Genomic DNA, 144,179 nt, shown 5'->3' with positions numbered 1-144,179 from the left:
GGAACAGAAATGAGTGCAAGGGATAATGTTGTAAAAAAAAATTACCCTGGTATGGATTCTGTCAATATAAAGTAATTATTAAATAAAAATTAAAAAAAAAAAAAAAGAAATTCACTGAGGTAGAACAATACTAAAAAAAAAAAAAAAAAGTTGGGTTTTATTAAGCCTGAGTTTTCTCTGTAAAAAGTAAAAAGAATCTTGATGATCTCTTTCAGTTTTAAGTTTCAATGATTCTATAATTCTTTGGAGATCTTTGCTATCATGAAAACATATTCAAATATTCAAATTTTTCTCACTACTATTATTATATGTTTTTGCAAAAGCAGCAATCCTAAGCAACTGTAAGCTTTACCAACTCAATCATGAGTGCACATTATAGCATTCCAAAAAGGCATTCTTTTGCTTAGGAGAAATTATAAAAGAATGTAAAGTTCTTCAGAGAAGACAGGAATGTTGTTCTGAATCATCATGTCCCCATTCTGTGCTGAATCTAAGGGACTCAGGGTAGTGTTATAGGCTTAGGATGAGTCAGCAGAATGAGGTAGCAGTTGAAACAGCTCCTGAGTACATTGTGGGGCGGCATGGAGAGACACAGCTTCCAGTAGTGAGAGGCTGGGAGTTCGACTGTGCTCTACCTTGGCTGGATCACAATGAAGACGATTGTATTCAGCTCTGGATGCCAGTTTAGGAAAAACAATAAGGTTCTGGCAATGTCCAGAGGAAGGCAGCCAGGATAGAGAAGGGCTGTGCCAGATAAAGATCAGCTGGTGACACTGATGATGTTTAGTCAGAAGAGAAGACTTAGAGGGAACATGGTAGTATTTCAAAAGCTGTCATGTAGAAAGGGCATTGCACTTGTTCTGTTTAGTCCCAGTGGACAAAAGTAAGAGCATTGGGTAGATAGATCTCACAAAGAGGTAAATTTAGGCTTGATGTCAGGGGAAAAAAAACTTTCTAAAACTTAGAGTTCCAAATTGGAATTATTCAACTCCCATTTACTCTCCTTGGAAGACAACTACTTGTTGCATGTCTAGTTCTCTGGGTTGTTGTAAGGATCAAATCAGATAATATCTTGAAAAATGCTTAGACCAGTGCTTGCTACATAGAAGGAACTTAAGAAATATTTGTTTCCTCTCTCCCTCTCTCCCTTCCTTCCTTCCTTCCTCTTTCTCTCCCCCATCCCTGGAATGATCTCTTTCTTTATCTCATCTTCCTACCTTCCCTGGTTTCTTTCAAGCCCCAGATACAATATCACTTTCTATAAGTGGCTCCCAATCTCTCTTAATCCTACTGCCTTTCCACTATTAATTTTCTCAAATTTATCCTGTATATAGCTTCGTTGAAGGACAGCTAAGTGCAGTGGATAGAATACAGTGAATAGAACTTGGAGCCTGGAGTCAGACTTTATGTGCAAGTCAGAATGCAATGGACTTGCATTCAAATCCAATCTTTTATTTTGTGTGACTCTGGGCAAGTCACTTAATCTTATTTACCTCAGTTTCCTTTGTAAAATGAGCTGGAGAAGGAAATGGCAAATCATTTTAGCATCTTTGTTAAGCAAACCATAATGAGTCATGAAGAGTAGTATTCTACTGAACAACAATGATATTTTGTACATAGTTGATTTTGGTATCTTCCCCATCAGACTATGGGGAAGATAAGCTTATCAGACTATGAGCTCCTTGAGAGCAGGCACTGTCTTTTGTCTTTATTTTTTACATTTCGAGGACTTAAGCATAGTGCTTGGCACATAGCAGATGGTTAGTAGATGCTTATTGATTGACTGATGTACTTTGATCACTTATCTATAGGAGAATTATTTTCTTCATATATATAGTTGTATTTATCCCTTGAAAATATATAAAATTTCAATCCACTAAACTATTCTTCTCTATTCTTTGTTTGATGAAGAATACATTTCCTGCTCCCAGCTGTGAAAGGCATATGATCTTCTTATCATCTAAGATTTTTATAATATGATCTTTATATTCAGGTCATGTATCCGTTTGGCATTGGTATATGGTGTATGATGTTGACCTAGGCTTAATTTCTGCTAGATTGCTTTCCTGTTGTGAATGATATGAGTTGATAATTTTATCTTGTTGTTATAATTGTTGTATATGGTGTCAAGTTCTGAGAAAAATCTGTACTTCATTCCAGAGTTTTAATAAAAAGAATAGGCCAAGTTAGAGTTGAAAATGACTTTAGAGATCAATATCCTAGGCCACACAGGCAATACAGAGCAGATCTGGGATTTATACCAAGATCTGATAATACAAAATATGTTATGTTATCAAGAATACTCCATCATTTGTTTCTGTGACCTTGGGGAAATGATTTCACTCTATTATGATACTGTGATCTCCCTTGCCCCCAACCCCATTAATTGATAGGTTTTATGAATTGTTCAAGGGGGAACATTCAATCTTCAGTAATGAACTCTTCTCCATGGCTGATCCTTGGAAATAAATAACTCAATTTGTCAACCAATGTTTTCATTGCTTGATAGCATCTATGAAACCTTATTCTTGACTGATCTAACCTGAGAATCTCAGACAACATTTATAGGTCTGATAATAGTTTTGTTGAATTATATTAGTACTTGCTCCATAGGAAGCTTGCATAATTATATTGTTAATTCTTATAAAATCCTTTTTGAGGCTGGTTTAGAAGGAAACAGTATAACAACTGATTATTTTTGTCTTAAAGGAAACCAAGTTAAATAAACTGGTCAAATTTGTATCAGAAGTAGGGACTTTTAATTCTACGATCTTCAGTGACTCTCATTTGCTATGAAAATCTCTGGTCGAAATGAGAAGTGAAGTTTTGAAGTGTCGTAATTTTTGAGAGAAAGGAGTGTAATGATACTTGATCTCAAAGATACTATCAGAGAAGAAGGAAAAGCAAAGCAAAGAAAAAACATTTATATAATACCTTCTATGTGCCAGGCATTTTGTATAAATGTTATCTCATTTGAACTATCCTTTTTAAACCACAAATTTAAAAATTCTATAAGTAATTTTTGTTTCCACTTATTTTCTCTCTCCCCCTTCCACTACTGAAAAAAGAAAAACAAAATCCTTGTAACAAATATGCATAGTCAAGCAAAATAAATTCCCATGATGATCCTGTCAAAAATATCATCTAAGAGATTGAAAAATAGTTATTTATCATTACTACTCAATAACAATACAATGATTAAAAAAGATGTCTAGCAAATATATGATTAAGTCATTGTGTTGGATGAAACCAAAAAAAAACAAAAACAAAAACATTTCTCTAAGCCTTGTTCCTTGTTTTCAAGGGGTTTGCTATCACAGGTAGGATGCCCAGTTTTCTATGATAATGAGTATTAGAATGCCAAAGTGCTGTGTGAAGACTGAAGGAAGATGCCCAATGGAAGCTAATCGAAAGACTTCTTGAAAGAGGTAGACTTTTTATTCTTGGACTTTAAATAAATAGGATAAGGAAAAAAGGGGAGGCATTTTAGATCTCAGGAGCAAAGTGAGCAAAGGTCCAGAGAACATGATGGTGCAGTATATGTTCCTGAGGCAGAGAATTCTAGATCTTAAATGCTAGGCAGAGAATTTCAAACTTTCTTTGACTTGCAATGGAAAACTGCTAAAGGATTTGAAGCATAGAAATGATTGGACTAGCTCTATGTATTATTAATATTATTATTATTTTTCCTGGAGCCATGATTTAATTAGCATAGAAAATTATTCTTGAGGAACTCTTTACTACTAATGAAGACCAATGTCAACTGCCATGTCAACTTATAATTTCAGAGCAGGGACTCTTAAATTGAGGTCTGCAAACTTGTTTTTGTTTTTTCATATTTTGATCAACTTATATTAATATAATTGGTTCCTTTTGTAGTCTTTCATATTTTATTCTTCTAGGTTTCATCCTCGACTCCTATCTTTTCTTTTTAAAAATGTATTTATATTTTTTGTAAATTATAAGCATGTACTAATAAATTCTATATATAACCTCCCACAAAAGACATTAAAAGATTAGAATAAATATGAAATAAATATTTTAAGTGATTTATGTATTAATGGTAGAAAAATCTCTTTGACAATGTGATTGAATGTTTTGCTTTAAAAATTCAGCAGTCTGATTCTAAGCTCAGTTTATTCTAATACCTGGTCTTAATGACTGAGCTGAAAAAAGATCACTGAAAAAGAACTGAAAATTTCAGGAAAATTCTCACTTTTTTTTCACTCACTCCCCTTCTTGCTTCCCCCCATTCCAGTCCATTCAATTTGTTGCCAAGTCCTTTAGGTTTTATCTTCCTAACACCTCTTCTGTATTCTCTCTTCTTTCCTCAGACGTGTCTTCTCAGATTGCCATCATTCTGGTGCAGGCATTCATTTACTTCAAATCTGAACTATTGGAATAAGTTAAGAACCCCTTGCTTAGGAGACAGTTACAACTTGATTTACAGTTAAATCCTATTTATAGGAAAGCTAATTCTAGTAGTAATGTGAAGGAATCACTGGTATGGGAAGAGGATGGAGCCAAAAAAACTTGTAAAAAGACTATTTTCATAATCCAGGGACCTTTATTAGATTGTTGTAATAGGTACTAGAGGAGGAGATACATGAGAATCATTGTAGAAAGAGACTGGGACACACCTGATAATTGGTTATAAAAAAATGAGGCAAAAGGGACAGCTTGAGGTAATCACTGGTATATGAAATCAGGTGAGTAGTAGTTTCCATGGATAGTTATAGTAAAGTCACAAGGAGAAGATTATAGGAAAAGATTTTGAGCTTCTTTCTGGAAAGCTTGAGTTTGCTATGATCAAGGGACACTACTCAGGAGTTTGATGGAGCACAGTTCACTTTCGTAATATCTCTGTAGCCATTTCACGTCTACTATGAAAGGTAAATCAAACCACAGAATTCCTCCAGATACTGTGTGAATAACTGAATTGTTTATTTTTTTTAATAAACTAAATCGGCCCTTTAATTATGATAAGACAAGGTAATTAATTAATTAAAGTTTGTGGTTCTCCTTTCACTATCGGCCTCCTGTTTTCCCTTCTGAGCCCTTTTGTTCTCTGTGGCAATTCCTACTTCTTTTTCCCCTTCAGATTGTTCCCCGAAGTTTTTCCTTTTCCTTCTGTTATTCTCCTCATAGAAAACCAATCTTGAGATCTGATAGTAATCATCTAGTCCTTGGTTTAAATTTAAGTCAATGTATTAGTATGTATTGTCTCTTTCCACTAAACTCAAGTTCAATGTATTACTTCTATCAGGGAAATTTATGTGCTAATCTTTACACCTAATTTTTGCCTCTTGTTAAAGTGAAATATAAAGAAAGTAATTCAGGGGGCTGAAATTCTGTTTATAAGATCTGAAATCACATAAATCTGTTCCCCATGAACTCAGTTTTCTATAAGTTTCTCTTGACTTATCTATGGTAATAAATTTTTTTCAGCCATGTCCATCTCTTTGTGACCCCAATTAGGGTTTTCTTGGCAAAGATATTTCTTGGAAAAGAAAAAAATGGTTTTCATAAAGATAAATTTCCTTAATCATTATATACCTCAACAACGATACTGTATGAGGATGTATTCTGATGGAAGTGGATTTCTTCGACAAAGAGACCTAACTCAGTTTCAGTTGATCAAGAATGAACAGAAGCAGCTACACCCAAAGAAAGAACACTGGGAAATGAATGTAAACTGCTTGCATTTTTGTTTTTCTTCCCGGGTTATTTATACCTTTAGAATCCTTAGAATCCAATTCTCCCTGTGCAATAAGAGAACTGTTCAGTTCTGCACACATGTATTGTATATAGGATATACTATAACCTATTTAACATGTATAGGACTGCCTGCCATCTGGGGGAGGGGGTGGAGAGAGGGAGGGGAAAAATCAGAACAGAAGTGAGTGCAAGGGATAATGTTGTAAAAAATTACCCTGGCATGGGTTCTGTCAATAAAAAGTTATAAGAAAAAAAAAGAAATAAAGAGAAATAAAAGACACAAAGTTCTTTTGAATAATAATAATAAAAAAGATAAATCTCCTTGACCCCATATCCAGCATTCTATCCACTGTGCCACTTAGCTGCTATAAACATAGGAAAAAAGTGCTTCTGAAATGAAATAAATAGAAAAACAAAATAAATAGAAATATAAAACATAGAACATATCTATGTATAAATGTAACACATACACATATATACATGTATAAAAGTGTATATATGTGTATCTATCTATCCATCCATTCATCTATCTATCTATCTCCAAAAGAAGTTATGATAGAGATTAGATTCGAAGCCAGGTGGGTTGGTTCTGAAACCAAATCCAGCCTTTGCAGTAAAGCACGTTATTTGCCTCTCTGGTCCAGTTTGGCTGAAATATGTAAAGGAACAAAGTAAAATAAAAGCTGGAGTTGGATGGAGAGTTTTCAATGCCAAGTTAAGAAGTCTGTATTTTATTCTACAGTCAATGGCAAGCCATTAAAACTTTTCAATCAGAATTGTGACATGGTCAGATTTTTGTTTTAGTAAGATAAATTTGGCAACAGTGTGAACAAAAACATAGAATAGAGGGGGGAATTGGAATCAGGACGATCAATGAGGAGACAATTAGAGAATTCCAGGAGAAAGGCAATGAGGGTCTGAATTATCATAATAGTGGGTTAATGGAGAATAGGGATAGGTGAGAGACAGCTTTCAGAAGCAGAATGGACAGGACTTGACAACTGACTGAGCATGGAGATTAAAGTTGGGGCTTAAAGATAAAAGAATGTTTAGAACAGTCTATTGACTATTGACACTAGTGTGACAATAAAGGAAGAATTTACAGAAGTAGCATAAGAAAATTCATTGCCATAGTGGTCAAAGAGAGAGCTTCAAGAATAGAGAGATAACACCAATTTGTTGTGAACCCAATTATGGCAACTTGTAGTGAATCTAATTATTGCAACTTATGATTTCCTTCAGTAGTGTATGGTGCCTCAGGAGCTGGAACAGAGATTTATGGATGTGATGAGAAAGAGGAAAGGTGAAAATAGTAAAAAAAAAAAAAAAAAAAGGGCAAAGAACTAAAGATCAGATCATTCTTGTATCTGCAGAAATGATTAAGAAAAGATTAATTCAAATTCATTTTAAAGGTGAAGTTGCACTTTTTCAAAGGAAGGAGCTAATTTTGGGAGGATAACTTTGTTTAATAATAGCCTGTAGACTTCTTGGTGAACTTTATGCACCATTTGTGGTATTTGGGTTTTATTATATCACTCTTTTCACTCCTTAGTAATAACTAAGATTAAAAGTGAGCATTTGGAGGTTGATATTACGCACAAGGAAAGATAACTGGGGATTTGTAAACCTGCTGATTTTTTTTCCCTAAGGATTGTAAACCATTATATGTGTTGAAATTTTCCACTGACACACAGTGACACGGATCCATAGTTCTTAGGAGTTTGGATATGTTATTTTTGGCTTTTGGTCTTTTGAGGTTTTCTCTGCATTAGCTTTCTTTATAATATCTTTCTTGTTTTTGCCTCCATTTCCCCCCTGTAAATTATACTAGATTCTAAGAACCCTTATCTACATGGAGCCTTTCCTACAACAATGCTCTATTTATATCAATGTATGAAACCAAAGCTGTACAATCTCACTTCCCCATCTGAGCCAGCTTGGCATAAATTACTCTTTCCTATGTATATCCAACCAGGTACCTGACCTAAAAATATTGCCCACAATTTTTCTTATTACTTTGTGTTTATTTTTATATATTTTGTTCATCCTGTTCCCTTTAGTAGAATAGAAGCCTCTTGAGGCTAAGGAGTATCTCATTGTTTTGTCTTTATATTTCTAGAACCTAGCACAGTATCTACCAGAAAAATAACTTGATAAATATTGATTCAATCAAATGGAATAGAATAGATGCATTTCATAACAACAATTCAAAAGTATATAACGCTTTAAAGTTGACAAGACACTTTTATCACAACAGTCCTATGAGAATGGTAGTAAATGTATACTCATTTTAAAAATGAGGAAAGCGGGGCTTAAATGAGGAGAAATGACTCACCTAAGTTCATGTGAGTGGCGAGTATAAATGATAGGATTTGAATCTGAGTCTTGACTCTAATATGCTTTCCACGTACCATACTTTAACTAGATTAAACCTTTAATTGTGTCAAGCGCACATATGGATGAAAATAGAACAGTGTTTTGTTGTACGGATTTTCCTTATGATTTGCATTATACAGTTTTTCTTAGGTAAGGAGTCTTGAAAAAACTAGAGATAACAACAATAATAAGAAGGAAAACAACTTTGAGAGATCTATTACTCAGATCAAAGGGGGAAACAGCAGTGACTTCAAAAGATGGATGATGAAACATACCTCCCACCTCTTGACAGAGAGGCGATGCACTGGAGATGTGCAATGAGACTTGAGTACTCAGAAGTGGATAATGTGTTGATTTGTTTTGTTGGACTATACATGTTTGCTTTGCTGGTGTTGAAAGTGGGAAAGAAATTGGTTTAGTGAAACTCAAAGAACAGTAATAAAACATTTAAAAAGGCAGATAAATGAAAAATGCATAGAGTTGTAAACTAATTGAGCACTTTTGTTATCATCTATTACAATAGATACAGATCATATATATGTATATATACATATATCTTGAAAAATAAACTATTCAACAAAAGAAATTCACAATTTCTTTCATTATTATTTTGTTGTTCTTTGCATATTTAAACAAATATATGCTTATTAAGTTCAAAATAAAAAAAAATAAAGTTAAAAACCAATCTGAGAGAAAGAGGCAATATGGCAGAGTGGGAAAAGAGCTTCTGGAAGCTCTTGAAGAACCAAGACTTGGATGTTTTTTCTGTCGCCTAACTTAAAAGCTTTTTGACTTTGTATCATTAAATTAATTTCTCCATTCCAGACCACTCTATATAACTTAAAGAGTAGATGAGGGGAGGGGATTGGGAAAGAAGGAAGAAAAAAAAGGGGGGGAAATTTACAATGTAATTTTATTATATTTAAAAGGAATAGCAAGTTGTCAAGAATAGATTTGCAGTTTCACGTGCAATCAGCTTGGTCTTAGAAAGACTTTGCACCTTTTGGAGGTCTCTTTACCAATGAAATCACAAGTTTGGGAGGTAAAAATATCAGCAAAACAAATAGCAACTTTAAGGAGTCCTAGTTTTCTTGCCTCAGGGTTTAGGTCTGGTTTGGGGAGACTATAATTAATATTAAAATGACCTAAGAGATTTTGTGTGGGTCTGGTGTTGGTCAAGGAAAATTTTTCTTCTCCAACAGATGCCAAAATATTGTTTTTTTCCCCCTATCTCTATCCCTCCAAACTTCTGTATTTCCTTGGAGGCCTAGACTAGTTAGGCTCCTAACTAGTTTCCATGACATGGAGAGATTGAACCACATTAAAACTTAAGTTTTCTTTAAGGTGAGATCAGAGAAAGAAATCATTTCCCACAGAAAAATAAACTCATTGCAGAGCTATAAAAACATGATTACGAAATCCACAAAATACCAAGCTGAATTAAGTCAGTTGCCTATTCAGTCCACATTCCTGACTCTGATAAAAGTAACAAGATACTTGGCCAGTTGTATAAAGATGTAGTAATCTTTCTTCAGTTCTGTCTTATAAACACCCTCCCTTTTGGATGTCATTAGCCAATCTTTCCATCTCCTTGCATCTCTACTCATTTGCCCCTGTCTTTCGCTCTATGCTTTTGACAAAGTAATCAGTGTTCCAAGGGAGAATATATTCAGGAGACTATATGTCCTAGGTATTCATTTATATAAGGCTCCAACAGTGATCAAAGTGAATAAGGATGAAAGTTGAGCGAGGCAACCTAACTCTGAACCAGGAAGGATTGTGGGATAAAAAATAGCTACCTCCTCTTTCTGAAGTAGAAAGGGTCAAAGAATAGAGGTCTTCTGCCAGTCCTTGGATGAGGGGCTCCACTCTTTCTGAAAGATCATAATAGCATTTCAAGCTGAGCTAGAGAGTAGAGATAATGGAAACCTCAATTACCCTTTGAAGGATACACCCAGAGGCCAAGCAGAATTCTTGACCCAGACTAGCAACAGCTATACCTGGTAGTTGATAAACTGTGCCAGGGAAGGTGGTAGCCCAGTGGATGAGTGACCTGAACTGCTTGGCCCAGCCCAGTAGCAGATTGACTCATCCAGTAGATGTACAGTGTTTTTTGAAGAAGCAGCCTACCTTTGAAGTGAAACAACTTGTTCCTCTCTGATCTCATCTCTGATCATGAATTTGATGAGAACTCTGGAGAAAAAAGGTACAAAGAAAGGCTATACTTGAGGTATTTGCTTTGCTGCTTTCTATCAAAAGTCCTGGCCAACTGGATCTGCTCGTTGACAGGACTAGTGAAAGTATTTTTGTAGAAGTACTTGACAAAGAACCAGAAGAAAGGGTCAAATTGGCCCGCTAATTGCCATGTTAAAGTTTAGGTGCAATTCAATGAAAAAGCAGTACACTATGACTACAAAGCTTCAACATAATCAGAACTTGTATCTTCATCTTTAATATGAAATATTGTGGGCCAGCTATTAAGAAATGACATGTCCTAAAATGGCTGTTTGGGGGGAGTGTTTGTGTGTAAAAAAAAAGCTTTAACAAAAAACTGAAGGGCGCATCAATGGAAGGTGCTCCAGATATTGTATGTGCATCAGGTTATGACATTTGGATTGTATTTTGATGTAAGCTTTCTCTGATTCTGACTATCCTTATGTTAGAGGCATGACTCTAATGTCAGGACCTTCTTTATTTAGTTTTTGATGTTGGAACAAAATTGGCTCACACAAGTCACTGAACATTTAACAAACATTTGCTTTTTCTTAACACTGTGGGAATATAAGACAAGTTTCTCTCTCTTCTGGTCAATAAATCATCAGGGTATATAGACTTTTATGGTCTCAGGAACCCATCCAGTCTGAAGAGATTTTTTATATCCCTAGATCAGGAATCTGGGAACAAAGGAACAATACCTCCACCTTCTTCAGGCTATTAGAAAGCAAAACATCTCCCAACAATAATATTGTTTGATTCTCCAAGCCCTTCCTGGGACTTAGAACCTGAACCATTCTAGAAGAAAGGAAGTCTACCAATTGAGGGAGACCTGAGCTTTTTCCTGGAGTGTATGAAATTCTCTGAAGAGGCAAAGACCTTGAGACCAAGATAGCTGTGCTAGGGAAGGATTAAGTAAGAGCCAGGAAGGATCAGCCCAGAACTTTGTCAAAAAATCCAGTCTTATCCTTGAAGTCTTTCTGGAGACTGGATGCGAGAAGCTGCTGAACAAGAGAATTCATCCTCTTTCCAATTTATCACAGACATAGCTGCTGGGAGGTTGGACATCTGATGTTGGTAATCATGATTATGTATCTTAATGCTCATATCAGCTGAACTGGGGGGCCTCAGTCTCTGGTATAGTTATATATACTCTGGCATAAAGCACAATCTGACATAATGAGGACTGGTATTAGAGAGACCCTAGCAAGTTTGATTTCCAGTTAGCAAAAGCCTCCTGTACTCTATCCATTTTGTTGGAAGGACCATATTTAATTGATAATAGGCAGCTCAAGACAAAGAGTGATAATATGATCCTCTGATCTAATAGGTGGTGCAGTGGATAAATTTTTAGGCATGGAGTCAGGAAGACCTAAATTAAAATCTAGTTTCTGATCTTTACTAGTTGTGTGACCCTAGGCAAGACTTACAGAAAATAATAAAAAGTAAAATAAACAGTACCAAGAGAACAATGTATACAGTAATAACAGTAGTGTTTTTAACAATTATTTTGAATGAACAAGTCATTTTGAGTATTATAAATATCCAAATGAACTGTGAAGGACATATGAAGAAAGAGGTTATCTACATTCAGAAAAAAAACTAAGAAATAAAAATATATGTAGAATAAGTTTACACATATAGAAAGCTATTTGTATCTAATGGTAACCATCTCTAAGGTGAGAGGGGGTTGGGAAAGAGGGAAGAAAAAGGGAAAATAAGATAGTAACACTATAACTTTGTTATATGTATTTAAAAGAAATAGCAATTATAAAAAATACATTTATAGTTTTGTGTACAATCATCTTTTTATTATTTTAGATTATGGAAATGCTTGTTCGATTTAAATAACATTTTAAAAACATTTTTAAATGATCTGAAGAAGTAAATTGCAAATCACTTCAGTATTTTTGCCAAGCAAACTCCAAAAGGTGTAACAAAGAGCTGACTAAACAACTGGTTATCTGGTCAGTAGTTACTGGGATCCAGTAAGAATCAAAAAACTGCTTTCAAAAGTGCTATATTAGTCTGGGGAATTTGGAGCTCCAGATGCCTAATATTAGCTTTCCTTGCCTCCTATTTATGTTTGCCAAAAGTTTTACTCAATCTAGTCTTTATGGACAAAGATCTTCACTTTAGGTGCCATAACTGCCATAAAGGTCCAAGGGAATAGATTATTAGACATACTGCTTTATTTCTTCCAAGGCTACAGCCTTTTCTGGATCCTACTTGAAAGATGAAGACTCATGGATGACTTAATAAATGGGGACCATAAGGATATCCAGTTAGGGAATGTGTATTCTCCAAAGCCTAGAGGTCAGTAAGTCTTGGGACTTCTTGCTTAAATTGTAGAAAGGTAAGTATCAGTAGTATATTCAGAAATATACTTAGAATTCTCTGGGTATTCCCACATCCATATATCCCCTAAAACTTGACTGAGGAGGCTGTACCCTAGATTTCCTTAAGATTAATTTTCTAGCAAGGGGTGGACATCCCTCATATGGATCACAATCTGATCTGGAGTTTCTGCTACTGTGGCTTCATTTAACCAGGTCAACATCATATCATTTATGTAGTCATGTATACCAAAAGTATCAAATTTGTTGCCTTCAGAAGGCAGGCAAAACACCCTAGTGTAGTCTGAACCAGTCTAAAATGGGATTGGGAAATATTTAACAAAATAAATAAAAATGCAGTACAGTATAGCTAATGTTAATTTGTGATTTCCTAAGTCAACATTTGGTTTTTGGGGATCTGTTTTTATTTGGGTTTGGTAATATTGATATTTACCAATACCCTCAGAGAGACCTCTTTTAGAACTTTACATCCCATAATAAAGGCAGCATGAAGGAGAGTTGAGAAAACTCAGGAGAAAAACTCCTTCACATATGAAAGTGTTTAGGAAAGGTTGACTGTGAGTTTGGGAGTAGGGAGTTTTTCCCTAGGGGGGAAAAAAAACAAACCATACTCAAAGAACTCTTCAATCTGGACTACTAGAACACATAATGTGCTTTAAAACTGAGTTCAAATCTCGGCTTTTATAGGAAACCTATTTCTTAGGCCCTTCTTTGTCCCCTACAATTACTTTCCCATGAGATTATATTCCATTTACATTTTATATATCTTGTGAGAAGACTTCAACAAGGATAAAGATGGCATCAAGATCAGGTATCACATTGATGGAAAATTATTTAACTTGAAAAAACTGCAAACCAAGATTAAAGTAGAGGGAGGGTTGATTTGTGACTTTTTGTTCACAGGTGATTGTATGATCACTGCAGGATCTGAATCTTAGATGCAACAGTATGCAGTATGGATCAATTCTTTACTATATTAGCTAATTTTGGCCTGATAATACCAAAATAACAGGTTCTATACCAGCCAGCATAATACCATCCATAAGTGGAATCATAGGTTACAAGCAAATGGAAAAAATATTGAATGCTATGGATAAGTTGATATACTTTGGTAGTATACTTTCCCGGGATATATATAAGTAAATAATGAGGTTGACATATGCAGTCCCAGAGCTAGTTCAATGTTTAGGATAAAGCAAAAAAGTTTTAATGATTTTCCCAGGGTTCCCATATTTATAGTAAAGGTCAGAGACTAGATTTAGCATCTAGTTGCCAACAACTAGTGTGTATCAAGTGTATCAAGGATATAAAACAAGGACATAGCTTCTCTGGTTGAGAATTCCATCTCCATCTGTCAGTAAGCCATCAGGATAATAACAATAATGTTGAGTTGTTTCAGTTGTGTTCAACTCTCCGTGACTTGATTTGGGGTTTTCTTGGCAAAGATGCTGGAATGGTTTGCCATTTCCTTCTCAACAACAACAACTAACATTTACATAGCTCTTACCATGTGCCAGGGTATGACAATCTGTATGGTTTCGGGCACTCACCAAGCCTGAGAAGCTCCCTGTGCTTTAATTTTTTTAGACTACTTAGACTATCATTAGGGAAGTAGGGACTGAAGGAAGTATGAGCAAAAACATTGGTCCTATCACCATGCCTTCCCTGGCTAACTAGCATTGACTCCTACATTGTTTCTCCAGCTTATCAGTCCTAATGAGCAGCTATGATCCTCACTTATACTCCAAAATCATTCTGGAACCTGACCTGATCTTGGCCATACTTGGCTACCTATGCTTCCATATGTCAACCCTTAGCTTGCCTAAGGAAGCATTTCATTCCCTCTGCCAACTAAGAATACCTGCACTGATACTGTCTAGAGATTCATTACCAATCTGTGTTGTCTTGAAATTTCCTCTGGAAAGAAAGGTCCCAGGGTCAATCTTGGGAAACCCAATTTATCCCAAACATTGTCTAACAATAAGTAATTGAATAGGTGATAAACTCAACTTTACTTCCAAAATAGAAGGGTCTTTCAGTACAAGCCCACCAATTGCTATATTTGCTTACCTTTTCAAATTTCTTGATCTATTAAATAAAAGATTTAATATTTCTTTACACTCATCAAAGAGAAATAATGATAACGTTTCCTTGGCATTCTGAGAGAAATCAGTCTTTTTAATTGCTTTGGAAAATACAGTGTGCTCCTTGTTAATTTTTGAACTTGACCTCTGATTTCACTGTTGGAGGGTGTCTCCCACTGAAGAAACTCACTTGAAAAATGCCTCCTCTGCAGCATGGAATCTTAGAGGGATTTTGATAACATTTGGAGATAAAGGTACTTAACCAGGGTCAGAGGGGCCTTACTGACCAGACCATCTCACTATTCATTATTCCACGTTTATGTTGGGACAAAGTGAGACACTCATTAAGGTGCTCAACATTGAAAGAAAAGGTTTCCTACCTCAGTGCTTCAAGGATAGAAAATAAGAACATAATTTCTCTCTCTTTTATTTATTTATTTATTTATCTTATTTTTTGAAACTTTTTATTGATAGAACCCATGCCAGGGTAATTTTTTAGAGCATTATCCCTTGCACTCACTTCTGTTCCAATTTTTCCCCTCCCTTCCTCTACCCCCTCCCCCAGATGGCAAGCAGTCCTTTATATGTTAAATAGATTACAGTATATCCTAGATACGATATATGTGTGCAGAACCAAACAGTTCTCTTGTTGCACAGGGAGAATTGAATTCAGAAGGTATAAATAACCCGAGAAGAAAAACAAAAATGCAAGCAGTTTATATTCATTTCCCAGTGTTCTTTCTTTGAGTGTAGCTGCTTCTGTCCATCCTTGATCAATTGAAACTGAATTAGCTCTCTTTATCGAAGAGATCCACTTCCATCAGAATACATCCTCAAACAGTATCGTTGTTGAGGTATATAATGATCTTGTTCTGCTCACTTCACTTAGCATCAGTTCATGTTAAGTCTCGCCAGTCCTCTCCGTATTCATCCTGCTGGTCATTCCTTACAGAACAATAATATTCCACAACATCCATATACCACAATTTACTCAACCATTCTCCAATTGATGGGCATCCATTTATTTTCCAGCTTCTAGCCACTACAAACAGGGCTGCCACAAATATTTTGGCACATACAGGTCCCTTTCCCTTCTTTAGTATCTCTTTGGGGTATAAGTCCAGTAGAAACACTGCTGGATCAAAGGGTATGCACAGTTTGATAACTTTTTGAGCATAGTTCCAAATTGCTCTCCAGAATGGCTGGATGTAGAACATAACTTCTCTAGATGAGACTCTCACCCCATCTCAATCTATAGACCCATTTGGTGCTCAGGATAATAAGCGCAAGTTAATGTATAATATATATTATAAAATATGATAATATATATCCTCCCAAATAAGATATAAAATCTTCTGATTTTTAAAGCTCTTAATAACCTACTTTTCTAGGAGATGTGTGTCTATGTATACATATGTGTGTGTATGTATTATAAGAGTAATTAGTAAACAATCAGGATAATAACAATAACTATAACTAACATTTATATAATATTTACCATGTGCCAGGCAGTGTGCCACAATGAGTAAACTGTGCTGTCTCAGGTACACAACAAATCCCAGACTTCTTGTGGTTGGGACTTTTTGCATTCCTAGACCAGCATCAAGGAAGCTGGGGAAATTGTGTTAGGAAAAACATACATACATGAAAAGTAGAAAGTATTATGTTGGCTGTCTTTCAGTATTTCTAGAAATGATGACTACTTTGAATCTGCAAAGATGACATATAAAATTATTTCTAAATGGTAGTCAGTGAATGTTAGATACCAGTAAAAACAGAAATATCTATTAACAAAAAAAAAATACTGAGGATACAACAAAAGGCAAAAAAACAAAAACAAAAATCCAGACTGCTTTTAAGAAATTCACAATCTAACAGATGAAACAACATGAAAACAAATTAGAGGATAAATTGGAAATAATCTCAAAGGGAAAGGCACTAAGATTACGGAGGACTGGGAAAAACTTCCTGTCAAAGGAGGGACTTGAAGGAAACCAGGAAGTAGAAATGAGGAGGGAGAGCATTCCTGGAGGTCAGCCAGTGAAAATATCCGGAGTCAGAAGATGGCAAGTCTTGAGTGAGGAAAAGCAAAGCCTTCAAGTGCCATTGTTATCTTAAAATAAATAGAGGGGATTAATAGTGTGAGAAGACTGGCAAAATAGGTTATGAAGAGCTTTTAAAGCCAAACAGAGGATTTTTTTTTTTTTTTTTTTTGATTCTGGAGGCTTATTGAATGTGAGAGAGTGATGTAGTTAGATTTGTGATATAGGAAGGTCACTTTTATAACTGAAAGTAGATTGGCTTGGAAAGAAGGGAAATGAGACAGGAGAATAGCCAGAAGGCCATGGGCAATAGTCTAAATGAGGCAATAAAGGAACCAGGGTGGTGATAGGAGTTAAAAAATGAAAGACGGGTTTACAAGAGATGTTATGAAGGTAGAATCAACAGGACTTGAAAACTGTTTGTGTGTGAGAGGGTGAGAGACTGAGGAATTGAAGATGACATATAGATTGCAAACCTGGGTGACTAGGAGGTTGATGGTATCCTTGACAAGTAATAAAGGAAAGTTAGGAAGAAACAAGGGTTTGGGGTGTCCCCTCCTAGAGATTATTTAAACTTTTAAAAAAAATGTCAATTACCTAACATTTTCTTTCAATAATAAGATTTATTAGAACTTTCTATTTTTACATTACAGTTATTTCTGAATACAAACTCCACCTCTGAACACTGGTTTTTTGAACTCTTTCTTATAACAAAGAAAAACAGTTAACAATTGACACCAGAACCATCTGATAAGATTTGTAACCTGTCTTCCTAATCAAAATGTTTTATTATTTGAAATATATTGGTCATTTAACATCCTTCAATATTTATTAATGGTTGTAAGATGAAGGAAGTATAGTCTATTGTTCATTCTCTGAGTTCAAGATGAATTAGAGTTTCTCTTTGGTCTAGTTTTTTTTTTTTTTTTTTCATTTATATTATTGCAATCATTGTGAATATTGTCCTTTTGGTTCTGCTTCCTTCACTTTATAAATGTCTTCCCATGTTTTCTTGAATTTTCCACAGTTAATTACTCAAACAAAAAGCAGTTACAATTTTAAAAAATATTATTCATCTTAAATTTTTATGCCCTCATCATTTCTCTTAGTATCCATTTTCCCCACCTTTTTTCCAAAAGCCATTCCATATAAATAACAATATTTCTTTTTTTCTGTCACTTTTTAAAATAATAGCTTTTTATTTTCAAAATATATGTAAAGATAGTTTTCAACATTAACACCTGAAAAACTTTGTGTTCCAAATTGTTTCTCCCTTTCTTTCCCCCACCCCCTTCCCTAGACAGCAAGTAATCCAATATATGTGAAACATGTAATTCTTCCACACATATTCCCACAATTATCATGTTGCACAAAAAGAATACCAGGTCAAAAAGGAAAAAAAATGAGAAAGAAAATAAAAGGCAAGCAAACAACAACAAAAAAAGATGAAAATACTAATTTGTGATCCATACTCAGTGCCCATAATCCTTTCTTTGGGTGTGGGTGACTTTCTCCAATATGCATCCATTGGGAATTAGCCCAAATCACTTCATTACCGAAAAGAGCCATGACTATTAGAATTGATCATTGCATATTCTTGTCGATTAACAATATCGCTTACAAAAAAGTCCATAAAACTGATTAATACTATACATTGAAAAAGTTTGAAAATGTATGCATTGTGTGCCACACCTATGAATCCCCTCTCATCTCTGCAGAGGACTTGGAATTGAATAGGTATATTTTCATATTTCTTCTTTATGGCAATGTTTGTACTTTGTAATTATGCAACATTCATTAAAATGTTTTTTCTGTGTATTCTTTCTATTTCTATTATTGTAGTTATTGTATGTTGCTTTATTTACTCTATTTACTTCACTCTTCAGATCAATCTTTCTATGTTTCTCTATGTTTATCATGTTAGTCATTTCATATAGCATAATAATATTCCATTTTATTCATGTACCACAATTTGTTCAGCTATTCCCAATTCAATGGACATCTACTCTGTTTCCAATTTTATACTGTTATAAAAAATGATGGTATAAATATTTTGGTGAATATGGGGACTTTTTCTCATCAATTACCTCCTTAGGGTATAAGCTTAATAATAGAATCTCTGAGTCAAGGACTATGTATACTTTAATCACTTTATTTGCATAATTTCAAGGTATTTTCTAAATGGTTGCAATGCTTTCATCAACAATGTACTTGTGGGCTTATATTTCTACAACCTCTATAACATCGATTATTAACCATAAACAGTCAATAATCTTTAACATTATCAATCACTTTTCTCTTGAATTTTCTCTATTCCTTCCAGATTTTATGACATCACCTTTTCTTGTTTTTACTCCTCAGTGTCTCAGGCTCCTAATTCCATTGTTCAGTCTCTGAAGAATTGAAGTACCAGTAAAGTAGAATTTATGAATAATAATGCCAACATATTCATGTGCAATGGAAATATTATCTCAAAGAAACCAGAGTATGGATCAAGTCATCCCCTTTGCAACACAAAAGTATTTGAGAAATGTAGTTAGTAGGATCCATTAGACATATACAAAGCTTTAAATTATAGCTCACTTAGCTTGCCCCTAATCTATGCTGCTTGGTGAGGATATAATCCATTGAAGAAAAGAGCTGAGTATCTTATAGATTTTTTCCCCCTCAATACAAGGTTCACCTTTTTAAAAACAGAATCCCAAACGTTTTAGGCTAATACTTGATCCATAGATTAGGAATTTAAGTGATCTTTATCTCTTTTTCCTGGACAATGAGGGTGCTATAATAATGAATTCTTACTGTATTGCTACTTTTTCAAGTCTTCATGATGAACTGTCATTTTTGCACTCATCAATTTAGTATCATTCTTATTCTCAACACATAAAAGTAATATATTAATGCTTTTAAAAAGACTATCACTTTCCAATAACCCGTATTCTCTTTCCTCCATAATCTTGCAAAAGTATAATTAAGGAAAAACAAAGTAAACAATCTCTTCCTTCCCCCAGTGTAAATACATTAGCCATTTGTTATTTCATAATTCATCTATAGCTTATATATCTGCTTAAAAACAGAGATATGTCTCATCCTTAGTCCTCAGAAGTTACAAAGTAAGCAAGCTCTCAATAAATGCTTCTTAAGCGATTGACCATAAACAGTCAATAATCTTTAACATTATCAATCACTTTTCTCTAAATTCTAATTTAGTTGCATTGAAGTAATTTATGACTACTTTCATCATTGTATCCCTTTATATTATTTATGGCTATTGCGCAAATTGTTTTCCTGGTTCTTCTTACTTCACTCTGCTTCAGGTCATATGAGCCCTCTCAAGATTGTTATCTTTCTTAATGATAAGTTAATTATTTTATTATATAAATGAACTACAATTTATTTATCTATTCCCCAATCAACAGGCACCTATTTTGTTTCCAGTATTTACTACTAGAAAAAAAATATCAAAAAAATGTTGCTACAATATAAATATTTATGCCAATTTGAGGGATTACTAGATTAAAGGACACAAACATTGTAATGACTTTTTCTAGGAATTGTAGATCATTTAACAGAATGACCAGAACCAATTCACAATCCTTTTATGAGTGTGATCATCTGCTAACTGTCAAACATTTTTTTCTATTCTTGTCTTTTGTAATCTGAAAGGTCAGTTTGTTTTAAGTGCGTTTGCATTGGCAAATAGGTGGCACAATTACTAGAATACTTGACCTTTAGTTCTTAAAGAAAACAGGGATAATAATTGCATTCTCACAACCACACTGTGAAATAGAGTATTATTATCCCCATTTTGAAGATGAGGAAACTAAAGTTCAAAGGTTAAGTAACTTGCTCAAGATCACATAGCTAATAAATATGTAAGGCAAAATTTGAGTTTTCCTTAATTTCCTTAATTATACTTTTTGTCACAAGGTTATGAAGGAGAGAGAATGTGGATTAGTGGAAAGTCATATTTTTTTAAAGCATCAATATATCATTTTTAAGTGTTAAAAATATGAATGAAAGCAAATTGATGAGTGCAAAAATGAGGGTTCATCATGAAGACTAGAAAAAATAGCAATAGAATAAGACTCCATTTATGCCATGAGGAGATAATAGACTTATTATTATATGTGGAAGGAGCCATCCACATCTAGGGAGAAGACTATGGAGATTGAATGTGGATAACAAAATAGTATTTTCACCTTTGTTGTTTGTTTGTTTGCTTGTTTGTTTGTTTGTTTTTTTTTTTTTTCTTTCTCATTTCTTCTCTTTTTCTGTTATTTTTTCAATATTTTTATAATGATTTTCAAGTTTACATGTAATGATAGCAGTTTGTTTATATTTTAAACACAGAAAACTTAGATTTCCTGATCAAATCAGTTAACTAAAAATATGAACTAGTTTAGAACAGATCTTAATCAATTTGGGAGAATTGAATTATTGGATTAAAACAGACAATACTACATAGGAAATATTTTGTGATTGACTAAAATAATCAGAATATAATTAGTCATATTGAAAATATCAAATTTATTAAAGAAGTCATCAGGCTTTGAGAACTTCCAGGTTAGGGCACACCTTGAAGAGTTAGACCCGTGGCCTATTCCAGAAGGAATGTTATAGTCTCGGTTCCTATATTGTCTACATTATCGGAGATTGGCTCCAGAGCAGACAGTGCATTCAACTGAAAGATGAGAATTTGAGAACCATAGAAGGACAATTAATCAGGATTCTAAAAGGGAATGAACTCTTAGCACGCAACTTGTATTTATACCTAAAAAGAACTTCCCATGAATTCTAAGAAGGAAGAAAAGGATTCCTAGTGAGCAGGACTGGAGTTAATCCTTTGCTTCATGTGTATTCTATACTAGTCTTCCCCCAACTGTTAAGTTTGAGCCCTTTCTTTCTATAGATATGTATGTTTGTAGGAACACATACCCCACAAAGCTAAAAATAATTTGGAAGAATTTGAGCTTAAAACAACATTTTATACCACATATCACAAAAACATTAAATGTTTGCACTTCTCAAAAATTTAAGTCAAAAGAAAAGTATTTTTTTTTCCTTTGCCAAGTGAAGTAAACAATGGTGACACTGACAGGCTACATAGAAGTATTAGCTTGATAACAAAGAAAATGTCCTATTAATGGGTTATTTGCAGGGTATGTTTTTGAACCAACATTTATCATTCTGTCACATTAATAAATAACCCTTTCTAACAGCTATTTACATCTGGCTGATAATCATTTGGGTGCATACAAGTTTGGGGCTCATAAGAAACAACACTAATATCTTCTATTCTCTCAGGGTTATACCTCTAACCATTGGGGGAGGACTAGCCATTGCCTTCTGGTAACCTAACCTGTTAGCCTATGACAAGATGGGAGAGTGACTCCAGAGATGCCACATCCAGATTATTTTTCTTTGATTATATTTCAAATGACTGTTTCTAATGACATAATTAATCTCACATGAAAGTTTATGCTATAGAGCATGCATTATTACTATTGGGAAAGTAGCCTGAAAATAATGAATAAAGCACTTGAAGGATAACTCCCCTAAAGATTTTGGTCTGCTTCTCACAACAATTTATTTTGGGTCATTTTTATTGCCACTCTAAAATGACATAAAAAGAGAGAGGAGATTTTTGTTTTAAAACATGCTCATGGAGTCATTTCCCCCCCCCCTTCATATTTCTAGTCCTTTTAAACTCATATTGTTGTCTATCTTTAAAAAAAGATGCAGATCTTTTCAAATGCATTAACTACTTTTATTATCATGAGTGTGTCAGAGTACAAATAGTTCATAGCTGAGTTAATTATTGAGTATATCAGTGATAAATAAACTCAATTTTTAAAAGAAGAGGCAGAAAAGGTGATATTCATTGACATTTATGATCTGTTCTTTCTATATGGGCCTGATCATACCTCTGGATGATGATTCTGTATCCAAGGCCTGTAAGGATCAATAAATTGATTACCAAGTCTAAGACTTGATAATTATATCATATTCTTTTGAAGGGAGTAGAGGAAAGGATTGACGTTGCATGTGTACTATTTCATCAAGGAATTCAGAATCTGACCATTAACCATGTTAGATATGGATATTATCCATTGTGAAATAATTTTTCACCAAGATTTGTGAGGGAAGCTGAGTCAGAAGTCCTGGCTTTACTAGCTGTGAGTCTATGGACAAATTCTGTCCAATATATAACAATGTCTGTACTATCTCCTTTATGACAATGCAAGTGATAAATTTTTGTTGACTGACTGATGAAATTGTTGAGTTAGTGCTTTCTAAACTTAGCACACTACATAAACATAAGTTATTACTTATAAGTGAAGCAATATAGAATTGAATACATTATTTCCTTAATAAAAGTAGCATACAAACATTAAAACAGAAAGATACTTCCTCATTTCTCATCCAATTCATAGTTCTTAGCTCTTTAAGTTTAATAGCTATTGGAGACAATATGCTAATTTTTCAGTAAGACAATCCCATTAATGTGCAGGAGGTTTGGGGTTCAATATCCTTTCTGAGGCATTGAAATCTGTGGACAGAGTATGCACACCAGTGAAGAAATACATCCTTGAAGTAATGAAAGAATATTTTAAAATATCCTAAAATAAGTCTATTTTTCATTCTCTAGTATTTAAAAAAGAATGCTGATTAGCTTTTCTTGTTGGAAACTGAGAAAACAATATAACAATGAAAGTCAGCTCTTGTTTCTAATCAAGCTTCTTAAGAACTTGTTGATCAATTGTTTTATAATCAGATAAATTACTCTTCCTGTCAAGAAGATAGTAGCCTAAATAACTGTTCAATAACTAAATGATCAGTGACAAGCAAAGAATGGATGTGTGCTCCATATCCAAGTGTATATATGAATACTTTTTTATTAGATAGAGGCATATATAGAATATGATGAGAGAGGGGATATGGTATAATGGATGAAGTGCTAACTTTGAAGCCAGGAAAACCTGAGTTCAAATTGTGCATTGGACATACTAGCTATGGATAATGGGCCAATTCCTAATCCTCAGTTTTCTCATCTCTATAATGGGAATAACATTATTTGTCACATTTATGAGAATCCTGTAATTCCCCTCTTATTTTCTCCAGTCGCCCAGAAGGAGGGCAACTGTACCCAGACCCATGTACTGATGATTAGGTTAACCTTGAGAGTAACCACCATTAAGTTCAATCTTGATTCATAGAGATAACTCTTCATTCTGGATTCCTGAGTTTTACACTTTTTTGCTCTAGCTTCATTGCATCTTGGCTCTTTTCTGATGATATCCTTCTAGTATTGTCTGTAGTTCTTCTTATATACTTGGTACACTAGTCCTTGAGCCTCTCTATTACTTCCAGGATATTCTTTTGCATTTTTCACTAAGCAAATTTTCTTTATATAAAAACCATTCAATCAATATTTCCTATTCAATCCAAATTATAGTGACTGTAACATACTGATGCTCAGGTCATTCTCCCTTTTTCTTCAAGGAATTCAGTACCTGGTTCATTATCTTTCTCTCTTCCCCTACTCTTTCTCTTTTATAAGGAGATTAAAATTCCCATTATGATCCCTCAGAATTCCCCAAATCCCCAATTCCTCAGTTTACTCACATTTCATAATCTACTTTTTTCTTCTATCTTAGCCACATATAGAGATAGTCACACATTAGATCTTACTATTATCCACAAAAATTCCACTTTCCTAATTAGAGATTCTTTCTACTATCTGATCACAACCTAAAATTATTCAACTTCTCTCTATGTCTTACCATTGTAAGCCTACCTTTCATTTTATGAAGAAGTCCAATTCCCCTAACTCTTAGTACTTTTTCCAGTCATTACTTTGATTTCACTCTCTGACTTCACTTTCTACCTTCTCTAATCTCAACCCAATAGTTAATCCTTTTAATTTTATACTATCCTCTGCTCTGGAATTCCATTTCCCATTCTGATATCCATCTGCTCCATGACTATTGCTTATCTTTTGTCAAACCTGAATCTTCTGTTATTCCTGTCAGCAACATTTTCTTCTGTTATCTATGAACTGCTAAACACAATTAAAATACATCTTACAGCTGTCTTAACATAGTAGTTTACAAATTCAAGTTATCCAATCTCAACTAGGCTCTTATTATAGCAAACAGTTTTTTAATTCCTGTTGAATTGAGTCTTTATTTCACTACTCCAAAAGTTATTCAAATCTTTTTCTTCTTTAACTATCCATGCTTTTCTCCCCGTTCATATGAAGACTTAGCCTCTTACTATTTTGAGAAATTTGAGGTCTTCTACACCTTACTTCTTCCATTTCTTCTCAAAACTTCTTAGCATGAGCCTCTACTTTCTTCTCTTTGCAGTCTCAACTCTGACAAAAGAGTAACTATGACAAGGGCTGGCACCTACACAATATGCATTTGAGTCCATATCTGCCTATTGTCTCCAGCAGATTGTACCCTCACTCATTCATTCATTCTCTCTCTCCTTGAATTTTTTTCAGTCTGGTGGTTCATTCCCTACTATCTTCAAACGTGCTCAGGTTTCCCCACTGCTGAACCCAAAACAATCAAATAAACAAAACAAAACCCCAAATCTATAAAATACCTTCATTAAATCCTGCTACCCATTCAAGTCATCATTATGTATTTTTTTTCTAATTCTCAGTCAAACTTCTAGAAATAGTTCAACATTCTGATTGCCTTCACATCTTTCCTCCTTACTCACATTGTTTGCAATCTGGCTCTCAGTTTTGCCATGCGATTGAAACTGCCCTCTCCAAAGTTCTCCAAAAGATCAAAAGTGATCTTTTAATCATCAAATCTGACCATCATCTGATCAACCTCTATTCTTCTTGACTTATGTGTTGCATTTGATACTATTGACTATCATCTTCTCTTGGATTTTCTTCTCTCCTTTCTGTTTTTCTTTTCTTTTATTTTTTCAGATGCTATTATTATTATTATTATTTTTATTATTATAGCTTTTTACTTACAAGATATATGCATGGGTAATTTTTCAGCATTGACAATTGCAAAACTTTTGTTCCAACTTTTTCCCTCCTTCCCCCCACCCCTTCCTCCAGATGGCAGGTTGACCAATACATGTTAAATATGTTGAAATATAAGTTAAATACAATATATGTATACATGTCCAAACAGTTATTTTGCTGTACAAAAAGAATCAGACTCTGAAATATTGTACAATTAGCCTGTGAAGGAAATAAAAAATGCAGGTGGGCAAAAATATAGGGATTGGGAATTCAATGTAATGGTTCTTAGTCATCTCCCAGAGTTCTTTCGCTGGGCATAGCTGGTTCAGTTCATTACTGCTCCATTGGAACTGATTTAGTTCATCTCATTGCTGAGGATGGACAGGTCCATCAGAATTGGTCATCATATAGTATTGTTGTTGAAGTATATAATGATCTCCTGGCCCTGCTCGTTTCACTCAGCATCAGTTCGTGTAAGTATCTCCAGGCCTTTATGAAATCATCCTGTTGGTCATTTCTTACCAAACAATAATATTCCATAATATTCATATACCACAATTTATTCAGCTATTCTGAGGGCTCCCACAAACATTCTTGCATATACAGGTCTCTTTCCCTTCTTTAAGATCTCTGTGGGATATAAGCCCAGCAGTAATACTGCTGGATCAAAGGATATGCACAGTTTGATAACTTTTTGAGCATAGTTCCAAATTGCTCTCCAGAATGGTTGGATGTATTCACAATTCCACCAACAATGTATTAGTGTCCCTGTTTTCCCGCATCCTTTTCAACATTCCGGAATGGCTTGATTTCTTATAAATTAGAGTAATTCGCTATATATTTTGGAAATGAGGCCTTTATCAGAACCTTTGATTGAAAAAATATTTTGCCAGTTTATTGCTTCCTTCCTTCCTTCCTTCCTTCCTTCCTTATTTCCTTCTTTTCTTCCTCCTTTCCTTTCTCCCTCCCTTCCTCCCTCCCTTCCTCCCTTTCTCCCTCCTCCTCCTCCTCCTCCTCTTCCTCTTCCTCTTCCTTCTTCTCCTCCCCTTCATCCTCTTCCTCTTCCTCCTCCTCCTTCTCTTCCCCTTCCTCCTTCTTCTCCCCTCCTCCTCCTTCTCCTTCTCCTCCTCCTCCTTCTTCTTCTTCTTCTTCTCTCTCTCTCTCTCTCTCTCTCTCTCTCTCTCTCTCTCTCTCTCTGTCTCAGTCTCTCTCTGTGTCTCTGTCTTTCTCTTTTTACCAAACATTTGATTATGAAAGTAGAAGAATCTGAAGGGGAGAAAATAAATAAATAAATAAATAGAAGGAAATAAAAATAACTGAACTTAAGTGAATTAAAAGAACTTGGAATAGGGCAGAGTAAAAGGACTTGGTAGATAGATCATGAATCTTCCCCACTAAATTAATTTCAGGGACTATCTATTGCCTCTAAAATGAAATATAAGCGTCTTTGTTTAGCTTTTAATGTCCTACACAATCTGGCAAAGAAACCATCTTTACAATGTCATTGGTTACTATTCTCTCTACATTTCTTGATCTGATAGCAAGATATAGTTGTGAGGATTAGACTATAAAGAAAGCTGAGCAAGAATTGATATTTTCAAATTGCAGGGCTGGAGAAGAGTCCCTTTCAATAGCAAAGAGACTAAAGCAGTCAACACTTAAAGAAATTAATTCAGACTATTCACTGAAGGTCAACCTTCTTGTAAAAGGTTGAAGGCAAAAGGAAAAGAGGATGGCAGAGGATAAGATGGGTAGTGTCATAGAAACAATGAACAACGAACTTTAACAGACTTTGAGAGATAATGGAGGACCGAAGACCTGAAGTGCTATGGTACATAGGGTCACAAACAGTCGGACATGACTAAGCAACTTAACAACAACAACAACAACAGCAGCAGCAACACATTTCCTGTCTTTGTGTCATCCCTGTAGCTTGAAATATACTTTTCTTATTGCTATTAACTACTAGTGTCTTTCTTCTTTAACCACGTGGGATAGAACTCTTTGTATGTATTTGAATTTATTTCCTTTATATTTATGCTGCAGATATGTGAATGCATATATTTATTTACAAATATATATTCATACATGTATTTATATGTATATATAGACACATATACACTTATGTATATATGATTTATACACAAACACACCCTCTATTTGTAAGGTAGAGAGGAGATAGCATACTTCTTAGTCATCTAAAACCAGAATTAAAGGGTTAAAGGTAGAAAGATGCCTGGAGCCTACCATTTAACTTCCCTCCTCTATTGCATGAACAATGAGTAAGTTTTGGTAATGAAAAGCCAAAGCTCTGCCAGTGACCAAGCATAAAAACATCAGCCACTTGAGCTCTAGTCTACCACAGGGCTAAACCTATGTGTTTGACCTGTGAGGAGAAGCCAAGATCCAAGTCCAGAGTTGCTGAGATTTCCTCCAAAGACTGAACTTTCTGGAAGTGTGATTAAAATATCATTTGGATACTCTATTATGATTCCTAAATTCTTTTACCCATTCTCAGAAATGTAGCTGTGAAGAACATTGAGTCTTTCATTGAAAATCTGGGCCTGTGAACTGCCTGGAGATTTAGGTTTAGAAGCATGGATTGATAATCACGTGGAAGATGCCCATTATGTTTTATTTCATTACATTTATTGTTACTATTCAGAATATAAAATACTATGTATTTACCTCTCCTGACTATGTTTATGATTCTCTAGACTTTCACATTGTGATTGAACTGTCTTTTTCCATGGAACATCCCTCTGCCATGCTGGTCCCCTGTTCCCACTACCTTCCAGTTTCTATTTCTGACTCCTTAAGCGCAGAGATTGTCTTTCTTTTTGCTTTGGGAACCTTTGCTGGGAATTTGTATCCCCAGAATTTTCTGTGATGCTTGGCACATAAGTACTTTAAAATACTTGTTGCCTGCAAGTCTGTATATAATATGCAAGCATGTTAGTTCATTTTTGATAAGAGTAGACTTCATCATATCAAAGACACACAATGAGGGTCCAATGAAATAATGCAGATTCAGAGTAATGAGAATGAGTTTGGAAAGTTTCCAAGTTTGGAAAGGCTCAGAATCATCAAAAGATTAGTCATCAGAAGTAATTAATATATTTAAGCCATAACAACCCTGAAAGACTATCCAAGAACTATTTTTGTCCATAAATATGAGTTATTACTGTTACTCTTAAAGAAAGGCAACTAGGTAATACAATAGATAGATTGCTACACCTAGAATCAAAAAGATCCATCTTCTTGAGTTCAGATTTAGCTTCAATTACTATTGAACCAGATAAGGTGAGATCTTTCAAGACAGTTGTGAAAATCGAGTAAGGCTTCATCTATTTCAAAGTTTGAGTAGGCCTGAAGGATTTTTAAAGCATTAAGTCAAGGGCATACTTAAAGTCTCCTCCCTGCCATCCTCCTAAGGGCATACTTAAAGTATCTCCTCCCTGCCATCCTCCTAAGGGCATACTTAGTCTCCTCCCTGCCATCCTCCTAAGGGCATACTTAAAGTATCTCCTCCCTGCCATCCTCCTAAGGGCATACTTAGTCTCCTCCCTGCCATCCTCCTAAGGGCATACTTAAAAGTATCTCCTCCCTGCCATCCTCCTAAGGGCATACTTAGGTCCCCTTCTTGTTATCCTCCCTATTTCAACCAAAGATGGGCAACTGTGTACTTATTGGTCAAGTTCAATTTTTTGGATAGTTCCCGCGTTTAGAATGTAAGATCCTCAGACAATAAGGATGAGGGTCAGTGGTGGGAGGGGGAATTTGCGTTAGGGATTAAAAGCGTTGACCCTGCCCTTACGGTGCTTTCTCCCTTCGATTGTCTGCTCGATGGGTGGGACGCCCGATTCTCTCGAGAATGTATAATAAACTTTGCTTCTAGAGATCTCTCCAGCTTTTTTATTAAATGGTTTCTGACCCACACACTATGAATGTTGCAAAATATTTTCATTTCTTTTTACTTAGAATTTGAAAAGCACTCCAAAGCACTCCTATCAATGTAGTATCCAAAGCAAATTATAAAGTCATTTCTCATAACTCTCTTAAGAACATCAGTGTCATCAGATGTCATTTTAGTTAGTCTATAATTAACTTAGTCAGAAAGGTATTATTTCTGAGATACTGACTTTAATCTATCTTTTGAAGCAGTCTTTTTAGTAACATCTTAAATTTTAACATCCAAGTGATAGTGGCTTTAACTTGCTTTTCCCTTTTCCTTGGGTGTTCAGCATGCTTATCCCATTGTCTTTCTGATGTAATTACACTAATTATACAGTATATTTGAAGTTATTCCTTTTCAGTTTACAAAGCACTTTTGCACCCATACTTTCATTTGCTCATCACACAACCCCATAAGATAGATGAGACAGTTTATACTCTTATCTCACATAGGAAAATAGGAAGTCAATCTTAACAAAAAGGTCATATTTCCATTCATATTTTATATGAGATCTGTGTATACTATTCTTGTGTATAGAAAGGAGTCCCTAATGAATTCTATTTAATACTTAAGAATTTGGAATCTGAAGGCTAGATCTAGGATCAACATCCAAGTCTTTTTACTCTAGGACAAGTAATTTACAGAGGCATAGTCCTTGGCAAAACCTTGTGATCTGCCAGAGCCTTAATTTTCTTATCTGTAAAATGGAAATAATATGCTTGTACTAACTACTTTAATGGGATTGTTAGGAAGAAAGCATTCTATAAATCCTAAATTGCTTATTAAGTATGTGTTGCTATGATTATTTCTTTTGATATTCTGAAGTTTTCTTTCCCACTTGCCTAGGTTAGCAATAACTTAATTTGGGTAAGTCATGAAGCATTATGACTTTATCTTATTCTGTCCTTTACTGCTTTTGAGGGCAGCAGATTGGTGACTATTCCTAGTATATATGAATGCACATGAATGACTTATAACTATTCTGCACAAATCCACAATTTAGCTGTCTATTATTTTGAAGTGGTGTCATGTAATAGAGATAGCTGGCCTTTTAATTAGGGAGGCCAGAGATCAAACCCAGTCTCTGATCCATACTTGCTGACTGAACAAGTCACTTAACCAGGACACTTCCAGGCAACTCTGTTAAGAGTAAAAGTTGCAAAGCATGTGGTACAATGGTAAAGGGTGTTTACTCATTAGGGAATTCCCCACATCAATGAAATCATGGACTTGTAGGGCCTAAAAATAATGATTGAAAATGCAACTTCTTTCATAAATTAATGTGGCAGTAAGGTGCATAATAGAACATTTCTTGGAAATAAACTTGGTGGCTGTTAATGGGATGGTGTTCCCAGATTTCCAAGAAATGACTTGAGACAAAGCTTGCATTCATATATTTACATAAGCAAAGGAAAAAATTGACATAAAATTGACAGCAACTAGACATACAACTAAATATCTTTTTTTAACTTTCAGCTTTGTTTAGTCTATGTTCATTTGTCCTTGGTAATTAATTTCTTTCTTTTGGTATAGTGGAGAAAACACTGGCTCTAGAGTTAGAGGGCCTACATGCAAATTTGCTCCCCTATCCCTTTAGCTGACTACCCATGTTTCTTAAACAATTCACTCAATTTTTGTGCCTCAGTTTCTTCCTCTATAAAATGAAGTCAGACTAGATAGCTTCTGAGATCTTTTTCTAGTTCTATATCAAAGCTCTTGTGAAACGAAGTTCATTCCTAACTTCAAAATAGTTTTAGAATGAAGAAGGCTTTTTTAAGTCATCAAAGTTCTGGAACTTCAGGAATCCCTAACACATGTTCAACTGGTAGGTGCTTAAACCAAGGGATAAGGAATAGATAATTCATTCCATTATTGCAGAGCTGGAATTTTTAGTTCTTTCAACTTATATAACCAAATAACTCCCATTTACCCTCTTTCTCATCAGTATCTACATAGACTAATTAAATTCCTCTTTCATAGAATTGCATTTCAAACCTCTGAAACTAGTTGTTTCACTTCCTGTAGTTCCCTTTCCTCCTGTTAAACAGTTTCTTCAACCTTTCCACTTTGTGAGATTCTTTACAGGCCTTCACTTACCATCTAGGTAGCCCTAAATGTGATTCATCATAATCAGTAATCCTCATCAAACAGAGCTAGTTAAGAATAATGATCCAGTGTTTTGTTTGCCACAGTGTTCTGAGCTCCCAAGATGAAAGGCAGCACTAGACGCTTTGCTATTATTATTATCATTCCTGTGAGTGCAACAATATATAATGGTTTCATTTTATTCAGGGACAATTAAGCTATCTGATCTAACTCGTTTACTATCATCCATTCCTACTACACATGTTTTTTTTTGACCTCACACCCAAGTCAGTTTTTCTTGAATCCCCAGCTTGAAAAATAAATATCTATTCTGTCCACGGATAACCCCCATGGTGTCAGGAAGGGCCAATCTGGATAACGCTGGCTCAGCTAGCTGGACCCCAGGCTGCTGCTTTAGTTTCCTCTTTCTCTTTTGATAAAAAAAAATAATAATAATAATTTAAAAGAACTCCTAAAAATCAGTTCCTGCCAAGTTCTTAAACAATGCCTGATACCCCAGGTCCGATTTCAGAACATTGGTTTCACTCAGGGCTCGAGGGCATGGAGAGCAACAACAACAGAAAGGAAGGTCAGGTGCCCAGACTGAGATGTGACTTCTCTAGGGCAAATTAATCAGTGGAACTGGGGGCGGTGACTGGGATAAAACTGGGAGGAGCCGAGGGAAAGCTACAAGTGAAGTTGGACGCTAGTCGCAGCTGGACTGCTGTTTCTCTGCGCTGCGCCCCCGAGCCAGTCGGTGCACCTTTAAGTGGAGAACCGAGGGCCGGCCAGTTCAGCAGCCACCCCGGGGCTTTCGAACCGAACCTGAGGCCCTTCCTTTCCTTTCCCTTTATCTGGTAAAGGGCTAAGCTTCAGTTCTCCCGCGTTTCTCTGTAGAAAGACGACTCATTAGACGGAGAGAAACAAAGACGGATCCAGAGGGAGGGAGAGAGAGTGACAGGAAAGAGGCCGAAACAGGCGGGCTTGGAGAGGCTAAACGCACATGTTAGCGGAAAGGGTAGAGAGATCTTTAGACACAGGCTTTCCCCGGCCTTTACTCCTTTAGTCATTCCAGGGTGAGTCCGTCTCTCACCTAGCTTCTAGTCTCAAAAAATAAAAAGAAAGAAAGGAAGTATGTGCGGGGGGGGGGGGGGTGGAGGGGGGAGGGAGAGGACCGGCGAAGTTGGCTGATCTAGGGCTTTTTTTTTTTTTTTTTTTTTTTAATTTTTGAAAGCCAGAGTCAAAGCTAACCCCGTCTTCCTCTGCAAATCCCGATTCAAGGCGGCATGTAAGAGCTCTGGCTTTGGCCAACTCATGCTTCCGAGTTTAAGGTTTTCTGTTGCCCGATCCTGAGCGCTATGGAGGTGCAGGCAGGCTGCTGAGCAAGTTGACCCCGAAAGCCGCCTTTATCTCTCTTTAACCCCTTTGTCCTCCTTATCGCAGGCGCAACCAGAGGAGCGGGGCCCCGACCTGAGGCTCCTATCGCTTCCTCGCTGCTGGACGCTCTTTTCAACGCCGATCACCCCTGGGACGGCCCAAGAGGAGGGGACTCGAGTTTTCGCCAGAGCAGAGGGGAGCTGCTGGTGACCCTCGCTCGTTTGGCTCGCAGGCGCGGTAAGATCAGACTGGCCCAGCTTGGAGGCTGCCCAGCCCGAGCAGCCCTCGGTGTAGGACATTGCACGTAGCTTGCACCAGGGAGCTCCTCTCTGCTGGTGGACCAGAGGCGACGGCGGACTCGTGGTTCTCAGAGCGCGGCTGCTCGGTGGTGCTTGGCGCGCACGTGGGGAGTCCCAGGAGTGGACAGCTTCGCGGTTTGCCATGGGGGGCTCGGCCGGAGCCGTGGCGGGGCTGCTTCTCCTAGCAGCGGTGGGAGGCATCGGGGGAGCTGTCGGCTCCAGCTTAGCCTTCACTGATGATCTGCTGACCGTGTTCGGGGAGAACCGGAGCCTATCAACGGCTCAAGTGGGTCACCTGCTGGATGATCTAGGGGGTGCGTCGCGGCCGGAGTTTGAGAAGCTACAACATTTCTCTTTGCACCATAACCAGGTACGCAGTGTGATAATGACTTATTACAGTAACAGGGGCTTTGGTTTCCTCCTTCCTCCAGGCTTCATTCTTTCTACTCTCCCAGCCACTTCTGGCGCTGAGGCGGCGGTCAGAGAGGTCCCTGTTCTTTCCCATTTCATCTTTTGCTGTCCTGCCAGGTATAAATACTGGAGTAGAAATTCGGTCCAGTGGAAGGAACAGCCAGACGCTGGCATTTAAAATCAGCAATTTCACTGCCTAACTTAAAAAAAAAATTGATTTCGATTTCGATTTAAAAACAATACCAGTTTGCTTTAAGCGGATTTCTCAAGGGCCGGAGGGGAGTAGGTGGAAATTTTTATGCCTGCCATGATGAACGGTGGGCGAAAACCTGTTGCAGACAGCAATTTCATTGATGCTGGACACTCCGATGAGGCACTTGCTGTTTTTCACACAAGACGCTCCATCTCCCCATTTAGGACAATTTCACTGGCTGACTCCTCCTTCATCTCTGCTTTTTGACTTCCTTCATTCCCTTCAACCCCAAGTCATGATTACTCTTAGTGAGCCAAATTAGGGTTTTCTTAGTAAAGATTCTAGGTCACTTCCCTCTCCAGTTTATTTTAGAGATGAGGAAACTTAAGGCAAACAGGATTAAGTAACTTGCTCATGATCATAGCTAGGAAATGTTTGAGGCCAGATTTGAATTCATCTTTCACATTTCCAGACCTGACCCCCCAAAAACTCCTACAAGTCAAATAAGCAAACCATCTATTTAAGAAGTGTTTACATGGCAACTGTACACTAATTTGAGACTATTGATTTTTGTAGAGAGCAATAAGCAGAGACACAGCTTGGAATAGAAAGCTGGCCTGGGATCTAGGAAGATTAGGGTTCAAATATGATTTGGGCAAACTTCTCATTTCCATAAGCAACTCTGCTAGAATCTTGGTTGTGGAAAAAGTGCAAACTTGTGTTGTTGGAGGAGGCTTCTTCCTTTGGAAGTTCAGTCCCAATCTTAGCATGGAGAAGCCACTCGAATTTTTGAGAAACATTGACAATTTTAGTGTGTTAATAGACTTTAAACATCAGCTGCCTCAGGATCCAAGTAAAATAAACTAAGAATGAGTCAAGACCTCATTAGAAAAGACTTGGGAAACTTTATTTTGAGCAGTTGGGAAAAAAGTTAAAAGTTAAAAGTGGGGTTCAGAACTCTTTCCCACTGGCAGGGCTTGGTTATTTTGATGCTTGCTGATCTCTACAAATGTTCAGGGTTTCTAAATGTGGATTGTAACGTAAATAATGAGCTAGCTTATACCAGACAGCAAACTACTCTCTGGTGGGAAAATTATCCAATTTGGGAAATATATATCCTCATATATTTTAAATACAGTTACAGCAAGTAGATCGTGTTTAACAAGATGCTGTTCCCATAAGGCTCCATAATAGAACCTGTTAAAATTTGAGAAAAAAACCCAATTGGTGCATTTGTGTTTTGTTTCTCTATAGTTAATGGAGGAGGAAATGTAACACCCTTTATAAAAGTGGGAAGGTGGACTTTGAAAATAGTATTCCCTTAGGTTGAAGCTCCTAGAGAAAGCAGTTTGTTTGCTGCTTTTCCAGCCTTTCCTTGCCTGGGCGGTGGCCCAAGTTCATTTTTCTTGGTCCAGTTGGGCCATGCAGGTTTAAACCAGCTTAAAGTTGAGATTCTACTCCATGAAAACACATCTTCCAAATGCATAATTTTTCTTCAAATATATTTTGTTTTTAGTTTCTGTAAAGTATTTTTGTGTTGTGAAGAGTTGGTTTTCTAATACTGCAAGGGAAATTTCACAATTAGTAAAATATACTTTTCTGAATGAATGAAATGGGAAGATCAACAAAACCCAGAAGGAAATCCTGGAAATGAAAAAAAAATGTTACAAACATACCCAAATCCTATAATTCATCTGTCTCCAACCTGATATTTCTGGGTACAGGATTACATGTAAAAAAATATAACATTCATTACAAAAAAATTGAGTTCCAAATTTTCTTCCTCCCTCTTCCACCCCTTGAAGGTAATAAGCTACATGAAATTTTATTAACTAAAGACGCATTTCAGGTTGACACCTGAATGTTCGAACTTTAGGGTCACTAGTCTTGACTTTTTCAAAAGTTTTTCTGCTTTTAAAAAAAACTTTTGCTTTCTCTTTTGCAGTATTTCTAATATCTGCAGATAATTAAAAACATTTATTAGATACCTAATACCTACAAACATTTATTTTTATTTTTATCATATATACTCAGGATTTATTAACCTGGATACAGTGAACTTGCTTTTTTTTAACCCACAAAAAAAATCAGACTTTTAAATACCCACAAAAATAATAAAAAACTTAACAGCTATATTTCAGTATAATTGATTTCTTTCACATCCTAGGTACTTTATTTTATGCATTTTAAAAACATACTGCAAAAAGGTTCATAGAATTCCTTAAACTGCTTAAGGAATCTATAATCTATAACACTGTCCTTTTGTGTAGAGGTTAGAACTTTGGAGAAGTATACTTAAAAGGTGTTAACTCTGGAATTGATGAGACAATGGTTATCTAGTTTACATATACTTAGTACTTAGCATGGTGATGTATTAGTTAGATAGTTGATATAACTGTAATAGGGTATTTAAACTGAGGACAAAGTCAGCCACAGATATTCTATCTTTGATTAGCTTAGTTGTGGCTCTCCAGCCCCTGCACTAAGATAAAAATTCTGCCAGAATAAAGACTCTAGACTCTATTCTTGACCATTCTCGTGGTGTCTATCTTGCTGAGACCAAAACCCTTCCACAGGACCTCCAGAAAGCTAGCCCGAACATTACACTTTTGTAGTGTGTGTGGGGAGGACTACAGAATGAGATAAGATAACCATCCATCTCAGTCACTAGGCTTTCTATATTATCTGTTCTCTACTGGGGTATTACTGCTACACGGCAATTTCTTTATCCCTTTCTAAGTAATAAGAATAAATTGGACTCAGTCCAGAAGAGGCATATCTACATTGGTGAGGGGCCTAACACTTGAAGATTGGATTGTCTTCAAGTATGGTGTTGCAAGTGCAGTCTTGTGAAACAGTTGTAAACTTTTGTTCTCTTTGACCCTAGAGCGCAGAACTCAGGAATGAGTTGAAAGTATTAAGAGGTAAATTCAGGGTCTGATGTTTGAGGAATGCTTCCCCTCTTTACTTTCTAATAATTAAAGCTATTTACAAGTTAAATGGACTCTGGATGTTGAGGTTCTCCTTTGAAGTCTTTAAGCATAATCTAGATAATCATTTGTTACATACAGTATAGTAGCAAAGTCTGGTAGGAATTGGATTTGTCCCTTGAGTTACTTTTTTGATTCAAATTCTATTTTGAAGATAGACTTCAAGATAGACACCATCCTGCCTCTTGCATTCCTTCACTGAAACCAAGAACCATTCCCGAGGGTCTTCAGAAAGCTACCCTGGCCCCAGAAGGAGATAATAAAAACTTTGGATTTTATTCCTGACCATTCTTGTGGTCATTCTGTGGAGACCAAGGCTGGTCCCAAGACCCCCAGAAAGCTAAATCAGAACATTATAACTGCAAAGTTACCAGTTTTGTAACTTTAGTCTGTTTTGGTTTTTATCTTGGAATTAACTTTAGCTTAAGGCTAAATCCTAAATCACTTGGAGTTGGTTGTTGACACCTGTTTTGGTTTAAGTCTTCTATTTTCAAGGTGCCCACTTTCCTTGGGACCCCCTGTGATAGGATCACAAAATAGCAATTTGAAAGTTGCAAGACACTAATAGTGTTCTCTTTGCCAAAATGTACCTTGATTTACAACAATAGGTTACTGACAAATGAAGTGATAAAGTAAACATGAGGAGTAGTAAATATGAAATTTGGGAGAGCAGTAGAAAAAATATTAAGAGTTAGTAAGAAAAGGGTGTTTAACCTGTCTGGTTACTGCTTCCACAAGTCTTTGACACTCTGCTCCCAGTCTTGTAACCCCTGTTCCTTGATTAATATCTCAGCATCAACTGATATTGCCGTTTGGTACCAGGTCCCTGAAGGTTTGTGGTTTGCCTGTAGGGATGGACTTCATAGTAATATGAAGGTGTGCCTACTCTAGTACTCTCCTCAGAAGGCCAGATTCATTCTGGGTCCTGATAGCGGTGTGTGTTTCCCAGCCTGTCTTGTTTTTCTAGGAGGGGATGATGGAACCACTTTATAGATTCCAATTTTTCCCCTTAAAGTTTACCAGACAGAAAAGTGCTCTGCCATTCCTTCCCCTCATAGAAGGGCTTGGGCTGGCAGGCACTACCATCCTTAGCACCATAGCCCTCCTGATGGGCCATTCTGGGTATGCTGAGTTAAGTGCACAAATGACCAAGTGCACAAATGACCACGGACCTGACTCAGATCGAATCATTCATCTCAAAACTAGAAAGCCAAGTGGACTCCCTGGCTGAGATGGCATTCCAAAACTGAAGAGGACTTGACCTACTATTTCTGCAACGGGCAAGTCTATATGCTGCCCCCCAAATAAGGAATACTGTTTTTATGCTAATAACTCCGGGATAATCAGAGAAAGTCTGGTCCTGGTTCGTAAGAATCCTGAATCTAGAATCTAGACTGGAGTAGAGTCAAGGAAAGAACTGGCACCAGTCTGTTTAATTCCTCCCCATGGCTAACCACTCTTATTACATCCCTTATGGGACTCTTGCTTCTCCTCCTCCTCGCCCTTGCTGTAGGTCCTTGCATCTTTTCTAATCTTGTTCACCTCATCTGTTCCCAAGTGAAGGTGGTTGAAATTATGGTGCAAAGACCCCCTGAGTAGCAAGAGGAAAGTGATTCAATGATTTTAATAATCCAGGAGAGAAAGTGGGGAATATTATGCCAGTCCCCTTGAGGTCATCCTATCTCTGTTGCTGTGCCCCAAAACCGCAGGCTATAATAATTCCTTCTTAATGTGCAACGAGATAAAGGTCTACCTCAGTTGCTCTGACCCCAGGCTATAATCATTCCCTCTTAAATGTTTGAGATAAAAGTCTTGTATCTTTAGGCTAATAAATACTCCTTTTAATGTTTGACAAGATAAATGTCTATCATTAGATTATCAGTAACCTCCCCAGTATCTCCCTCCATTATGCTATTCTAGGTACCTCCCCCTATTAGGGTATCCCCATCCAGTTACCCCCTCCAATTATGTCATTGATCTTGTTATTCTTGATGCAACAACACTCAGGGCTGGATACTTTGAGACAAGAGTCTTATCCAGTCAATTGATTTACTCTCCAATGAATTAATAATTAAATTGTCCCCTTAAAAAAAGGGGGGGGGTTTAACAATGGAAAAGACAAGTTCCCTAGTGGAACTCAAAATTAACCAGGAGAAAGGGAATACTTTCATGAGGTAGGAATACAGTATTCAGCACCATGTTCTCCAGCCTTCAAACTAGCCCATTACAATGTTAGCAATTGTTGTGTCCAGCAACACTCCTTTAGATAAGCTCCAAATACAGTGAAAACTTAAATGTGTTACTGAGTGAAGCACTATGAACAAAGGATCCTAAGGGAGATTTGCTTTTAAGTTATTTTTGTTATGTAATCTAACATGTGAAGTAGGAAGCACTGTTAGGTTTTCAATAGAAATTTTTTTGGTATGTTTCATTTTATAATTTTTTGTGATTCCTGTTTTTTAAGTTTTTAAAACTATTGTCAAGTTACTTGCTTTAAGAAATATAATTTGTTATTTGATAATTTTATAATTTTGAAACAACCCCCCCCCTTCCTGCCCCTCCCTCTGCCCAATTCAATTTTCCTATAGAATTAACTTGTGACCTCTTGCAGGACTGTACACATGTTTTCTTACTACTTTCGTCCCTTGTAAATAGGTAGAGCTATTTTTTTTTTTCTTTTCGTGTCTTCTATACACTGGATGATCACCATTGCCTAGGAACCACTTCTCCTTTGAGGCTCACTTTTCTCACCATATCCAAGTCAGCTGTTACAGTCAACTTAGGAATTCAGTATGTGGCCTCCATTTATACCCCAACCTTTGAGACTGATGACTGGCCTCAAAAATCTGTGCTTTTCCAGATCATCAATCTCAGCTACATCTGAGACACCATATACTTAATCTTATCTCCAGTCAAAATTATTTAAAATCTATTACCCATGAACTTCTGGGCAACCTACTTTGCCTCTTTCTCTGGTTGTCTCTTCTTTGTTAAACTTGAGCCCTGGGATGATCCTGACCATTTGAATTTTCAAAATTGCCTCTTAACCAGTTGTTAAAAGCTGCTAGAATTCATTGAAACTGCATGGTGTTGAACCTGAAATTAGGAAGACTTGAATTTAGTTAACCTGCCTCAGTTTTCTCATCAAGACAAAAATAATTATAGCATAATATGTGAGGGTCAAATGAATTTTGCAAACCTTAAATTGTGCTAGTTATTATCTTTATCATCATCATCGCCACCATCATCATTTTATACTGATGAAGTGTAGCATTCATATTCATATTCCCTAATAGATAGCTCAGTGGAAAGGGCCTTGGATTTAAAAATTGGGAAGACTGAAGTTCAAATTCTGCCCCAGACATTTACTGTGTGGCCCTTAGAAATTCACCTAAATCTTTCTTAGCCTCAGTTTTCTTATCTAGAAAATGAGAGTTGGACTTGTTGGCTTCTAAAATTTCTTCTACATCTAAATCTATGATTTTATGATAATTCATAATAATATGATAATTCTTTTTATCTGATCAATTCTAATGCATTTTCAGAAATGGCTGTTTCAAATTCTCTATCCCTTTCCTTCCTTCTTTCCCTTCCTCTTTCCCTCTCTCCCTTTCCCTTCCTCTTTTCCTCTCCCTCTGCTTCTTCACCGCCCTTCCCTCATGCCCTTCTTTCCTTCCTTATTTCTGGAGTGGTTTAGCTCATGAGAAACTGAGATAGATAATCAAACAAATTGCCCAGGGTCACAGAACTAACAAACTTATGAGGCCTAATTTGAACTTAAGATGAATCTTCTTGATTCTAACACAATGCTCTTTCCACTGAATCGCCCATCTGTCCCTCTTTTTTTCCTAAAGCCTTCTATAGCAGTCCTTGTCCTTTGCCCTTTACTTTATTGAGAATATAGAGTAAATGTAGGGTTTTCCCTTTTTTTTTAAATTTTAAATCCCCCATATCTATATTCTTAAAAAGAAATGGTTCTTTTTTTTTTTTTTTTTTTTTTTTGCCCAAAGTCAAACATTTGATCCCATTTCTCTCTGGAGCTTACTTTCTCAGTCTTCTTTCCTGATCCCCCATCTTTGATCATCAATTTCTCCTTATCTCCTGACTCTTTCCTATTCCCTTAAAATTACTTAAGTCTACCCCATCTTAAAAAAACAACAACAATAAAAGACTTGAAACTTTGGAATCTGTTATTTCTTCAAGTTATCCATTATCTATCTCACATATATACCTATTGCTTTTACTTTCTGTCCTTTGACTCACTTCCCCATTTCTTGCTGTCTGATTTCTGATCCCACCATTTAAAGGTGACAACAGTGTTGGAGTTGGCTAAACCAGATCTTTTCATTATTGAACTTTGAAGCTTTTTGGCCTTGTCACTTACTACTTCTGGGTTAGTCTCTATTCTTTTTATAACTCGTATCTCCACCTTGTCCTTTTTATCTGCCTTTTTTAGTTACCTTTCTTGGATTTTTTTTTGTGTCTAACTCCATAACTGAGACTCTACTGATCACTCCTTTTTTCTCTTTCTCAGTGATTTTTATTAACTCACACATGTCCAATTAGTACCTCTAGGATTCTGACTCCAAAATTTGTATGTGTCGTCCTATTTAGGGCTCAAAAAGGGAGATCTAGATCAGGCTAAAGGCTAGTAGAACTAGAGGATTCCTGGGCAAAGTCCTGCTGGTGAGAAAGGACATTCACCTCCTATCCACTTACATATACACACATGTCCGGCATCTTCCTTTGCCCAATCTGGAGAGGGAGACTGTTGTTTTAGACTTCACCTATGGAGACAGAATATCAGGAATATTCAAGGTTAACTTCAAGATAAGCTACTTCTAATACCTTTCTCCTCATTTCTCCTTATCCTTTCCTTCCAGGTGAGACTCTCTTATTATGGAGTCCCCCTCTAGTCTCTGTCCTGAACCCTCTATTCTCTACCCTTTCTTTGATTTTTTCCATTTATTTATTGCACACTAGGAATTTTTATTATAGTTTTTTATTTACAAGATATATGCACCCTTTTTTTATTTACAAGATACATGCATAGGTAATTTTTCAGCATTGACAGTTGCAAAACCTTTTGTTCCAACTTTCCCCCTCTTTCCCCCCACCCCCTCCCCCAGATGGCAGATTGACCAATACATGTTAAATATGTTAAAATATAAGTTAAATACAACATATGTATACATGTCCATACAGTTATTTTGCTGTACAAAAAGAATTAGACTTTGAAATAGGGTACAATTAATTTGTAAAGGAAATCAAAAATAGAGGGACTGGGAATTCTATGTAGTGGTTCCTAGTAATCTCCCAGAGTTCTTTTGCTGGGTGTAACTGGTTCAGTTCCTTACTACTCTATTGGAACTGATTTGGTTCATCTCATTGCTGAAGATGGCCAGATCCATCAGAATTGATCATATTGTTGAAGTATATAAGGATCTCCTGGTCCTGCTCATTTTACTCAGCATCAGTTCATACAAGTCTCTCCAGGCCTTTCTGAAATCATCCTGCTTCTATCCTTTCTTTTAAGCAATTTTGGTCAGCTCCAAAGGTCCAATAACCATTTCTATAATTCCAAAATCTGCATGTCCATCCCTTTCTGGTTTGCTTCATCTTTTTGCTAGATGTTACTTATGCCATGGCTAGTCCTCCTGGTTGGAGGGAGAAGGATATGACCAAGAGGGATAAGATGGGGAAGGGTCTGACACTCTTCTTCATCCACCTATTTCTCTTTTATCATTATCCTTGTCCAAAAGATATGTTAATGACAAGGGCCTAGTCCTAGGCAGGGAGATGCTGCCAACACAAGATTAATACATTGGCCATGGCTGACAATAGCTGGCAAAGATGTTTCATTATCAGTCCTTTGAAGTTATGATTTGCTACTTTTTTCCTCACAAATTTTTATTTTAGCATTTGTTTCATCTCTGAATTTAGAAATCCTTACTATTTTGTGTGGTATATTTCTAAAATGAACTTTAATGTTCTAGAGAACAAGTAAGAATCTGTAACTTTTGCTTTTCCTTCTATCCAGTTAACCAAAAAGGATACAAATTGGTTAATTTGTATTTTCTCTTCAGTATTCCTCAGGAAGACTATGATCTAGCTGATAGAAAACTGCCCTTGAAGGCAAAAAAACCCAGTTCAAGTCCTATCACTCATCTCTGCTGGTAATTCCTTTTAGCAAACCATTTCACATCATGGTGTTCCAAGACATTCTTTTAAGATAATAAATTGAAGAGCTGATGTTGACTTGGATTGGTTAAAGGAGTTTTCCCTATACTAGTGAAATCACAGGTCTAGTATCTACTATTAGTCTTCAGGAATGACAGATACCATTTTCTTCCATTTAAACTTGAGGTTTCTACCTTGGATGAGTATTTAAACAAGCAGTCTTTTAGCCCCTTTCTTACATTTAGCCTGAGAAAGTAATTTCAAAATATTTTGTCTTAGATAGACATGGGAGAATTGATAAAATAATCATACATAGTATTTACATAGTGCTTTGAGGTTTAGAAAGCACTTAATAAATATTTCATTTGAACCTTAAAACAACCATGAGAGTTACATGCTCTTATTATCTTCATTTTACAGATGAGGAAACTAAGTTAGACAGAAGTTATATGACTTGCTTGGGGCTATGAAGCTAGTAAGAGTTGAGGTGGGATTTGAATACATATCGTTTTGAGTCCAGGACTAGTACTCTATCCATTGTTGTGTCATACATCCTTCTATACTTTCATCTTGATAGTTCAATATCTAATTTTTATGTATGGACAGGAGATAAAAACAGAAAATGTCAGATGTCAGGAGAGGATAGAAAGGGATAAAGCACTCCCTTAGATTCATGGGCTCTTACTAGAAAAGAGCTGCAGCTGGAATAATTGATCCACAGACACTAACATGTATTCTTTTTCTTCTCTCAGAATGTTTGGAGAGTATATCTGAGAGGAAGTTGCTATTGTGCTTTCTCTAGTTTCATTTCTGATTATATCCCCCTTGGATATACAGTCACAGGAGTGTGTGTAGTTGGGGAAAGTAAAGGTTAGAAGGAACTTTAACTAAATTGTTTCCTATTTCATTAAGAAACCTAAATGACATGCTTGATAGAAGAGGCAATGTGGGATTTTGGAAAGATCACTGGACTTGGGATCAAGAGCCCAGTCTTGATATGTACATATTACTTTTGTAATTGGTCAGGTCAGATCATGTCACATTTTGGTGTCTCGGTTTCTTTATCAATAAAATGGAGGCTTTGGATAGGCTGATCTTTAAAGTTTGTTATGTGAATATTAGTATCAATGTGATTTGATTTTTAGCAAGAACTATTTTCTCTTTGAAAAAAAGGGATACAGATGGCAGGTAGAAATGAGTGCTGCTCCCTGGGGAATTGTAAAGTATGCTAAATGAGAAGAGTTAAGGTTTTAAGAGTTCATAAGTTTGATGCCATTTTGATGCCATTCAGAATAGGCTCTGCTCAAGTGATTGCACAAATGCCTCAGTAAACATTTAACACTGGGATCATTTACTACCCAACGGGGTTAACTGAATGTGCTATACACCCTGAGCAATATGAGAAAGTGGTTAAGTTATCTTCAGATAATTTTACTATTCAAATTACAGATAATTGTAGGCCCATATTCATATACCTGGGAGTAGTTAGCATCTTCCCAAAAAAATCCCCAATTATATATTTCAGGAGCCAACTGAATTTAGAACTTAAGTCTTAAAAGTTTTCCTTTTTCCTCTTAAAGAAGAAATTAACCACCTTTTTGTGGATTGGATTGGCTGAGAGAGGAATCAGGGAAAAGCTTGTGAAAGGCAACTTTGTTTTATAGTAACAGTAGAAGCAACAACAATAATGATAATAACCAATGTTTTTATAGACATTTAAAGTTTGCAAAGTGACTTAGTAGCATCATCACTGAACTGGTTTCTGTGTCCCCCATAAAGTCCCAATCATAGGCTCTACTAAGATAGAATTCAAATAAAAAAAATGTGGGTAATGAAAGCTATACTAAGCCTCCAGTTCTGTAATATGATAGTGGATCACTTGAGTTCAGAGTTCTGGATTGTAGCTGAACAAAAGCTGATGGGGCACCCACCCTCAAATCTGGCACCTATATGGTGAATCCTTGGATGGGGAGTTTAGGACTTCAAATTGCCTAAAATGGGGATAAATCCCTGGTTACTGACCTATGGATAAGATAGGGTTTATCTAGTCTCAAAAGAACAAAAGCAACAATCACCTTTTCCTTCACCTCATGCCTCAAGCAAAACAAATGAATAAGGAAAGTGGAATAAATGTAAACATTGTTAAGAGAGTGTGGTTTGAGAGATTTACAACTCTTAAATTGTTTCAAATTTTGAAATGTGGGAAGGCAAGCTGATTGTGATGGTGAGTGCTTTTCTACTAATGAACACGATTAGATTATTTAGCATCTCAGACCTATGCATTAGGAAAATTCTGGTATCATTGTGAATGGTGGATTAGAAGCAGGAGCAACTAGAGGCATATTATAATGGGCTAGATGAATGGTTATAAGTAGCATGGTAGTGACCCTGAGAAAGTGGGAAGATAGTATTGCTCTAATTAGGAAGCTGGAAACTAGTCTCTAACATCAATTTAGTAATCAGTTTAAGAATTTTTATGCATTCTTTCCAATTTCCCTGATAAAGACTGATGCCCAGGGGTATGGGATTGCCACTCTATTTGCATTCCCTCCCCATTATTTCTTATAAGTAAAATGTTCCCTTATCAGAATCCATACCAATTTCTACCAATCCATACTTAGTTACAATTTGTTCCAGTGTTATTCCACTAACCTCCCTTAAAGCAGCAGAGCCCAGGAGAAAGCTTCCACCATCCCCATTATATTTGTTTCCCCACTGGTGTTATTTCATTAAAACCTAACCTGAGCATTTTGAAGTGAAATTCCCTCCCTTCTTAGGGACATCTCCTCAATAACACACTTTTCAGATACAATTTATTTTGCAATTATACATATCCTTCTACACCAAATTTTCTTGCCTTTTTTTTTTTTTTTTTTTTTTTTTTTTTTTTTGTTAAAGGGAGAAAGTAAGACAAATCTTAAGATTCAGAATATAGGTAATAGCTAAATAACTTTGGACCACATTTCACAAAATTTATACCACATATCCAGGTGGACTGACAAAATGTTAAGCACAGCTCATTCAATTTTTACAAATTACCCAATATACAATTTTGAAAGCAACATTGTAGCTTAAATATATTTCATTTAATTTGGAGATACAAACAAGTGACCTCTTTATACCAGAGAATCAAAAATTTTTTAACATAAAATCAAATCAAAGACAGATTTAAATTTCTAGTAGCAATACTTCAATATTAGTACACACATTTCCAAAAATCTTTTATCAAAATAAACAAGTTCACAATTTTAGCATGTAGTAGTTAATAGTAATTATTTCATACTATTTCAGAATCAGAATTCCAATTTAAAATTTTAAAATCCCAGGGAGGGCAGTTTTTTTCTTTTTCTTTTTCTTTCTTTCTTTCTTTTCTTTTCTTGCAGTAAGCCTCAAGTTCTTGAAGGCTTTTAGTCATGTAAATTAGGCCTACTTAAAAATATATATTAGCTCAAGTTAGCAGATTGAGAGAAAGTGCCAAGCAATTTAAATTAAGAAATTTAATTTAATTAAGTTTCAAAAATCCCAGAATGTGTCAAAATGTTGTAACTTTTAACTATTTCTGCAAACCCAAATTGGCAGTTCTAGATCCACAAAGGTCAGTTCTTTTCTTTTTGATGTGACAGTTAAAAACTTCCCCCATCTCAGAATTAGTCTTTGCTCTTTTTAGCTAAAAATTATTTTCATAAATCCAAAACAAGTGCTTTTAAATCCCAGATAGCTAGCTGATCTTTTCCTTTGTAATTCGACTGACTGAAACACAGAAGACAAACCCAGTTTCATATACACACACACACACACACACACACACACAAACACACACACCCCTATCATAGTGCTTTTCAAAATCAATCTACCCCTATTCTCGTCCCCACCTTGGAGTGGAAGCAAGGAGGAGCGTTCTGGAGCTAAAACTTTAGGAGCTGGCCTGCTCCTTTGTATTTACACACAGCCCTCGAGAAGGGTAATTACTTGGAATGAGCAGGGCATCTGTCCACGTAAACAATGGTATTTAATCGCTATACATTTTGGTACTTCACCCCAATTAGTCCTAAAGATCTATCTTTCTGGGAAACTAGAGAAGTTTAGAGCTGGCCACCTTTCTTTTCCAAGGTTCACAGTATCTTGCTCAGAGGACTCAACTGATTTTACCAAAGAAAAATCAAAGGCAAATAAAAGCCTTTTATGGATTTGAACTGCCTAAATTCTCCTAATCCCAATCCCAGTTACCCAGGTGGCTCATCAGTTTTTGGCAAAGGGCAAGTCCTCTTAAAATCCAACCACTTATCAGGGGTCCTCAAACTTTTTGAATAGGAGGCCAGTTCACTATCCCTGAGACTGTTGGAGGGCCAGACTATAATAAAAACAAAAACTTTTGTTTTGTGGGCCTTTAAATAAACTTCATAGCCCTGGGTGAGGGGGATAATCAGCTGCCACATCTGGCTCTCGGGCCGTAGTTTGAGGACCCCTGAGTCTTAGAGCATCTCCCTCCCTCACCAGTTCTTGTCCTTACCTGAGTTGTACATAATTTACTTGACTAATTTCAAGCTTTTCTCAGCTGGTTTAATCTTCTGGGCTGAATTAATCCTCAATTTTTGCTAATCTACTTCTGTTTTTACTTTCTTTGAGTGTGTCTCTTTGGAAGTACATCTGATTGCTCAAGAGTGGGAATTCCTCAACTGAGTCCAAGCCCAAGCAGAACTCTCTGGAGGGCACCTACTTGCCCAAGGATTTGGTACAGAGAGACCCATCATGTTTAGGAAAATATCCCAGAATGAGCTCCCAAACTGTGGGGGCAGTAGTGACCACAAAAACAATTTTATAGAGATTTAGAGTAAGAAAAGCAAAAAGGTTTATTATGATCTTCTGACGGCAACTCCTAACCCACAAGGTGTCATTTAGAGTGCAAAGCACAAACTGTAAAACACAAGATTAAACAGAATAGAAGTTCCCTCCCTTTCACCTTTTTCCCCTGGGGGAGTCCAGGCTTTTTTACTCTAAACTTGGAAATCAATCCCAGAAACAAAAGAATAAATTGATTTTAAAAGAAGTACTTAAATGCTAATGTGGTAGTGGAAATGGAGGGGAGTTGAATACCTGCAGCTTTTTAGCTATAACTTAGTTTGTTATTGCAGAGTCTCAAGTCATAATTAGGACATAGGTCAAAGCCACACCCTTATGAGAGAGTCTTCACTCAGTTTATCCCACACAGCCGTCCACATCGATGTTTGATGTCATCATCATTGCTAAGATTTATAGTGCTTATGTAAGCATTTTACATTTACAATGTACAATTTTACAAAAATTTTACTATTAGTTATTTGATTCAGAGGGTCTTGGGATTCTTTAATAACCGACATTAATTAAGCAGTATTTCTGCTAAATGCTGGTGATAACAAAGGCAAAAATTAGTCTTTGTCCTCAGGGGGCTTACACTCCATTCAGGAAACAACATAGAAATAAGTATATATAAAATATGTATGAGCAGGAACTATCTCTTCACCTCATTGCTGATCCTGGAGCTTGAGATTTACAATTTAATAGGGAGTTCCAGCTTTCTAAGGTATCAGCCGACAATTTCATAACAAAGTTTAGCCAAGTGAAAATTTTTTTTTTTGTTCCTCTGAAATGCTTGAGTACTCCTTAATAACAGTATTTGGGTATTTTAAAAATATGATCCCTGATTCTTTATGTCAAAGGAATATGCTTATTCCTCAGGACAATGATATATATATGTAGTGTTCCCTATTTTGTTTTCCTGGAGACTCTCTGGAGGTAGCCTTCGTTTCAGTTCAGTAATCACCACAAGAACAGCCAGGTATTAAAGTCCAAATTCTTATATCCTTCCTGGGGCTGGGCAGCTTTCTGGAGCTCCTTTCAGACCCGCCGTGGTCTCAGTGGGGGAAGTGCTGGAGACCACCAGGAACCTGACTGAAGGTGAAATGGAATTTCTGTCTCCTTGGCTCTGAGAGCTTCTTGTGCGCTTGTCCTCTGTGGCTCTCAGTCCCTGCTTATATGCTCCACACTGAGTATAAACCAATCATTAGATCACTAGGAAACCATTATTTGTTGTAAGATCAAATCAATCACACTGAACTTGCCTTGCCAAACTAGATAACCACTCTCATCAATTCCACCTAGTTAGCACCTTGTAAGAATCCTTTGTTTCAAGTTCAGAGTTCTGGACCATAATATATATAATATGTATATGTAATATAATATTATATATAATATATATGTAACATCAGAAAGTTTACTAGATTATTTAATTAGTAAAGATAGAAAAGAGAATTTATTGACTAAGCTATCACTTATCCAAATGCTACAACACAGTGTTAATCAAAGAAGTAATAGTTATACACATTTTCATCATTTAATGCTGTTGCATAAGGCACTCTACTGTAGGATTATAGATGGAGAGATGAAAAAGGCCTTGGAGGTCATTTAGTACAACTTGCTTCTTTAACTTGCCCTAGTACCTCCAACTTGTCACATACATACACACTTATACATACATGTACATCCTTCATAAGAGAGCTTTCTTAGTCTTGAACTAGACTGCATTGATTTAGGTCCCTCCCCGGGTAGGTTAGGTTGATAATTGCCATTTAACAATTAAATAAAGGAGGTTTTAAAAATCTTTGCAGGGATTATGGATTTAGCACTTAGTTTACCAGTGCCCTAACTCTACCATTTGGGAAGATTTAAAAAAAACCACACATTATCATGGCTTGAGGCAACTGTAAGCCTAGTCAGAAAGTTTAGTCTCTCCAGGTTAATCAAATCTTGGGCACACCTTCCTTCTCTTGGAAAACAATTAGCCTAACTCAGTGGTTCTCAAACTTTTGTTTTCAGTATCTTTATCCTATTAAAAATTATTGAGGATCTCTCCAAAGCGTTTTTGTTTATCTGGATTATATTTATAGACATTTAACCATATTGGAAATAAAAACTATTTTTGAATTTGTAGGCCCTCTAAAAAGGTTTCAGAGCACCCCAGGATTCTCTAGATGATACTTTGAGAACCACTGGTGCAAAAGAGGGGAAGATTGGTAGATTTTGATCCTATCACAGATAGAAGGTACCCTAGGGGGTGGGAATGCCACTAGCAACTACAAGAACCAGGAAAAACTTCAAAATGGCTTTTGAGTTATGCTTGGCATGGGTATAGCTGAAACAAAGACACAAAGATGATAGATGTAGAAAGCAATGTGGAAAAAAAATGGCAAAGCCAGTGTCACCTGGAGGTAATACAGAGAGGCTAGAAATACAGGATCAGATTTTGAAGAATGCTAAATGAATCAAAAATGTTACATTTGATTGTAGAGGCATGATACTATTGAACCTGGTCAAATTATTTTTGGAGAATGGAGGAAGAATTGGAGGGGAGAGACTAGAAGTTGGGAGACCAATTAGGGTGATGATGTGGGCCAGGGTGTTCAAAAGTCTTTCTGAGAACTTGTAGAGATAATGGAAAAGAACTTTGGGGTATATTATTCATAATTTGGAGCAGGATCTCAGATCACTTTAGCAAAGGAGACTGAGGACAGGACAGGTAGGTAGGATGAAGACCAAAGGAAAAGTTTCCTCAAAACCTCCAGAGGGGAGAATATCCCAGGAGGAGGTTATTGACAGTGTTCAAGGTTGTAAAAAGATCAAGAAGGTGGAGAACATGGAGAACATCAGTCAAATAGGATTTCAAAGAAGTCAAAATGCCAAAGAGAGGAGAGATGTTAATTAAAAGAAGAAAAAAAGAGAAATTACATTGTTCCTTTCCTTAAGGAGTTTATAGTCTTGCAATTGAAAGGAGACTTTTTTTTTTTTTTTTTTTTTTTTTTTAACTGTAGGGCACTCACAGGAAGTTTGCTACAAAAACAAATTCTCAATTTAGAAAATAGTAAATAATGACAACACTTGCAAAGCTTGGAGAAAACATACATACAGAAAAGCATGCAGAAGTTTAATGATTCAAATTTGAACCCATATCTTTCAGACTTTAGGTCCAGTAACTTAGCCACTGAGCTATGTGGCTGAAAAGAGCCTAAGTATATGGGATTTCTTTTAGGTCTATTGCTTGAATTTCACTGGGCCACTGGTATCTCTTAAAGCAGGGATTTTAAAACCTTGTGTGGGTTGGATTGCTTTTTAAATATTTAGACAACTATTTCAATAGGTATCCTTTGTAATTTTATATATTTTACTTTATTCGCTTTAAAAACAGTATTCTCAGAAGGGGTCCAGAAGCTTCACCAGACTGCCAAAAAGGCATTGATACAAAAACATTAACTCTTGCTTTAGAATTATCCTGAACTCTTGCTTTAGAATTATCCTGATTTCTCCTCCCATCCCTATTTTTTTGAATGCAATTTTTTTCATTTTTCCAAATGTCACAGACTTAATTCACTGTGCATTTGTGGATTTTTGTCATTTTCTTGTTTTTAGAGAATCCTAGGTAAGTCATTAGCTTTAGAGCAGTGTAGACTTAGAGGAATTTTAGAGAGAGAGCTTTTAGAATGCATTGGGATGAATTTTTTTTCCCTTGTCTTTTTCCTGTAGTTTTGTATTGATGTGATTTCTTTATTTCGTTTTTTTTTTTTTTTTTTGTTTGTTTTTTGCAGTGTTTGTCTGCTGAAGAGATCTTTTCCAAACATGGGCTTTCCAGTGATATGAAGATCACCAGTTCTAACTTTTCACTAATATGTCCAGCAGTCTTACAGCAGTTGATGTTTCATCCTTGTGAGCACCATCCAGAGCACAAATCCAAACCGTCGTCTTTAGAAAGTATGTAACTTATTCTCCTGAGTAATGAGGGTATCAGAAATATTGTGGCTAAAGTTGATTTCCGGCTTTGTCTCCTAATTAATCTGCTATTAAAAACTACTCATAAATGTGAATTACCAGGCCTTGGTTAATGGCATTTTAAACCATTTTATAGATGACTCTTAACTTGTTAAAAAGATCAAAGTAATACTTCATTTCAGAAACTCTGTCAAGTTGAATTCTTGTGTTTAAGCAGCACTGATTCTTATGGTTTGTCTAGAACTAGGATAGATGTTATTTTTTCACAATTTATCAATTGATTGACTTTTTCCTATCAGAATTTTAAATTTAGGACCATTTCTTTTCAATTGAACACATCTTGGAGAGCATTCTGGAAAGATGGAGAAATAGATCATAACATGCTTGATTCCCCAAATTTTTTTCACAGAAAAAGACAAAAACTTTGCCTCTGAGGAGAATGTAGAGCAATAGAAATAAACAAAAGTCAGGGTAAAGCAGTTGTTCTCCTATGGCAACCTTAGAAAAGCCTAGGAAAAACCTGACCTCCTGGGGCAGAGGTTATGCTTGAGTGAAGTATAAACACCTCTAGTCCAACTTTGCCCAAATCAACAAATAATGAGCTGGGGGGACTGCTGGCTTTGGGAAGCAGCCTCAGCTTTAGAAACTCACTATCTGGGGTCTGAAGGCTGAAAAAAAAAATCTATTTAAATATTAGCATTGGGCAAGTCGAAGCTAATGACTCCATGAGACATTAAGAAACAATAAAATAGTAGCAGATTGAAGGACTTTCTAAGTAGAAGGATGCCAAGCATACCTAAGCTGACCAAACCCATTATGGGCTGAGGCTGCAAGGGAGAAGGAGCATGAGAACACCTGGTAAGTGTAGTAGCAAAGGAACAGGGATCCTGCTGACTATAGGCACTTGCAGGAGAGCAGAATCCCTTGTTTCATTTCCAGGGAAGAAAGAACAACTATAATTTGCTGCAATCAGAGGGAACAATGGGAGTAAGATCATATGCTGGACAGCTTGACTAAGGACTCTCTTGGTGATGGCTTAGGAGTAGAGAGGAGGCCCACAGTTAGGTCCCAGGACAAGAAATATTTAAGGTTTAGGAGATTATTCCCTATATTTGTGGACTAGAATTTGATCACACTAATAGCTTTTAAAAATAAAATAAAACCAAAAAAATTGAGAAAGCAAAAAAAGAAAGAACCCAACCATAGATCACTTCTATGGGATAGAGAAGATCTGGGTTCATAGAGGAAGATAATTCAGCTAAACCACTCCTTTTTGAATGAGAAATGTCAAAGCACAAAACTGTTCTTTGAAGAACTTAAGTGAGATGAAAAATTAGGAAAAAAGAGCAAGCCAAGAAAATCAAGAAAGGAAATAGAGAATCAAAAACATCAGGAAGAAAAATAATTCCTTGAAAAGTGGAATTGCACAGGGAGAATTGGATTCAGAAGGTAAAAGTAACCCGGGAAGAAAAACAAATGCAAGCAGTTTACATTCATTTCCCAGTATTCTTTCTTTGGGTGTAGCTGCTTCTGTCCATCCTTACTCAATTGGAACTGAATTAGTTCTCTTTATCGAAGAGATGCACTTCCATTAGAATATATCTTTGTTGAGATATATAATGATATACCTGGTTCTGCTCATTTCCTCATTTCCTGCATCAGTTCATGTAAGTCTCGTCAGTCCTCTCTGTATTCATCCTGCTGGTCATTCCTTACAGAACAATAATATTCCATAACATTCATACACCACAATTTACTCAACCATTCTCCAATTGATGGGCATCCATTCATTTTCCAGCCTGAAAAAGAATTCTTGTTAGATGATGATCCAGCCTTTGCTTGAAGAAACTTGTGGGACCTTATTCCCCAGGCAGCTTGCTGGTCAGCTGTAACCCAAAGAAATTTTCCTGAAATGAATCTGTTTGCCTCTTTGATGGCACTACTTTGCTCTACGATGAAGCAAGATGTTATTTCTGTTTTTCCATGGCAGCCCTTCCAATTCTTGACTGCCATGTTCCTCATGAGATGCCTCTTCCAGGTAGATGTCCAGGGTTATATTTGAATAAGGACTCACTGATCTCACATCTATGCTCTTTGCACTAGGATAGACCATGATTTTTTTTTTTAAGTGGTGGTGGCATTTCTAGTAGTGTTTATTATGTTCAGAGTTTTTCCTTATTCATTCTCTTTATATGCTGTAGCACAAGTGAGTAACTTTAAACTAGTCATTTGTATTTCAAAGTATCATGAAGTGATCAGGGAATTTTTTCCCCTACTAACTTGAGATAATATAAAGTCTTACTTTCTACTTAGTTTATCTCATTGTAATCATTATGTGCAATATGTCAATAGGTACATATTTATGATGAAGATCTAATTTTAGTGGAAAATAAAGCTTTTAGTTTTTCCATATAGTTCTATTGCTTCTGTTCTGGGCTAAGGCTCATTTCTGATTATTGTATTCTTAAGATTTGGTGAATAGTTGGAAATTATTCTTTGATGAATTAATATGAGGTGAATGTAATCAACTTGTAGATTTGGAGAATGATATATTTAAATGTTATCCTAAGTAAAGTGTCATTTATTCAGTGTTTTGAACTATGTCTATTAATTTCTTTTTCATACAGGTAAACTTAAATTTGAATATTTTCCAGGGGTCCTCATGTAAAGGCACATATTACTTTAAAATATTTTGTCTAAAAAGTGTTTTCTATTGGGTATCGAGTAACTTGTTCATATTTCATATTCTCTAATTCATAAATCAGTTTAATCCTTCCTAAGCATTACTCTTTTCCTTGAGCTGCTTCTCTTTCTCTTTTTTGCTGACTATTTTTAGTAATTTATCTTTTTATTTTTTCCCTTAAAGTAAACTATAATATTTTACATTAGCATTTTATTTAAAACATTGAGGTCAGATTTAGTCAAGCCAAGATCAAATATTAAATATAAAGTCTCCATTTTATTTTAAAATAATCTGATTCTTTCCCCCCTGTAAACACAGGCAGTGAGGGCCCTGGATAATAGGCTAATTGCTTTTACTTAATCACGTGCCAATTATTAGATGTAATTCAGGAACATACACGATTATCATTGTATTTAAGACCTTACTGACAATGATCACAGCTGTTTTGTTGTTGCTCAATGGTTTTTCAGTTAAGTGTGACTCAAACCCACTTCTAGTTTTCTTCCCATTTCCATCTGTAGTTCATTTTCAGATGAGGGGAAACTGAGGCAAATAGGGTTAAGTGACTTTCTCAGGGACACATAACCCAAACACATAAGTATTTGAGGTCAAATTTGAACTCTAGTCTTCCTGATTGAAGATCCAGTGCTTTATCCACTGTGCCAGTTAGTTGCCCCTTCTGTAAACGTACTAATTTACAAAATGAGAAATTTGTAAAATGCTTTGCAAAACTTAGTGCTTTATGCATCATCATCATTATTATTACTATATACTTGTGGCATATATCTAGGCAGCTAGGTAGTGCAGTGGATTGAGCTCCAGACCTGGAATCAAGAAGACCTGAATTCAAATTCAGTCCCAGCCATTTATTAGCAGTGTGTCCACAAGCAAGTAATTCGATGTTTTCCAGAGTTTCCTCTTCTGTAAAGAAAGGATAATAATAGTACTTAGTTTGAAGGGTTATTGTGCTGATCAAATAAGATGACATGAAAAGCACTTTGCAAACTTTAAAGTGTTATATAAATGGTATTTTTACTATTCCCTCCTCTTTCTCCTTTTCCCCTCCTTCTCTCTCTTTTCCTCCTCTTCTTCCCCCACTTGCTTTCCCTCTTCCTCTTATTCCTTCTCTTTTCCTCATCTTTCTCCTCTTCCTCTTTATTCTCCTCCTTTATTTCCTCCTCCTCCTCCTCTTCATACTACAACTTTAGTTCCTTAAACACCTTAGCCATCTTCCTGCCATCCATCCATTCTCTGTGATAAAATTCATAGGAGTCTCAGAGGTGATCTAGCCTGGATTTCTTATTTAATAGATGAGGAAACTGAGGTCAAAAGAGCCTTAAATATTTTGCTATGGTCATACATTGCAATCTTAAATGTTAGTTGATCCTGTTACACCTTTTGTGGTGATCTTCATATCCGCAATACCAGTATCCCAGACAACTTGATTTTATTTAATTCACTAACACTGAGGAAAGTTTTTTTTTTGTTGTTGTTGTTGTTTTTTTTTTTTTTTGGGGGGGGATCACTTCTGGTGTCTTTTGCTTTTTACCATCTTTATCTAAAAAATAAGATTAACTTAATCTTTATTCCTCCTTCTTTCTCTGCTCCTAGCCTTGCATAGGACATTTTTGGTGAGAAAACTCTTGTTATTAATAATGAGTAAATTCCATCTATTGATAGGTAAAAAGCATTTGCTTTGAAGTTTACAGATTTAGAGAACTGCCTGGGTGACTCAGAAATAAATGCTTTATTCACAGTCACACAGCCAGTATGAATCAAAAGCAAGACTAAAATCCAGATTTCCTTGATTCTTAATTTACTGTAACATGATCTGAATTTAGGGGTTTGGGGATACATAATGATTTTTTAACAGGCTTAGAAAGTTTAGAAGGGACCTTAATCTTCATTTTGCAGATGAGTAAACTCAGGGGTAGAGAACTGAAGTGACTTGCCCTAAATCATGCAGTTACTTGGCAAGATTTTGAAATTGGTTCTTCCTGACTCATAGTTCTGTGTTTTATTCCCTAGTCCATCCAGCTGCCCAGCTAAGCAAATGTAAATCGCTGTTTTCTTAGATGCCCAATGTCACATGGGTCATGGAAATAAGAAATAGAGCAGAAATCACTATATTATTACAAAAGGTCCTTAATCTTCTGTGATTCTTAATGATAGAGGGCTGATTGAATGGCCAATGTCATTCTCACTGAAATTAATCATGTATTTGCAATTGTGCATGAACTAGGCATGTGGACAGAGTTAGTTTTGCAGCTAGGAAACTTGGACCCAAATTTCTCTGTGCTCTAGGATGTTCTCTTCTAAAAATTCACCTGCAATGAAAGAAAAGTTTTCTTCCCTGAAATTTCCTTTTTGTCAATGATATCACAAGACTCGGCCCTATCCCTAATTATGTAATAAAACTTATTTACTGCTTTAAATAAATTTAGTATTTATTTTGCCTTAGAATTTGAAGTGCATTTTTTATCAGACTCATCCTTTATCTTTGGTTCTCATTCACAGTGTGGGGATTTGGATTTCTTTCGGTGACCATCATTAACCTGGCATCTCTCCTGGGACTGGCTTTAAGTCCATTGCTAAAGAAGCCATATTTCCCCAGGATTTTGACTTATTTTGTGGGACTGGCCATCGGGACTCTCTTTTCAAATTCAATCTTCCAGCTTATTCCAGAGGTAAGGTGTTTGGCTCTTTGATACAGTTTCCCCCTTAAAACATTCTGAGCTTCTTCAGTTATGATAATCCTCACAGCATTTTTTGAATTGGGTGGTTTGTTTCTGAGGGAAAACTGAATTCCTAGCAGGGTTGTAGGCTAAACCCTAAGCTACAGAGGATATCTGTGTTGGAGACAAAATTACCATTTTGGAAGTTCTGGCCCCTGGTTTATGCTCAAAACAACTTCTGTGCACTATTGAGGAGCTCAAAGATTTTTACTGTTTTGCCTTTTGGCATGTAAACATTTTCAATACAGTGTTACCATTTTCTTAAAGAGTAGACAGTGTCATATTTACTCATCTGTTATTTACTTTTCCTCAAGAAGTCCAAGGCATAGCAGATCAGCAGTTAGAAACATTTCTTTCAATCAAGGGCTACTGAGCCACAAACAATTCTCTTGAAGGAGATACAAATAAAGTTGTTACTTTTTTTTTTCTTGAAGAATATTTTTTTCTTGAATATTCAGTTTAACTGCTCTTAAAGTTAAAAGTAGTAAACATAATTACTTGGCAAATAAATAATTCTTTTCTATATAAACTCTGACCAGTGAAGGAAAATAAAACAGTATTGGAAGAGAGAGAGGAAGATGAATTTGATTAGTCCTGAAAGGGACAGAGAAAGACAGAGTGATGGAGACAGAAGGCATCGCTTTACATTAAGACATACACAAAGAAATCTATATGCAGATAAAGAGGGTGATAAACAGAGAGTGAAAAAGGCTTTCTTGAAATTACATTTTTCATGTGTTTTTTTTTTCTTTTTTTAAAATTTATTTAATAATAACTTTATATTGACAATCCATGCCAGGGTAATTTTTACAACATTATCCCTTGCACTCATTTCTATTCCGATTTTTCCCCTCCCTCCCTCCACCCCCTCCCCTAGATGGCAAGCAGTCCTATATATGTTAGATATCTTACAGTATATCTTAGATACAATATATGTTTGCAAAACTGAACAGTTCTTTTGTTGAACAGGGAGAATTGGATTCAGAAGGTAAAAATAACCCGGGAAGAAAAACAAAAATGCAGATAGTTCACATTCGTTTCCCAGTGTTCTTTCTTTGGGTGTAGCTGTTTCTGTCCATTATTTATCCATTGAAACTCAGTTAGGTCTCTTTGTCAAGGAAATCCACTTCCTTCATAATAGATCCTCATACAATATCGTTGTTGAAGTGTATAATGATCTCCTGGTTCTGCTCATTTTACTTAGCATCAGTTCGTGTAAGTCTTTCCAATCCTCTCTATATTCATCCTGCTAGTCATTTCTTACAGAACAATAATATTCCATAACATTCATATATCATCTTGTGGTCTTTTAAGAAATGATTTAGACAATTTTTTTAAAGCCATGCTAAATTTTCTCAACCATAGGCCCAAGTGGGGATATTACTTTTTTGAAATAATAAAATTCAGTTAAACATTTAGGGAACTTGTTCCAGTCCCTCATTCTATGGATGAGGGAACTGAGGCCTAGAAAGGTAAAATATCTTATAACCCAAGTCACAGAGCTAGTAAGTTAGCCAAACTTGGAATCCAGTTTCTTATTCCTTTCAGTATGTTAATCAGCTTTCTGAGCCAGAGAAAATTGTCAAGAGCCAGAAGTGTCTTGAAGACCAGAGAGGTTGTATCTCTTCATAGTGAGTTATATTATTGTATTGCTACAGAATTCATTTATATAGTAATAACAATATATACATGTCACATTGAAGACTAAAGTTTTTCTGAAACAGGAAAGGGTAATTAGGAAATTGATTGATCACTTCCTGTTTATGTGTGCTTATTGGGGATAGTTTTAACTAAAACATTTGGTTTTAATGATGTTACCATAGCTCTATAAGCACGTGCTGTCACTTGAATTTCTGATTCTGTCTTTATTAATGTAGACCTAGATTGATTTGGCAATTCCATGTTTTGACACCTAAAATCAAGAAAAGGGGATATTTAGTGCACTAATCAATGGTCAGTAAGAACTTTAATTGTTTATTTTAATTATGTAATTTAAAGTAGTAGAATATAATAATTGGCATTTGACAAATGCATATGATGTACCCGAGTACACACATATCTATGTCTGTATCTATCTATATGGGAGACAAATGTTCTTTAGAGATAGAGAACTGGACTTGTACAATAGGAGCTGTGAGTCTTTGATACATACTGGCTATATGACTCTGGGTAACTGTCTTAAATCCATCAGTGTCCTTCAAGGACTCTAGGTTTCAGAAAAGGTGCTGATCTGCATCCATAGAGGGAGTTTCCTTTATAAGTGGAATCAGGGGTTCAATCCTAATTCCTATAATACAGCTGAATAAAATACATAATTAGACCCCTGTATCATGATTAGTGGTTGAACTATGCTCATTTTACATAATCTGTAAAATTCTATGCCTTTGGATAAAGTCCTCCTGCAGGGTGTCATTGAATCATGGAGGTCTCCCTTGGCTCTCAAGCACTTTGCTCTTTGAGTAAAATTTTGGCAGCACTTCCCATGTTGGGAAGGCATCCAATATATGGTAGTGACAGATTCTCTGACGTCTGTCTTCCAGAAAGTGAACAGAATTTCATTACTAGCGAGTTGGATGTTGCAACCTGTGAAACATCTTCTAAAACATGTATTCTTCACCTCTTTGTGTATTCCTGGATTACTTGAGCTTAAAGTGTCCTTGGACCCTTGTCTAAAGGCATAAACTAAAATAAAATCAAATTATTGAAAAAAATAGTTAATGAGTTGCAAATTAAGGAGTCTTTTTCTAAAACCTTAATGAGCTATGGTTTGTATCAATTAATGAAATACCCAGATCAGTGAAATCATAAATCTCTTGAAGCACTGAAAAAGTCCATGTATCCATGGACAAATATGATACAAAGCACTTTTAAATCATGTTGTCATGTAGTTACATTGCATATAAAGATATATTTTTTAAATTTCAATTAACTGGAAGGTATTTTGACAAATTCTGTTATCAGATTGATGTCCATAAAAAATCATTATCTTCAAAGAAAATTCTTTGTAATATTGATTTCTTGCTCATCTTGTTAAATTATTGAAACCCATAATCTGTATAAGATCAAGTGATGATGTGTTCTTGATATTCTATTTGGTGATAATGATTTTTAGGGGAGCATCTTTCTCTTTTGAATTATCTAGATAATCACATTTTAAATGTTTTCAAAATGATATTAGTGTGTTTGTGCTATTTATTATGTTATTTATATAGCCAACAGAGTATTAAAAGTTTTGAGAAGAAATTGTTATTTTTTCACTATCATTAATGTTGAGAATAAATCATCAAAGAAACATTGTCAAATCTGAAAAAAGTTATTTGTGCATTACTGGAAATGTGAGACTTAAATGTGAGAGCTTAGTGAACACTGATGGCCTGAAGAGTCTAGATATGCCCAGAAATGGGTTTACCAGAAATTCAACTTGTAGAGGTGATCATAATAACAACTTATATCTTATGTCTTCCATTCCGCTAAACATTTTCTTTGATTCACTAACATTGGACGCCTTGCTTGTTCTCAAATAAGATTCTCATTGTCTTTGGGGCATTTTCACTGGCTGTTTCCCATGCTCAGAATGTTCTCCCTCTTCATCTCTACCTCCTGGCTTTTGCTTCCTTCAAGTCCCAGATGAAATCTCCAGTTTTTCCTGGAAGCCTTTCTTTTTCTTTAATTCTGGTGCCATCTGTCTATTAATCATTTTCTGTTTATCCACTATATATCTTATCTGTTCACAGTTCTTTTTATCCATTTTTTAATTAAAATTTTTTTTGTCAGTTATATTTAAAACAATTTTTTTATCTTTGCTATTTTTAAACCTTTTAAGTTCCAAATTCTCTCTTATTGCACTTCCAGCTTAAACACAAGTTTTGCAAAACATTTACATGAATATCATGTTGTAGAAAAATACATAGATCTCCCATCCTAAATTAAAAAAAAAAATCAAGAAAAATAGAGAGAGAAAATGAGAGACAAGACAGACAGAAGAAGGGAGGAAAGGACAGAAAGACAAGAAAGAAAGAAAGATAGAGACAGATGGGACAGACAGAGACAGAGACACCGACAGAGACAGAGACAGACAGAGACACCAACAGACAGAGCAAGAAAAGTTGATCATCACAGCTGATCATCACAGTACAGTTTGCTTGAATTCATGGAGGACTTTTCAGGGTTTTTTGAGAGCACCCTGCTTATTTCTCATAGAACAATAATATTCCATCATAATCACACACCAACATTCAACCATTCCCCAATTGATGGACATCACCTCAATTTCTTCTATTTTTTGTCCTGTGAAGAGAATTACTATAAATATTTTTGTGCATTTGTTACTTTTTGTAAAAAAATTCTCTTTTGGGATTCATAGTGGTATTGTTAGAATCAAAGACGGGCCTGAATTTATAGCCCTTTGGGCATAGATCACATCTTTTGATCATTTATAAATTGAGGCATGGCTCTTATTATTTTTATTTATAAATATGACTCAATTTCTTCTATATATGAGAAATAAGGCCTTATCAGAGAAATTTGCTTCCAATTTTTTTTTACAATTACCATTGCTAACTGTATTCCATTTATTTCTTTCTTTCCTTTCATGCTATGCCTTCAATGCCTTCAAAAGTGTGACTACTGCCTTTTCCAATATGTCCTCTTTTTATCACCCGATCTATCCCCTTTTTGTATCCCCTTTCCTTCCTACATTCCTACAGGATTAGATAGATTTCTATACCCATATTTGAGTGTGCATGTTGTTTTTCCTCTTTGAGACAGTTCTGAAAAGAATAAGGCTCCCTCAATTCCCCTTTCTTCCCCTACACTGTAAAAGCTTTTTCTTGCCTCTTTTTATGGTAGATAATTTACACCATTCTACTTCTCCCTTTCTCTTTCTGCTAGTACATTTCTTTCTCACTTAATTTATATTTTTTAAAAGATATCATCCCTTAATATTTAAGTCACACCTGTTTCCTCTATTTATACATACTTCTAGCTGCCATAATAATGAGAAAGTTCAAATGAATTGCAAGTATTATCCTTCCATGTAGGAATGTAAACAGATAAATCTTATTAAATCTCTTATGATATCCCATTCCTGATTACCTCCTTACCCTTCTTTTTAATCCTGTATTTGAAAATCAAATTTTCTATTTAGCTCTAGTCCTTTCATCATGAATGCTTGAAAATCCTTTATTTCCTGAATGGATATTTCCATTCCCTGAATGTCCTCCTGAAGAAATATACTCAGTTTTGCTGGGTAGGGTTAGGGTTAGGGTTCTTGGTTGTAATCCCAGCTCCATTACTCTTTGCAATGTCATATTTCAAGCTCTCTGATAAATTACTGTAGAAGCTGCCAAAGCTTATATTATTCTTAATTGTGGTACCATTATACTTGAATTGTTTCTGGATGCTAGCAATATTGCATAATTTGGCTGTAATATTCCTGGAAGTTCATTTTGGGATCTCTTCAGGAGGTGGTTATTGGATTCTTTCAATTTCTATTTTACCCTCCAGTTCTTGAAAAGACAGTTTTCCTTCATAATTTCTTGAACATGATGCCCAGGCTCTTTTTTGGATCATGACTTTCAGGTAGATCAATAATTTTTAAATTATCTTGTCTGGATTTATTTTCAGGATCAGGTTTTCCAATGAAATATTTTATAATTTTTAAATCTTTTAAGGGATTTTCCTTTATTGTATTGATTTCTCATAAACTCACTAGTTTTCATTTACTTCCAGTTTTTAAGGAATTATTTTTCTCAGTGAGCTTTTGTACTTTCCCATTTGGCCCAATTTTGTTTTTTAAGGCATTCTCCTCATTAGCATTTTGTATTTCTTTTTGCACCACTCTCAATTCTCTTCCTAATTTTTCTTCTATCTCATTTGATTCTTTTTCTTTTTTTAAAATTTGATTTTAAAATCCTTTTTGAGCTCTTCCATAGCTTATTTTTCTTGGAGGCTTTGGATGTAGCAGCTTTGACTTTGTTATCTTCTTGTGCATGTGTGTTTTTATCTTTGTCACCATAGTAATTTTCTATGGTCAGAAACCTTTTTAGTTGTCTTTATTACTTACCTTTTCATTCTTAAAGTAGGGCTCGGTTTCCAGGGTAGAGGGTGCACTACCCCAAGTTTCAGGGATTTTGTGCAGCTGTTTTCAGAGATTCTTTTAGGGACCTGATTTTAAGCACTTTTCCCTGCCCTGAAATTGTTAGGAATGTCCTTGCCCCACTGTAGCAACAAAATCAGTATTCATGAAGAGACCTCTTGTGAGCTGAGGCCTCAGAAAACTATCACCACTACCATTGTCCATGCTCACTCTTAGTTTACTGGTTTCCCAAGGCCCTCTCACCCTACTGATAAATCTTTTCTGCTGATCTTCCTAGTTGCTTTTGGTGTCTCTGAGATGAGAAAACAAGAACTCACCAGTGCTGATTTAGAGCTCCTTCTTTGCCGATGTTGGGGCCAGTGCTGCACTGGCATGGCCTGCACTATGATTGTGTGTGTTGGGCTCCCACTCTGGTGCCACAGACCTTTTTGCTGTTCCTGTTTTGTGTCTCTGGGTTGAGAGGTCTGGAAGCTACCAGGACTGCCACTGATTCAGAGGTCCCTGAATCACTTAGAGGCCTCCATGCTGGACTCTCACCCTGATATCACAGATCTTTTCTGCTGACCTAAGTTTTCTTTGGAAAATGTTCTACTGTCTTTTTGGGTGTTCTGAAGCTCTAAAATTTGTTTAGAGTCATTATTTAAAGAAATTTGGAAACGTTTGGGGGAGAAGTTGGGTTCGTTTACCCCATCTTCTCAGCTACACTGTTATCTCCCTAGTAGATTGTAGATTCCTTGAGAGCAAGGAGGGATATAAACCCAGTAGAAACACTTCTGGGTCAAAGGGTATGCACAGTTTGATAACTTTTTGAACATAGAATATCCTCCCTCCTCATCCCCTGCCTACATTGAAAAGGCAAATAATTCAATATACATGACTAGTCATGCAAAACATTTCCAAAATACTCATATTATGAAAAAATATAAACCCCCACCCCCCAAAAAAACTCAAGGAAAATAGAGAAAATTTAAAAAAGTAGTCTTTAATTAGTATTCAGACATCAGTTATTTCTCTCGGGATGAATAGTATTTTTCCCAGTTGTCATGGATCATTTTATTATTGAGAATGGCTAAGTAGTTAACAGCAGATCATCTTACAACATGGCTATTACTTTGTACACAGTACATTTCATTTCTTATTGGCTCATGTAAGTTTTCACAGGTTTTTCTGAGAGTATCCTCATTATCATCTTTTATAGCATAATATTATCACAGAACACAATTTGTTTGACCATTTCCCAATTGAGGATCATTCCCTCAATTTCCAGTTTTTTGCCCCCAGAAAAATTGCTACAAATATTTTTGTATATATAATTCCATTTCCTTTTTTTTTTTCTTTACCTCTTTTTATTGCTAGGTGAAAGGGTATGTACGGTTTTATGGTGTTTTGGGAAAAGGTCTAAATTGCTCTACAGAATGGCTGAATTAATTCACAACACCCCCAACACTCCAATGTTTCATTTTACCCCATCTCCATTTGTCATTTTCTTTTTCTGTCCTAGTAGCCAATCTAATAGCTATGGGTTAGTGCCCTCAGAATTGTTTTAATTTGCATTTCTCTAAACAATATGAGTTAGAAATTTTTTTTCATATGGCTGGAGTTTTGATTACTTCATCTGAAAACTGTTCATATCTTTTGATCATTTATCAATTGGTGAATGGCTCTTATTTTTAATTTGACTGTGTTCCAGAAGTGAAATCACTATCAGAAAAACTTCCAATTTTTTTATGTTTACATTTGCTAATTGTGTTTCTCTCCATCCTATCCCTTCTCCACTCTATTAAATTTTCTCTGTCCTTTCAAAACCCAGTCCTTCCTTTAAAAATGTGTTTTCTTCTGACTATCCCCTCTTCTACCCTGCCTTTCCGTTTATCATCTCTAATCTCTTACCTTATTATTTTCCCATCTTATTTTTCTCTACATTAAGATAGATTTTTATACCCAATTAACTTGTATATTCTCTCTTTAAGCCAAATACTGATGGGATTAAGATTCACTCAATTCCTCTTACCTCCCTCCTCTTCCCCTCCATTGTGAAAGCTTTTTCTTGCCTCTTTTCTACCTCTTCCCGTTTCCTAGTACATTCTTCTCTCACTCCTTAATTTTACTTTGTTTTTTAGAGATTATTCCTTTCTATTCAACTCCCACCTCCCACCTTTATCCTCTGTCTCTATATAATCCTTTTAACTACCATAATAACAAGATAGTGCTTATAGATTTCAAATATCTTCCCATGTACAAATGAAAAGTATAATCCTTTTAAGTCCTTTATAATTTTCATTTGTATATCTTTTTATACTTAAGTCATATTTGAAAGTCAGATTTTCTATTCAATTCTGATCTTTTAATCAACAATGCTTGAAAGTCCTCTCTTCATTGAATGCCTATTTTTTTTCCCCAGAAGGATTATACTAAGTTTTGCTGGGTAGGTAATTCTTGTTGGGAATCTTACCTCCTTTGCCCTCTGGTATATCATATTACAAGGTTTCCGATCCTTTAATACAGAAGCTGTTAAATATGATGTTCTGACTGTGGCTTCAGGATCCTTGAATTGTTTCTTTCTACAATTATTTTCTCTTGACTTTAGAGTTCTGGAATTTTGTTTTAATTTTGGGATCTATTCAGGGGGTGATTGGTGGATTCTTTCAATTTCTATTTTACCTTCTGGTTCCAGAATATCAAGGCAACTATACTTAATAATTTCTTAAAAGGTGCTGCTTAGGAACTCCCCCCCCCCCTTTTGATCAAGGGTTTGAGATAGTTCAACAATCTACTGTCACTTTTGGATCTAATTATTTTCTAGGTCAGCTGTTTTTTTCCAATGATATATTTCACATTGTCTCCTACTTTTTCATTCTTTTGTTTTTGTTTTTATTCTTTCCTGATTTCTCATCAATTTATTGGCTTCCATTTGTTCAATTGTTTTGTATGGTCTTTTCCATTTGGCTAATCCTGCTTTTTAAGGAATTTTTCTCTTCAATGAATTTTTGAGCCTCCCTTTTTCATTTGACCAACAGTTCTGCATTCTTCTTATTGGCTTTTTGTACTTTTTTTTTTTTTTACCTTTTGGCTGCATTTCTTTAGTCTTTGTTATCTTCTTTACTAAGCTTGTTTTTCATGATTTTCTGGCATCACTCTCATTTCTCTTCTCAAGTTTTTCTTCCTTTTTATTTGATTTTTCACAATCCTTTTTGAGATGTTTGACGGCCTGAGACCAATTCATATATTTTTTGGTAGACTTTGGAATTAGGAGTTTTGACTTTGTTTTCTTCTGAGTGTATTTTGATCTTCCTTATCACCAGTAACTTTCTATGGTCAGAATCTTTTTTCTGCCATTGCTAATTTTCTCAGCCTATTATTTGAATTTCAGCTGTATGCTTCTAAGGTGGAGGTTCATTGTTGCAAGTTTCAGAGATTTTGTGCACCTGTTTTCAGAGAAAGTTTTCATTTCTTCCTCTCCTTGTCTGTATTCTAAATTGAAAGTTTTTTTTTTTTTTTCTGACTTGGAACTGCAAGGAGGGAACCTGCTCCTTATGGCTGCAATCTCTGGTGTGTTAGTAAAAAAACCTAGGACTGTCACCTTGTCTATGACATGGATCCTGCCTCAGTGCTAGCAAAGAGATCCCTGTAATCGCCTTCTGAACAGTTGTTTGACCCCCTTACCATGTGTGGTCTGAGAGCGAGAGCTCAGAAAGCAGCTGATGCCCCTGCTGATTCACTGACTCCCAAGTAGCTCCAGGTTTGCTAGGGCTGAAGTTGTATGCGGTACTGCGCTCACTCTCACCTGGTATAACAGACCTTTCCTGCTAATCCTCCAAGTTATTTTAGGCTGGAACATTGTTTCATTCCTTCTTTTTGTGGGTTTTGTCATTCTAGAATTTGTTTAAAGACATTTGGTGAGGGTTTGGGGAGAACACAGGCAATTCCCTGTCTACTCCACCATCTTGCCTCCTAATTATCACTTTTTTGTTTTTGCATATGTTTACATGTATATTTGAAATATAGATCCATAAAAGTGTGTTTTTGGGGAAAATTGGCCTTGTGATTAATTGGGTTAACTTAAATCATTATTTGGGTTCATTTAAATTCTTCTTGTTCTACTTTTAGGCGTTTGGTTTTGATCCCAAAGTTAATAACTACGTTGAAAAAGCAGCTGCTGTGTTTGGTGGATTCTATATTCTCTTCTTTGTTGAACGAATACTTAAGATGGTATTGAAGACTTATGGGCAGGTAAAATGCTGTTTTTTGAAAAGGTTTTCTTTTTTCCTCTTTGATGTGTTGCTCTGCACAAATGATTTGATGTAAGCAAATGAATATATAGTTGCTATTAATAGAATTAAAATGGTGATAGGAATCAAAATATTGATTAGCGTGATAAAAGTTATCATTTGCTCAGTACAAAGATAACATTGAATAAAATAGCTAAGTTTGTAATTCATTCTGTCAATATATTTCTACATCTTCCTAGGGAAAAAAATCAGCAGAGTCTGAGCAATGGGACAACATTTTAAATTGAGATAAATTTGTATATTTTTAAAGATTGTTTGAGCTCTAAAGTGTATACTTTCCATTTTTCTACTGCAGAATGCTCATACTCACTTTAGAAGTGAGGACTTATTTACTTCGGAAGGAAAAGAAAACCCGCCAGCCCCTAAACTGCCTGCCATCAGTGAAGTCAAATGTTATACCAACCCTGCAGTAACCCACCCTAATGGAATCAATTTTGATAATGCCAGTGTGGTTTCTATTCAGGTATGATGATTCTTTCATTTTCTTGTTGAATTTACTGCATTCATGTGCCATGTAAAGATAGCAATCTTATGAAAATTAATCAATGAATTATTTATCTGAATGCTTTTTTCCCTTTCCATAGACAAGGCTATTCTCAATCCTTGAAGGAGGACAAGAAAGTTGAGAAATTGTGGAAACTTAATTCCTGATTCTGACAACATTATCTTTCAGCTTCTCTTTTTTACTAAAGATGAGTGACTTTACTAAGAAATGGTGACTCAGCCCAAAATTATAAAGTAATAAATGGCAACGTTAATTAAGTTTATATTCTTGACACTTTAACAATTCTTTAGTGCTTAGCACTTTGGTTAATTGAGGAGATTGGAAGAATGAGATGATTTAAAAATTGAAATAAGAACTCTGTTTCCATCCTAAAGTGTCCTTTGCTATTTCAGATTTGGGTTTAAGGCATCTTTGGTTTAGGGAAAGAGTAGTTGTAATCCCAAATTACTGTTCATGTGATTCAGCAGAATTAAGCACATTTGGGGGATAAGCAGGGAAGGACTAATGATATCTTTGTAAATCTCTTACTGGGTCAGAAGAAGATTAGAACAAGGATCCTGCACAATTTTGGGTATCTGTGAACACCTCTTGATCCCCTTTTCAGCATAATGTTTGTAAAAAACATAATAATAAAAGTAAAATAAAAGGATTAATATTGAAATGCAATTATCAAAATAATAAAAAAACTTAGGTAATGAGAAAGGATAGCAAAATGTAGCTAAGGGCAATAGAGAAGTACTGACTAACTTTCCTCCACCTATATGTCTGGAGTAGGAGGATCAATAGCAGCTGAAGTTAATGCTACCCCTATGAGATGGACTTTTGAAGGCAAAACAGGAGTTTTTACTCCTTTTATAGTTGAAAAAATCTCCGTGGGGAAGAGATGTTTTACAACAATTAGGATTAAAAATGAGTACATCAACCACCAACTCCTGAAATGACTTTTTTGTGGATGTCTTAACTACATGGAATGGAATGCAACTTTTAAAAATTAAGTGTTTAAGCTCCCCCTGGAGGAGAAAAGTAGATATGACCCAGAATAGATTTGGACTAACTCTGTCCTAATTGTTTTTGTGGCTCTAAAGTTAAAAACTCACCTCACTCTTATCTACGCCTTCTCTTCTGTGATTTCATCAGTTGGGTAGGAAAGTTGGGAAATGGATTGATCAGAGTGTCCTGATTACTCCCGCATTAATTTTAATCAACCACCCTTATTTTAAAGCAAATAAATACATTATTGAATAACCAATAAGGATTTACTAAGCACTTTTTCTTGGCCAGATTCTATGTTAGGTAGAGGAATAGGAGAATAAAAATGAAACTATGTCTGCCCTCAATGAGTTTATATTTTGAGGAAAAAATAACAATTATAGCCTAGTTGAGAAGTATATTATAATTTTTTTTATTGAAAAGTAAAAAAGCACTTCAGCTGCACAAAGTCCATTAGAATTTAGATGATTTGTCTCTTTAGTTGACAGGAACAAATTTATGTTCAGCAGTATTATTTCTCTTTACATGAATTGCCAGGAGTAGTTTCAATGTGTCATTTTGGAAAGTAATCTTAAATTTCTCAGTCATATCTTGGATATGTACCCTAGGAAGACAACCAGCTTCTTTGTCATTCATCTCTGGTCAATAGTCATCTATTTTGGAAAGGCAAATACTACTATTTGCTTCTTGATCATTAACAGATAACTTTTATGATGGTGTCATCTATAGATACTCCACTGCACATAATGGAGCAAAGGAAGTGATTTCCACCTTAGAGAGGGAATTCTTCATACTTATTGCATAACTGATCTGTTCTTGAGCTCACTCATATAGGTTAGGTTTCTCATCTGCCACTTTTAGATCATTTTTTTCTTTTTGAAACCATTCTTCCATTCTGTAAAGAAACTTTTCATTAAACCTGGGATATAGAGAAGCATTCCCTTAACCCCTAATTCTGGTATTTAAAACTCTGCAAGAGTATATACCATTCTAGACTTCTCCTGTCACTTACATGTCAGACTATCATATCATCTCAAATATTCTCTCTGGTTTTCCAACTTCATACTTGCAGACAGAAAATACATTTTTTTCCTGTATCTATCTAGTTTGAATTCTGCCCTTCATGTTGTCTTTCATGATCATTTCTAATGAGGAACAGTCTGGATGTTCATAGCTTACATCACTTGTTTGGTACTTATCATATACTCTGTCGCAATGGAGTTAAATGTAATTCTTAATTCCCTCCCTTGAATATAAATATGAGGGTAAGGATCATTTTTGGGTAAACCTTTGTATTCCTCACATCACTATGTCTTGTGCCAATAATTTATTGAAATTATTTCTTTGATTCTTCATCATATTGTTACAAAAGATGATTTATATAACTCTTATAGTTATTAATGAAGCTTTACAAGACAACAAATCAAATCAAAATTTTCTCTCATCTTTTTATTTTATTCTTTTATTATGTTCTTTTATTTCTACTTTAATTTTATAGTGTCTTCTGGTCTTTCTTGGGTCAGTCTTAGTATTTTTCTTTTCTGGCATCACATACCTTTGGTTTCATGATCTTTTTTGTACTCCTAATTATCTAAATGGGGCAACTAGGATAGAGTATCAAGTCTGGAGTTAGGAAGACTCATCTTTTTGAATCAAATCTGACTTCAGATACTATCTGTGTGATCTTGGGCAAGTAAGTTTACTTTGCTTTTCTTTAGTTTCCTCATTTGTCAAATGAGTTGGAGAAGGAAATGGCAAACCACTCCAGTATCTTTGCTAAGAAAACCCCAAATGTGATCATGAAGAGTCAGATGAAACTGAAATGGCTGAAAAACAGTAACAATAACAATTAATGCTAAACAAATATGGTCAGTGTTTAAAACTCCATGTATTGGCTTCACATTAATCTCATACTTTTCTCAACTGAGAATTGTTCTAAGATTCCCTTTGATAGCAACTAAACTCAATTAAGAGGAGGGATTTTCTTCTTATAATACCCAGAAGTATTGCTTCTTAACCATAGTTTGAATTATGGTACTTTTCTGGGTATCCAGGATAGTTCTACATGTCAGGCAAAGAAGTCAAATCCAGTAACTTCTAAGGCTTTCTGCATTTTGCATTAGTTATTTTCCCAGAAGGGAGTAATACATGACACTTTAATGAGACTTGATTCATCACTGCAGGTAATCCCTCCTCCAGTACTGATTTCATGTATCCTCATTTTTTTGAATGATTATTGTCCATATGTCTTTTCCTACCCTTCCCCCTGCCAAAATATGCAGTTAAAATGGTACACATGACTTCTAATTCTGCCTCAGACATTTACTAGCTGTGATTCTGAGAAAGTCACTTAAGTTGAACTTGATAGACTCAGAAGTCCCTTGTAGTTCTAAGTACATAGATATGTGCACTTTTGTGCACTTTTTTTTATCTACTTAGGGCCCTATGAAATTGAATCAATATATCAAAGACCTTTCCTTAGATTTTTTTTTTTTTTTTTTTTTTTTACTACAAGTCATACAGGACTTTCCTCATCCCTCAGCAGTCACTTGCTGTTGTTACTTGTCTGACTCAATTCCCTTTCTGGTCAACCTTTTACAGCCTCTGATTTTGTTATATTATTTCTCAGATACAAATCATTGCTGGCAATATGCTGAGACCCACATTCATCATGTGTCTCCACTTCTTTCAGCATGGTAATGCAGAACATTTAGAGATTGTCCATTTCCTTACCTTTTTGCTTCTTACTTTCCAGTACATTTTGCTGCATCACACAGAATCTAAAATTTTACTTTAAAAAAAAGTACAGAGTTCTCCAGTTACGAAAAAATAACCTTCAGAGGACAAGTAAAAGAGAACAATACCATTCTTCTTTGAGGTGCAAGGAGAGTGAATCAAAAGTCTGAAACATTTGGTATAACTGAATAGAATATAACTTTAGAGACCAATTTAATTTGCCATTTGCATGATACCATTGCCAATCTTTGCACTGCTGATCTTCTATGAGAATCTTTTGAGTTATGTCACGTTCTCTCTGTGAGGCTAGCAGTATCTGTCAAAGTCTGACATATCCAGTTCATTTAAAAGAGCACTAAAAATGAGTATGAAGCTTTAAGCATGCAAAGAGAATATTTGATTGTAGTACTATTGAAATAATTGGGGCACAAGCTACCATCTTTAAAAATTAAGGGTCGTAGTTGTTAATAGTTACAGATAATGTTAGTCCCTGAATTCAAACTATTTATTAAGCACTTACTCTATACTAGGTTAGGGGTCCCAAGATTGGTAAAACATTGGCCATCTGCTCAAGGAAGTTGTATACAATTGAATGATGGCTTATTGTCATTTTGCATCCATGTATTTTCTACCATGGAAGCAAAACCTTCATGTCAAGTAAGTTTTGAGTAATTGGATACTTTTTCAATAGAATTTGTGTCTGTGGATATTCTGTTACTCTTCCCTGAATACTTCCCCATATCTAATTTGAATAAAATCTCCAGAAATTAGAAAATAATAGAAGTTGACAATTGAGTTGTCCATTTTTGGAACTCATGTCTTCAATTCTACCACAAAAATTATTTCCCAAAATTATATAGGGAAATCCAATTTATTTACTGCTTTGTATTTAAGATCCTTTAAGACTTAATGTTAATTGCTTTTGATAGTTTTTGTGCAGTATATTATTGTTGCACTTTTTTTTCTTTGCCAATATGATGGATGTGAGGTAGAGAAGTTGTTTTAATTTTCATATCTGTTACTGGCAATTTGGTATATTTTTTCACAATTACTTTCTATCTAGATACTTTCTATCTTTCTTTGAAATCTTCCCATTCATATCCTTTGACCATTTACCTACTGGGGAAAGACTTTTATATATATTATATGTAATCTATCACAATAATAGGTTTTTATTAGAGAAATATATAGTAAATGTTTTTCCAGTTAACTATTTCTAATTTAATGTTGGACTTATTTAACCCCAAGATCTTAAATCTGCTTTTCTTCCAGGATTTTGTTCTTTTCAGAGTTCCCAATTTTACTGCTAGCATTCAAAGAAGCAAACTTGGCAGATTTGAATATTAATCTAGATTTTAATACATCATTTACACTACTGAGAAAGTTATTTTTAGGATTTTTATGAAAATAACAGCTTTAAAAGCAGTCACAATCTGTTGCTTCATGTCGAGAGAGACTCATGGTTGATTTCTTCTTCTATTTGTCAGATAGCAGAAAAAGCACAGAAGGAACTGGCATATATAACATGTGAGAGGATCTCCAAAGCACAAAGGTGATGAGCACCTCTTTAAAAACATCCCTTTTCATGCATCTCACATAGTCATTGGCCAGTGTTAGGATGCTGTCATTAGTCAGTGATAATACTTGAGTTAAACCCACAAGTTCCAATATTTAAACTATCATTTTCATAGCTGGAGTGTTTTGTATCGTAGTGTTAGTATACTATATTATACTATACTATACTATACTGTACTATACTAAGGATTTGTAGGACTTAGAGATTAAATTACTTGCTCACTCTTAATAAATGTACCTATCAGTTACCACCAAAATCAGCCCTGGATTCAGGAAAGTAAGAAGCAAAAGGGGAAGGATGGACAATGTTCTTAGTCCAGTCTACTTCATTTTGCATCCATTGAGCAAGTGATATTTTTGTTCCTCCATGCTTGCTTCTTTGTATCTGGTTGCTTATTTGGCTTCTTACCCATAACTCCCCTTAAAGGTAAGGATCAAAAGCAGTCTGGATGTAAAGTGCTTAAAGAGCTTGCCTCTGGGCAACTCTGCCCCTATCTCTCAATGCTCCATCTCAAAGTCCTCTTGGAAGAGCTCCAAAACCTGGATTACAAGTTATTGTGGAACGGGCTACATTCTTGCTCCGAAAGCTTATATCAGTGAAGAACAAATTTTAGTAGGTTCTGTGATGCTGGCAAAGTTTTAGCATAGTCTTGTTGACTGTCTGCTTTCTGAGCATTAGGGTAGCAAATGTCATTCCTTCGTAATTGCTGACCTGTAGGGATGAATTTGTTAGCCATGGCAACCCATGAAACAAAGTTCTCGTTGTTCAGTTGTGTCCAATTTCCATTTGGAAATTTTTATTAAGCAAAGACAGAGTTGTTTGCCATTTCCTTCTCCAGCTCTTTTTAAAAATGAAAAAAACTGGGACAAGCAAGGTTAAATGAATTGCAGAGAGAGAGAGAGAAAATAATGAATTCTGTTCTGGACATGAGATGCCCATAGATATTCAGGTAGAGTGATCTAGTAGCCAGTTATTAATGACAGATTGAAGTTCAGCAAAGCAATTAGGATTGGATACAGATTTTTTTAGTCATTTGCATAAAGATTGGACCCATGGGAACTGGGGAAAGGGGAAGAGAATTATCTAGCACAAGAGCCAAAGGAATAACATTGATGTAGCAAGTTATGGGTGATCTAGCAAAGGAGGCTGAGAAGCACCAGGAACCTAACCAGGGACTGAAAGCAGGATTTTAAAATTGAGGGAGGAGATAGACTATGCAGAAGGAGAAGGTGGCCAACTATGTTAAAAGTTACGAAGAGAGGACAGCTAAGTGTTATAGTGGATGGAGTATCACCCCTGGATTCAGGAAGACCCGATTTCAAATCCAGCCTCAGATATTTTGACACTTAATAGTTATGTGACCACAAATCACCAAAGTTCAATTACCTTGCCAAAAGTTCCAGAGGCCTGAAAGAATGGGGATTTAGAAAAAGATTATCAATATGGGAATTTGTTTTGCTAGACTCTGTATATTTGATACAAGAGTTTCACTTGCTTTTCTTCTAATCAAGGTGAGAGGAGGATAAAAATGAAAGAAAAGGGCATCTAATTTAGAGATAAAGAGATGATTGGGTTAGAGAAACTGTTCTAACACCACACTCTAAACATTAGCAGACAAATGTTGCTCATTAGGGAATCAAGGTCAAACTGAGTCGGAGGTTTAGAATAAATGCAGCTATATTAAAAAATATTCCTACTGATACTGAATCTTCAACACTATGATTACATAACAGATTTTTTCTTTCTCTTTTTATTCAGCAACATAATGAGAAAAGAGACGATCTCTTTATTTTTCCCCTTCACTATTTGCTTATTCTTTTATATTAATACAGTGCTATATTTTTACATGCCACACTTTGCAGTTTTGAGATTCTGGATCAAGACTCTGGTGAGTGATTTTAACTTAATGGCTTGCATGAAAGGGAACATTACTCATATCTAGGTTGTTTTACTGTTTTAATAACCAATAAAGACCATAACACAGGTGAAGTGCTGGGCAACAGTGTATGTACTGTCCTTCATTCTCTGTATCCTAAGTTACTTTGGTAAAGAAAGTCCTGCAAATAAAAAGGTACGCACAGTGAAAAATCAGGTGTGATAAAGCCTAAATGCTACTTGCATATTATTACACATATGAAATGTATGCATAAAGGAAATAGTTTTTTGTTTGAGGGCAAAGATCCTAGTTTCTTTTCATAGCTGGAGTATTATAAAATATTATAGTATTCTATACTGTACTGTACTAAGGATTTGTAGGGACTTAGACATTAAATTACTTGCTCACTCTTAATAAATGTATCTATAAGTTACCACCAAAATCATTGATAGGCTGGTGAAATTTATATTAACATTTACCATAGTAAACCAAAGTAAAGCTTTTAAGATAGATCCTTCTGCAGAACTTTTATCCAATTATCTGAATGAATACAAAATTGCTTTAAGTAGCAAAATATGTGTGCCTGTTCTCCATGCTTAATAAGTGACTTGGATGCTCATTAACCCAAGGAAGGAACTTTGTCTAGAGACTTCTCTCTCTGAATCTTACATACCATAAAAATGTGATTTCTTTATTTAAAAATATTTTATTTGTGCTCTTTTTTTCTTGTCACTTCCCAATCTATCTTCCCAATCTATTCCACATTGAACTCTCCCTATATAGCAAAATATGATTAAGCAAAACAAATATAATATATTGGCTATGTCTGAGAATGCATGCTTCTGAGATGTCTATATCTCTATATAAATGTAGGTTTTAATATGTGTATATATTTACTTGGTGTGTGTGTATGTATATGTGTTATATGTGTGTATATATATTGGTGAGCACCTTTCTTTTGGATATAAATGCAAAGCATGTCATTAATACTGTTTCATAAAACCTGTTTCACTTCTACCAATGATCTTTTTAATAACTTGGAAAATTTAGAAGATTGTGTTTTTCCAAGATCGCTGAAGGACTAAAGTCTCCAAGCTGATCTTCAGTGTTTTGTTGACTTTCTATGTTGTGCAGTAACTTCCTTCTCAGAGAATTAATATATTGCAAAAAAGTGAACTCATGATTCTAAGTAAACATTTATTAGGCACCATGCTAAGCACATAAAAGGAAAGGATCTCACAGCCTAATGAGGGAGACTACATGAAAACATCTACATGCAAATGAGCTATAGAAAGGATAAATTTGAAATAAATACTAGGATTAAAGAGAATCAGGAAAGACTTCCCAGAAAAGATAGGATTTTTGCTGGGATTTAAGAGAAGTTAGGAGGCAGAGGTGAGAAAGTATTAATATATGTGAGGTGTATTTTGTTCCTATAAGCTAGTACAATTCACAGAATGTGGTAGACACCTAATAATCTTCGTGATTGATTGATAGGGTAGTTCTTTAACTGAATATTGGACACAATATTCTTCTTTCTCCCAATCCACATGAGCTACAAAGAGTTATGAAATTGTCTTCTAAAGGGCAGTGTTGCATGAGGTAATATTCACAGTGATTATGAATCTAAGATTTTGATTTCTTCTATTTATCATTTAACAGATGAAATGTACCAAAGATCACACAGTTATTTGGTGCAAGCAAATATTTTAGATGTGGATACAGGGTAGAGAGCAAAGAGATGAAATCTGGATAGAAGAAATAATAATACTGAAAGGATGCCTAAGCACCTCCTTTTATAAATACAGAAACTAATAGTCACAAAAAGATAAGAAACTTATCTAAAATAAGTTAGTGGCGGCAAAACAGATTTGAATCAGGTCTTCTGATTGGTACTAACCAGAGGTTTTTTTCATTTGTTTTAATCAGGAACATCTTTGGTCATTTGGGGGAATCTAGAATAGGTAGCTAGATGGAACAGTGGATAAAGTGCTGGGACTGAAGTCAGAAAGATTCATTTTTCTGAGTTTTAAAAATGGCCTTAGATACTAGCTGTGTAGCCCTGGGCAAGTCATTTGCTTTAGTTTCTTTTTTTTTTTTTTTTTTTTTTTTGCTGAGGCAATTGGGGTTAAGCGACTTGCCAAGGGTCACACAGCTAGGAAGTGTTAAGTGCCTGAGATCAGATTTGAACTCAGGTCCTCCTGAGTTCAGAGCTACTACTCTATCCACTGCGCCATCTAGCTGCCCCAGCTTTAGTTTCTTCATTTATAAAAAGAACTGGAGAAGGTAATGACAAACCACACCAGTATCTCTTCCAAGAAAATTCCAAATGGAGTCAGATGACTCAACAACAGCAACAACAAAGAAATAAATGAATTGGTTGACAGGATAATTGAATCTATGAAACTGATTTTATTAATGTGGTGGCCAAGCCAGTACCAGGTATTCTGGATCACTTCTAGTAGAATTTCTTTTAGTCATCTCTCCACTTCAACATACTGTATGCAGCAAAACAAAACAATAAAACAAAAAGAAAAGAACAACAACAAAAAAACTGTCACAGTACAGTAAAAAGTTGAGAAATCTTGGGAATGAATACTTTGATTAGCTGAGTCATTCTGGTCATTCTCTCTAGCAAGTTAGCTCTGGAAGTTTTACATTTAAAAAGTGGAAGTCAGTCCAAAAAGTGCATCCAAGAGACGTTTTTCTACGTCATTTGGACTTTAATTGATGGTTCATTGTTATCCTGATAAATACTGGATATCATTGACATTCTTTTTTATTCTCAACTGATGTCCTGTGGGCCAGAGATGACCATTTGCACCTGATGATTGTTGGGTTGTTCTAACTCTTTATTTTTTTGTTGCTGTCTCTTGCCTGTTCTCAAGTATTATTACCTCTTCTCTTTTTTACTTTCTAAACATCAATTTATAGTGGACTTCTACGTGTCTTAATTTTGTTTAATAAAAAAAAAAAACTTACCTTTCATGGGCATTCTCAATCATGTTTATACTTTGCCCCAAACTAACCACGGAGTAGCAGGTGTCATCTTTGGGTCTGCATTCTCCTTGACAGTAATCATTTGTTACTGACTGTCCACAGACTTCTGCTTTATTACAAGCTTACTTCTCTACTCCCAGGCCCATTTTTTTTTTTGAAATAACTTTTTATTGATAGAACACATGCCAGGGTAATTTTTACAGCATTATCCCTTGCATTCACTTCTGTTCCAATTTTAACCCTGCCTCCAGTAGTCCTTTACATGTTGAATGGGTTACAGTATATACTGTATGTATGTGTGTGCAGAACCGAACAGTTTTCTTGTTGCACAGGGAGAATTGAATTCAGAGGGTATAAATAACCTGGGAAGCAAGCAGTTTATATTATCTCCCAGTGTTCTTTTCTCTGTGTGTAGCTGTTTCTGTCCATCTTTGATCAATTAAGGCTCTCTTTATCGAAGAGATCCACTTCCATCAGAATACATCCTCAAACAGTATCGTTGTTGAGGTATATAATGATCTCCTGGTTCTGCTCATTTCACTCAGCATCAGTTCATGTAAGTCTCGCCAGTCCTCTCTGTATTCCTCCTGCTGGTCATTCCTTACAGAACAATAATATTCCATAATGTTCATATACCACAATTTACTCAACCATCTTCCAATTGATGGGCATCCACTCAGTTTCCAGTTTCTAGCCACTATAAACAGGATTGCCACAAACATTTTGGCACATACAGGTCCCTTTCCTTTCTTTAGTATCTCTTTGGGGTATAAGCCCAGTAGAAACACTGCTGGATCAAAGGGATCATAGTTTGATAACTTTTTGAGCATACTTCCAAATTGCTCTCCAGAATGGCTGGATGTGTTCACAATTCCACCAACAATGTATCAGTGTCCCTGTTTTCCCATATCCCCTCCAACATTCCCCATTTATCTCATTCTAGCCAATCTGACAGGTGTGTAGTGGTATCTCAGAGTTGCCTCAATTTGCATTTCTCTGATTAATAATGATTTGGAGCATATTTTCATATGTCTATAAATAGTTTCAATTTCTTCTTCTGAGAATTGTCTGTTCATATCCTTTGACCAGGCCCAACTTTGAATTCCTTCTTTTTATCCACTTCTAAGCCTGGAACTCTTTACATGACTAACTTCTGGTGAGCTAAAGTTTTCCTCTACTTTTATAACATCATTTCTGGATTGTACCAAAATGTGAGTTCAAAATGTTGGAGTTCTTGTTCTTCTCAAAACACAGCCGGTTTAGCTTAGAGCCCTCTGAATATCTCCAAATCCAAAGGTTTTGTCCTTTAGCCTCTGCCTCTGCTTTCTTCAGCCTCCAACCAGCACAGAGATGGAATGAATCTCTTGTCTCCTTCACTTGGAGCTCGGCTAGCTTTCTGGTGAGTCTTTCAGACCAGCTTGGTCTCAGTGGGGGAAGTGCAGGAGCCCAACTACAGTGGTGTGAGATGAAGATGAATCTGGTTGTCCATTGAACTCTCCACTCGTAGCTTTATCCTCTGAAAACTCTTCTTCTGCCACCAGCCAGCCAAAAGGAAAATATTCTCCTTACCTTGGAGAGAGGGCTTCTGGCGTAATTCCGCTGAATTCTCCCAAAGTGCTCTGTGTCTGCACCAGAGTGCTCCTCTCCAATGCAGCTGAACTCTCTTCCCCCACCAGCCAGCCAAGTGGAATATATTCTCTCTTGCCTTGCCTCGGAGAGAGGGCTTCTGCTGAAATCTCTCAAAGTGCTCTGTGTCTGCACCAGAGTGCCCCTCTCCAATGCATCCAATGTCTATCAACAATTCACCTATGGTTAGTTTATGCTATTTAAATGAGATGCTAAGGACTTAAAATGAATCCTGGCGGCTGAAGACTTGGTTTCTTTTTTTGCCATTCACCTGTATTCCAACTCTGGGCAGTCCAAGTATTCTAAAGAGTTTTCCAGTTATCCACCTATAGAATAGGAAATATGCAGGGTTTTTCTTTTTTATTTAAAATGTGTTTTCAATAGCTCAGAAATAAATGTGTGCTGGTTCAGACTCTTGCAATGAACCCTAGCCCCAGACTGGTTGGGATCTGAATGGTTTCTAGCGCAAGGGAGGATGGGTTAAAAGGGCATTCTGACTCATAGTTGTCATGCATAGTGGGATTAATTGGCTTACAATCTAACAATCCAGGTACGAAAATGTAAACATCTGGTAGAATTTTTGAATACCACAGGTGCAACGAGATGGAATTAAAAAGACCTGAGTTCATATTTAGCCTCCTACATTTACTAAAATGGATGTTTGATCCTAAACAAATCCCTTACCTTGGTATACCATAGTTTTCTCAACTGTAAAGTAGTGATAGAAATAGACCTATGTTTCAGGATTTTTGAAAGTAGTAGCACTTAGCATAGTACTTCTCCCACTGGGTGAAGCATTGAATTATATCGTCAGGACCTCTCCCATACCAAAAAAAGGGATTACCCAGAAAAATGATGCATATAAAAAGTGAAATCATCAGGCTGAGTCAATCAAGAAACAAATATTTATTAAGCAGCTCCTTTCTGACACTGTGCTAGGGATTTGGGTCAGAAAGGCAAAAATAAAATAATCCCTGCTTGTCTTGAATCTACTACCTCATGTGATAGTGATACCTCACATGTTCCTCTGATTTTTCAGTTTAAAAATGCCCCCCCAATTTTATATTTCTTGTCTTCTTCATGAAAATTCATCAATTTTTTTTCTTGTTCTAATTTCTTTATATATTGCTTCATTCTTTCATATGTTCCTAGAGTCTTATGGCCAAATTTTTCTCTAATGAAACTTTATGGAGCTGACTTCAACTTTGGGCTTTCTCTTAATATATAGTATTTCTTCATTGTACTTAGTAGTTTCTTTCATTTACTTGTATCTCTTACCTCAGCTCCATCCTCTATCCCCCCATAACTCTGAGAAGAATCCCTGTTTCTGTTCCTGCTGCACTCTGGTTGCTTATGCTGCATAGCTTTGAATAGTATATTTGGTTCCTGATTCTCTTTTCTACCCTCTTAGTTCTGGCTTGGATAGGGAACAAGAACTCGCATCATTTGTTGCACTCCCTGTCTTGTGCAATCTCTGTCTTCTGGTGGACCTGTCTGGATCGTGCCATTTTTCCCTCTTCCTTAGACAATAATCAACTGGGAATCCTCTTTGTTTTCGACTAAATAGCAAGAGATCACCATGGCTTTTGTTTTCCAGGAAGGCCCCAGAGGCATCTTGGTTTCCCTTAGTCTCATTGATCCCCCAGTATTGATAAAATAGCTTATTGGTGTTGCCTTTTGGATTGATACAAGCTCTTCTTTTAATTTTGCTGTAGAATACCTCAGAGGAGCTGGATGTCACTATAATCTTTCAAGCTGAAAATATACTGTGGACTCTGAGGATTTTAGAAGGCACATGTTATAAGGAACCCATTTATATTACATTGAATACAATCTTCTATGTTCTTGGAGCTTCTCAGTGACATCAGTTGTATCAGAAAAGGATCTTAGAAATAGGTTTTTTATAAGAAGTAATGATCTGTTTCCTTAATGTGCCAGATTGCTTTCATTATTTTCATCCACAGAGAGTAGAAGCTTCCTTTCAAAAGTAGTTCAAGTAGATTGCCCATTAGGATAACTGTAAATATTTAATTTGTTTTGTACTTTTATATTCCACTAATAGTGTTAATTTAAATTGCGAGAACTCCTCAGGTTTCCCAAAAGTTCATTTGTATCAGGGAAGCAAAATTGTATGGTCCCCAAGTGAAAATGAGGCAAACTTGTTTTAGATCTTAAATTCTCAAGACGATGCCTCTCACATTCCAGAAAGGAAATCATTTGCCAGCCTTTTCTTAATTATTGCTTTCTTGTTAATAATTATGTTCATTAGCAAGAGTATTGGAAATAAGTGTGGGCTCCTTGGAATCAAATGAGTGTAAAATAAGCACAATTGACTTATACATGATTACATAATTTCAAACTTTCCCTTTTGTTTATTCTGTTTGAAATTTCATTTTGGCCACATTTTCCTTTCCTGGTGATCTGGGCAAGTTCCTTAATCTCTTTCATTGGCCTTTCTTTATTCATCAATATAGAGAGCGTTGGAATAGATAACTTCCGAGCTCCTTTCTAGCTTAGATCTGTCAACTTGTGCCCCGTGGTCATGTTGAATTTTTGTCTCAGGATGGAAAATAACAAATAATAGCAGTTAAGTAGCAGTCATTTGGATTTACTGGTAAAACCGACATTTAGAAATTAAGTACAAGTGTAAATAATTGAAAATATGACATGAAGAAACCTATTACCAGTCTTAAATTTATATCTAACTTGTCTCATGCATGGAGGCATCAGTTTGATTTATCTTGAGAAATACATGAAAAATGTTGTTTTAATGCCATTATCTCCAGCTCAGGAAGTAAGAAAACATGACAACAATCTCGTACTCCAGGAGTTCTCAGACTTCTTGGTTTACCCTTATTGAGCATTTACCCAAAAAGCTTTTATTTGCGTGGCTTATATCTAGGGTGTTGTTAACAACTTGTTCTCTGGGGGAAAATATAATCATGACACACTTTTAAGTTTAATCTGCAACATTAACATTTTCTCTACTGCTTTCTTAAGACTAGACAATAAAAACGGTAAATCAAGCCCTGATTTGAAGTGTTTGCTGGTTTGTGGGATGTAAATGCTTACAGTAAAAAATGTAACAATTGGGAGAATCAGTTCAAGCTGTATCCTGTACATCCCTAGGTATCTTTTGACTTTCAGGACTGTCTAAAACGATTTTCTGGATTGTACTTTGAGAAACACTTCCTTATATGATGGCTGTAACTTCATAGGTCCTTAGCACTTCAAAGTGCTTATAAATAGATAGAGAAATTTATCATTTGATAAATATTCATAGAGTTAATATAGGGCTACAAGGAATAGAAACTCCTTGCCTTCATGAGGTTTACAGTCTAATGTACATGACCATCACATTTCCTATTGCCAAATTATATTCAGATTTTCTACCAACACTCACTTTATTAAAACTTCTTTTCTTATAAACAATAAAAATTATTTTCTTGTTTTTCAAAAACTTTTTATAAAGTTCTTGTCTTCCATTTTCCATAGCATGTTTTCTAATCTTAATTCTTACATATTTATTGAATTTAGAATTTCTTCTTCATGAGAAAGTATTTGAAATATTATGTGTTATTCTTCCCCTCTTCCCTTTCTCTTGGCAATTTCTCTCCCCTCTCAACACTCCTTCCCCCAGTTTATTTTATAGCTTTCCTTATTTTTCCTCCTTATAATTCTGGATGATTGGCTTCCAAATTGGCGCCACATCCTTATCAGAGATGAGGTATGATTGTCTTTTCTTTCCATCCACTTACCTTACGTTTTCTGAATCCTGTAATTTCTGTAGAAATTTCATTGCTATCCTTGGTCTTCTGATATATCAATTTCTATTTTATGTGTATAAGTCATTGTCCTTAGACAGTTCTTCATTTTAATTGTCTTGGTTTCATTTCTCAGGTCCTCAGTCTTCATTCTCTAGTTTTATATTTTCATTACCTTTCTCTGAGTTATGTCTTTGGCTTGCCCAAAGCATTGTTTCCTAGTTGTACCTTTTTTCCTGCTGGCCCTTCAATAGTGACTAGAACCTCCAAGTGTGTCCTCTATGTCTTATCTTCTGATTTCTTCCCAATAGAAAACAAAGACATAAAAGCATTATGTGCTGTCCATCTTCCTCCAGGCTTTTTGTTATTCCACCAGAATAACCACAAAAAAATTCTTGTATTTATACAAGAAGCATTAGCAATACAAGTTACTTTGGTCTTTCTCAAGTGGATATTTAGAATTTTCACCCAGTTTAGAGCTATCTTTGCTTCACCCACTCCTGTTTTTGTTCACTCTTGTTTTAATGTCCTAGCCTCATAGGATTAGAGTTAGGGTTTAGAGGATATATAATCTTGTTCCTTATTTTACAGATGAAGAAACTGAGATTCAGACAACCTAAGTTGTCCATCAAAAGTTACACATGCTACAAATTCTATCCCATGTTCACTGGCTCAAAAATCTAGCATTTTTTCCATTGTACTAAAAAATTAGGAGACAGATGAAGAGCAGCAAGGTTTATTGACTTGTCAAACTTAGAGAGATGATAAGTCAACTTAATATCTGTGTCATTAAGGAAACTAATGCCTGAAATATTGATTTCTTTTTCAGAATTAATAACATTTCAATACAGTCTCCATAGATGACAAGCTCATTTTCCTCCAAATCATTGCTAGAAGATAAACTATTGTGAATGTGTGAACTATTTGAGAAATCAAAATCATCATTCTGATTTCAAATGGTTGTTAAACGTGTTTTGGAAATAATTTTTTTCAAATTCCATTTCAAGTCCTATCTCCTCCATGCCTCATTTCCTGACCATACATATCAACAGTTAAGGAGATCCAAACTTGTTCCATATACCACTGTTCTGAGCATGGAGAAACATGTATTCCCATTTTTCTTTTTGTGAAATCCTCACAAATTTATTATATTTTATTGTAACAAATATTACCGGGAGAAAGATCATAGCCAAAGACACCTAGCTATGAATACTATGAATATTAACTTCTTTGCAACTCTGGAAATAGTTTACCACTCAGCTCAAATCAGTCAGTTTCTCTTTAAAGTAGATTCTCCATATCATGAGTTGAATTCAGTTCTCTCAGGAAATATCTCTTTATTTTTTGTCAAAGAAGAAACTTTCCCTCTCAGTCTTTCAAGGAAAGAGATTCTCTTAAAAGGTTTCTCTTACTTTGACCTTTCTCCAAAAATGGCTGCAGTCATTGTTAAAAGACAATTAAGCTTTCTTTCCTCCCTAGATTCTATTCCCTATTGAAGATAAAAGTACCAACATTCATATTCTCTGTGGGAGAAGCTGTTGTAATATAACTATAAAATACTTGGTAAATATAAAGACAGTCTTTGCTTAGAGAATAAACTATTTGAAAAGTTTAATGTACATTCAAAAGCAAGGAAAAATTTTTGGAGATGAGATTTCTTGTAAGGAAAACATTTAGAACCCCTCTAATATCTAATTCTTTTTATCTTTTCTCCCTTTTCTCCTTGTTTGTTTCTTCCCCATCATCTCTTTTCCCCTCTTGTGAGGTTTTTAGACCTGAATTGAAGTTTTAAAAAATGTAACACACTGAGATCAAATTAGAAATGTTTTGAGTCTAGGTAACATTATACAATTTAAAGGAAATGTTTTATTTTGGGAGCACATATTCAAGAACTGGACTGGATTGCCTTTTAAAAACCTTAGGGAGTCTTTGAAAGCAGTTTTTATCAATAGCTTCATTGCAGTGGCACATAACCATCTGTAACTAAGGCCCTGATTTCTTTGAAATTAGGAACTCAGTATACAGTTTACAAAATGACATGAAACATGATAGCTGGTATTTCTGAGAGAAGATGAACTGAAATGAAGAGAGAAAGTGCTGTATTTCATTGCTAGACATCTTAAATAGGAAACCATGCGGATTTTGATCTCGTGTGTCACTAATTTGCTATGATGTTTCTTTTCCTCTCTTTAAGTAAAAGCAGAGATGCCTAACTTAATAAGTGATAATATACATTGGTACAATTCAAGACATTCTTGTCTTTTTTGTATCTTTTCTAAATCTAGTGAAGTACTTTACACATTGAATAATACAAATACATATGTATATATTCAGAAGATTAATGCCTTTAATGTCACTTTTCACTCTATTAAATGTTTGTTGACTAATTGACTGACTTAAACATTTTTCTGTGATTTTGAACCATTCATTAATCATTAGCATTTAGAATTTGATGATTGTTCAAGAATAGCAGACATGCTAATTTCTCAATTTTCAATTTAATGGCCAAACTTATTTGTTGAAAGGAAAGCCAGAAATGATCACAAATTAAAGCCAATGACAATGATATCCTAAATAGTCATCGGTACAAATAGTCTCAATTTGTAGTATTTGTCTTGTCAAGAAGTTGTGTGGAGTGAATGAATTATCAGTCTTCTTTCTCTTTTATTTTTGGCAGTTGATTGCAGAAAGAGGTAGCCTTAGGAAATCTAGAGAGTCTATTTCTTTGCATCCTTAATGAGATTTATCTGTTTAAAAATCTTGTCTAATATCTGTTATTGGCCATGCCCTGTTGATGACAATATATTGCTTAGAATCAGAATTGGAAGGGATCTTGAGAGTTGTGTAATCTATCCCTGAATAAGAACCCATATATGTTGTCCCTGACAAGTGGGCATTCAACTTCTACATGAAAACCTTGAATAAAGAGAATCAACTAATCATTTTATTCTACTTTTCAATAGCTCTAGGAACTAGGAAGTTTGGAGACTAAACTTGCCTCTCTGTTCTTGCCCAGCTGTTCTTACTTCTGCTCTCTGGTCTCAAGCAGAAAAAGACTGATCTATGCCTCTTTCAGGACAATCCTTGAAATTCCTGAAGAGAGCCAGCTACCACTCTTCAAGTTGAGATCCCCATTTAATTGTTCTGATCCTCATGTAGTATGATCTGGAGGCCCTTCATTATCCAGATCACCTTCCGTTGGGTACCTCTATTTTCATATGTCTTTGTTTCTAATCCTTTCTGTTTATTCAAACCCTCCCTTCGACATCTTTCCTCACCTACACAGTGTTCCCATAGAAACTTCCCTTCCTCTGCAATCATTGCCTGGCTACATTACTTATCTGACAATAAACTAGATCCTTAATCTTTTATTGTTGTTGATAGGACACATAATTTCTTTGTTATAAAGAATTTTCACTGAGAAACTTTCCCAGTACAGATCAGACATTTTGCAGAATTTAAAGTCTATGAGTTTTTTGTGGGCAAAGAGGGATTAAGCGATGGCCTAGATGGCCACGTTAAATCTGGGCAAAGACAGATCTTCCTACATCTTCCTGACTCTTATATGTAATAATGATACTTTTCAAACTGCATTTGTATGATTTATAATATTTATCTATATGTGTCATGGTTGGTTTAATTTGTTTTTCATTTCCCTCAATTCCTAACACAGTTCTCCCTCAAGATTAAAACATTGTATGTTGTATCTATTATTTATTAATTATTTGTTAATTGTCTTTTCTTTTTCTCCATAGGATGGGAAAAGGGAACCAAGTTCATGTATCTGTTTCAATGGACCCAAGCTGTCAGAAATAGGCACTGTTGCTTGGATGATAACCATCAGTGATGCTGTCCACAACTTTATTGATGGTCTGGCCATTGGTGCTTCATGCACCCTTTCACTTCTTCAGGGACTTAGCACTTCTATAGCAATCCTATGTGAGGAGTTTCCTCATGAGTTAGGTAAGAGACTTCGACTGGGGGCCAGAATCTGTTTGCTTTGATGTGATTTTCATAAAAAAATTTTTTTTGAAATTCCAAGGATTTAAAATTCTATCTGCTTTATTCAAACGAAAAAAACAACAACAAAAAAAAACAAAATAAACCTGTGAGACTCTGGTTATCATTTCTTCTTGAAGCAACATACTAATACAGTATAATTAACTCTGCATTTTCCCTTTCTCTTTCCAGGGGATTTTGTGATCCTACTCAATGCAGGAATGAGTACTCGGCAAGCTTTATTTTTCAATTTTCTTTCATCATGCTCTTGCTATGTCGGGCTAGTCTTTGGCATTTTGGTGGGCAACAACTTTGCCCCAAATGTTATTTTTGCACTAGCTGGTGGCATGTTCCTCTATATTTCTCTGGCAGACATGGTAAGTTGTTTTATTCTCATTTTAATTTTACCTTAAAACTAGAAATGGCTAGGCTTAGAGGCTCACCACTCTCATTTCTTATTATTCTCCCTCCCACAGAGGGGAAAGAAAGATACATTCTCCAGGGAACTCATAATGAAAGTTTAAAAATAAGAACAGCAACAAACCCAAAACATAAAAAGGAAGCCTGCCAGTTCTGTAAAATTCTTAGCTAAGAGAAAATATCAGAGATAATAGGCAGCAAATATATAGAAGACAGTGTGGATGGCTGGACTTAAAACCTGTCACAGGTAATCTTAAGGTTATTGATACTTTAGGCAAATGATGTCAAACTCAAACCCACATATTGACTCAGAAAACCACAAATGAACATTTTGTATTTCTATTATTTTGTCAGACATTTCCTAGCTTAGCAGGGGAATTGAACTAAAGTCATGAGTATCAGAGCTTACTCATGACTTTTTGTCGGAATAGTAGAAATTGTCCTCAATCCCTTGTTCATTTTGTGTTGGGAATGTTATAGCCAAAGACTTGGTTTTTGTTTGTATTTTGCTTTTGTGATAATGCACAATTTGAATGCTCAATTCCTCTATCTCTGGAGTGGATATCTTAGCCAGTCCCATACTTGAATTAAATATAGAAAGTTGGAATAAAAAGAATCACATGCTAGATATTTCCCGAAAAATCCAGGTTGTGTCTGATATAAGATTATAGAAAGACATGTGGATAAAGTGCTAGGAAGACCTAATTTCAGATCTGGCCTCAGACATTTATTGTGATGCTGGTCAAGTCCACTGGAAAAGGAAATGGCAAACAACTCAGTTTTGCGAAGAAAATCCCGTGGACAGTATGAACCACAAAGTCCATTAGCTTTTAAATGAGGAAACAGGGTTTAACTGAATTTTTCAAGATCACATAGAAAAGTAGCAGAGTCCTCTAAGTCCAGTGTTAGACACATTCTAGGGTGTCAGCTCTGAGTCCTCGAGTGCCATGTCTTTGGAGAACAAAATTTGACAAGTAAGTTTTGGAAAGAGCTTGGATCCTTGCTATAGTTTGTTCATCTGAAGACCTATCCAAGTTAAGGGAAGTTCAGCCCCAGGGTAGCTGCAGAGCTATTATTAATATCATGACTACTATTACCAGTATAACAACTGAAGATCATTTTCTGCATTTTCTGAGGTGTGATCTGTATTGGAAGAGATTGAATAGAAGCACTTGAAGGGAATACCTATGCCTAATTACCAGAGGAATCAATTAACTAATGAATTAAATGTTATCAATTAAAATCAATTAAAACTAACGAATTAAAATGTATCTTCTCATAACAGCTTGGAGAATCTAGCAATGTCTCTAAATGACTACATATGGTGTGTGTATCACATCCATACACTCACATATAGACACTTCAGTAAATCTTATATATTTTCATTGGAGTGGAGTTTGTGAATCTGAGTTTTCTTTCTTTCTTTTTTTTTTTTTAATAACTTTTTATTGACAGAACCCATGCCTGGGTAATTTTCTACAACATTGTCCCTTGTCCCTTGTACTCTCTTCTGTTCCCATTTTTCCCCTCCCTCTCTCCACCTCCTCCCCCAAATGGCAAGCAGTCCTGTACATGTTAAATAGTGAACCTGAAGGCTGAGAAGTCTTGCAAGAGTAGTAAGACTTTGAATGTGGGCTGCTGACACCATTGTGAGCATCTCCAGAAAAGGGACTTTTCTTTTTTGTTTTTTATTTTTGGTCTTTTTTGTTTCTCTAGCACTTAGCTGTGCCTGGCTTAAGTATTAAGTGTTTAGTAAATGCTCATTAGATTATGAAAGGCTTTCAGAAGACTTGTTTGGCTACACAAACTTTCATGGTGTGGATCACTATGAAGAAAGTGGAAAGATTGTGACCTTCATTGATAGTGGAATTCCCAATGAAATGTGTGTGTGTGTGTGTCTGTGTGTGTGTGTGTGTGTGTGTGTGTGTGTGTGTAGGAGACTGGTTGGTTAGAAATCTATTAAATGAATCATGGGCAGCTTTCTAGAGAGTGAAGTTGCCAACATTAGGGACTCTACTTTTAGACTTTCACTTCAGGGCCATTAGATCTCTTCTCCACTAAAAAGATCCTTAAAATCCTTAAAGGATTTTTAAAAATTAAGACATTCCACAAAATTTCCTCCGCCTAAAAATGTGCTCCTGGTCTTGTGGATAGAGACGTGGCTTTTAAAGAGAAAGACCTGGGTTGAAGTCTGATACTGGATGCTGTGATCTGTGACAACAATTAGTATAATTGGATGATATTTTAAAAAAATAAATAAAATGATGCCCATAGACAACTAATCTTTTAAGTCAACAGGAATGCTTTAATGGTTTGTTTGCCCTTTTTTCTGTTTGATTTTGACCTCACTATCTCCACTTCATCTCTTCAGTGTCTAAGTTGCCTACATTAATGGAAGAGGTGTTCCCTATCCCTAGAGAGTTGTTCAAATTGTAATAGTCTTATTTAAAATATAATTTCTTTATTATAATAAAAATAATATAAATATTATAATTATTTATAATATAAAAATTTTACATTTTATGTGAAAATTAAACATTAATGTAAAATAGGATAATTCTTTAAATGATATTAGTAACAATACATATTAAAATTTCTGATAGTATTTCCTGGGCTTAGGGCTCTTTTCATTGAGCTCCTGATGAAATCAGTGTCTGATCCTTCCATATAGTTTGGGAATTATTCTCTTCATATAAATCAGACAAGGGGGCTGCCTCTCCTCAGAAGCTTTCTTTCAGTGGCTCCTGAGGATGTGAAGCCAAGACAGCAAAGCATAAATTAATAAAATTAATAAATTGGATTGTAACCACTGTACCTAATTTTAATTGCTTCAGCTGTAATGAGGTATTGTATATTTGTACCTTGGCTAAGTGGTGAATTTTGTTCTAGTAGGATAGGTGAAAAGGAAGTAAAGAGATAGCATGTAAGAAAGGTAATAATGAAGACAAGGTATAGCGGCATCTCAAGAGTTTTATCATGAGCCTTCTGATGGTTGACTACTCTTGTTCCATTAAAGAATTTTTCCATTCTTGTTGGTAAAGCAAATTTTCTTCTGTAATTTCATTTATTCTGAAGTATTTCAACAGCTGAACTAGGCTATTAAATCAATGATTCATCATTTGACACGATGGGGAAAGCTCTGGATTTGCTATTAGAGGACACAGGCTGATGACCCAGCTTTGATCTCTGTGACTTTGGGCAAATCACTCCCTCCTATCTGGCCCTCATTTTCCTCATGAGTGAACTAGATGACATGTGAGGTCCCTTTCAGTCTTGATTCCCTTATTTTATGAGTTTCAGATTAAAGTATTGTTTCACCACAAGATGGCAACAGTTATCTAAAAATCTACCTTTCTTTTTCCCTAGTTCCCAGAGATGAATGATATGCTAAGAGGAAAAGTAACTGAAAGAAAAAAAGATTTAACCTACTTCCTTATTCAGAATGCTGGTCTGCTAACGGGATTCACAGCTATACTTCTCATTACCTTGTATGCAGGAGAAATTGAGTTGGAATAATCTGACTTTGAAGATGGCATAGCTAATGAAAACAATCAATAAAAAAAATGGAGAATTCTTTTAGTCTACACAGGGCTTTCCGTTGATCTACTGAGTTAAAAGATAATCTTGTTTTCTTTTGCAAGTCACAGAAAACCAGTTATTGGTTCCAGACTTGCAAAAGAACTCATCGACCATATGTTAGAAAAATAAATGCAGAAAAATTTGAAACTTTTAAAAAAATGAATCCTAAAAATTGTCTTCATGCAATTGGGAAAAAATAAAATACTTTAAAAAAACAAACAAATCACAAAGTTGGATTTCCTTTTCCCATTAAATGAAGCTTGCCAGTTGGTAAACAGTGGCATATTATATGTAACAGAGTAGCTGAGCCCTGTGCCTTCCATATGACTGGCAAATTATTACAGGTTTTCCAGGCTTTAATTATGCTGGGATGGGAGCAATGGGTCAAGTGGTTTCAGGGTAGGTTATTTCTCATTAATTTGTTACAGTGATTTCATGGATAAACCCATCAAAACATGGAAGAGAATCAAAAATTTCACATAAGAAATGCTGAGATCTTAATTAAGAAGAAACAAGAAAGATAACCACTTTCAGCTTTTGATCTGCTGTCTTTTTATATGTGACTCAAGGACTTTTAGATTTATTTTTGAAAGCCCATTTTAAAAATAGAAAAAAACAATCTAGACATTCTAAAAACCTTAATTAAACCATTTTGTGGATATTTTAGTTTTGGGCTTGTGAGGCCAGTAGATTTTATTCTAAAACTAGAATTGCCTTTAATGGCATTTACAGATTTTATTGTGGCATATATTTTTACTGAGTGGCAGATCAACATTCATCTAAATGGATGTTCATGAAAGATAGTCAACTTTCAGACAGTTTTAAAGAAGGATAAATGTTGGTTCAGCAAGGTTTTTATAAATGCATAAAAAACAGCTGGACTGTTTTAAGTAAAGGGTTAATAGAGGTATGTGGTCACTGTTTCCATATGGTCTTTGGAAAATTGATTTCTTTTTCCTTTTCAGTTTTAAGTACCTCAATACAAAATAACTCAGGTTATTTTTCTATATTGTGACGTAACAGATATTATACTGTCCATTCAGTTAGTAGTTACAGCTATTTGTGAATTGGTCTAAATGATTTTAACTTTGTATGTTGTATATGTGTGTAGGATAATTCACACTCCCATGTCACCTTTAAAGAAAAGATTAAAAGAGTCTTAAAATGTAAAAAATGGTCATTAATTCTTGAAATCAATGGTGATCTTTTCCTTCCAATTTTGTACATTGTTTTTATGCAGCAATAAAATGGACTTTATGAACATGTTTTGTTTTATATGTTACATGACACAGATTGTCATTCAGTTTCTAGTCAATCAAATAATAAACTTTTTTGAAACTAAATTGATGGCATCTGTTGTGGCTTCCTCATCCTTTCACTAATCTTAAGTCTGTTTTCCTCCCACCTAAACACATAATCATGTCTTTTTCATCCTTTAAAAAAACCTTACTCCATCACTTCATCCTTGCAAATCCATCACTTAGAAGTGACATGATACCTTATTGGTACCTTGTTCTGGTTTTCTAGTCTGAAGATCTCCATCAAAATAAGATGGAGAAGGTCCATGTTTTGATTCTTTCCAGCTCAGGTAGAACCACCAGAGTTATGTTCTATTGGCACAGCCTTCAAGAAGCTGAGATCACCTTCACACTCTTGAGAAATTAGAAGATTTTATCCATGAACTATCACCAGATTCACTGATGTATGAGAATCTTTCCTATTCAGAGAAGTGCATTCTGAGTACATGACACTAGGGGACTTGAGGATTGAAGTTATTCCTTTTATCAATTTGGGTCTGTGTTTTTTTTTTTTTTTTTTTTTTTTTTGGTTTTTGCTTTTCTTAATTCTATTGTGCACTTTTCTCAACCTTTTTTAAAGAAAATTTCAATAAGCATTTGCTAAAACACCTACTACACACCTGGCCTTTTGCAAAGTACTAGGGATGCAAAGACAACCAGAAATAAGGAAAATTGAAAGCTCCTTACATATAAGTATGGCCATATGTGCACACACATACAAAAAACAGAAACATAATCTTAAAGGAGGCAAGTGTAGGGAGAGGAACTTGCTAAGGGGCAAGAAGATCCTTAACAGAAGGTAGCATTCGAGTTTGATTTGTAAGTAAACTAGGAATTCTTGGAGGTGGTGAGAATTCAGAAGCAGGGAAATGTTAGAGGCAATGCCAAATGAGAAAGATATTTTCAGGCATTTATATTTGATCTTAAAAGGTATTAGGGAGACGCTGGAATTTAATGAATGTGGGAGTGATAGGATCATAACTAAATTTTAGTAAAATCATTTTGGTGATTTTTTTTTAAGGCTTGGACTGAGAAGAGACTAGTGATTAGGAGACCATTTAGGAGGCTACTACAAAAGTTCTTGTGAGAGGTAATTATAACCTGAATTTTTGAGTAGGATAATAGTGTTAGAGAGGAGGAATGCATTTGGAGATGCTGTGGAGATGGAAATGACAAGTAATGGCAAATGTTATAAGGTGAGTGAAAGTGAGAAGTTAAGGATATTCCAAAATTGCAAATTTGAGTAACCAGAAAGATGGCTATACCATGCAAGAAGGGAATGTTTAGAAAATGGGGTAGTTTGGGCTTAAAATGAATTTACTTTCGATGTAGAGAGTTTGAGGAGTCCACAGGATATCCAATATTAAATATGTAATGGTCAGTTGATGTCTGGATCTCAGGAAGAAACGGCCTGAATATATAGAAAAAAGACTTAACACGAAATTTAGCACACATTAAAATAGATCCTAACCCAACAAAGGATAAGGAAAAAAGTGGTCAAATAGGCAGGAGAAGAACTACTGAGAGCAGTAATAAAAATTCAGAGAGGAAATCTAGGAGAAAGGTGGTTCAGAGTCTCAAATACAAATCAAGGAATATAAGAACTGAGAAAAGTCATTTCACTAGCAATAGAAGTCATTGGTGACTTTGAAAAGTGCAATTTTGTTTGAGTGATGAGATCAGAAACCAAACCAGATTGCAGAAGGTTTAAAGAGTGAATAAGATCAAAAGAAATGGAGGCAATGAGTATATATGACTTTTTCAAGAAGTTTAGCCAAGAAATGGAGGAGAGATATAGCACAAAAACTCAGGATTGGTAGGATATAAGGTTTTTTTCTTTGAATGGAGATTTGAATATTTTAAACTCCATTTAGGCAGTGATCATATGTTATTTCTTTTGTCCATGTGTGTTATCTCTATTTAGTTCTTGTGAATATATCAACTTCAAATTTTAAATGATTTTTGATCTCAGTAATGTAGATCTTGTCCAGTGATTTAGATTTAAGTAGATGGTCTCTGAATTTCTGAGACGTTTTCCCTTTTTGCCAATTCACTTGGTAGGTATCCTTTTGGCAATGATCCTTGCCAAATGTAGCTTATTTAGCCCATAAAGGCTGCACTCAAACAGAACCTATGAAAGATTGTTTCATGGGCTTAGCCTTTGGGAATCCATAGTCACATCTGTACCCCAGTGAATATATGAATAAGATTTATAAGACTTTAAGAATCTGTATACAGTAGGTTTATTGGTTTGCATTCTATGCAGTCTGTAATTTCCATCACCCCTTTCTCATAGCCTTTCTTTTTTATGTGAGTTGTATAATGTCTGAGAACAAATTCTCAGCTGGTTGTCATGATAAAATTTTTGCTGTTCAACATCCTACAATCAGGTATATTCCTGTGTGATTTTCTTCAGTTCCACAGTTTGTACTAGATATAACAAGCTCCATCCTTTATTGTTCAGAACTAAATTCTTCTCTTAAAAGTTGTCTCTAGGGTAAAGCAGGGTTAGAAACTAGTGATATTTGTCTTTAGTTTAATCATATCATGATGGAAAAAGGTCACATTAAAGTAGGTCACTTTAGTGCTTGTAAAAGAAAGGGGTGTCCCTGAAACAAAGGTAGGTTGATGAGCAGAGTAAAGTAGAGGTCAAGGGAATGAAGGTGGACAAATTGGTGGATACTTTTATTTATTTTTTGCTGAGGCAATTGGAGTTAAGTGACTTGCCTAGGGTCATACATCTAGAAAGTGTTAAGTGTCTGAGGTCACATTTGAACTCGGGTCCTCTTAACTTTAGGGCTGATGTTCTAACCAGTGTGTCACCTAGCTGCCCCATAGGTGGATACTTTAACAGTTATGGAGGGAGAGAGTGGGAGTTTGAAGGGATGTATATGAATGGACTGTAGAAAATTTTGATAAGTGTCTTTGGTCAAGAAAGATAATTCTGAAAGCGTGTGTGCAAGTGCTCATTTTTAAGCACATAACTTCTCACAGACTTATAATAAAGACATAGATTTTAAGCTGGGGAAGACTGCATGCCTTTCCAAAAATCCTTACGGTACAGTTTTCTTTATGTGAAAGATATTCTGATATGCATTTCTATAAGTCATTTCCATTCATAATATAGACTATAAAATATAGATATACCAAGTAGGATGGTTAGGGAAGTAGGCTAGTGCCACATACATATTACTAGGATGATACATCTGTGTGCATGAGACATACGTTTGTGTCATAAGTACCCAATACTTTTTCTTTTAGTATTTTTATTTGTGCCAATATCATATTGCATAAATAATTAATAAGCTGGGAGGCCTGAATTTAAATAGATATGAAAGGAGAAAAAATAAATCATAACTTTCATAATATGATGTTTTTCTTGGAATAGCATTATTATAAAAGAATTTTATTATATTTTAATATAATAAGGTCAATAGGGGATGGGAAGGCACCAGATTTATGATTTCCTTGAAGCAAGAAACTCTGGGTAAGAAAATTCCCTCTACCAATCAAATTGAGATCTGATATGCAATTTATAATTTAAGAGTGTTGCTTCAGGGCACTGGATAGGAGGGAGAAGAAAAAACCAAACATTTACTAAGTGTCTTTAATATTCCAGGGACTATGCTAAGTGCTTTACATATGCTACTACAATCTTGGGAGGTAGTTGCTATTATTATCTCTATTTTACACTGGAGAAAACAGGTAGATGGAGGTTAAGTGACTCCCCTAGGATTATATATCTAACAATTGTTTTAGGTTAGATTTGAACTCAGGTCTGTATCACCAAGCTGCTCCTTTAGAATAATGAAAGAATTTAAAGTGTTTTGACCACTGTAACCTAACCAGTTCTAGGATAATAAAATAATACAGATGGAAGGGACTTTAGAGACTTAGAAACTCTGATCCAAAGAGGTTAACTTACCCAAAAGTAAGTTGGCAAAAAAATAAAAAGTTTGCCTAGTTACTTCTCCATTAAGCAAAAGACATAGTGTTGCAGTTTATGAAAGCATGTGAGAACCATCAGCCCCAGTGATACATAGCAAATCTTTGGTCTTTGAAGATATAAAATCTTGGAAAAATTTCAGAATGGCAAGGATTAGAGGGAATATAATACAAGGAAAGAATTAGGTTGATTGAAAGTTTTGTGCAATGAAAATAGGAGTTGAAGAGATATTAATAACCATAAATGAACCTATTATGAGAGCTGCTTAAAGACCTACTTGTTTCAACTTTAGAATTTCTAGTTCTTGAAATGAGCAGAGCCAGAAAGCTATTTCTGGTTTTCCCTTCTGTTAACATTTGGAGTCACCTTCCTAATTTCTGTAAAATTTCTCTTGCAAGTTCTTCATCAGAACAGAAAAAAAAAAAAAAAACAAAAAACCTTGGGGATAAAATTAAATGTCAGGTAATTCCCAAATTCATCATTGGACTGTGTTTTTGTGCATATTTCTAAACAATTATTTTTGTTTATTTCACTAATTTCAGACTGACATATATCAGAATTTGTGCTCCTGGTCAATGTTGACTATATAATAATTGACACATATGCTATTGAAATGCCCCAGAGATAATGAGTGGACTCATATGGTAATCCAAATGACCCAAGGTATGGTACATGATCTAGACACTGAAATAACGATGTATTTCTAGCCTGAAATGATTTCTAAAAGGGAGGACAGGCAAGAATAGCTGAGGTAGCAACTTACAGATTGACAGTTTGTTCTGAAGTAGAGTTTTATCTCAGAAAACTCCAGGAAAGCTGTGTTATGTAGGATGAGAATCTAGGCCATTGAATTTAGCCCCACTCCATACGCCATGGATTCACAGAAAAAGTACAGTTCCTTAGCAACCAGCAGATCACTTGGATGCCAAGTGATTTTATGATTTTTATAGATACCCAGTTTTTTTTTAAGACACCTGTCTTAGAAACTTACCTCTAGCCCCTCTTAACCTAGCAAGTTTTTAAGATTGTCAGCAGAAGCAACTAAGTAGGAGCATCTTTGGAATCAGGAGGATCCAAGTTCAAATCTTACCTCAGAGACTGGCTGTGTGACACTAGACAAGTCACTTAATCCCAATTAAGACTCCCAGTTTTTGCTGCAGCTTTATTTGTAGTTGCTGCATCAATGAATTTGTCCAGTTTAAAACAGCAAGCAGAGGTTTGCTCTACAAAAGAGAAAGGATAAGTAACAAAAACAATAACAATTAGCACTTACATAACACTTTCAGGTTTATAAAGCACTTTATTGATATTGTTAAATCTTTATAACCTTGGGAGGGAAGTGCTATTATTACAGCCATTTTAAAGATGATAAAATTGAGGCAAGGCAGAAGTTAGTGACTTATTTAGGGGTTTCATAGCTAGTAACTGTGTGATGTGAGATGCAAACTTGGGTCTTCCTAACACTATGCTCATTGTCATCTAATATTGATATTAAGGATGGGGGCATGACAAGATTAAAAGGGATAAGAAAACTGGCAAAAATTTTACATTCAAAGTTTCTGATAAAGGCCTCTTTTCTTTTCTTTTTAAATATATTTTATTTTATAATAACTTTATATTGACAGAATCCATGCCAGGGTAATTTTTTTTTACAACATTATCCCTTGCACTCACTTCTGTTCTGATTTTTCCCCTCCCTCCCTCCACCCCCTCCCCTAGATGGCAAGAAGTCCTATATATGTTAGATATGTTGCAGTATATCCTAGATACAATATATGTTTGCAGAACTGAACAGTTCTCTTGTTGCACAGGGAGAATTGGATTCAGAAGGTAAAAATAACTCGGGAAGAAAAACAAAAATGCAAATAGTTTACATTCATTTCCCAGTGTTCTTTCTTTGCATGTAGCTGCTTCTGTCCATCATTTATCAATTGAAACTGAGTTAGGTCTCTTTTTCAAAGAAATCCACTTCCATCAGAACATATCCTCATACAATATTGTTGTTGAAGTATATAATGATCTCCTGGTTCTGCTCATTTTATTTAGCATCAGTTCGTATAAGTCTCTCCAAGCCTCTCTGTATTCATCCTGCTGGTCATTTCTTACAGAACAATAATATTCCATAACATTCATATACCACAATTTACCCAGCCATTCTCCAATTGATGGGCATCCATTCAATTTTCAGTTTCTAGCCACTATAAACAGGGCTGCCACAAACATTTTGGCACATATAGGTCCCTTTCCCTTCTTTAGTATTTCTTTGAGATATAAGCCCAGAAGTAACACTGCTGGATCAAAGGGTATGCACAGTTTGATAGCTTTTTGGGCATAATTCCAGATTGCTCTCCAGAGTGGTTGGATTTGTTCACAACTCCACCAACATTGCATCAGTGTCCCAATTTTCCTGCATCCCCTCCAACATTCATCATTATTTTTTCCTGTCATCTTCTTATAAATTTGAGTCAGTTCTCCATATATTTTGGAAATGAGGCTAAAGACCTCTTTTTTAAAATATATAGAGAACTGGCTCGAATTTATAAGAATACAAGGCATTCCCCAATTATCAAATGGTCAAAGGATATGAACAGACAATTTTCAGATGAAAAAATTAAAACCATTTCTAATCACATGAAAAATGCTCCAAATCATTATTGATTAGAGAAATACAAATTAAGAGAACTCTGAGGTACCACTACATTATCTCTCAGATCGCCTAAGATGACAGGAAAAGATAATGATACATGTTAAAGGGATTGTGAGAAAATTGGGACACTGATGCATTGTTGGTGGAGTTGTGAACTGATCCAACCATTATGGAGGACAATTTGGAACTGTACTTAAAGGGCTATCAAACTATGCATACCTTTGGCTTCAGCAGTCCAGTATTGGGTCTGTATCCCAAAGAAATTATAAAAGGAGGAAAAGAATCCACATTTTCAAAAATATTCATGGTAGCTCTTTTTGTGGTGGCAAAGAATTGGAAAATGAGTAGATGCCCATCTGTTGGAGAATGGTTGAATAAATTATGGTATATATTTTCTCTCATTTTTTTTCCTTTTTGATCTAATTTTTCTTGTTTAGCATGATATATGTGGAATATGTAGAAGAATTGCACATTTAACTTATATTGGAATGTTAGCTGTTTAGGGGAGGGGAAGGAAAGGAAGGAGGGAAAAAAATTTGCAAGATGAGATTTTGCAAGGGTGAATGTTGAAAACTACCTTTGCATGTATTTAAAAAAATAAAAAGCTAGTATTATAAAAAGAGGGCATGAAATAACAACTCACATTTATGTAGTGCTTTTCAGTTCCTCACAATCTTTGAAGGTGTCCAGAATATGGCTCCCATTTCCCAGATGAAGAAACAGAGGTTTCATGAGATTACAGGATTAGTAAATGGCAAAACAAGTACTTGAACTCAGGTCTTCCAACTTCAAGTTCATACTTTTCTCATTTATAACACTGTTTGCCTAGCAATCATTTTCCTAGTTATCTTTGTGTTAAAGGGTTACAAAATTGCCAGTCTACATTTGTATTAATTTTACAGTTTATTAAATACTTTCTCACTTTACTTTGTAAGGTAATGTGATTTTTTTTATCATTCACGTGTCATAGAGGTTTAATAATTGACTGATGGAAACAAACTAGTAAAATGTTAAATTTGATATTGAGCCTAGTTCTCTTAGGCCCTCAGTTAAGCAATTTTTATACTGCTTTCCAATGGCTCTCAAATGCCAAAAAGGATTTCTGTTTTGAGAACTTAACATATAATTGCCACCAGGCTTTTCTTATATACTAGAAATTTTATTCATAATAAAGATTGAAAAATATAATTATTCTTTCTAGTCAGATTTTAACAAGGAGGTACAATATGCTGGCTTCTCTTTCTTCTGTATATCCAGAAAGGGGGGGAGTTTCAGGCTCATAGCCTCTGCTTCCTTTTCCCTCCTCTCTCCTTCCACAAAGTAGAATCAGATATTTATAAAAATAGTAAAAATCATAGTTTGGCATTTGCAAAGTGGCATGATTCTGCCCAATTAAATTCTTCTTCCATTTTCCTTTTAAAACAACATCTCTTTCTAGTTGTCCAAATTGGTCCACACTCCCACTTCTATAACAGTCTTATTAAGCTTAATTAGGCCTAATGATTATACCTTTATCATGGTCTCTTATAGCCCAAATAATCCTGAAAGAAGAAATTGTCCTTCTTTGATAAACAGGTTGGAAGGTAGGCTGTTTTTGCAGGGCTGTGTGCAGATATTTTGCATTAATGAGCCATAAGAGACAGTTATGGGGCACAATAAAATGTGAATTAATGGGCATTTTTAGTCGGAAGAGCTGAACTTTCAGCCAAGGGGGCCTGGATATCCTCCAAAGGGCAATGCTACCAAGTGTTTTGGGGTGGTTACTGTCCTTAAGTTTGGTAGGGTTTGTACTGAAGACATATACAGATGCTGTGTTTTACTACTTCTCTGCATAGCAAGCAGGCTTCTTACCACTGCAATAAGATCAAACGTAGGAAGGAGTTCTAAAGTCAGCAAAAAGTATCTCTCAGCAGTGAGGAAAACAGCCATAGCTGAGCCCACATATTTGACTTTTTATGTACAGGGGGTGGATATAGGGGAGGCCTACATGCAAGTGGGGTTGTACAGTTGGCCTTAACAAGTTTGTATTAAATAAGGTAGCAGGTAAAAAGACATGACAATGGAAAGAGGACGTGGGAAATCTAAAAGGTAGAGAAAGCTGTAAAAGCCCACCAGCTTTATGGAATAAGAAGCTCAGTCACTGAAACATAATATTTTAGAGGTTCATAAGGGTGACCCTGAGCCATTAAGAAAAATATTAAATTATGTCTTTATTCAAGAAAGGAAAAAAAGTTTAGAAAACATTGTAGAAATATCACCATTTCCAATGTGGGGAAAAAAAAGGAATATTAGTTTTTAAAGAAATTAATCTGGAACACGTACATTGGAAAAATCTTAGTTTTTGATGATGACCAATAACTGAGGAATTATTTACTGGATGTAAATCAAACTTATTTAAAAATTCCTAGCTATCAATCAAACAACCAAGTTTTTATTAAGCAATCAAGCAAAAAACTAAGTATTTATTAAGCACCCAGTAGAATTATCACTTCCAATTGTGGGGGTTAGAGGCATAGTACCCCTGCAATCTAGAAACCTGCATAATTTTTTTTTGGTTCTCTTTTTGTACTAGAGAAGGAATCTGAATTGTTATGGTATTAAAAAATAAGATATATTGATATTATATAATACTATATATATATATATTATGCATTTCTGAGTTCCTAAATTTGTGTCATCTATGGTTTCCACAAAACTTCCTCCAAATTCCCATTTAATTTCTTATGCCAGCTAATGATATATTGAAACCATATTGAGGAAAGTTATAATGTGGAAGGGATAGCAGTAGTTCTAAGCTCTGAATTAGATTCTGGATATATAAAAGTGGGAAGAGTTTTCTCTCTGTCTTTCATGTGTGAAATGCTCTCCTTCCAAATTTCTGCCCATTGTTTTTCTTTAAGTCTCAATAAAAATCTCATCCTTTACATAATGCTTTTCCTAATCCATCTTAATTCTAATACCTTCTCTTTAAAAATTCTGTATGTAGGTTGTTGGCACATATTTGTTTGCTTCTTGTCATCCCCATTAGATTGTAAACTCCTTGAGTGCAGCCATTGACTTTTCCCTCTGTGTATTCCAGGTACTTAGCACAGTACCTCATCCATAATAGGTCCTTAAAATATTTATTGACAGTTTTCACTAGGATATTACTTTGAAGATGTGGCAAGAACAAACATACAAATAGTTCCTCCAATACCACTCATGCAAATGTATGCTGATAAACAAGGAACTTTCAAAAAATGTAGAAACAAAACACTTTTTGGTTTTATCTGAATTATTAACATTTTTCTTTATCTCTTTCCTAAGTCTAGACAGTCATCAAACCATAAAACAATTCCCAATTGGAAGCATTTACTGATTGCAAGGCATAACTACTCACATTGCAAATTTAGCAATGGACTCATGTGGGCATTTAGTGTTGGATCCACCATGCTAATGCTCAGGTATATTCTCCCTTACACTTGGTCTCTGGGAGTTCAAAACTTAGCACAGTTCTTAGATAACATTAGTCACACCAAGTATATGTACAAAGGTGGCATAAATGGTCAATGAGTGGTTTTCTCAGTTACAACTGGGATATCCTTTCTGCCCATCCTTAACTAGAGGTTCATCTTTGTTTTTTTGGGACATTGATGATAACCTGGATTCTAATTCCCAGATTCTTGTGGCTTAATCTTCCAAGATTGGAGGTTTTATTCACTTCCTTCATCTACAATGATGAAAAACAAAGTAAAAGGCCAAGAACTGATGTATAGTCTCACAGTTAGGAGATTTGGTGAGTAAGAGTCACTGGGATTCCCCCAACTGCAACTGAGGCAAATAAGGAAGTGGCTGATGCTGACAGCCTTATGCTTCTGAATCAAATTAAAAAGTTTTCCTTTCAAAAAGAAGCAGATATGACACGTCTACATATGATTTACAGTTTCTCCAAAATATTTCCCCATAAACATTTTCTTTAGAAGGAGGCTTCTTAAGCATCCTCCACACAAGCAGATTGTAGTGGTTGAGGAAGCTTATAAGGTCTCCATATTTGTCAGATCCCTTTTTAGCATTTATTTTTAACATAACTATGAAAAAAGTATTTTTCATTAACTTTTCAGAAAGAAGAGACTTTATGTCATCTGTTCGTCACTCTTAGCTCCTTTAGTGAGACTAGGGATTTTGGGATCGTGGAAATAAGGAGGGTTCAGCTTCTTTTCTCACTCTCTGCTCCTAGTAAAGAGTAAATTAATGTTTGGGATAGACTGGAATACTTGGAATAAAAAGAACACAAATGCTTTTGAGATAACACATCTCTGGTACCCAAAACATGGGTACCTGTTGTTTTGGGACCTTATGGCGTTTGACTCATGGACATAGAAAATGGTTGGACTTCAAAACCCTCAGGAATTATTGGATTCTCTGAGACATGATAAGATTGTTGTAGGACTTGAAAACCCTCAGGAATCATTGGATCCTTTGAGACATAAGACTTGAAAGCCCTCAGGAATCATTGGATTTTCTGAGAAATGATAAGACTCTTATAGGACTTCAAAATCTGCTGGAATCATTGGATTTCCTAATACACAAAAAGACTTTTGCAGGACTTCAAAAACTTGGGGGGATCATTGGATTCCCTGATATGTGAAGCAATGGACAATAGATTGGTTTTGGATTATCTCTTGGCTGCTGAAGAAGGCGTATGTGTGACTGCTGTTTACATACTTTCCTTCTATGACTTCTGGCAATCTTTTACAACACCATGTTGATTTATATTGTTTGTTATACCGTTACTTGGGTGTACAATTCATGTTGGTTACACCACATCAAGCCTGCACTGACTGTGGGGAGAGTCATCACTAATAGCCTCTGCGTTATTGCTATGTGCTTGTGTAATATCTCCCATGCTGATGGGTTTGTGCATAATAAGACCCTTCAGCCCAGAAACCCGTTAGCAACCCCCATTTCCCTTTGGTGCTTTTCATCTCCCTTTCTGAGATGTCAGGGAGGGTGTGATTATCTCCTTTTTAGTGCTTTCACCTCCCTTCCTGAGAAGTCAGGGGGGTCATGATCACCTCCTTTTCAGTGCTTTCACCTCCTATCCTGAGAAGGCAGGGAGGGTGTGATCACCTCCCCTTGGGGGCTCTGACTTCTCTGAGGAGTCAGGGAAGGCATGACCACCTGTGTTGTAAAACAAAAGAAAGCGGGAGATGTAATGGGCTGAGGCTCGAGTTGATGCGCTGAGGTCCCAAGCACATGAGGCTAAATAGTAATTGGACTATACTCTATTAATATATAAGCTTGGAGAAAGAATGGCCCTGCCCACTCTTTGTGCAAGTCCTGATGTATTGTATAGGAAATGACGATTTTGGTGGGTGGAGGCAGGGGAGTGGAAAAGGAAGGGGAAGGAGAGATTGCTGGCTGGCGTCTTGACACAGCTGCTTGTATTGCCATTGCGGTGGCCTTTCAGCTCAGGTCTCTCTCTGCTAGCTGGCTTCCTGTCGCAGCTGCCCATATTGCTATCGCAATCCTTCTTGCCCATATTGCTATCGCAATCTTTTTTCTCCTCTTCACTTCAATAAAGATTGAAGATTTTCCCCTTAACCTGAATTCCTGACTCCGATTGATTTTAAATATGCGGTCATTACAGGACCTGTGTAATGGGAAGCATTTCTTAGAGTTGTTCATCCTTCATTCTCAAAGAGGACCAATGACATTATGTCTTGCAAGTAAATTGGATTTAAGTGAGGCAGAGCTGTGCAGCCATTAGGGTTGATTATATACACAGTGGGATTGCACAAAAGACCTTGTTCTTTTTAAACCCAGGTCTTTCCCAGCTCTCAGCTTGTCTGAGGCAATGCCCATTAGATAGTTAAAAGCTAGGTAAGAATAGTTATCTTATGATTATTTGTTTCTTTTCCTTAGTGTGTGGGTCCCTTCTGGGAATCACTGATATATTAGAAGGCTTATAGATTAGAGGACTGCCAATTTCTCCTTCCTCAGCTGCCATCAGGCTTGTGGTTTTGGTTACTTTCTAAGTCTTCTATTTCTTTGATCTCTGTCCCTAATGTTTCCATGCAATAGAATCTCTGGATTTTAGGTAAAGAATTAATTATGGAATTTAACTTTTTCATGTAGACCTTCAGTTTTCAAAGACAGCATGCAATTTTGGCCCCTTTATCTCTAGTCCTACTGTGTTCCTGGAGTGTCAGATTTAAAATTTAGCCGATAAATACCTGGAAACCTTAACTTGGAGACATTTATAGGGGCCATCATCTGACAAAATCAATTCATTAAATAAATGATGACAGCCACCATCTTCATAGAGATTGGTGTTCTAAGAAAGACATTTTGACAGTGATATTTTTCTGCTACAGATGAAAGACTAAAAATAGTCATTCTTGCATATTCTTGTTTGTCAAAGCTGAATGATATATCTGTTTGGAAGCCTCAGAGAAGAGTGTGACTGAATGATGAAAACATTTTGTTGCAAGAGATAGAAAAGGGGCACTGAAACCAGGTCACTCTTCTACTCTTTTCCCAAGTACAATTTTAGGTTCAGTCCTATTTTAAGCTCAAATGCTAACTAATTTTTTTTTTTTGCAAAAATAGGAAAAAAAATACATATAATCTTTTAAAATGCTAATTTATTTTCAATCCATAATAATGATAGTGTATATATATATGTATGTATGTATGTATATATATGTAATGCTATTTAATTGAGGTTTAAAATGTTTTAGATATATTATCTTGGGGCAGCTAGATGGTGCAGTGGATAGAGCACTAACCATGAAATCAAGAGGACCTGAATTCAAATCTATCTGGCTTCAGACAAGTACTAGCTGTGTGACCTTGGGTAAGTCACTTAATCCCCACTTGTCTTGCAAAAAAATAATAAAGTACAATCTTAAAAAAAGTGAGAGAGAGAGAGAGAGAGAGAGAGAGAGAGAGAGAGGTATTATCTCATTTGATAATGGTAATAGTTAGATACCATGAAGGAGAGATAGGAGGTACGATATTCCTGGCAAGTCTGAACACCTTGACCACCATCTTCCCTAAGAGCCCTGTTGGGCTGTCTAGAGACAGACTAGAACCTTGAACCCAAGAACTAAAGGAACAGCAGTATTTCTAGCCCAGTGCCCTAAGACATTTTCCTAGAAAGCAAAACCTGTGAAGACAAAACCAGGCAGCTTCTACAGCTATTGAAAACCTAGAAAAGAAAGTTCTTGTCACCTGTGTCCTTAGTACTGTCACATGGTTCAACATAAGAAACTGATATAATTTTTATCAATGGAAATATAAAGAAGACATTGCCATCTGCTTTGCTGCTGTACCCTGAGAATAATAAAACCTTTCCATCAAACTTACATTTGAAAATTACAAATATGTTGTCTCCCCCATTAGAATGTGGAAGAGCATTCTCCTTGAGAGTAGGGCCTATCTTACTTTTCTAGTTATACCTCTAGCACTTAGCATAGTGCTTTGCACACCATGAGTGCTAAATAAGTGCTTTCTCAATTCATAAAATATTTTGAACATTACAACCCTGTGAGATAGGGGCTGTTGTTACTCCCATTTGACCAGTGAAGAAACAGGGACTGAGAGAAATTAATTGCCTTGCCAGGGATCAATTCATTTGACCTCAGATTTTCTTAACTATTCTCTACCTCATCCAGCTTCCTCATCAGTAAGAAAAAGGCACTCTCTGCTTAAGTACACATACCAAGTCATTACTGAGCCTCTGCAGGTAGCAGTGTCTTATGATAAGGATGTGGGGCAGAAACAAAGTTTAACAGTTCATGGACCATGGATTCTAGCAGGGGAATTCTAGTTCACAGTGTCACTGAGTGCATTTGAGAGTTACAAAATCAGAGGCTATGTAAAGTAGAAATAACTTTAATTTGTTACGTTCCCTGTTATCTAGGCTGGAAGTACTTTTGTTCAGAGTCAAATTTTCCTTTTAAAATTACTCTTCTATGCATAATTAGAACAAAAAGATTCTGTAAGCTCACTAGGGAATTCTTTTTATATTTAAAAATGATAAATTTATTTGTAGTTACTATGTGCATTTAGAGAATATTTCTCCTTTGGATAACAGGGGTCATTTCTTGCATGAGGATGATGATTTGTTTAACATTATTCATGGAAATTATTGATGAGGAGTATATCCTGATTCAGTTTTCTCCTATAAAATTTGACCATATATATTTTTCCTTCAGTATGAATGCTTACTAGTTTTTTTTTTAATCACCCATTTTCTGCCCAAATATAAGTAGAATAGAGATTTTCTCTTGGAAAAAAAAAATCAGTACCTGAAACTGAGGTGCTCTTCATAGCTACCTAAAGGCAATATATTTGCAACTTGAATTAAAGTGGATTAAAAAAAAAGATGAAGAGTGAGTGATCACAAGCTTACTGAAATGATTTCCTGGCTTTTATTTTAATCCCTTTGGTCCCTTGATGCTTCCCCATTTTGTATAGTTTGTAATGTATTTGATGTACATTTTTCAATTTTAATGTTACATTTTTTTGCTTTCCTCTGTCTCTTGTGAGGGTACTTTCATGATGATAATGCTTATATTTGCATTGTACTTTTTAACTTTTGAAATACTCCAAATATCTGAGACTTAGTCACAAAGTTAGTGCTAAAAGGGACCTGAGAGGCCATTTGCTCTAATTCCCACAATTTAAATGTAATTTCATTTACCAACTTGGCTCTTATCCAATCAAGTAGAACAACAACTAGGTACTTAACACTCTGTAGTTGTAGGAAGATGTGACTTGATTGACAGAGAAAATTCTGTTGCCAACTTAATGCGTGAGTGTCAGAATTTCTTTGGAGCTACACTATAATAAGATAATGGGAAAGACATGGGTGGAAAGACCAGCTTTTCAAATGTCAGGATTTTTGAAACTTTTTTGAGCTCTTACAGGAGATTTTTTTAGTGGGGGGGGGCGGGGATGGAAAGGAAAGGCTGAGACCAATTCATATTTTTAATTTGAGGCTTTACATGTAGCCAGTTTGATAGTTGTCCTCTTCTGAGTTTGTACATTGATCTTCCTTGTCTCTAAAGTAACTTTCTGTGGTCAGGTTCTTCTTTTTTCTTTTTGCTCATTTCCTAGCCTATATACTGACATTTAATTTTATGTTAAAGTTGGGTTCTACCCTTGAGTTGGATAGAGCACTGTCCAAAGTATCTTTCCCAGAGACACTGGATCAGTGCTGGCGTGTTCCAAAGGGAAAAGGCCTTGTAGCTGTCTTGTCTTACAGCTTGGGGCCTTGCTGATGGCTTGTTGCAACACAGCCTGCTGCTGACTTGCCTGGAAACTACATGCATTGGACAGTGTTCTCACTTTACCCTACTGAGAAAGACATTTCCTAATGTCCTTCTAACATGTTTTGGGCTGAAATATTATTTACTCCATCATTTTGTTGGTTCTGCTTTCCAAGATTCATTTTGAGGTAATAATTCATAGTTGTTTTGAAGTAAATTTGAGAGAATTCAGATGAATTCCTGTCTTCCTCTGCCATCTTGGCTCTGCTTCCTTATTCTATTACTTTTAAAAAGATATTTCAATTTTAACTTTATAGCTCCAACATAGCTCTGCTTGTCTATGTCCTCTTTTTAGCTTTCTGTTTCTCACTTCAATTTATTTTTAAAAATTATTCACTGATGTTGTTTTATTATTTTTTAAAATTAATACTGTCACTAATCACTCTGACAATCTTTTGGCACTGTAGTAGATAAAGCATTGGCTGGAGTTAGGAAGACCCAAGTTCAAATTTGGTGTGAGACATGTACATGCTATGTCAACTCGGGCAAGTCAATTAATTTCTGTTTTGTCATATGTAAAATGGAAATAAATAATAGCACCTACCTCTCAGGGTTGTTGTGAAGATCAAATGGAATGATAATTCCAAAATGTTTACAGTGCCTAGAACATAGTAAATATTTATAAATGTCAGTTATTATTAATATTATTACTGTCTCTTCCTTGACTCTAAATAAAAACATTCCCTTTCCTTTTATTATTATTATGGGTGTGTTTTCTACTCCATTCTCTCCTTGTCCTCCACTTGTAGATCATTTCTATTTGCTACAGGAAATGAAACAAAGCCTGGCTAAGCTGCAGCCAGTAGAGTGAGAAACAATAACAAAACGCCAGGACATTCAGTGCTATTATGTGGGGAAATCAACAGTGACACTGAGAACCACTCCACATTATTGATGGCTGCTTAGTCTATTTGGCAGTGACCTTGCTCTGTAGACAATGATATTCTTTTAGCCCGAGGGAGTTGATGTTTCTGAAGCTAGTAGCATAAAGGGCTCATAGTCATCCTGAACATTCATACTCATCAGATCTTTATTATACAGTGATTGGGGAGACTTTAGGCCAAGGATATACACCTGGCCCTTAAAGACAGACACCTGGACTTGCCCTCAGCCCTTTCCTGGGTCTTGGCAATGCATTAGCAGATGAACTCACACTCTGGACTGTGCCAGAAACCATTACACACCAATTCAGAGAATTTTAAGCTAGAATCCTATTTGTTTTTATGCATTTCTTGATCCATGGTGAAAGTTTCAATGTCTAAATGAGCATGGTAGAGGATTAGTCCCAATGAAGTCTCCTATATACTTCTGGGTTTCATCCCAATGAAGTGGTTCTCACAACGTCAATTCAGTTAACATCATGTTTGCCTGCAATTTCATTCAGGTAGAGAAAGAGCTCCAAGTACATATGGTGACATGCACCATTTTTGATATTAATCACCTGCATGGGAACACCTTTCTTGAACTGAATGGAAGTCTTTGTAGGAACCTCAGTCTTTGTGTAGAAGTCAGAAGGTCTTGGGGTTCTCCAGAATTCTAGCCTTATAGTTGATGTGCATAAGGTTCTCATTCATGTTTCATGGGTGTTTGGGGGTGATTGGAATTCCATGTTGTTTAGCATACTCCATCAGGTTGTTGCATCCTTTGAACCTATTGTAGAATTCAGGTATCCTTCAGGGAGCAATGATTTTAATCTGAGGGGCTAAGGAGTAGCAAGTGAGTGCAAACTTTTCCTGTAGCTCCATGGACATGTACTTATCCCCCTCCTGGCAGGCAATTTCTATCTGTGAGCAATTTATGAGCAATGCAAGGTCTGGCAAGGGAAATGACAGGGTGGAGGTAATGATTTTCTTACAGGATATTGGCCAAATGAATTCCTCCACAATTCCTTACTGATATCCTTGATGAAAATCTTTTTGGCTCCAAATTTCAATGCCCAATTCCTGGCCTTTTCAAAGTACCTTTTTCCATTGTTTCCCAGATAGGCAATAACATCATAGACTTGTTTCTTCAGACACATCACGATATAGACCTCTGTTATAGGCAACAACCATGGTGCCTTTGCTTGATATCTTGTTGGTCTTTGGTGAGGATGGAGGTGTCTGACCTTCAGAGACATGGAGGCTAAAATCCAAAGTCTTCCCTCTTAAGAAAAAAGTATAGTCTAATACATAGTAAATCCATATCCTGGCCAGGTTTGAAAAAGTATATCTCATTCTGTACCCTAGTCCAATCATGTTTCTGTCAAGTAAGGGAAAGAATGCTTCATCATTATGCTTCTGAAGTAATTAGTCATTTCATAAATCATAGTTTTTAAATCTTTTGCAGCTATTTTACTTGGCTGTGTATAAGTATGTGATTTCTGAAATTCTTATTCAATTTTTTTTTCTCCATTATAGTAGGTGCTCCTGAGCTTTGATGGTTCTGAGCATGGTTTTTTGATAGTTTCTGGCTGCCAGCACTATGTTTTCCCTTTGATTTGGAAACTCTTGATTTATGAATCTATCTATATATAAATCACAATTTTCAGGGAATTTTATAATTTTGAAATTATCTCTGACATGTTTTGAAGGTCAGTATTTGGTAGTAGTTACTTTACATTTTCTTCTATTTTTCCCCAGTTTTTTTTTTTTTTTTTTTTTACTTTGTTCTAATATTGTATGTTGTCTTTTGGGATCATTGAGATTCTTCTTGTTACATTCCATTTTTCAGGGGATCTACTATTTGGGTAATATTTCTCAACTTTACAATTTATTTTCCTTTTAAAAGTTTTCTGAAATTTCCATCTCATTTTAAATCCTTTGCTTCATTTTCCCAAGCCGTCCCTGTAGTTTTTGTAACAAATACTTTTATTATTATTGAGGTTTTTCTCATAGTTGTAGAATAGCTTTCCTTATTCTGGGTTTAACTCAATTCCTAGCATTTCTTCTTTCCCTTCAGTATTTCTTCTGTTTACTCATAGTATTTGTTTTCAGTTCTTGTTTGGGAATTTTGTATTTGTGCCAATCCACTGAAAAACTTGAATTGATTACATGGACCTTATTTGGTCCTGTTCCCTTTTTAGTTTGGATGTTCTTCCTAAATTTAATAAGATAACAGATATTAAGTCCAACATCAGTCTCAATCATTAGCTTGTAGGTCAATTTCTTGGTCATCCACTGGAAGTTCTGGTTTTGATTGTATTTTTTCCTTGCCCAATCCATGGTGGCTCTCATGCTGGTCTCAAGAATGGTGATGAGGTATAAAGCCTTGTGTTGGCCCTATCTCCTGCCATGGCCCTTGAAACTCCAAAGATTACATGATCTCTATGTTTTTCTCTTCAGTGCTTTGTGATGGCTGCTTCTATCCCCTGCTTTTGTTCTGATAGGACCTGACTTCAGATTTCCAGTTGCTGAAGCTTGTGCTGGCTTATGACCTTCACCCCCTTCAGAGTGCTGGCTTGTTTCTGGCACATTTTCTTCAGCTTATGCTGACTTCCCTGGCATAGTTTCTCTCTCTCTCTCTGCCAGCTTCCTTGTTTACCTGAGAGCATGCTGATTTTCCTGGCATTATCCTTCTCCCTGTCACTGTTAGCTTCTGGTGATCATTTTATGCAGTTCAGCACTAGATGGAAGAATTTATTTCTGTTTCATTTTGGTTTTATCATTTTTTTTTTCAGATACTTTCTGGGTTTTTGTGGGAGAGTTAGGCTGCTCTTTTACATTGGTATATAATCACATTCATCGATTTATTTTTAAAAGTCTATAGCTGCCTTTGTCTTCCTAAGTAGGAAACAGTGCTAGCCTTAACAGCCCAGGGGCTACTCAGAATGTGCCCCCAAGTCTTGTCTGGGCTAGTTGTCTAAGACTCATAGAAGGCTGCTTCATTTCTCAGGACCAGAATTAACCCTAAAATGGTAGTGAGGTAACCAGGGCACCTGTTTTCATTCATTCAACAACCATTTATTAAACATATATAAAATATTAAGTACTTGGGATAAAAAAGATAAATGGGTTCATTTTCTACTGAAGGAATACAGCATATACAGAGAAAAGAAAATATATAATACAGAGTACAGAAAATAAACAAAGTCATCTGGAAGGGTGATTAGCATGAAAAATTGGACAGATCAGGAAAAGTCTCATGTAGGGAAGTATCTTGTGAGCTGAATCTTGAAATGAGTTGGTGGTTCCAAGGAGCACATTCTAGGCAAGGAATAGAATGTATAACACCAAAGAGATCTGTTTGATTGGTATATAGAGGGCATGAAGAGTACGGTTTGATCTTCCATGAGAGTTAGGTTTTAAAGAGAGCAGGAGATGCCAAGGAGAAGACACCCTATATTTGTATATGTTTCCCATGAGGAGGAACAACCTCTTTCCACTGGCTGCATAGTCAGAAGAGACTATATCTTTCAAACTGGCAGACTGAAATGGTCTCTTTCTGTAAGCCTCCAAAGAGTCAAGATGTTTATCAGACATCATGAACTGAATTAGAAAAGAGGAAGGAGTTCTGAAAGGGTTAAACACTTTAAGTCTTTAGCCTTGGAGAAGAGGTCTAAGTTTTTGAGATGCTTCATTTGTCCTTTTCAGTTCGGGTTGTGCAGGTTGTGGAGTCCTTAGATCCAGAAAATTCAATTAGAGAAACTTTGGAATTGGGATTCCAGGACAGATGCTGCTGTCAATCTAGCTGGGGAGTCCTGAAAAGTGTGGGTTCCTGGGACTTAAAACAAAGAGGCCTTTGGACTTCAGACTTGGTGGAAGTATGCTAGTATGTTAGGATGTGAACCTAATTCTTCCTCTTCTCTAGAGACTGAAGAGGTATAAGGGGATACCTCCCCAGGTATTAGTGAGGAATATTTAAATATTTATTCTTATTATGTCTTTGAAGAAAATAATCCTTTGCAAAAGCTAACTGGATAGTTAAGTGATTACATGGAAATAGAGTGATTACATAGAAATGGAGTTCAGGGAATTTCTAAAATTGGGGAAACATTAAAATTGGTAGAGATTTGAGCCAATGGCAGTAAAACCTATTAAGGTAGTGGAGAACCCTGGGGGAGGCATGAAATGTAACCCACTCAAGAAATGGGAACCAGAGTAATCACTACTACATTTATAACTAAAATTACTATTGAAAATCTCGTAAATTACACAAAAGTCATAATCCAGTATCTTTAAGTAGTTGTAATAGGACAGGCACAACAGTCTCTTTAAACAGAGGTAAGGAATATTTTTATAACATTATTCATAGACCATACAAAATTATCAACTTATAGAACTCAAGCTGTGAAAGATTGTTGTACCTAGCTTTCAATTCATTATCATGTGTAGTTGTCTTAGTAAATGATTTTGCAGGCCCTATATGACCTGTGAGCTAGTTGTTCCCCACTTTTTCTTTAGAAGAAAGGATCATGTATCAAAGAGCAGATGAATTTAAGATGGTTGCTGGGAATTAAAAATCAATTTAAAAAACTATATCCAACCAGATTATTGATCAAGAGATTGGTGGAAACCAAGTCTTCTACTCAAATGAAACAAAGAAAAACAGGTAAAGGCTTAGCTGTCATGAAAATCAATGATTAGGTAAAGAATATTCTTGGTCATGCTTGTTATAAAAGAGTGTTTATATTAGTTGATGATCATAACACTATGTTACTGTCACTGTTTAACATGAAGCAAGAGAGGATAGAAGGAAGTCAAAGAAAACATTGGAATTCCAGGAAGACCAATCAAGACTGTAGATCTCATTAATACTACAAGATAATTACTAACAACCTAGGCAGAATGAATAGACCATGTAGATTAAAAGAGGAAGTTTAAATCAGTAAAGAATATGACACAGTCTATCTTATTCTCCTCATATTAATTTAGGGAATATGAATTCATTGATTAGAATAGCAGGTAATATTCTATGTCTCTTTTCTTCTATTTCTGTTTTCCTCTTTCTGTTTCTCTATCTTTTTCTTTTTTATCCTAATCACTTTTATCCTTTTGTCTGAGATGATTGACCATCATCATCTCTTTTCTTAACCATGGACCTTACTCATCTCTCTTGTGGTCAGGATCTTAAGGGTTCAGAGTTATCTATCTACTATTCTTATACTTAAGTTAACATGCTTTTCCTTCCTCTTATCTCTTGATTGGATGTTTCAATATGATTGTGCTTTGAGAACACTTCCTTTGTCTGAGAGTCCATTGTGAACTTCAATATTTTAGATCAACTGATCAAATGAGGCCATTTTACTATACATAGATTGAATCATTCTATATGAAGCACTTCCAATCTAGGTTGTTGCATAACTTTGTCTTATTATCTTCTGTTATTTTAGAATACAACTGGAGTCAAAAAGTAAAGAACAAACATATTTTCCTCCAAAGCACAGACCAAATTTCATTTCTGCCTTTTTAGCCATTATTTTGAGTTGGGGTGGAGCCAGAGTTCTCCCACAACAATTTTCACAACAGCTTGTGTATTGGGAATGTAGTCAAGTCCCCAGAAGCTAATGAACTCTCATTTTCTTGACTTGTATTTCTCCAGGGATAGGTATAATGGGGGATAAGAACAGTTTATGGGGTTTCTTTCTTTCTTTCTTTCTTTCTTTCTTTCTTTCTTTTGTATATATAGCTCATATGCTAGAATTCTAGTATTTGATTGTTGGTTTTCATATCATTTATTCAATAAACCATAGGCTTTATTCTTGCTCGGTTGGAACAATATAACCATGAGGGCTGCTGAAGATAGACGATTTGTTGAGGGAGGAGGATGAAACCAAAGAACTTCAGTAAAGGAAAGAAAACCATTATGTTAAGCTTCCTGGAAATGTAAGATCAACAGGAAATTCTTAGTTAATGAAAAAAACTGTGATTTTCTATTTTTTAAATTTATCTCTCCTATCTTTTCCACCACATTAAACTGTTGAAAAAAGAATGAATATTGGTATATTTTTATTCTCCTGGGCCTAAATAAATGCTTTTCATAAATCATTCTAGGATAGCCCGACTTTTTCATTGTATATATTCTTTATAATTTTTAATCTTGTTTTTTTTTTTTTCTTTCCTATACTTCTTGATCATTTCTTGTTTGGAAACTTTCAGGGTAAAATAGAATTCAATACTAACTATTAGCTGATCTCTTAAGGGAAAAAAAAAGTTAGAATACTCATTTGTGTCAGGTTGGAAAGGGAAGAAATTTTATGACTTTACCAGAAGGCCTCCATGATTATAAAGCAAAGACCTAGAATCTATTATTTACCACAAAATGCCTAAGGTTAACCATTAAAAGTTAAAGTTAAACACTTCTGTGAAGAAAATAAATAAAACAAATTAGAGATTTCAATAATCTCCCTTCTGTCCCTTATGAAAAAAGACTATTTTCTATTCTATTTTCAATCTGAGTTAAAATAGAGACATTTGTCTATAATTATAAGAAAATAAATCCAACATGTAATCTTATTTATATAATTAGAAGGATTTTGAACTGACTGAATGGCTAGATTGAAATAGAGAAGGGAAGGGAGCTATGAATTATTTTATTTATTTATTTTTGGAAGCAATTAGGATTAAATGACTTGCCTAGGGTTACATAGCTACTAAGTGTCTGAGTCCAGATTTGAACTCAGATTCTTCTGATTGCAGGGCTGGTACCCTATTCAATGAACCATCTAGATTCCCTTAATGCTTATATTGATGGAGCATCTACCATGTGCTAGGTACTTTACAAATATTAATTCATTTCATCCTCACAGCACGCTGGTTAGGTAGCTGCTTGAAGTAATTGAGTTTGAAGTAATTGAGGCAGATAGGAATTAGGTGATTTCCCCAGGGTTACATAGCTAAGTATCTGAGGCTGACTCCAAGCCTTACATTCTTATCAATTAAGACCACTTGTCTACTAGAAGTAATTATAATTGAGCATCAACTTGGAATGCTCCCGTTACCTCTGCTTGGTTCTGTGCTATTCAATAATTATCAATTATTTGAATAAAGGCTTAGATATCATGTTCATTAAATAGGTCACAGAGAAAAAGCTGAGAGGGGTAGTAAATACATTGGATGACACTGAAGAATTCTTGACAAATAATGATATTGGATTAAATCTAATAAGATTAAGTTTAATATAGGTGATTTTACTTATACTTGTGTTTTAGCTACCAACTTCAGACATATAGAATACCACGGACTTACTATTCAATGACAGCTATTCTAAACAAAAATACAAAAAACCCTTAGAGATTTCAGTGGTTTACAAACTTCATAGAGGATTGTAATGTGGCAACTGAATGAAGATCTACACAAAAAGGTGTGACTTTTAGGGATAAAGAGATTATGGTTCTATTATCCTCTTCTCTGAAATATTGTGTTCAGTTCTGGGCTTAGAGTTTATTTTTTATTTATTTATTTTTTTAGGTGGATGCTTTTGATGATTTTTTTTTAACGGGCTTAGAGTTTAAAGAGATTATTAACAGCCTAAATTAATCAATCAATTAATTAAGAACTTGCTACATGGCAGATGAAGAGCCAGAGATGGTAAGTGATATTTGATTCAAAGATGGGACTATGAAGGCCAGCTAGATGTGATACAGTAGATAGGGCATTGGTGGTAAAGTTGGGAGAACCTGAGTTTAAATCCAGCCTCAGACACTTATTAGTTGTATAACCCTGGGCAAGTCACTTAACCCCAACTGCTTTACTACTCTCCAACCCTCAAAAAAGAGAAAGATTAGGGTATGATGAGCTTGGAGGGGAAAAAACACTTTAGGAGAAGGGAATAAGTATTTATTATGTGATAGGTAGTATGTTAAATACTTGATAAATATCTCATTTGATCCACACATCAATTCTATAATGTAATTGCTGTTATAATTCCATTTTACAGATAGGGTATTATGTCTTGCAAATATCTGAAGTGTCATTTGAATCCATCTCTTCTTGATTCCAAGGCCAGCCACTGACTCATCTTTGAGAGTTTCCATTAGCTTCCTTCAACTATTTGAAGGTCTAATGTGTGAAAGACAGTTTCAAATCATTTTGTTTAGCCTTAGAAAGCAAAACAATATGTCCAATTTGTAGAGAGAGAAATTTAGGGTGGATACCAGGAAAAGCTTCCTAACAATTCAGGTTCCTCAGAGTTGAATGTATTGCTTCCAGAAGTTGTCGAGTTAAATTCAGAATGGGAATTTTTTTTTCCACTTATGATTGCTGAGATATCTTCCAATTCTGGGATTCTGGGATTCATTTAGCTATCTTGACATTCAGTCATAATTAACTACTTTTAGTAGCCAATTGGTGCAAAGGACAGAGTGCTATCATGAAATATAGCTATTATTTAGCTATGTTGAAAGGGGAATTGGGAGACCTGAGTTTATCTTTATTTAAAAATAATTATATTTTGCATTAAGCAAACATTTACTGCAGGAGCTTCCCTGAGAGTTTATGGTGAATGACCCCAATAGAATGATTGAAGGTATATGTGGGAACATTAATGGTTCTTTTCTCATTCTACTATTGCATTCTCTGGGCTCAGATCTCACCTACTCTTCACCATGACATAAGTGAATTTGCCAAGTCTTTGAACCAGAAGTGTTATTCCTCTAGGTAGTCTAAGAGAATGGTTGTTTTCAGGGAGAAGAAAGGCAGTGCTAAGGAGCTTTGACCAAAAAAATGCTTTGAGCTAAGACATTACTTGCCCTTCACTGCATGGCTTGCAGAATACAGAGTAACTTGCTGCACTTTGATTGTTCCACCATTAGCTTAGAGAATATTTTTAAAAAGCAGAAAAAGTAAAAATGGAAGAGCATGACTCATTTTAATTTTTGATCATTAAGAAATCTCCTTCCTTCTATTTAAGAGGAAGAAAATTAGTTTGGGGAGGAGTATGATAACTTATTCAGAAATGAGATGTTAAATATTTCTGGAATAATATCTATAGGATGTAAAAATATATATAGAAGTTTTTAAATTAAAAAAATGAAATAATCTTAAATAGTTCAGGAATAATGTATGTTTAGAATATAAAAGATTCCTTGGATTCTGATTTTGTGCTATTCTGTATGGTAGGCTATAAAAAAGGATAGGTATTAAGCCCAGACATTTTTCATTCATTAAGCAAGATGAATTGTTCTTTCCCATTAAATTGCTCTTTAAGATAATGGGTGCTGTCACCAAAGTCCTGTGAGCATTTCACCATCTAGGCTTATGTGATTTTTGGGCTAGAGAACACAGTCAACAGGATCAATTTTTTTCTGACTTGATTTGTCACATCTTTTGCCAAAGACTTCTTGAGAATAGTAGGATGGACAAACTCACCTTCCTTAGAAATTATGAAAAACTGCAGGCTTATGAAATAGATTCTGTTGCCAGTTTCCCAAATTTTGATGATCAGAGTAAATCGACAAGTAAGATCATGCAAAGCTAATAATGAAATAATCAATTAAATAACAAACACTTATTCAGCACCTATTATGTGTTACTATGTATGGAGGTTACAAAGAAAAATATTATCTTCAAGGATCTTACATATTAACTAAGGAAACAACATGTAACACATGTAAAGGGAAATGTGTACTGTATGGTCTCTATAGGTTATATGTGTCTAGATGAGTCTGTCTAGATGAGGCTTGAATAGCTATGAATATACTTCTCCAGACATACATCTCTATAGAGATATACATCTCTAGAATATACATCTCCACCCACCCTTCTCTAAGGGAGACTAATTCCTTTCTAGAATGGAAGTAGGAGGTTGGATCAGAACAGAGTGTACTGTTCCAATTCTAACAATTGCCTCTTGGAGAAAATATATACAGGACCCTTTTGAGTCTAATTTGCATTATTAACATTTTTCCACCCCCCCCCTTTAAAAAAAAAACTAGGCAATCAACAAAACAATAAATTTGGCTCCCATGTAGCACAATTTCTGAGATATAAATCCTCACACTAAAAATTTATCAACTATGCTCAAGAAAAATTACCTAGCATACTTCTGGTCCAGAAGATGGTTACTCAATTTTCCTCAAAGAAAAGGTATTGGGCTAGAAATAGATTTGCTCTCTCCTATCCCAATATTATTAAAATTTAGATTTAAGCAGCACTTCTGATGACTATCCTTTAATGAGAAAAGCATGCTTTAATTCATATAGCCAAGACTTGACTCCCTTCTCTTTAAATGTTAGTTCCATAAAGAAGAATGTATGGTAAATAAACCTATTTATTTAAGCCCATAGCAAAAACACAAACCAGAGAAGGTGTACACTTGAAAACATTCCAGACAATACAGAGTGAATGACCTTCCATTAGGATTGATATAGCTCAACTGAGAGTCCCAGATTTTACCAAAGGTGAGATTCTCCAAGTCACTAGTGTAGCAATCTGGGGATAGGACATGATTAAAGTATTGGCTCTTCTACATACTGGATTCATCCAGAATTATTTTCTTCCTTCAAGGACTTTCATTGAAGAGAATATAGAAATATGTGTGTTTTCTCTCTAAGTCAGATGCTTCTTTCTTTCCCTAAATAAAGGGATCTTCATCTCATCATCTCTGATCCTTATATAGGCAGGAAGCACGGAATGAGTTATCTCAATCAAACTCTTATCCAAATGGACCTTGAGTCATGGATCAGCCAGTCAATCAATGGACATTCATTAAGTGTCTATTATGTTTCATTGTGCTAAGCACTCAAGATACCAAGAGTCAAAAGGTGATCCTCATCCTCAAAGACATTACAATCTAATAGGAAGGAAAAGAAGCAAATAAATAAGTACAGACAAGTTATATACAGGATATATGGAAAGCAAATAAGATAAGGAAGGCACTAAGATTAAGAAGAGTTGATAAAAGTTTCCTGTAAATGATAGGATTTAAGTTGAAACTTAATGGAAACCAAAGAAGACATTCAGTGGAGATGAGGAGGGAGAGCATTCCAGGTATAAGAGATAACCAGAGAAAATGTCCAAGAAATGGAGCATTTTGTTTGTGAGACAGTAAGGAGGCTTTTGTTTTTTGTGTAGGGAGGGACCTTTAGGAAAATCACTTTGGTGAGGAGGATGAATTGGAATAGGGAGAGATTTGAAGCAGGAAAACTCAGCAGCAGGGTATTATAATAGTTCAGGCATAAGATGATGAGGGCCTGCATCAGAGTGATAACAGTGAGATAAGAGAAGGGGCACATTTAGAGAGATATTGCAAAAGTGAAATTGGCAACAGATTAGATATGGAAATGAAGTGGTGAGCCTGTGAGTCTGGGAGAATGGTGTCATCTTCTACATTAATAGGGAAGAAAGAAGTGGGGAAAGGTTTAAGGGAAAAGATAATGAGTTACATTTTGGACATATTGAATTTAAGGTGAATACTGTTCATCCAGTTAGAAATGTCTGAAAGACAGTTGGATAATTGAGATTGGAGGTCAGCAGAAAGATTTGGGCTGGATAGGTAGATCTAACAGAGAGATAATGATTAAATTGTCAATGAAATCATCAAGTGAAATAGTATCAAGGAACTAAAGAAGAAGGCCCAGGAGAAAACCCTGAGGGAAATATATGTTTAGATAATGTGATCTGGAGGAAGACTCAACAAAGGATATTGAGAAGGAATATTCAGATAGGTATGAGGAGAATAAGGGGGGTTGTATTTCAAAAGTTTGGAGAAAAGACAGCAGCAAGTGTTAAAAAAAAAGTTTTAAAATGGCGAAAAAAGGGTCTAGGAGCATGATTGAAAAAAGGCCATTGATTTGGCCATTAAGAGATCATTAGTAACTTTGGAGAGAGTATTTTTGGTAGAATGATGAATCTGAAGCTGGATTGTAAGAGCTTAGGAGAGTGAGAAAGTGAAGACACTTATTATAGAAAGCCTTTTCAAAGAGTTTAGCCATAAAAGGCAGAAGAGGCCTAGAACAATAATTATCAAGGATAGAAGAATCAAGTGAAGGTTTTTGATAATGAGAGAGGCATACTTGTAGGCAGTAGGGGAAGCAGCCAATAAAAAGGAAAAGACAAAATAATTGATAAAGTTGGAATGACAGAGGGCAGAATCTGTTGGAAGAGATAGAATGTAATGGGACCACTTAAGCAGAAGGATAAGTCTTGGTAAAAGGAATAGGGCCTCTTCATCATGTGAGACAGGGGTGAAGAAGGATATCATGGCAAAAAGCATATGAATGATATGAAGTGAGGAAGAGAAGAGAGACCTCATGCCCAATGGCTAATGGCCTCTGTTATTATGTAAAAGTGAGACAAGGTTCTCACCTTAGAAGGAAAGGGGGAGAAAAGCCAAGGAAAGTTTAAGGGATGAAAAGATTTGAAAGAGATGCTGTAGAGTAAGATAGTGACTTGATTGGTAGGCATTGTAAAAGGATTCCCTGATATCGTATAATATAAATTTGTAGTGCACCCAGTCAGGATGATTTCATGATTTTTTTCCACCTTCATTCAACAGCAACAGTCTTTGTAAAGGAGTGAAGGTGGCAGATTGTGGGAGTGATCTGAGGCTGAAGCTGTGCAGAGAACTATTGGTAAAAATAAAGGGACCCAAAAGAAAAGACAGCATAGAATTGAATTGGTTTAGCAAGGGCTCTAAATAGGGAGAAGAAGAAAGAGTGACTAGTTCAGGAGAGATGGGCTGGGAGACAATCGACAGATCTAAGAACTTCAGATCATAAATATAATTGAAGAGGAGGATTAGGTAAAGGAAAGCAGAGGGAGAAGGAGGAAGCTATATGCAATTTTTAGTTGCTTAATGTTTCTATGGTCTTTTGTAGACATGCTTCTAACATTTGCTCCTCAGGTGCACATCTCAGTATATCATCCATGTAATGTAATAACATTACTTTTGGAAATGCTTTTCTTACTGAAGTAAGAGCACCAGCAACATACTTTTGACACATAGTAGGGCTATTTTTCATTCCCTGTGGCAAATCTGTCCATCCATATCTTTTATAAAGCTCAGCTAAGTTAATGCTGGGTACTGAAAAGACAAATCTTTTCATATCCTTCTTATCTAGAGGGATAGACTAGAAACAATCCTTAATGTCTATGATTGAAAGAGGCCATTCTCTAGGCAATTGCATAGGAGATGGAAGCCCAGGCTGAAGAGTTCCTTTAGTTTCCATCTGTTTATTTACTTTTCTTAAATTACTCAACATCCTCCATTTTCCAGATTTCTTTCTTACAACAAATACAGGGGAATTCTAAGGATTTTATAAATGTTCTTGGTCAAGTTGCTCCTGTATTATATCTAATAAAGCCTGAATTTTATCATTAGCTAAGGGCCACTGTTCTATCCACACTGGTGTATCAGTTTTCCATTGATTAGGAACAAGTGAGAGTGTTGGCAGGCCTTCAACAGCAGCCCTGCCTAAAAAAACCAAAGTACTCATTTGTAATCCTAACTGTTGTAAAATGTCTCTTCCCCACAGATTGATAGAGATTTTTCATCTATAAAATGAGTAAAAACTCCTCTCACCTTAAAATGTCCATCTCACAGAGGTAGCACTAACTTCAGCTGCTATTGACCCTCCTACGCCAGGCATGTAGCTAGTTATCTGCCTTAATCTTTGGCCAGTGACTGGGCCAGTTGGCACCTTTGATGATTGTACTATCTGCACCTGTGTCTACCAATCCTTCCAGTGGTATGCCATTTATATAGTGAGCATAGGATGGTCAGCTGTCACAACTGCTCTCCAGAATATTCCTGGATTCTGTTGTTGGGAGTTAGAATCTGGGCAACTATCACCAGATTGCCTAATGAGAGTCTGTATCAGTAAACTTGATGCTACTATTTCTCCTAGTTGATTAGTCACACACTGTCTACCTGTATTAGTGACTGGGATATTATCTACACATTTCCCAGTTTCCTACATCAGTGTATGGTACTCTGTAGTACTCTCAGGAGGTGAAATGGTCAAGCCTACTATGCCTGGAGGCAAGGGATCCATAACCTGGAGAGGAACAGATTTCACCTTTCCAGGGGATATCTCAGTAGTCCCAGCTGCATATAACTCTATTCTCCCCATTCTCCCATTAGGTTGCTTCCTGGCTGATTGGTTATGTAATCCCTTTTTCCCATCCGATTGCTTCTTGGCTGATTGGTCATGTCTGAGTACTGAACTTCTAAAGACTCTCTGGGTGTAGCATCAGCGGCCATCATGCCCCAAGTATTTTTTGCTTTGGGCCCTGGGGCTGGGCCCCCCATCCCATTTCCCCGAATCAATCTACATTCTGATGCCCAATGGAAGTCTCTGTTGCATTTTGGACATGGAGTTTTGGGTCTTGTTCTCCCATCCTGTTTTCTCACTCTGTCTTTATGCCAATATTGAACTTTCAAATGCCCTACTTTATCACATTGAAAGCATTGACGAGTCTCTCTGGAAGTCCCTTGTTAAAAGGAATCCTGTCTTCCTATATTCAGATCTTGGGAAGTCTGCATCATAGTCTGGCTATAAAAGATATTTGTGCCCACTGTGGCACAGTGTCTTATGATCTCCTCTAAAGGAGCATTCTTGTGTAGTCCCAGGATAATTCTTATACAAACCTCATTAGCCTTTTCTTTAGCAAGTTGTCTTATAATTTCTGTTGCTGCATTTTTACCAATAGTTCATATATAGCTGTCTGCAGATGTCCCACAACATCAGCAAAAGGTTCATTTGGATCCCTCTATCTTGGGTGCCCCATGCTTTGATAACAGCCGAAATAATTTGCTCATATGCTGCAATAGGGTGATTAATCTGTGCTGAAGTGTCTGTATAATGAACTACACCTGTTAGTTGGTCACAGGTGATTGAGGTATTAACTCTAGGTTGCCTATTTCATTGGGCTTGTATCTCTACAGAGTTCACTATACTCAGAAAGCCACAAGTTTTGTCCAGGTTCTAAACATGTTCTTGCTATAGATTTCTAATCACTAGGGGTTAAAATTTCATAAGCCAAATTCTCTAATAACATCTTAACATAAGGTGATGTAGACCCATAAAGAGTGCAAGCCTTTTTCAGATCTTTGGTAATTTCTAGATTGAAAGGAGTGTATCTTTTTTTGTTTTGACCTGAAGAGTTAAGTGTTCAATCATAGGATAAATTTCTCATCTCAAATCAGCTGTATTCTGCCCTTCCTCTTTGGCTTTAAGTAATGCCTTTTGCAATCTAGTCATATAGGTGGGGATGGTTGCTGGGAGGGAGGTGCTGGTAGTATCACTTTCCCTCCCATTCTTCATCCTCCCTCCACCCAGGAAAGTGATGGGGGGGAGGGGTCAAGAGCCTGCTTGAGTGAAGCTGGGCTGTGAGAGTGAGAATCACCATACCCTTTAAGTTCACTCAAATCCCCATGTCTTTCAGCAATTTTATCAGTACCATCCCCCTTCTCTTCCTCTTTCTCCTCCCAATTCTTTGTCTGGCTGTTCTTCTTAAAACTTGTGAGATTCTTTAAGGCCAATTGTATTATGTTGTATATATATAGAATGTTTCCTTAAAAATTGAATCAGGACCATTATCATTGTAATATTCACTTAGTTGTTCTCCTACTAATTTCCAGTTATCTGCTTCTATTTCTTCTTCCTTGAAGAACCAAGGGGACATGTATTCTAATGTTTCTAAGAGTCCATCAATCCGCTCCCAAGTTACAAGCAAACCTTGCCTCTTTATTAACCTAAGTATGCTTTCTATAGAGCTTCCCCAGGGTGGGGATGGGAGTGGGCGGGAGAATCTTTTCCTAATGTCTGCCCCATTTCAGCTAGAAAACTAAAGTTACTAGTTTAACCCTTAATAAAGTTCCCTGTTTGTCTGTTTTAATACTCACACTATTTCCTGGTCACAGGGACTACTTCACTGAAATTACAATTTTTAGTCCACGTTGGGGCATGAAATATAATGTCTGGACTAGCTCCCTAGAGGGCCTCAGGATCAGTCAGTCAGGATTAATCAAAGTTCTTGGTCTTTATGGGGAGAAATAAAGGAGGCAGGTAAGCTGCCACTCAGTTTGCCAAAGATGTATCCTGGATTCTGGAGTTTAGATTCTCCAGCCTCTCTCCTCTCATCCTGCTGCCAAGTAACTCTGACTTCTCTCCCCCAGGCCTCCAATCTTTGCATATGATTATCTCACTACAAAAACATTCAGCAAGCACTAATGGTGAGGAGAGCCATCACATCACCATCTCATCTAAATATGTATATAGAATCATTATTTTACATTGAATAGGTAATTGACCTTAAGTGTTCTGTTGTCTGATTCAAGCATACCTTTTCAGAGTTTCAGTCCTCCACATCCACTCACTTTTTACTTTATTCTTATTTTCCTGTTTCCTTTTTCCCCACCCCAGCAGGTCACAATTAAGTATGGATATCTAGCTATAAACATATTTGTGTGTGTTTTTCATATGACTATAGATGGTTTTAATTTTGCCATCTGAAAATTGTTTGTTCATATCCTTTGACTATTTATCAGTTGGGGAATGACACATTCTAATAAACTTGACATAATTATTTACATATTTTAGAAATGAGACCTTTATCAGAAACATTGTTTGTGTTGGTTTTGTTTATGCAACAACTTTTTAATTTAATGTAATCAAAGTTGTTAATTTTGCATTTCATAATGTTCTTTAGTTCTTTGGTCATAAATTCCTTCCTTCTCCAAAGATCTGATAAATAGACTATTCCTTACTCCCTCTAATTCCTTCCTAAAGTGAATAGTATCTCAGAACTACCAGCCTCCTCCCCCATCTTATTTTTCTATGTCAGTTCTTGCTCTTGCACCTCATCTTTATAACAATTATTCTTTTTACCTTTTTCTTTGCATTTTTGATTTTTAGAATCACATACTCAGCTCCATCCCAATCTTTTTCTGAAATATCCTATTACTAATGACAGTCTTAGACATATGGTTTACATTTTCATATATAAAGCAGATTGTCCTTACTGAATCCTGAAACTAATTTTATATTTCTCTTGTTTTTTATATTTCATTTTTTTCTACTAAATTCAGGATTTTTGTTTTGTTTTACTTTGCAACAAAATCTTGAAAATCTGGCAATTCATTCAGAATGTCATTTTTTTGTGTTTAGGATTGTGGTTAATTTTTCTGGATATGATTTTTTGGCCTACAACCTAGTTGTTTTGATCTTAAATATATGGTATTCCAAGATCTAATAGTCTTTTATTGTAGCTACTGTTGATTTTGTGTGATTCTAATTGTGACTCCAACATATTTGAATTGTTTATTGTTGTTGATATTAAATTTTCTCTTTGATCTGTTTTTTTTTTTTTTTAAATTTAGCAATGATGTTCCTGTAGGTTTTCCTCATAAGATCTCTTTTAGGCAGTGGAGTGTTTTTTTTTTTTTCCTATTTCTGCTTTTTCTTCTTGTTATAACACTTCAAGATACCTTTCTTTAATTATTTCTTATATTATTGTATCAAGATTCTTTTTTTTATCATAGATTTCAGGTACTCCAATTATTCTTATGTTTCTTTTCTTGATCTGTTCTTTAGATGTTTTCTTATGAGATTTCTCACATTCTCTTCTATTTTTCTATTTATTATATTTTATTTTATTATTTCTTGGTCTCATAACTTTGCTTGCTTTCCTTTGCCCATTTCTAATTTTCAAAGAGTCATTTTCTTTCTTTAGATTCTACATCTCCTTCTGTAATTAGTTGACTTTCTTTCATAATCCACTTGTTTCTCTGGGTATTGTTCTTTTTTAAATAGTTTTTCCTCAGTTTCTCTCATTTGTTTTTTAAAGTGTTATTTGAGTTCTGTGAATTCTTTTAAAGCAGTTGACCATTACTTTTTAGAGGTAGGAAAGTTTTTTTTTTTTTTTTTTTTTTTTTTTTTTAACTTCAGTACCCTCTTCTGAAGATAAACCCTATTCTTTCTTTTTTTTTTTTTCTTATTCTCATATTAACTTTCTATGTTTGGGTTCTCTGGTTGTTTCAAAAGGACCACTGTTCTGCCCTAGCTCTGATTTTTAAAAATCATTCTATGTTCACTCAAAGGCACAGTTTTGTCTTGTTTATAGGGAAAAATCTGGAGAGCTTGAAATTTTCTGACCTACTTTTCCCCAGAATCCTCCCACAATACTTTGAGTACCCAATTAGAAAAATTCCTAACCAGAGAGATTCAGCTCTCTGCCTAATGTATGCATTTACATAGTGCTTTAAGATTTGCAAAGCACTTTGAAAATATTAACACATTTCATCCTTACAATAGCCCCAGGATAGGGAAATGTCATTATTAGCTCTACTTTAAATGATTTACTCAAGGTCATACAGCTAGTACTATATCTGAGAGCAGATTTGATATTGGGTCATTCTACTCTACTCACTGTATCATCCAGTTGCCTCTACATTAACACTTGATCTCCTTGAAGTTAAGGTAAAATTCACTTTATTGGAAATCTTTGGGTAATGAAACAGTAGATTTCATTATAGTGTCTAGAGCTAAACAGGAGAGAAGTTGAGAGAGAGTTGGTCTTTTCTTGAGATTTCCCTGAGATCTGCTTTGAGATGCTATTCGTGTTATTAATTCTCCTTGAAAGAGATATCCTTTCTTTGCCATAGCTCAGTCATATCTTTCCTCCTCAGGATTGTATTAGAATGACACATTTGCTACAAATTTTTGAATGACTTCATTTCTCTAGTTGATACTTTGTATATGACCCTTGAGATTTGGCCAATTTACTTTGATACAATGATGTTACACATGATTTTTGTGTAACATAATTATGGTTGGAAGGAGTTTTTCCATTCTTAGTCCAAGATCTATGAGATTGATTGTTTAGTTAATTGTTGTGTCTAACCATCTATTTTTAAGTGTGTATGGAGTCAAGTAAATCAATCATTCCACCTTACACAAAGACAAAATTGGAAGTGTCCATTTTCATGGAATTTACATTCTATTGGGAGGCAGGATACAAAATATAAAGTATTTCTAAAGATTTCTTGAAAGGTCAAATACCAAAAGGTATGCAGAGAAAGGCAAAGACTCGCCTGAGTTCTTCCAAATTCTCCTCCAGGCAATTTTAAATAATGCCTCAAAATGAATTTCGGAGTGGCAGAAACTCCCCCCCCCCCAAAAAAAAATGGGTTGAAACAGTTTCCCAGCCCAAGATAGGTCATCAGGAAAGGATTGTCACATTTGGGTATGAATGTAGACTATGCCTTGTCAAACCTGCAGCAAGCCATGGGTGTGACTGAATCAGTGGCTGTAATGGCAAATTCCATACCTCTAAATCCATAGATGATAAAGAAGTTGAAAAATCAATCAGAAGGAGAATACAGGGTTTTCTTTTCTAGTCATGAGTGTAAGACTCTGTTGCATTGTCCATATATAGATCTGGGTCACAATCTTGGGTCACTGTCCCAGTATGAGAAATGCTAGCAAAGAAGTGCTTGTGGTTACAGAAGAGCAGCAACCCTACTCATGAAAAATAATGCTTGTGGTCTCTCACAGACCAGAGCACAGGTCATCTTTCCTTTAGATAATACCATCTTGGAACAACCAAAAACTTACAGACCTACACAACTAGCTCTGAAAACTAGCTGTACAAAAATACCCTGAAGCTTGGGACAATGTCACCTCCACCCTGAGTCAGAGGTCAAATTTTAACATATAAAATTAAAAGTCAAGAAATAGAATTAAAAAAATGAGCAAACAAGCAACAATGGCAACAACAACAGCAGCAACAACAAAAAACTCCAAACAACATGACCATAAAAAGCTACTTGGTGAGAGAGAAGACCAAAACAAACTCAAAATATAGGAGAGTCAAAACTGCTACATTGAAAGCCTCAAATTTGGATTGGCCTAAGACTATGGAAGAGCTCAAAATTTTTTTCAAAATCAAATAAGAGAGGTAGAGGAAAAATTGGGAAAAGAAATAAAAGTAATGTAAAACAAATCTTGAAAAAAAAGAATCAACAGCATGGTAAAGGGGGCACAAAAAAATACTGAAGAAGATAATACTTTAAAAAACACAATAGATCATATGGCAAAAACAGGCACACAGATTTTCTGAAGAGAATGACTTAAAAAGCAGAATTGAGTGGCAACCAGGTGGCATAGTGGATAGAACACTAATCTAGAGTCGAGCAAACTTTAATTCAAATCTGGCTTCAGACACTTACTAAGACACTTGAACTATGGGCAAGTCACTTAACCCCAATTGCCTCCAAAAAAAAAAAAAAAAAAAAAAAGAAGATGAACTGACAAGTACACTGATAGATCCTGCCTCAAGATATTTAGTTGCTGATTCTAGTATCACCACCACCACCGAAGTGGTTGAAGCTCTGTCACTACCTTATGCTCATTTGGCACAACAAGTAAAACTCAAGGCAGTAGCCAGGGCTTGTGAATTAGGAAAAGAAAAAAAGGATTAACATCTATATTGATAGCAGGTATGCATTTGGGATGGCAAATGACTTCGGGATGCTGTGGAAACATGGGGTTTCCTCATCTTCTTAGGACAATCCATTAAAAACCAGAAGCAGGTTTCCCATTTATTAGATTGCTTACTAGCTTCCTCCGGTCATAGCAGTGATTAAAATTCCAGGCCATGGCTGAGAAAACCACAGCTTTCCTGGAAATGATTTAGCTGATCAAGCAACTAAAACTGCTGCTTTAACTCCCCTTAATTCCTCAGGGAATGGCTTGCACAGCATGGTCCTAGTGGAACTTTTACTTTGTCCCATAAGTATGGCGTCATTAGCATAGCCATCTCACCCTGAAGGCCTGCCTAAGCCTCTTAGTCTATCAAAAGAAGAACTAACTTTAGCCCAGAAAAAGGTACTTATTACATGCAGGGAAGACTACAAAAGGAGGGATGTACACTTAATAAAACTGTGGGATTATGGGTAGGTACAAATGGATTTAAATACTCCCTAAGAATTTATCCTTCCTTATGATGGAACACCTTAATTCATTCAGCCATTCGGTACTCAAAAAGCTAATAAAGTTTGCCTGAAAATATTGTTGGGGGAGTTTCTACAGGGCTGCTGTCACTCTATGAGATGTCTTCCCCCTATCCCAAACACAATGCATTCAAGCCTCTGAAGCCAGCTCTTGGGCAGTTTCTTCTACCAGATGTATCCTTTGAAACCTGGAAAATTAACTTCATTCAATTGCCATAGTTACAAATATGCTTTGGTTATGATCTGTATATTCTCTTGGTGGGTGGAAGTGTTTTCCATGTTTTATTGCCACAGCCTTTGGGGTAATAAAAATCCTCTTAGGAAAAAAAAAATCATTCCATTATGGGAGGTTCCTAAAGAAATGCACAATGATAAAGGCACCCATTTCACAGAAGTTTCATTTAGCTAAGCTCTTTTCAGTGTGGCCAATTACTCAGGCACCTTCATTTTGTCTATTGTCCCCAATCAGGAATGGTGAAAGAGTTAATGGGATACTTAAAACTATCCTCATTAAGTTCTCTGAGGGGCTAGTTATCCTCTGGCCCCAAACCCTTCCTTTGGCCCTGCTAGGCCTTAGATCTAGATGATTTGATTCCCACAAGCTCAGTCCCTATGACTCTCAATACTCCTAGTGCCACTCTACCCATGCATGAGAAGCATAGCAAACAAAAGCTCCCCCTTACAATACTGTATTAGGTTGACTTAGAAAATATTAGAAACTTATCTTACTGTCCCATTCTTTAGAAATTTCAATCAAGAGTTGGCCCCTGATCTAACCCAGTGACTAGATCTATTAGAAACATCATCTCTGAAACCATTCTTTTTTTTAGAGCCATTGACTTCCTGATCACCATTTCCATTTGCCAGACTCCAGGGAGTAGAGTCCTGATCTACCTTTCACATCTCAAAAGAGCAGTAGAAATGTGGACTTATTCTCTCTCCTTGGTTTTTTTTTTAATTTTATTTTATTTAATAATAACTTTGTATTGACAGAATCCATGCCAGGGTAATTTTTTTACAACATTATCCCTTGCACTTGCTCTCTCCTTGTTAAGAAGAAGTCCAACCAGCTATTAATGGGCATAACAAAGTCCTAGACTATCATGTAATTGTAAAGACAGAACTTTTTATCAATCTCCACTGTCTATCCCTCAACTTCTGTACATCTTTAAATAACCTTTTGAGATATTGATTAGCTTATCTTTAGATAGGTCTGGGACCTGGTCTGTCAGGTATTCCATCTCTTTCCTCTTTGATCCCTCCCTTTGCACCCCTTGGCATTTCCTACTCTCCCCTGAAAATCCCCCAAGGCTGTATTTTCCCTATTAAAGAGCTGCTCCTGATGAAGATCTTTGCTAAGTTCTTTACAGGACTAAGCTCACTAGAAGGCAGTGGGCTTCTGCCTCTCTCCTTCATAATGTCTACCCTCTAATGATGTCTTTATCTTTACTCAAGCTAATTCAGATTAGTCTGCTAAATCCCTCTATGGATCTAACCAGCCAGTCAATGACATACTCAGCTTTATTGCATATTCCAGACTTCTTTCCTTGGTAACCCTGTTGCTCATTCATATCGAATTCATATTTATCACTCCTAGTGCCTGTTTTACCTCTTACTAGTCTGTATTTCTTTTAAATAAACCTACCTTTTAGCAAAGAGAATACTCATTGTGAATTTGTCACATGTTTATTTTGAATTAGGAGTTACTACTTGATCTTATTATTAGCACCCATTTGGATTGTGGAACCTGACCTTGACCTTGAAAATCAAATGGAGTCTGAAGTAACTGATATCTGAGGCAGACTGCTGTTCCCAAGATCCCCCAGACCAGTATTTCCCAAAGTGTGGTATGCATACCCCCAGGAGTATGGGAAGAGTTTGGTGGGGGTACATGTTGTACCAGAGTTTGGTGGGGATATGCACTGCACCATGCTTAGCTACGCCTACTTCTACATCCACATGAGTCAAGTCAAGACAATCTTGTGAAGTGTGAGATGTTAAAACAGGATACACATGTTGCATTTATAACCAGAATGATGTTAAAGTACACACTTTATGTTTATTTTTCAAGAATTCGTCTGAAGCCAATTCTAACAATTGCTCTTTTTCCACATGTGGCAAACCTTCTGGTATGAATTTATATTTTATTATGAATAACTTTATTTTTCATTTATTATTATTTTGTGTATGTACAAAAAAAGAAAAATAAATATATTTTGTTATTACAATACATCCATTTTTTTTTGAAGAGGGGTACTTAGCATTATGAAAATTATAGAAGGGGTACACATAAAGTTTGGGAAACACTGCAGACTAACAGAGACATGACAGTAGATGCAAACTAGGATGTGTTCTGAGGTTTGCAGTTGCTCATCAAACTAGCAGTTTGTTTTTCACTAAATGCCTAATGGCAGTCAAGTCTTAATTTGAGGTTAGTGGTTTTACTATTTAAGGTAAAATTTCCTGGGATTCTAATGTGCTTTGAGTTTTAATCACTAAAATAGTTATCTGAATTGTTATAAGTCAATTGTAGAAAATGGCATGTAAGCAGTTTGGGAATTGTTAAGGTAAATATCTGTGCCTGGCAAAGATTGTGGAGGTAGGATACGGCTTAGATGGGAGCCTCCTGACTCTATTTCCCCATAGTACTATTTCCTTTCTGGAAAAGGAAAATTGTCCAGATGATTAATCCCGATTCTTGCCTTTAACATTTTCTAATTACATAATTGACTGCCAGATATGACTCATGACTGAAATCAAACAGAGCTAAGGAAATTCTTCCTTCTCTTATATAATTGTCTCCATCTTTCCTCTTTTTATTATAATTTTCTATAATCAAGAAACTTTGTAAGTAATAGATCGATTCTGTAACAATTCTGATTTTTTTTCAGATGATTCTTCCTTTTTACTCTTCAGAGTTATTTTGCCCTTTCATCAAAAGGAGGGAATATGAAGGGATTTGTAATTTTCATATTAATTGATATGATATGTATAATTAATATACTAATAACTTAGATTTTTTTTAGAAGATTCTGGTTTGGGAATCAGAGACTCACAATAAAGCTTAAAGTTATTAATCAATTCTTGTTAACACTCTCACAATCACTCCTTTCTATGCCTGTGTAGCTAAGTGAAGTGAATCAAACACTGCAGAATCTGTTCCCTTTACAGAACTTTGGTGGAGTTCTGTACTCCACCAGAACTTGAAATAAGCAACTTTGTACATGACTTGAGAACACTTGTATTGTCTTGCACTCATAAGCTTACTGTGGGAAATTGGTCAAATCCTAGAAATGATTGTGTTGTGAATACACCTCTCTCTTTTGATTTATGTATATAATTTTGCTTTTTCTGCAGCATGAGGAGCTCTCTCCAGAAGAACTTCAAAGATTTGCAAACGACACCCTTCACTCTGAAATTTTTTAATTAAGCCACTACTTGATTGTTAATATGCCTACTTCTGACTAGCTGTATTTCATCTCTGGTCATTTCCAGGTTAGAGACAAGGCCAGAAAAATTCTGTTAACATGACCAAATGGGGAAAAAAGTTATACAAAAATTCACTGAAGAGATGAGCTTAGAAAATAGAATTTGCCAAATAGAAAAGAAGGCACAAAAGTTCATGGAACAAAATAACTCTTTAAAAATTAGAGTTGGGGTAAACGAAAACTAATGAATGCATGAGACATTAAGAAACAATGACATAAAATAAGAAGGATTAAAAAATAGAAGAAAACATGAAATATCTCATTGGGAAAACAATTGACCTGGATAATAATTCTTTTTTTTTTTTTTAAATAACTTTTTATTGATAGAATGCATGCCAGGGTAATTTTTTTACAGCATTATCCCTTGCATTCACTTCTGTTCCGATTTTTCCCCTCCCTCCCTCCACCCCTTCCCCCAGATGGCAAGCAGTCCTTTACATGTTGAATGGGTTGCAGTATATCCTAGATACAATATATGTGTGCAGAACCGAACAGTTTTCTTGTTGCAAAGGGAGAATTGAATTCAGAAGGTATAAATAACCCGGGAAGAAAAACAAAAATGCAATCAGTTTATATTCATTGCCGAGTGTTCTTTCTCTGGGTGTAGCTGCTTCTGTCCATCTTTGATCAATTAAGGCTCTCTTTATCGAAGAGGTCCACTTCCATCAGAATACATCCTCAAACAGTATCGTTGTTGAGGTATATAATGATCTCCTGGTTCTGCTCATTTCACTCAGCATCAGTTCATGTAAGTCTCACCAGTCCTCTCTGTATTCATCCTGCTGGTCATTCCTTACAGAACAATAATATCTGGATAACAATTCTAGGAAAGATAATTTAAACATTATTGAACTACCTGATAGTCATGATCCTGCACTTCCCCAATAAAAAGCCTAGACATATTTTTTCCCCAAGGAATTATCAGGCAAAACTGTCCTGAGATCCTAGAACCAAAGGTTAAAATAAAAATGGGAAGAATTCACTGATCACCTCCTGAGAGAAATCCCCCAATAAAAACTCACAGGAATATTAAAGCCAAATTCCAGAGCTACCAGGTCAAGCACAAATGATTGCAAATAGAAAGAAACCATTGAAATATCATGGAGCCATTGTCAAGATAATGCAAGATGTAGTAGTTTCTACATTAAGATTTTTAGAAGTTTGGAATATGATATTCCAGATGCAAAAGGAGCTAGAATTACAACCAAGAATCACCTACCGAGAAAAAATGGGTAAAATCCTTTAGAAGGAAAATTGGATATTTAATGAAATAGGGTGGGGCAGAATAATAAAATAATGAAATACAGACTTACGATGGAAAATGTTATTCATATCCAGTAAAAGAATGTATATATCTGAATATAGATCAAAAAAAGACTTTTTCTTTATTTCAGCCTCCCTTCCTCCCTTCCTTCCTTCTCTTATCTTTTTTGATCTGTTTTCTTTCACAACAGGACTAACATGGAAATATGCTTCATATGTATAATCTATATCAAATAGTTAGCCTTCTTAATGAGGATGGGGGAAATGGGAGGGTAGAAGATAATTTGGAAATCAAAATTTCAAAAAAAAGAATGTTAAAATCATTTTACATATAATTGGGGAAAATAATTAAATTAAAAAAATGTTCAATATCTAGGAGGAGTCCATCATGCTAAATGGATTGTCAACAGAGAATTTATGGAAACCCTTAATAACAAGAATACCCCAGCATGAGTAAAACTGGATGAGTAGCCAACTGCAGCAGTGGAATGGATATCCTGACACAGAGTAATGTTTTAGAAGGAATTACTGAATTTGGACATATGAAAACCTGATTTTCAATCCTGCCTTATTTGCTGTGTAATCATGGGTGTAATCATTTAAATGATTACTAAAAAATTTTAAAAATCAAGTAAAAAATTTTAATCAATTAAAATCATTTAAATTTGATGAATTTGAGTTTTCTCATCTGTCCAAGTGGGATCAATGATGTCACTTGCTTCTTGTTTTGAAGATGAAATGAGATAACCTATGTAAAGTGTTAAACAGAAAAGAATACCATTGACATTTTAAAACAATGTTTAGTAACTCCAATTAATTCCCATGTTGTGAAACAGTTTTGCTTCAGTAGAAGTTTCATTTATAAATAGTACATTATTTTATGAAAATAAATATGACCAATATAATCCAAAATATTTTTTGGGAAGTTGAACATTCATCCTCCCAGAATCTTCCTATTAATATTAAGTTGCTGATAAAATGCTTTGTTCACAAACATAAATACTTAGATTCTTTGTAGCTGCTTTATTGTTATGAGTACTCCCACCAGCTGCTCAGATTTCAATCTAACCACATTTTTTCTTATTCTAAATAGCTCTTGTTCAACTCTTCTTATAAATCATCCATATGGGTTCTATCCAATGTGTTGGAAGCTTTCATCAAGTTCTCTCAAGAATATTAAAGAAGCATGTGGGCTGTCTATACGTTACCTGTTGTCGACACACTTTGCAAGGGATCCAGCTCCTTTTTTAGTTATTTGTTTATGTGATGATGTCCTTTATGTTGCTTCTCCTGTGCAATTTTTTATTGTTGATATTTAATATAGTAAGCTTCATTGCACTTAGAATACTGGGGTTGGGGTCAGGAAGATCCAAGTTCAAATTTAGTTTTAGCCACAGAGCAGGTATGTGACCCTGGATAAATCACTTATCATTTTTGCCCTAGTTTCCTTATCTTTAAAATGGGAATAATGGAATCTATTGTAGAACATATATAAAGTTGGAAAACAACAACATAGCTTACCGGGTTATTGTGAGGGCCAAAAGAGATAATATTTACAAAGCACTTAGCCCAGTGTTTGGAAAATAATAGATGCTAAATAAATGTTTATTTCCTCCTTTCTTTTCCTTCCTTCCTACTCATGTTCATTTATGTACTTCCATTGTCCTTTGGGTGATCCCTAACATTAATTATTTTGACACTGTAGAATTTCATGAGTCACAGTGGCATGGCATTACAGAATAGTGAATTTAAAAAGATAGCTCTTTGTTTCAGGAAGAAGTTTGGTGTCTTTAAAAGTATATGGATTTTAAAAAAAGATGAAACAAGCTTGCTCTCTTTTTTAATTCTGTAATCCATCTAGAAAGTCTATCTAAGATATATGTATTGATTGATCAGTATGGGATGCCCATTCAACTATATATCATATATATATATATATATATATATATATATATATATATATATACACACACACACACATATATAAGTTCCTCATCTGATCAGTTCAAAATTGAATACTAGTGACACTCCATTCTATTGTTCTGTCTCTGCCACATGACTGCCTTTGGTTCTCTCAAAGGAAACTGAAAGAGCTTCTGTAACTTTCATGTTTTCTAACTCAGCCTTTCAATTGTTTCTACTTTCCTTTATGTGAGTGTATTGTTGGGAGAGAAATATCTATTGCTCCTCATACACAGAAAATTTGTAGGCCCTTATAAATCAGTTGACATCTGAAAACCAAAAAGAGTTCATCTGGTTTAAACTGTAGGCATGTGCATGTAGATATATGTGTGGGGGTGGCTGTCTCTCTACTCCAGATCACAAATGTTGATATCTGAGGTATCACTTTTACATACGTCAATGTGACACATTTATCAAACAACATAGCTGTTACTGCCATAAATATTAATCAACAGATAATATCTTTAAGTTTTAGTAGAACAACATGTTAGGAATAAATGTTCAAAATGGGCTGGTATATCTATCTATCTATCAATATCTGTGGAATAATGTGATCTGTGATTTTTTCAAGCACTTTATTCTTAATTATCATTGCTCTTGAATAATATGTGATAATAAAAATAATAGCTTATATTTATATCATGATTTATGGTTACAAAGTGCTTTATATATAGTATCTCACTTGAGTCCTTAAACAATATTATTCCCATTTTACTGATGGGGAAATCGGTATGTAACTTGTCTAAGTCAATAAAGCTGGGATTTAATCTCAGGTGTTCTAACATTAAATCCATTCTTCTTTCAAATATGTATGATGCCTCTTATGGAACTCACTATTTTCCCACCACCATCTGTTGAGAGAAAGTAGATGTTCTAAGGATTTCTGCTTAAAAATCTTCAGTGGCATTTAAAACCTTTCACAATCTGGCTCTCACCTACATTTCCAGTCTTTTCATATTACTCTCTTTACATGGGCTTTTTGTTTGAGTCAGTCTGGCTGGAGACTTGATCTTCAAATATCATTCCATCTTTTGCTTCTGTACAAGTCTAGTCAGGTCAAGTCAACAAGCATGATTTAAGCACCTACTATGTGCCAGGTACTAGTGCTAAGAAAGATAGTGGGGAGGGAGGAAAGGAAGCAAGATAAAAAGGAAGGGATGAATTCTTAATTTGTAGAATTCCTTCCAAAAACAGCTCAGGTGTGACTTCCTACATAAAACCATTTTCCTCATTTCTCCAGTTATAACTCTCCCTCCTGAAATTAATTTGTCTTAATTGGTATATATTTTGTAGTAATCTACTTATGGTTTTTAGGTACTTCCCCCTCCAATGGAATATGCCCTCATTGAGGTCAGGGAACATTTGATATTTGTTCTTTGTATTTCTAGAACTTAGTATAGTGACACATGTATATACACATACATATACACATATACCTGTATATAGATATATGTGTATGTACACATGTATATAGAAAGGTATGCATACAAAATACATATACATATATATGCATGTATATATTATATGTGTGTATACATATTTCTTTCTCTATTGATCTATCTATAATCTTTTATCCTCTGGTCTTTATCACTATGGATCAGCAACAACTTCACAACTTTATATTATGGAGTTGCTTGGGGAAGAGTTGGGGGAGAATGGTTATCACAGTCAGAGACAAAACTTGAACTTGGTGGAAGAATGAGTGGGAGGTAGGGGGTTGGGATTTGGGAGTGGGAGTGAGAGTTGGAGTGGGAAGTTAGGTGGAGCAATGGATAGAGCAGCAGCACTAGAATAAGGAAAACCTGGATTCAAATCCAGCCTTGTTACACTAGCTTTATGACTCTGGGCAACTTGCTCAACCCCACTTGCCTCCAAAAAACAAAATCTGATTCCTGTTTTATTGACTTCAAGTTTTATTCTCTAATGATTACACCATAGTATTTGCAATATAATAGCTAATAGCAAACATAAATAGCGATTTAAGGCTTTCTCTCTGTCTCATCTTATTTCTTTCCCTCTTCCTTCCTCTCCTCTTCCTCCCTTCCCTCACCCTCTCCTATTCTCCCCCTCCTTTTCTCTCCCCTCCTCCCTTCTCTCCTCCTTCTCCTCTCCCCTTCTCCTCTCCTCTCCTCTCTTCTCCTCTCTTTTCCTCTCCTCTCCTCTCTTCTCCTCTCCTCTCCTTTCTTCTCGCTCTCTCTGTGTCTGTGTTTGTCTTTGTCTCTTTCTCTCTTTCATCTCTCATAATGTCTGGCTTGACTTGATTTGCACAAAGTAAATGCTATATAGATATTCCTTAAATAAAATTAAGCTCATCCTTACTGTTGTAAGGTTGTTACCTTGAGAGGTAGATAGCATGAGAATAATTATCTTCATTTTGCACCTGAAGAAACAGAGTCAAGAGAAGAGTCACACAGAAAAGAAGTGCCTGGGCTAGATCACAAATTGTGACACAGTGGAAAAAAGCTCTACTTCTGGATTGCCTTGGGTTAAATTCACATTTCTAACATTTAATTTATTAAACCTGGGTTTCAGTTTTCTCATCAACCAAGAAGAGGTTGGATTAGATAGACTATGAGATTCCTTTCAACTCTAAATCTATGGGGTTTTACATAAAGTCCAAAAGTTGAAAAGAACCTCAAAGGAAACTGAGGCTTAGGAAATTGTGACTTTCCTAAGGCCATACAGATAGTAGGAATCAGAAACAGAATTTGTGTTCCTTTAGTCCAAATTTAGCAATCCTCCTTAACTGCCTGCCTCAGGGCAAATATATAGTGAGTTAATGCATAGGTTGGACAGTCTTCAGTCAGGTTTCTCAAGACTAACAATACTTTTGTTATACTGGATTTTTCTTTGTAATTGTTGTTGTTCTTTGAAGAGGACCATGATGTCAGGTTTCTGATGCCATGACATGCAAGTGAAATGGATTTAAATGAGGGACAGCTGTGGTGTTATTTAGTCATCTTTTTCAATCATCTCTGACTCTTTGTGACTCCATTTGGGGTTTTCTTGGCAAAGGTATTGGAGTGATTTGCCATTTCCTTCTCCAGCTCATTTTATAGATGAGAAAATTGAAGCAAAAAAGGTTAAGTGAATTGCCCAGGGTTGCAGCACTAGTAGGTATCTAAGGTAAAATTTGAACTCAGATATTCCTGACTCTAGGCCCTTTGTTCTAACCATAGTTGCCCTATTTGTAATGGCATTTGTTGCAATTAGATTTTACTTGGAGTGAAAAGGTAACTTTCTACCTAATGAATTCTTAATTAGTGGGATCTGAATTAATAAAGCTTTATTGTTCCCAATGCATTTTCCATCTGTAATGAGTCAGATTCTCCCTAGTATTTCGTTGTTGTCTGTCATGAGAAATGTACAACCTACAGAGCTCTGGAATTATATAACTATGTTGCTGTACACCAAATGCCATTGTTCATTGAGTCCTCTCAGTTGTCCAATTATAATCGATCTCTGTTGAGCTAATGCTAATTACTAACAGCAAGAAAACATGCTGTAAGCTTGGAAGAATTATTGTAATACAACAGGAAGAGGGTTGGATCTTGGTATCCAAAGATTTGGGTTAGAGTTGTTGGAGACCAAGGGGATTCACAAAATGTTGGGGTATCATGAGGTATCTCAAAAGAATTTGTAGACCCAGACCCATCTCCAAGTCAAGGGACAAAGGCTATTATAATGGTATTGCCAGTGAGTGGTTAAATTCCAAAAGAAATTACCAAAGAGCTAGTATCAAGAAGGTAAATTTATAGGGAAATGTAAGAGAAACCAGGTGCTTCGTGTCACTGACAGGCTAATTTTTTATGCTAGAAGTGAATTTGAGGCATGGTCTGGTTATAATTTTATGCACAGGTGCAGTACCCATGGTTTTCTGGGCAGAGTTGAGGGGACATGGGGAAGAGAGGAGAAACCTTTCAGAAGTGTGTTTTTAGGCCTGAAAAGTAACTAGATCAAGTGGCAGGCATACAATTTTGTGCTGCTAACTTCAGGCACTTCACCATTTGTGATGACCGCATATTTTAAAATCAGCCGGGAGTCAGGAATTCAGGTTAAGGGAAAATCTTTAATCTCTATTCTTTTTGAGGTGAAGGGGGATTAGCAATGTGAGCAGCTGCGACAGGAACCAGCCAGCAGTCTTTTCTACCTCCCTATCTGCGCCTCTGCCTTCACCCACCAAAATTGTCATTTTCTATACAACATATCAGGACTTGCACAAAGAGTGGGCGGGGGCCATTCTTTCTCCAAGCATATACATTAATAGAGTATGGCCCAATTACTATTTAGCCTCCCGTGCTTGGAACCTCAGTGCATCAACTCCAGCTTCAGCCCATTACAACTATTGTTACTCTTTGGTTTCAGAAACCCCATTATAACTGACCAGTGAGCTGTTATCTGCATCCTAGCCATATAAAGTGAACTAAGGCAGGACAGCATAAGGGAAGAAATGCATCAATATAAACTACATTATTCCCTAGACCAGGTAGCCTTGGGGTTATTCCTAAGGACTGTACCACATCAGAATCAGGGTTTGGCTGCTTACTACTCTGTGGCTTTGGTTTTATCATTTTTATCATTTTTTTTTTATTTATATGAGATGAGACCAATCAGAAAGCTATTGTACTAGTCCAGCTGTGAGAGGTTGAGGGTCCTGTACTAGGGTGGTGACAATGGTAGAGGGGAGAAGGGGGAATATATGAGAAATACTATGCAAGTAAAACTAACAGTACTTGCCAACTAAACCTCAATTTTATCATTTTCAAAATGGGAGTGTTGGACAACATGATCTTTATTATCACTTAAGCAAATGATAAATGAAATCTACATGTATAATAAGGGAGACATTATAATAATATGGAGCCAGCTAGGCTCAGATTTAGTATTCCCCCAGGGCTGAATTGGATTTTCAAAGAATTCAGCGTCAAATGTGAGATTCCAATGGTTTTTATATGGCTCCAAAAATCAGGGGAAATAAAGGCAAGGGGTGGCATCTGAACACTGATGAGTGGGGGAATTTACAGGAACGGACCATCAATTTGGTTCTGACAGGCTGGGAGTAGGACCATAAATTGGGATTGAAGGGGGTAGTCACTAGAGATAGAAAGCTTGGAACAAGAGATATGTAAGCATATCTCTAAATAATTTATCTGCCTATAGAATGCTAATAGTCAGGGGTCCCCAGCAAATTATCTCAATTGTAATGGTCAGGAAAGGGGTTTGCCACCAGGGGTATTGAGGCAGAACAATTCAAGGAACTGAGGCAAAACAAGTTAGGGAAACTGAGGCAGGACAATAAAAGGGAACTGTGGCACAACACCCTTCCCTCCAGAGTTTCATTATCCTCCAGGAGAAGGGATTGCAGGTGTGTACCACCATACCCAGAAGCAAGGATATTTTCAAAGGAATTTCATAGTGAAATATTTTGTTAAGGGTAAAGTGCCTGTCAAAGTTTTGGTTTAATGAAACATTGACTATATTGTATGTCAGTGGTTTCAAACGTGTTTGCAAGTACAGCCTATACCAGATTAAAATGTAACAGAGAAATGTTTAACAAAATAAATAAAAATACAATAGATTAACATTTAAGAGCTCATTTAATATGTTGCCCACAGAGATCCTTATGTATGGATTAATGACCCTGTTTCTATTTTAATTTTACATCACTGCTCTACATTCCTAATCATAATAATTCAAACTGGTCTTCAAATTAACAAGTCAAGTCAATAAACACATCAAATACCTATTATATGCTAAGCACTATTCTAAGCCCCAGGTATGATAAAGGCAAAGCAACAATGATGACAAATCCCAGAAGTCCTGTTTCTCAAGGAGTTCACAGTCTAATGGGAAAGAATATATAAACAACTAGGTACACATAAGTAATAGAGTATGCTAAGAATTAATCTCAGAGGAAAGGCACTAGGGAAAGGCTTGTTATAAGAAGGTAGGAATTAAACTGAAATTTGAAGAAAGCCAGGGAAAACACAGGAGGCAGAGATAAAGATGGAGAGAAAACCATGCTAATAGTCAGGGGTCCCAGCCCTAATTATCTCAGTTGTAATGGTCAGGAAGGGGGTTTGCAACCAGGGGGATTGAGGTAGAACAATTCAAGGAACTGAGGCAAAACAAATTAGGGATGAGGGATGGCTAGTGAAAATGCTAAGAATTGAAAGATAGAGGGTTTAATTTGAGGAGCAGTAAGGAGGTCAATGTCATTGGATTATAGAGTATATGGAAGTATCTAAGAACATTGAAAGAGTAGGAAGGAGGTAGCTAATGAGGTTACAAATGTGTATGTGTGTGTACATGTGTGTGTGTGTGTGTGTGTGTATGAGAGAGAGAGAGAGAGCGAGAGAGAGAGCAAGAGAGAGAGAGAGAGAGAGAGAGAGAGAGAGAGAGAGAGAGAGGAGAGAGATAGCCAGTTTTCTT

The 144,179-nt window shown here is 35.7% G+C and overlaps 1 protein-coding gene and 1 pseudogene across 1 annotated transcript; one reads left to right on the top strand and one right to left on the bottom strand.

Moving 5' to 3' along the window:
• Nucleotides 1-33,641: 33,641 nt before the first annotated feature.
• SLC39A8 (solute carrier family 39 member 8) lies at nt 33,642-93,296 on the top strand. The gene is made up of 8 exons (XM_051965592.1): nt 33,642-33,878; nt 51,898-52,060; nt 57,279-57,448; nt 67,701-67,823; nt 68,178-68,345; nt 87,711-87,918; nt 88,147-88,331; nt 91,741-93,296. Exons 1-8 carry the CDS (start codon nt 33,651-33,653, stop codon nt 91,888-91,890), a joined length of 1,395 nt encoding a protein of 464 aa, XP_051821552.1. The 5' UTR covers nt 33,642-33,650; the 3' UTR covers nt 91,891-93,296.
• A 16,772-nt stretch (nt 93,297-110,068) lies between these two features.
• LOC127541454 (argininosuccinate synthase-like) lies at nt 110,069-111,377 on the bottom strand (annotated as a pseudogene).
• Between the last annotated feature and the right edge of the window lie 32,802 nt (nt 111,378-144,179).

This window comes from Antechinus flavipes, chromosome 6, assembly GCF_016432865.1.
Source record: "Antechinus flavipes isolate AdamAnt ecotype Samford, QLD, Australia chromosome 6, AdamAnt_v2, whole genome shotgun sequence".
Taxonomy (NCBI): Eukaryota; Metazoa; Chordata; class Mammalia; order Dasyuromorphia; family Dasyuridae; genus Antechinus; species Antechinus flavipes.
The sequence above is the reverse complement of the archived record's forward strand: the minus strand, read 5'-3'. Positions and strand labels throughout refer to the sequence as shown.

What these genes read in the sequence shown, in the direction of transcription:
- SLC39A8 (XM_051965592.1), top strand. Translation starts at nt 33,651, where the DNA reads ATGGGGGGCTCGGCCGGAGCCGTGGCGGGGCTGCTTCTCCTAGCAGCG. An exon ending in TCTCTTTGCACCATAACCAG is followed by an intron (nt 33,879 to 51,897) that starts GTACGCAGTGTG and finishes TGTTTTTTGCAG; the next exon opens with TGTTTGTCTGCTGAAGAGAT. An exon ending in GGAGTTTCCTCATGAGTTAG is followed by an intron (nt 87,919 to 88,146) that starts GTAAGAGACTTC and finishes TTCTCTTTCCAG; the next exon opens with GGGATTTTGTGATCCTACTC.